General features: G+C 35.6%; 20 protein-coding genes, 1 long non-coding RNA gene and 1 other non-coding gene across 47 annotated transcripts in view; 8 read left to right on the top strand and 14 right to left on the bottom strand.

Annotated features, from left to right (window-relative positions):
- LOC102625877 (protein RADIALIS-like 3) overlaps nt 1-290 on the bottom strand; it is a 1,647-nt gene extending 1,357 nt beyond the window's left edge. Inside the window, exon 1 of the mRNA XM_006492344.4 lies at nt 1-290. This exon is cut by the window's left edge and continues 579 nt beyond it. The gene's annotated coding sequence lies outside the window, so the exon portion shown is untranslated.
- Nucleotides 291-4,478: 4,188 nt separating this feature from the next.
- Nucleotides 4,479-5,060, bottom strand: LOC107174617 (uncharacterized). Its single transcript, XM_015525659.2, has one exon. It carries the CDS (start codon nt 5,058-5,060, stop codon nt 4,479-4,481), a length of 582 nt encoding a protein of 193 aa, XP_015381145.2.
- Nucleotides 5,061-9,255: 4,195 nt separating this feature from the next.
- Nucleotides 9,256-14,298, bottom strand: LOC102625585 (peptide chain release factor 1, mitochondrial). 2 transcript variants are annotated; one of them, XM_006492343.4, is made up of 12 exons: nt 14,050-14,298; nt 13,837-13,928; nt 13,606-13,704; nt 13,234-13,417; nt 13,049-13,097; nt 12,888-12,966; nt 12,602-12,676; nt 12,456-12,533; nt 12,155-12,313; nt 11,372-11,467; nt 11,077-11,285; nt 9,256-9,811 (listed from the first exon to the last, which is right to left on the bottom strand). In XM_006492343.4, exons 1-11 carry the CDS (start codon nt 14,210-14,212, stop codon nt 11,091-11,093), a joined length of 1,269 nt encoding a protein of 422 aa, XP_006492406.2. In that variant the 5' UTR covers nt 14,213-14,298; the 3' UTR covers nt 9,256-9,811; nt 11,077-11,090. The 2 variants fall into 2 exon arrangements, with proteins under 2 accessions (XP_006492406.2, XP_015380676.2); XM_015525190.3 differs by having other exon boundaries at nt 9,256-9,798.
- Nucleotides 14,299-17,758: 3,460 nt separating this feature from the next.
- LOC102624472 (hypothetical protein) lies at nt 17,759-24,725 on the top strand. 12 transcript variants are annotated; one of them, XR_003062465.2, is made up of 11 exons: nt 17,820-18,131; nt 18,699-18,729; nt 19,003-19,127; nt 19,855-21,241; nt 21,339-22,025; nt 22,117-22,200; nt 22,387-22,462; nt 22,570-22,886; nt 23,028-23,247; nt 23,937-23,963; nt 24,062-24,195. XR_003062465.2 is itself a non-coding variant. In XM_052437329.1 (9 exons), the coding sequence occupies exons 4-9, from the start codon at nt 19,904-19,906 to the stop codon at nt 23,217-23,219; spliced, it is 2,694 nt and encodes an 897-aa protein (XP_052293289.1). In that variant the 5' UTR covers nt 17,821-18,131; nt 18,699-18,729; nt 19,003-19,127; nt 19,855-19,903; the 3' UTR covers nt 23,220-23,611. The 12 variants fall into 12 exon arrangements, 5 of the variants coding, with proteins under 5 accessions (XP_024948831.1, XP_024948832.1, XP_024948830.1 ...); XR_008053199.1 differs by having other exon boundaries at nt 17,821-18,131; nt 19,016-19,127; nt 23,705-23,963; XR_008053201.1 differs by having other exon boundaries at nt 17,821-18,131; nt 19,926-21,241; nt 23,705-23,963.
- Nucleotides 24,726-25,199: 474 nt separating this feature from the next.
- On the bottom strand, nt 25,200-28,712 carry LOC102623994 (hypothetical protein). Of its 2 annotated transcripts, none has more exons than XM_006492337.4 (3): nt 28,213-28,712; nt 26,541-27,903; nt 25,200-26,452 (listed from the first exon to the last, which is right to left on the bottom strand). In XM_006492337.4, the coding sequence occupies exons 1-3, from the start codon at nt 28,505-28,507 to the stop codon at nt 26,257-26,259; spliced, it is 1,854 nt and encodes a 617-aa protein (XP_006492400.1). In that variant the 5' UTR covers nt 28,508-28,712; the 3' UTR covers nt 25,200-26,256. The 2 variants fall into 2 exon arrangements, with proteins under 2 accessions (XP_006492400.1, XP_006492399.1); XM_006492336.4 differs by having other exon boundaries at nt 26,541-27,957; nt 28,213-28,706.
- Nucleotides 28,713-31,348: 2,636 nt separating this feature from the next.
- LOC102623610 (pto-interacting protein 1) lies at nt 31,349-35,451 on the bottom strand. Of its 3 annotated transcripts, none has more exons than XR_008053202.1 (9): nt 35,239-35,451; nt 34,379-34,490; nt 33,961-34,211; nt 33,737-33,863; nt 32,854-33,127; nt 32,331-32,463; nt 32,099-32,185; nt 31,722-31,983; nt 31,349-31,510 (listed from the first exon to the last, which is right to left on the bottom strand). XR_008053202.1 is itself a non-coding variant. In XM_006492335.2 (8 exons), the coding sequence occupies exons 2-8, from the start codon at nt 34,461-34,463 to the stop codon at nt 31,855-31,857; spliced, it is 1,086 nt and encodes a 361-aa protein (XP_006492398.1). In that variant the 5' UTR covers nt 34,464-34,490; nt 35,239-35,451; the 3' UTR covers nt 31,640-31,854. The 3 variants fall into 3 exon arrangements, 1 of the variants encoding a protein (XP_006492398.1); XR_372244.3 differs by lacking the exon at nt 31,349-31,510 and adding an exon at nt 31,591-31,638; XM_006492335.2 differs by lacking the exon at nt 31,349-31,510 and having other exon boundaries at nt 31,640-31,983.
- A 2,649-nt stretch (nt 35,452-38,100) lies between these two features.
- Nucleotides 38,101-44,505, top strand: LOC102623311 (squamosa promoter-binding-like protein 1). The gene is made up of 10 exons (XM_052437328.1): nt 38,101-39,395; nt 39,560-39,741; nt 40,389-40,912; nt 40,998-41,072; nt 41,159-41,266; nt 41,393-41,510; nt 41,636-41,777; nt 41,907-42,057; nt 42,653-43,288; nt 43,877-44,505. The coding sequence occupies exons 1-10, from the start codon at nt 38,809-38,811 to the stop codon at nt 44,318-44,320; spliced, it is 2,967 nt and encodes a 988-aa protein (XP_052293288.1). The 5' UTR covers nt 38,101-38,808; the 3' UTR covers nt 44,321-44,505.
- A 3,793-nt stretch (nt 44,506-48,298) lies between these two features.
- Nucleotides 48,299-49,495, top strand: LOC102623035 (glucan endo-1,3-beta-glucosidase 13). Its single transcript, XM_006492334.4, has 4 exons — nt 48,299-48,595; nt 48,788-48,840; nt 48,950-49,208; nt 49,316-49,495. Exons 1-4 carry the CDS (start codon nt 48,367-48,369, stop codon nt 49,342-49,344), a joined length of 570 nt encoding a protein of 189 aa, XP_006492397.3. The 5' UTR covers nt 48,299-48,366; the 3' UTR covers nt 49,345-49,495.
- A 431-nt stretch (nt 49,496-49,926) lies between these two features.
- Nucleotides 49,927-52,643, bottom strand: LOC102622739 (S-adenosylmethionine synthase 1). 2 transcript variants are annotated; one of them, XM_006492333.4, is made up of 2 exons: nt 52,480-52,643; nt 49,927-51,521 (listed from the first exon to the last, which is right to left on the bottom strand). In XM_006492333.4, exon 2 carries the CDS (start codon nt 51,510-51,512, stop codon nt 50,331-50,333), a length of 1,182 nt encoding a protein of 393 aa, XP_006492396.2. In that variant the 5' UTR covers nt 51,513-51,521; nt 52,480-52,643; the 3' UTR covers nt 49,927-50,330. The 2 variants fall into 2 exon arrangements, with proteins under 2 accessions (XP_006492396.2, XP_052293290.1); XM_052437330.1 differs by lacking the exon at nt 52,480-52,643 and adding an exon at nt 51,998-52,376.
- A 6,434-nt stretch (nt 52,644-59,077) lies between these two features.
- On the bottom strand, nt 59,078-70,800 carry LOC102622435 (uncharacterized). 2 transcript variants are annotated; one of them, XR_008053197.1, is made up of 21 exons: nt 70,614-70,800; nt 70,209-70,513; nt 70,024-70,126; nt 69,802-69,884; nt 69,383-69,606; nt 69,178-69,298; nt 68,215-68,297; nt 67,211-67,420; nt 66,578-66,934; nt 66,075-66,246; nt 65,697-65,888; nt 64,915-65,121; nt 64,717-64,809; nt 63,401-63,615; nt 62,643-63,218; nt 62,465-62,545; nt 62,277-62,362; nt 60,868-61,596; nt 60,201-60,354; nt 59,913-60,075; nt 59,078-59,352 (listed from the first exon to the last, which is right to left on the bottom strand). XR_008053197.1 is itself a non-coding variant. In XM_052437327.1 (20 exons), the coding sequence occupies exons 1-20, from the start codon at nt 70,732-70,734 to the stop codon at nt 59,991-59,993; spliced, it is 4,197 nt and encodes a 1,398-aa protein (XP_052293287.1). In that variant the 5' UTR covers nt 70,735-70,800; the 3' UTR covers nt 59,388-59,990. The 2 variants fall into 2 exon arrangements, 1 of the variants encoding a protein (XP_052293287.1); XM_052437327.1 differs by lacking the exon at nt 59,078-59,352 and having other exon boundaries at nt 59,388-60,075.
- A 43-nt stretch (nt 70,801-70,843) lies between these two features.
- Nucleotides 70,844-70,916, bottom strand: TRNAF-GAA (transfer RNA phenylalanine (anticodon GAA)). Its single transcript has one exon. It is a non-coding gene; the product is annotated as a tRNA-Phe (tRNA).
- A 54-nt stretch (nt 70,917-70,970) lies between these two features.
- Nucleotides 70,971-73,230, top strand: LOC102622129 (autophagy-related protein 8i). The gene is made up of 5 exons (XM_006492331.4): nt 70,971-71,108; nt 71,232-71,287; nt 71,444-71,496; nt 72,657-72,775; nt 72,884-73,230. Exons 1-5 carry the CDS (start codon nt 71,069-71,071, stop codon nt 72,991-72,993), a joined length of 378 nt encoding a protein of 125 aa, XP_006492394.1. The 5' UTR covers nt 70,971-71,068; the 3' UTR covers nt 72,994-73,230.
- A 496-nt stretch (nt 73,231-73,726) lies between these two features.
- LOC102621840 (E3 ubiquitin-protein ligase HEL2) lies at nt 73,727-78,291 on the bottom strand. Its single transcript, XM_006492330.4, has 7 exons — nt 77,779-78,291; nt 76,901-77,200; nt 76,379-76,587; nt 76,221-76,269; nt 76,017-76,106; nt 75,809-75,871; nt 73,727-75,673 (listed from the first exon to the last, which is right to left on the bottom strand). The coding sequence occupies exons 1-7, from the start codon at nt 77,944-77,946 to the stop codon at nt 74,051-74,053; spliced, it is 2,502 nt and encodes an 833-aa protein (XP_006492393.2). The 5' UTR covers nt 77,947-78,291; the 3' UTR covers nt 73,727-74,050.
- A 2,276-nt stretch (nt 78,292-80,567) lies between these two features.
- Nucleotides 80,568-82,803, bottom strand: LOC102621537 (uncharacterized). The gene has a single exon (XM_006492329.4). It carries the CDS (start codon nt 82,713-82,715, stop codon nt 80,751-80,753), a length of 1,965 nt encoding a protein of 654 aa, XP_006492392.3. The 5' UTR covers nt 82,716-82,803; the 3' UTR covers nt 80,568-80,750.
- A 3,245-nt stretch (nt 82,804-86,048) lies between these two features.
- LOC102615979 (short-chain dehydrogenase reductase 3b-like) lies at nt 86,049-87,665 on the top strand. Its single transcript, XM_006492397.3, has 2 exons — nt 86,049-86,553; nt 86,642-87,665. Exons 1-2 carry the CDS (start codon nt 86,540-86,542, stop codon nt 87,417-87,419), a joined length of 792 nt encoding a protein of 263 aa, XP_006492460.3. The 5' UTR covers nt 86,049-86,539; the 3' UTR covers nt 87,420-87,665.
- Nucleotides 87,666-89,444: 1,779 nt separating this feature from the next.
- On the top strand, nt 89,445-92,895 carry LOC102621078 (uncharacterized). 2 transcript variants are annotated; one of them, XM_006492327.4, is made up of 8 exons: nt 89,445-89,911; nt 91,412-91,445; nt 91,580-91,816; nt 91,927-92,016; nt 92,165-92,230; nt 92,344-92,435; nt 92,515-92,562; nt 92,657-92,895. In XM_006492327.4, the coding sequence occupies exons 1-8, from the start codon at nt 89,571-89,573 to the stop codon at nt 92,772-92,774; spliced, it is 1,026 nt and encodes a 341-aa protein (XP_006492390.2). In that variant the 5' UTR covers nt 89,445-89,570; the 3' UTR covers nt 92,775-92,895. The 2 variants fall into 2 exon arrangements, with proteins under 2 accessions (XP_006492390.2, XP_006492391.2); XM_006492328.4 differs by lacking the exon at nt 89,445-89,911 and adding an exon at nt 90,766-91,181.
- A 2,239-nt stretch (nt 92,896-95,134) lies between these two features.
- Nucleotides 95,135-98,828, bottom strand: LOC102620789 (ubiquitin-40S ribosomal protein S27a). Of its 6 annotated transcripts, XM_052437656.1 has the most exons (4): nt 98,325-98,473; nt 97,791-97,928; nt 95,565-96,345; nt 95,135-95,469 (listed from the first exon to the last, which is right to left on the bottom strand). In XM_052437656.1, the coding sequence occupies exons 3-4, from the start codon at nt 96,339-96,341 to the stop codon at nt 95,371-95,373; spliced, it is 876 nt and encodes a 291-aa protein (XP_052293616.1). In that variant the 5' UTR covers nt 96,342-96,345; nt 97,791-97,928; nt 98,325-98,473; the 3' UTR covers nt 95,135-95,370. The 6 variants fall into 6 exon arrangements, 4 of the variants coding, with proteins under 4 accessions (XP_052293616.1, XP_052293617.1, XP_052293618.1 ...); XR_008053278.1 differs by lacking the exon at nt 95,565-96,345 and having other exon boundaries at nt 98,325-98,828; XR_008053279.1 differs by lacking the exon at nt 97,791-97,928 and having other exon boundaries at nt 96,200-96,345; nt 98,325-98,827.
- A 2,264-nt stretch (nt 98,829-101,092) lies between these two features.
- Nucleotides 101,093-102,543, bottom strand: LOC102620525 (peroxidase 5). Its single transcript, XM_006492325.4, has 2 exons — nt 102,219-102,543; nt 101,093-102,044 (listed from the first exon to the last, which is right to left on the bottom strand). The coding sequence occupies exons 1-2, from the start codon at nt 102,444-102,446 to the stop codon at nt 101,256-101,258; spliced, it is 1,017 nt and encodes a 338-aa protein (XP_006492388.1). The 5' UTR covers nt 102,447-102,543; the 3' UTR covers nt 101,093-101,255.
- Nucleotides 102,544-107,577: 5,034 nt separating this feature from the next.
- LOC102620130 (uncharacterized) lies at nt 107,578-109,918 on the top strand. Of its 2 annotated transcripts, XM_006492324.4 has the most exons (7): nt 107,586-108,123; nt 108,250-108,349; nt 108,439-108,534; nt 108,658-108,710; nt 109,139-109,187; nt 109,331-109,378; nt 109,587-109,918. In XM_006492324.4, exons 1-7 carry the CDS (start codon nt 107,864-107,866, stop codon nt 109,659-109,661), a joined length of 681 nt encoding a protein of 226 aa, XP_006492387.1. In that variant the 5' UTR covers nt 107,586-107,863; the 3' UTR covers nt 109,662-109,918. The 2 variants fall into 2 exon arrangements, with proteins under 2 accessions (XP_052291790.1, XP_006492387.1); XM_052435830.1 differs by lacking the exons at nt 109,139-109,187; nt 109,331-109,378; nt 109,587-109,918 and adding an exon at nt 108,824-109,120 and having other exon boundaries at nt 107,578-108,123.
- Nucleotides 109,919-111,427: 1,509 nt separating this feature from the next.
- On the bottom strand, nt 111,428-114,145 carry LOC102619858 (probable protein phosphatase 2C 2). 2 transcript variants are annotated; one of them, XM_006492323.3, is made up of 4 exons: nt 113,769-114,145; nt 112,769-112,966; nt 112,446-112,681; nt 111,428-112,328 (listed from the first exon to the last, which is right to left on the bottom strand). In XM_006492323.3, exons 1-4 carry the CDS (start codon nt 113,967-113,969, stop codon nt 111,758-111,760), a joined length of 1,206 nt encoding a protein of 401 aa, XP_006492386.2. In that variant the 5' UTR covers nt 113,970-114,145; the 3' UTR covers nt 111,428-111,757. The 2 variants fall into 2 exon arrangements, with proteins under 2 accessions (XP_006492386.2, XP_024948835.1); XM_025093067.2 differs by having other exon boundaries at nt 112,769-112,859; nt 113,769-113,919.
- A 7,006-nt stretch (nt 114,146-121,151) lies between these two features.
- On the bottom strand, nt 121,152-122,459 carry LOC102619464 (short-chain dehydrogenase reductase 3b). Its single transcript, XM_006492322.3, has 2 exons — nt 122,297-122,459; nt 121,152-122,081 (listed from the first exon to the last, which is right to left on the bottom strand). Exons 1-2 carry the CDS (start codon nt 122,308-122,310, stop codon nt 121,307-121,309), a joined length of 789 nt encoding a protein of 262 aa, XP_006492385.1. The 5' UTR covers nt 122,311-122,459; the 3' UTR covers nt 121,152-121,306.
- A 6,992-nt stretch (nt 122,460-129,451) lies between these two features.
- On the top strand, nt 129,452-131,527 carry LOC112496026 (uncharacterized). Its single transcript, XR_003062458.2, has 2 exons — nt 129,452-130,060; nt 131,182-131,527. It is a non-coding gene; the product is annotated as an uncharacterized LOC112496026 (long non-coding RNA).
- Nucleotides 131,528-137,306: the final 5,779 nt, after the last annotated feature.

Below are 137,306 nucleotides of genomic sequence, written 5' to 3'. Positions count from 1 at the left end.
AGATCTAACTACAAGTGCCAAAAACAAATAACAAAATTAAAAAAATCAGCTTAGAAGAAAACTATTGTCGATCCTCTTGGTCCAAAACGGGAAACCACATGATCATAACTCCATAAGCGAACAATACCAAATATTTTATTAACCATTTGTTGGAAGACCCGGAATGTCTTTTTATTTCTAATTGTAGCATCGGATTCCAATTGGTATTAGATCCGGAAATACAGTCACGTATGTATAAATAAATATAAATGATGGCTTAATAATACTATTCCGAGTAAAAGATTGAACCGACAGATTTCATCTTAAACCAATCGAAGCCTTTTTCAAAATTTCCCAAATTTCAGCCTTGCAAGAAACGAAAGAGACTTTTGTGGGTAGCATTACACGTTAGCAGATTTTTGTTTATATCTTGAAGCAATCACAATTCACTGCTGGCTCTGGAGGGTCATTTTCAAGGACTTTTTAACGAAGAAAGAGTTGGCTGCAAGATGATAAGGGGAGTTGGATGCCCAAGCCTCACGAGATAAATTTGGAATAGACTTTGTAGGTCTTATTCACATTATCTTATCTGCTCTAAATAAAGTTCCCTTCTACTTCTAGGATGGATAATGGATTTCCTTTACTCTTTAACCAAGCGAAATTTCTTTTTCTTTTTCCTTCTTTTAAGTTTCCAAGGGCAGCTTTGCTTTTTGTTTAGATATGTAATATGTTAATATGTCTCCTTCAATCCGGACAGTTTTGGGACCCATGGGATTCTCACCATATCTTCGCTGTTCAATTGCTAGCCACACAATCTTTGTTTCAACATATATGAGGGCCCGATTCAAATAATTTTTCAGTTGAATTGTGGCTCACGGCCTTATATTAAATCTCCTCAATATTGTGGGATCATATTTAAAAATAAATAAAATTAAAAAAGAGACCTGAAGTTATCCTCGAAAATACAAAAACTATATAAAATTAATGAGTAAATCACTCTGCCTAATGAAAAAAAAAAGAAAAAGGGAGAAGATTATATGGGTTAATAAAATAATTGGAATACATCAACTAAATTTGCCGATCTTTCTTACTTTATTCTTCATTTTTCTACTTCTACCGGGAGACAGCAAATGTTGTGAGAAAAAGTGGAGACATTTTTTTTTAATTTTTTTAGGTCAACGTTGTAATTTAAACCTTCACCAAATAAGAGCTGAGAAAGAAAAGCGCCCCCGTTGCCCCACAGACACAGAGAGATGACAGAGAATTCTCTTATCGCGCCAAGCTTTTTCTAGGCATTGTTTGTCCGAATCAAGATTACAGATCCAGCTGCCATGCACCTGGTGCGTCTACCCTCGACTTTGTCCTTCTGTGGTTCAACCATCAAGCAGTTCAATGGGAAGGATGGGTTTAATTGGTTTTCAGCATTGCAGTCCTTGTTGTTGGATTTAAAATCATAAAAGCTGAGAGTTTCAAAATTTTCACACAATTTCAGAAATTTTAATTTTTTTTTACACATAAGTGATAAGTGCATGACCAGTTGGACAGTTAAAACGAATAACAATACAAGGACATCAAAGCATTCTTACACAAGATCTAAAACATATGAAAATTGACACGTGTTAATAATATATATATTTTTGATTACATGAGACTATTGTTCAGATTACAACTCATATTACATGAGAGTATAACTGATATTTACAAACCAACTTATATCAATGCTAATGAAGCTCTGCTCAGATTTTAACCCTTACAAATATTCGAGGAATATCCACTCCTCACTCATTAGTAAGGAAGAGGAATGTATTCACTCAATTTTTAATTGAGGAAGGAAATACCCCTACAATACTTTTGTGGGGGTTCGAACTGCTGCCCTCCAAGTTGGAGGGCAGCAGCCCTGACCACTCGGTCAAAGGCCGAGTGACTGAGTTAATAATATTGATACAAAGTGTTTGGGAGAAATATTGGGATATTAATTTATACCAATGGAAGTGACACGTAGTGGTGGAGGATAAAAGAGAAGAAACTTCCACACCATAGCTGGATAGCTTAGGACAAGTCAGAGGAACACCTTTAAATGATAGATAGCTCCTGTAAAATTACCTCAATTTGAAGGGGCAAAATTAAAATTTATATATTATATTCAAAGCCCTCACATGTTTGTGTTGCATGCCAGTAGAATAGAAAAAAGATAAATATATTTGTCCATTAAGCTAAAAAAACAAGGGCCACATAAAATCTTGTGTGTTTATTATATTTATGCTTGTTTTTACTTATTACGATGATGTTGATGCCTAGATCGCATTTCATATACAAGCTCACTTGAGCTATCTCTCAAGCTCACCTAAGATACATCTTAGTTCACTTGAATTTCCCATATTATTAACTTCTATAAGCTCCACTAAGCTTCCCATATTATCACCTCAGTTCACTTCTCAAATCAACTCAGCGTCAGTATCGCTTGCACAAAATTAGAAAAACACACCTAAGCCCTTATTAGGCTAATTTGCTCCTGAAAATAATTTTACTTGTTTAAATTAAAATTAACCTAAATCTGGTGAGAACAACTACTAAATTATTTAAATTAGATCCTAATAAAAAATTAATTAAAATATAGAGTAAATAATTTGAATGTGCAATAAAAGTATATTAATTTTCTTCATTTATTTTTTTGATCAACTATATTTGATTAATGGATGAATAAGTTTGCCCCTTATTTAATCTAAACTTAATAGACAGACAAAAGTACACTTAAACTTTAAAAAAAAATTACACGTTTCTTTTTTTTTTCTCTTTTTAAATTCTTAATTCCTTAATCATAAATTTAGAAAACAGTCCTTTTTTTTTCCCTCTGTTTGGAGGCACAATTAGATTATGCATATGCACCACAGCATTTACCACCATTGTGAATCCTTAAGAGGGGTCTAGTATTTATTTTTTTTTTTAGAAGAAAATAAAATTCATTCCATAAAAGAGTTTAACAAATTCATGACTTCTGAGGGGTACGAACCTACCCAAACAACAGTTATACTTTTCTCTAGAGCTAACTTTGCTAGAGAATGAGCAATGGCATTACAAGACCTTGGCGTGTGCAGTGTTTTCCAAGAACAAAACTCCTTCAATCTATTCTGAACTTCCAAAATTAGCCACTGGATCTCTGTTCTGCTACTCTTCCTGTTGTTAACATAATCTACAGCTTCGAGAGAGTCTGATTCAATGATTATGTTTGCCAGCCCTGCATCATAAGCTACTTTCAGTCCCCAGTTCATTGCCTCTGCTTCTGCAAAGGTAACGCCACTGTACAGCTTTGTATTCTTGATTGCAGCAGCCACAAAATTCTTGTTAGCATCCCGTATAACAATTCCCAGCCCAACTAAATAATCCTCCAGATTTACAGCTGCATCCACATTGATCTTACACCAATTTGGAGGGGGGGGGGGGGGCCCCAGCATACATGATTCTCCAATGTATCTCCAGTATGGGCCATTGTCCCAGTACTTTGGATCCTTCTAAAAGACTCCACAACAACCTCAGCCTTAGCTGCTGCTATGCCAGGGTCCTCCCTCTTCCCTTTGAACAAGCTTTGATTTCGAACACCCCAAATTACCCAGAGAAGAGCAACCACCAACTCTGTATCTGATTTCCCCACTCTTTTCACCAGCACATGCAATATGCCCAGAATGTCATGGCCACCAATGTGTTTAAGCTCAGCATCAAACTTGGTAGTTTTCCAGATTTTGCGAGCAGATTTACACTCCACCAGTGCATGACCAACAGTTTCCATGCTGATTCCACAAATTTGGCATTCGGGTTGTGGCACTATTTTCCTCCTCCATAAGTTCTCAGCTGTTGGAAGTATGTTTTTTGCTGCTCTCCAGATGAAGATCTTGATTTTTTCTGGTAAGGACATGGACCAAATAATCGACCATTGGTTGGCTGGCTGCTCTGAACAGGAAGGGGTATCCGAGAAATTAATCCTCAGGGCCACTTGGTATCCGCTCTTGACAGTGTAAATTCCTTTCTTATCATAGTGCCAAAGAATTTGGTCAGCCATTGGTGTGCTAGGGAGAGGAATTCTTAAGATTATGTCAGCATCCTCTCTCAAAAAATGTTGGCGGATCATATCCTCATTCCATTGGTTATCCTCCTTGACCAACTCAGCTACCCGTGTGTCACTTGGTAAAGATGGAGGGGAAACTGGTTTAAAGGACGTGGGCTTTGGAATCCAGTTCCCTTTATAGATTTGAACTTGTTGACCATTCCCGATCCTCCATCTAATCCCCTTATGAATCACTTGTCTCCCCCATAGTATGCTTCTCCAAATGAATGAGGGCTTGGAGCCCAATTTTGCAGTAAGGAACTGGTTATCCTTAAAATATCTCGCTTGTAAGACTCTTGCTACCAGGGACTCAGGGAACTGAATAATTCTCCAGCTTTGCTTAGCTACCAATGCCTGATTAAAGCTTGCAAAGTCTCGGAATCCTAGCCCTCCCCTCCGTTTAGCTTGGCTTAGCCTCTCCCATTTTGCCCAGTGAATGCCCTTTTTTCTCTATGTTGCTGCTCCACCAAAACCTCGCAATTGCTCGCTGAATATCTGTGCAAATGCTCATGGGGATTTTGAATACACTCATAGCGTATGCTGGAACCGCCTGAGCTACTGCCTTTATCAATATCTCCTTCCCTCCGCACGAAAAGAACTTGTGCTGCCAACCCGCAATCTTGCTGGACACTCTCAGCTTAATGTCATTGAAGAATCCCGATTTTTTCCTCCCGACCATGGATGGAAGCCCCAAATATTTTTCATGTCTAGAAACTACATTCAGTTGGAAGATGTTCTTAATTGCCGTAATGACCCCATTGGTTATGTTGCCGCTGAAAAACATGGAGGATTTGTCGTAGTTAAAGAGCTGACCTGAGGCAGCGGCATAACACTCAAAGATTCTTTTCAGGTGCATACAATCATTTTCTGAGGCTCTTGTGAATATAAGGTTGTCGTCGGCAAACAAGAGGTGAGATATGGTGATATCTTTGCTGAACTTTAGCCCATGGATGACTCTTTTTTCTTCGGCCCTGTGCAGCATGTTCGAGAATGCCTCTGCACACATGAGAAATAAATAAGGGGAAAGATGGCAGCCCTGCCTTAGCCCTCTTTGCGGGTAAAAGCTGTCCCATTGATAATAATAGAGAATGAAGATGTGGTAATGCATCTCATGATCAAGTTGACCCAAGGTTCCGCAAAGCCTAGCTCGAGCATTACTTGCTTTAAAAACAGCCACTCCACCCTATCGTAAGCCTTACTATTGTCTAGTTTCAGAGCTATAAGGCCATTTTTTCTCCCTTTACTGTGCCTAATCTTATGAAGGCATTCATATCCTATAATAATGTTGTCAGTTATGAGTCTATCCGGTATGAAGGCACTTTGGGATGGAGAGATCACTTTGTGGAGGTGTTGTTTTAGCCTATTTGCAATTGACTTTGTAATGATTCTGTAAATTACATTACATAGACTTATGGGTCTAAACTCAGACACTTTTCTAGGCTTATTAATCTTTGGAACCAGAGCAATGTAAGTGTGGTTGAGAGGAGTGATATTACCTCGCTCATTCAGGATATGGAGACATGTGTTGACCACACCCGTATTAACTGTGTTCCAGTGCTTCTGGTAGAAGGCCGCTGGCAGTCCATCGGGCCCTGGAGCTTTGGTAGGGCACATCTGGGACAGCGCCTCCACAATCTCCTCTTTCGTAAATGGCTGCATCAGTTGCTCATTCATCTCATCGGTGACTCTTGGCTTCAAATCTTCTAGGGCTGCATCCACCTGCTTCTGGTCTGGTCTGGAGGCGGTGAACAAGTTAGCAAAGTAGCTACAAAATTCTCGTTCCACCTCTTCCTCTTCCTGCATCCAGTTACCTTGACTGTCCTCTATACCCCAGATTTTATTTTTTCGTCTTCGAGATGATGCTTTGGCGTGGAAATACTTAGTGTTTTTATCACCCTCCTTCAGCCAATCTGCCCGAGACCTCTGCTTCCAATAAATTTCTTCGTCAAGCAAGATGTTCTGGATCTGACTTTTAACTCTCTTAATTTCCTTCCCGTCACTATATTGCACACCATTGTGTCTCAGCTCCTTCAGTTTAGCTGTCAGCTTTTCTAACTTTTGCTGCCTCCCTTTAAATTCCTCGTTACTCCAGTTATTAAGCTGAGCCATCGAAGACTTTGTTGTTTGTTTAAAGAGCCAAACCGGGTCAGCACATTTCCAGTTGCCATGCCTCCTCCATTCCTTATCAACAATGTCTTTACAGCCCTCATAACTGCTCCATGCATCCTCATAATGGATTCTTGAGGTCCTTTTTGGCGCATAACTTAACGCACTACCTTTAGCTTGCACTTCCATGATGATAGGACAGTGGTCTGAGGTCCACGTCTCTAGATTAACAGCTGCACAGTCCACATACTTTTCTCTCCATTTCTTATTACACAAAAATCGGTCCAACCTCTCCTCTACAAAATGCTGGCCGAACCTACCATTACTCCATATGAAGGGGTACCCTTTACAGCCCAGATCAATCAAATTGCATTCACATAAAGCTTCTCTAAACTCACTAATCATGTTAACATTTCTATCATTTCCTCCTAGTTTTTCATTCGGGTGCAGAATCTCGTTAAAATCACCAAAGCATAACCAGGGAATATCAAACAAATCTGCTAACCTTTTCAGCAATATCCAAGTGTGATGTTTTTGTGACATCTCAGGATGTCCGTAAATGCCAGTGCATCTCATCCAGCTACCATCCTCTCTCTGCACCCGGGCATCAATATGATGATTGCTGTACGAGGTGACATGCACATTAGCCTCATTATACCATAGCATAGCCAAACCCCCTCCCTTGCCGTTTCTATTCACTGCCAAACAGTTATCAATCTTAAGCTTCCTACTTGTTTCATACATCTGCTTAGCCGTTAATTTCGTTTCACAAACAAACAGAATTAACGGCCTTTGTTGTTGGAGAATTTTTTGAAGGGCTAGAAACGTCCGGGAATTCCCCAAACCCCGAACGTTCCAGCTGAGGATTTTCATGGCTGTCGGCGGGGCTGGCCACCAGCCTCCGCCGCTGCGTCTGTAGTTTTTGGGGTTGCCATCTCTAACTCCTCTACTGACATCGTTTCCCATGCTAGCTTGAGCATTACTGAAGGTGAACTCTTTTGCTTTTGGTTCGGCATTGGCTTAGTCGGGCTAGCCATTCTAAGTTTTTTCTGGTTTGGGCTTATTCCATATTGTTCATGACATGGTCTCTTCTTTAAGTATGTCTCCAACTTCACTGCACCTTTCTCGCATTTAATCCGAGCCTGGCGCTTCCAATTTTTCCCCTTGGGCTTTTGACGTACTAGCTCTGGCCCATTTTCCATCCCTTCCTCTTCTTCACCGCTATTCTGGGCCTCATACTCTTTTTCCAACCTCCCAATAACCAAGCTCCTTTCCCGGGTTAAATTTTCATTTTCCCTCCCTTTTTTGCTTGCTGTTCCCGCTCTGTTGGTCAGAGCTTTGACATGTGTCTCATTGCTAGCTGTCATAGCTGACTGGTTGCAGTCCATTTGTAGGTTTCTCGATTCCTGCACGACAGGCATTAATTGATCTTCCCCCATCTCCTTAGCAATGCCTTCTTGGCTGACTGCCACGTGTATGTCCTCTTGGTTGGAGCTTGGTTCGCTTGTGGTTTCACTGGCCTTGTTCCATTGAGAGGGCTTTTGACGTTGAGGGTGAGAATTTCCCCTTTGCTCCTGGTACCCTGTCTTTGTTGGGTGATTGACCGGTTTGCTACTACCATGTTGCCCTCTTTCATAACTGCTGTTAACTCTGGATTTTCCATACAACTGGACTGCCTGCATCCACACCCCATAAGCAAGTTCATCCTTCGTTTGCCCTTCGTACTTATCACATTCCTTATATGGGTGTCCTATCCGACCACAGCAGAAGCAAAATTCTGGTAGCCTCTCATATACCACTGGAATCGGAATTTCTTCTCCCCCTGCATGCTCTAGATATATTATCTTTTTTAGAGGCTGCGTAATATCAATGGAGATCCTTACTCTGGCAAATCGGCCAATGCATTCCCCTTCTTCATCAGCATCAACTTCTTCAACCTTTCCAATGGTTTCCCCCAGCATTTTCACAATTTCTTGCTCCATACATCCAACTGGTACATTGTGTAATTGCACCCAAAAAGCTGACTGTGTAAAGGATTGCTTTGCTATTTATTACTAGTGAAAGCACACGTAGATATGTAAAAGGTCATGTTAGCAATTAAAACAAAATTAATCAAGATAAATAAGTGAAAACATCCATGTAGTAACAATAGTAACGAGTAGAGAAAATAGAAATGCATTGAACTAGACAGGCGAACCCATATTTTTTTACTATAGGAAATCTTTGATCTCTTTTCGCTTTCTATGGAGATAAGAACATTGAAGCACTGGCCATGGCAAGCATTGGTTGGAAGAAAAAGAAATTGAAGTTGTGTTGGCTCTTCCTCTACTGTTGTTAGCAAGATGAGCGACAAAGTTTGATGCGGAGGTTGCATTAACAGCTGCGACCATAACTGACATCGTTTTAGGAAGAAATTTGTTGGATACACCTCTCGGAGATGGAAGTGGAAGGATTTCAGGTTGAGATATAGATTAGCTAATAGTATGGTGTACAAAAATGAGAATGAAAGGAGTAAATAAAGAGTAAGTTAAAGTTAGTGAACACAATTTTTACATGTTTAAGCAATACCCTAGCTGTGATATTGCTAAAAAAAATCACATATACTACTTAATGCTTTTAGGTTGTTATCAATCTTCCTAATATACTTCTCATTAAGCCATTTCAATTTCATAAATCCAATTCTTTGCTAGCTACGAGATATTTAAAAGTTGCATTTAACACTTAGAGTACATTTGGAATTGAAATTGAACAGTTATAATTTCAAAATTATAAAATTAAAGTATTTAATAAACACCAGCTACTGTAATATAAAAATTATCTGCAATTAAACAACTGTAACTTCTTAAAAATTACAAGACTAAAATATTTCGTAAACACCAATTGATGTAACTTAAAAACTATATTAATATGATTTTTTAGTTGTATAATGAAAAATCTATTATATATTTAATAATTTCATAAAAATTATTATTTAAAATTTATATTTAATACATATAATTAACTTTTATTTTATAATTATAATTTTTTTCTACAACATTAATTCCAAACAGGATCCCATAATTAAATAAATAAAAGAAAGAAAGTAACTCCATGAAATTTAGCAGTAGTACAATCACAAAAGTCAAAAGGTGAGGATACTGTATGACGGGGGACCACAGCTTTGTCCTCAAGATTACACAACTAATCATAATTTTATCAAACTTTATTATTATATTAGACAACTTATCATGATTTTATCATCTACATAAATTAGTAAATAATTTGCGGGGTCCAAAGGATAACATTTATAATCTAATCTAATTTTATCATCCACTTGGACATGTGGGCCGATAATTGTCCCAACGAGGCGAGAATGACGATGAAATAACTCTCCATCCGCGCTATAGTTCTGTGGGTCGTCATTACTTAAATAAGAACGTAAAGTTCAAAAATAATAATCATAAATACTATACGAAGAAAGTAACTTGTAACTTATCCAGTAACCAAGGCGAGGCACTTAAGCCAGTAGTGCGCTGTGGAGATTGAGGCTTAAATATCATGTATTGTATCAAACATCTCTATTTGCTGACTCTGCAATATAGGCCTGATAAAACGGGTGCCAATGCTTTCCTAACCTGCATAACCTGCCTGTAAAATTCACGATTCATCCAAGAGCATTTGCTTAGTCTTCTAAAACACACACACACACACACATGTATAAATGCTTTGACATTGATTTGAGTCACTACAGTAACATACGGTCATATGTACTAGTAAGGAGACAGATGTTGTTGAAAAATGAGACACCGCTCTTCTAGAAGAAGGTACACCCAAAGTATCACACGGCCTGCCATTTTTTGTGGTGCCGCAATACTTGAAGAAGAAAAAAAAAATAGAGACACTGTTTTGACAAAGAAAAAAAATATTAAACTAATAGCCAATTTTGGCTATAAATAGAGGGGCTCACCCCTTTATTTTATCATCCCATTCTTCAATTCTCAATCCATTTTGTGAGAGAAAAAATTAAGAATTGTGTGAGAGATTAAGAGTTCTAGTACTCTTGTGTAATTAGTGAGTGAGGAATTAAGTGTATTGAAGTTCTAGAAGTGGGCCAAAATATTACAATATTTGTAATCCTCATATCACTAGTAAAATATTTTCCTTCTGTCTTCGCCCGTGGACGCAAACTAAAAGTCGAATAACGTAAGTGGTACCACTGTTGGAAAATGATTAGGTGAAGTAGACACGCAACTAAAGTAAATTTGAGAAATAATGAGACAATAGAATCACACAGAGACACCAGAAGTTACGTGGTTCGGCTTTTAGCATGCGTCCACGGACGAAGACATAAGGAAAATATTTTATTAGTGATATGAGGATTACAAATATTGTAATATTTTGACTTGACTCACTACCCAAAACTCTAATACACTCAATCTCTCACTTACTAAATTCAGAAGAACTTTATAAGTTTAAGCCCTTAAAATCACTCAAGCTCTCTGCTTTCTCTCTCACAAAATTGAATGCCTAAAATGAAATGGGGAGCTCCCTTTTTATAGCCAAAATTGGCTATTAAAATATTAATTTTTTTTCTTTGTCAAAACCGCGTGCCTGCATTTTTCTTCTTCAAACTTCTTTTTTCTTTTTTTCTTCTTCAAACATTGTGGCACCACCAAAAATAGCGGGCCATGTGAGACTTTGGGTGCATTCTCTTCTAGAAGAGCAGTGTCCCATTTTTCAACAGATGTAAGGTCAGAAAAGTTCGACAAATCTTGAAATCAAAAGTAATGAAATATTACTATGTTACTACAAACAGTATAACACTAAATAGTGAAAACTATTTGAAAAATAAATTAATCTACAAACAAGAGAACCATGAGCAGTACCACCAAAAGGAGGCCTCAGTTACAAACCTTTTTGAGTAACATCACTGAGTAGAACCGAAGGATGCAATTGCATCCATTTCCTGCTGTAGAAGAAGAGCATCAATGAAGATATCTAAATTTTCTCCTTCCATCATGTCACTTATTGCATGATGGGTGATCCCAACACGGTGATCTGTGACACGCCCTTGAGGGAAGTTGTAAGTGCGGATACGCTCAGATCTATCTCCACTCCCAATCTATTTAAGGAGACAAGAGCTCTATATCATCCTGACTCAAAATAACAGTATTAAAATGCTAATCTTCCTCTTGTAGATGCTTTTACCTGCTCTGATCGAAGTTTTGATCGACTCAAATGAATTCTAGACCTTTCCATTTCATACAGCTTTGCACACAGCACCTTAAGTGCTTTGGCTTTGTTCTGTAAGAGAGATTCAAAAAGCAAAAAGAGCAAGACTTAGGGAAGAAAATCAGAAACAGATTAACACAAAGCACATAGCTTGCAGATTACCCTTGGTTCTTGAAGTACTAACACAGCTTACTGCATATATGATATTACAAAGTGGCAAATGGGTAGAGAATGTAAGGTTCGAAGTTCCATAACCACATACAACTGATTGTGCGTGTAAGGATCAGATGCAAGGATAACAGAACTACCAAGTCCTTGATTATCTCATTTTTTCCCTATGGACCAACCCAAAAAAAAAAAAAAAGGACCTGAAAGACCTGAATCAGTTTATGGACTTGGCTCCAATCTTTAATGAAAAACTCATCTCATTAGAGACTTTGCGAGAGGACAAAAATGTCAGGAAAATCTAACACTGCAATATAGGCCTTACACTGGCTATTACATAGTACAGAAATATGACTAAAACTGTTGATCAAAAACATGAACAAGCAGTTGTACTTTAATCAATTATTCATCAATAGATACATTCTTTTCTGCAGTTTGATCATCCGGTCCAGAAGTGAAAATGGGGAAAGGATCAAGGGATGCAAATCAAACAAATCTGCTTTATCTTGAAAATTATACATGGTGAGAAAGGGCAGTTTAGTTACAAACTTGAAGTTAGAGGACTCCATGAATGCAGAACTAAGAATCTTTTACCATATGTTGAGATCGTTCATCTTGGATGGAAATAGTCATCCCCGTTGGGATATGAGTTACTCTAACAGCACTATTGGTGGTATTTGCATGCTGACCACCAGAACCTCCAGATCGATAAGTATCAATCCTCAAGTCTTCATTCCTCAACCGGACATCAACCTGAAAGATCCAAGAACCGAAGAATGGTGATATTGAACATCATAAAGCATTATAGTAGTCCCAATACTACACTAGTGACAACTGAACAGAAACTGTATCAATTATTGTGATTAAAGAAAACCTCAATCATGCAGTTTATTACCTCATCAGCCTGAGGAAGGATGGCAACAGACACAGCACTCGTGTGAACTCGTCCAGACTTCTCTGTCAAAGGAACACGCTGTCAAAGGAAAATTGTCAGAAGTTCTGCTATAAATCATTAGTAATTGGGATAGTTGGTAATGCAACCTGAACTCTGTGAATTCCACTCTCAAATTTAAGTTTCCCATAAACACCAACTCCAGAGATTGCCGCACTAGCTTCCTGGCAAGAAAAAGTACACCCAGGTAACTTGATAAACAAGAAAATGGGAATTCCAAGTGTGGTAGAAAGATATAAAATATCAATTATGCCATATATAGGTGGTAAATCCTCCATACCTAACTATTGAACAGTGAACATTAACCATCTAATAAGATGGAGGGATGAGGTACAGGAGGAGATACTTAATATCCATGAAGAATGGAAGTCTTACCTTGTATCCTCTGAGATCAGACTCTGTCACACCGACAACTTCAAACTTCCATCCCTTCTTCTGTGAGTATCTCTCATACCTGTTATGATTCATATTCTCAATAAGGAACTTGATATGCAAGACGTATGACTGAAGTTGCTAAACAGGCAGTGGAAATTTACATCTTAAACACGTCTACTGCAAACAAAGAGGCCTCTTCCCCTCCAGTTCCTGATTAAAAACAAAAAGGAAAAAGAGTTACCAAAAAGAGGGGAAATGCCAAGAAAATTAGGGTGCCTATCGACGTCAAAACACAGGAAGTAATAAAACTCGTGATCTTCCAATTACTACTATCGTTATCACTTACCAGCTCTGACTTCCAAAATGCAATCCCTTTCATCAGCATCGTCCTTAGGTAGTAATGACTTGAGAAGCAGACTTTGCAATCTTTTCTCTTCATCAATTGCTAGGCACAATTCCTCAGTAGCCATATCTAGCATGTCTTTATCTTCAGAACATTCATATATCAGGGATTTCAACCCATCAATCTCCTACACATTACAATCCAGATAGATGACTCAAATAGCTTCATTAACCAAACATTAGCTAAAGTAATACAGCGCCTGCCATATCATACTTCCCTAATCATTTTCATAGAGAAGCAACAGTATTTTCTTCGATCTTTCCCCCATATATATAAAGCCAATAGCTCAAGAAAGATGCACAAGAAGTAGTTCACCTTTTGTTTGGTCCTCAACTCACTTATAAGTTGCATGGAATCCCTGAGTTTCCGCAGCTCTTTATTAGCCTTAGAATACTCTGCTGGTGAGGCTTCTGGCTATCTTGAATCAACACCGCAAATTCTTATTAAACTTAAACCCCACGAAGTGCAGTGCACACCCCACTCAATAACCATTTAAATGTATGCAACTAATTTTTTTCAAAATTAAGGAACAATAATTTTAATCACCTGGTTCACCAGATTCTCAAGACAAGCACTTCTCCGCTCAATAGCCAATACCCTTTGCTCCATTATCTTTATAAGGTCATTCGATAGCATTTCTAAAACAATAATAATAACAATAATCCATTTTTAATTTCTCAAAATTATCACGTTTAAGTTTTAGCCAATTACACTAAAAACAAAAATTAAAAAAAAAACAAAACTGCAATACTCGCTCACCGGTTGAATAAGAACGAAAATTGGAGAGCGAAGGGGTAGCGGCTGCTCTTTGGACAAACCATCTCTGATGTAATAAAGGATTCCTATGTGAAATTGAAGAACTAGATTCCAGTTGCCTTAACGCTCCTAGATGTAATGCAATTGCCCAGTTCACTTTTCTCATTTCTTTTTCTCGATTCTTTATTTTTCTTCCTACTCTATCAAACCAAGTAGTGCACAAACGATATAAAAAAGCGGCGCTTAGTACAGTTAGATTTATGGTCTGATTAGCGGCTTTTAAAATAATTACAATTAACTGTATTATAGAAATAATTAATTATAAATAAAATTAATTACATATTTAGTAATTTATTTTTCAAAGTGATATTGTTTTAAAGCAGTATCGTGTGTTTAATAAATCTTTGTTAAAATATTGTAAAAAAATAAATGATGGAATTAGAAATAATATTAAATAAAATTTATTTTTACATTTATAAATGTACACATACATATAATATTTTTTATTGTGTATTTATAATTGATAATTAAAATAAATATTTTATATTATTAATTTTATTTTATATTTTATTATTTCAATATAATTGATAGTACTGTTTTATTTCTTAATTAATAACGATAGGTTTGAATTTTTAAAATATAGATGAGGATATATTAATTATAAATTTAATTTTTAAAATCATATTTTCAAAATCTGCTCTTTTCCTGTTGCTGAAAATCTCTGTCATTTTACTAAAAAAGTTTCTAAATGAATTTATTAAATATTTAAAATTAACTTTTAATTTTTTTAAATCACTTTTCAACCTCCCATAACCATAAGTAATCTCAAACCCCCTTAAACCCTTTTACTTTTATTGGCAGTATTGAACGATTTCTTCATCTTTTTCATTTTCTAATTATATTTTGGACGTGAAAGATGAATGAAGTTAAATAAATTCAAAAGACATGAGTAACGATGTAGTACAGAGTTTACAATAATTTTCAACATCATATCCACTCCGTACATCACTTATTGAGAATTATAAAATTATTTATATGATGAAAACTTCTCCTAATGATGATTTTAATACACACACACACCATATGACGCTTTTAAAGAATTATGGTTGTAGATAGCAATATGAGTTATTTTTGAATCACTTTCCGTAAAAATGATAATTTTCAAAACATTTTTAAATTGTTATAAACCTCAACTTTACCCTTTATTTTTATAATGAAAAATAAAAAGTTATCAATCCACTCTTGTTTTTGTTTATGTTTTAAACATCATAAAATTTACAATAATTTAGGAATATTTTAAAAGTGATCATTTTAGGATGGAGTAATTGGAAATTTACGCCAAGAATATTTGTGGTGGACAGTCGACCGAAAAAGAACTATTAAGTCGGCTTTTTTTTGGTGGTGGTGGGGGGGGGGGGGGGGGAGGGGGTGGTTGTACGATAATGGAAACGATTTGACCAAATATATATATATATATATATATTGTTGCCGATATGTCTTACATGCTCTTGTAAGCATACATATATATAGCAATGTTGAATTTTGACGATTTGGGTTTCGTGCCTCACTTCACCCTCGCTATATTATATATATAGTATATAGGAAAATGAAAGGAAAATACTCGTGAACAGAGTGTAAGATAGTATGGAACTGACATGTGTGCCGATCATTTATCTTCCTGAAGCAATGGCGAAGCAATTAATTGTAGAGCTTCAATCTTGTCAATGATTCTAACACTCCATTTCATCCTATCCAATTCGAACAATCTCTGTACGGCTTCCTGGGCTCTTAGGATTATAGCCTTGACTAGTTCCTTCGAGTCAGATGTAATTTGCATTATTGAGGGTATGTATTAATGCAGGTTCCCTCTTGAATTCAGTTTTTTGGCGCACTCACCGCCCGTTTTGGCTGTGGAATTTTCTGTGTCTCGTTTCCACTACTCCCGTTGCTTTGAACGAAAGCAATGACACCAACAACGGTACCTACCACAAGGACGAATGAAAACACCGAGACAACTATTCTAGTTAACTATTCTTATATTCTTTCAAATGTCCCACTCCGATGAGAGGTCCTAATTAACTAAAAAAAAAAAAGGATCAGAGCAATTAATGAAGAGACACCTAGCTAGCTAGCTAATAATTAATTAATTAGATAGAGTTTTTCCTCTTTTAATTAAAGAATTAATCAAGTTTTGTTAAACTAATTTTCCTTGATGCCTAATATTAATTGTGTTTTGCATACAGGATTTTATAACATAATCTTTTTGCTAAAATAAAACTGGATCATGTTTCGTATGGAGTACTGAACTTGAGTAGCTACTCATACAAAAAAAGTAAAATTAGTGGATGTGGGCAAAGGTTTAAAAACCAGCAGACCCTAAAATTATTTCTAACATTTGAAGATTTATGGATGGACCTGACTTTCAACTACTTTATAGTAGTGGATGAGTCGGATGTTGGTCAATGTTGTAGCTGGGGGTAAGCATGCGACGTAGAAACAATACACTCTATAATTAGTTCCAAATAGCTTCTTATTCAGTGAAAGTGGTCATTCCTCCCATGTTAAATTTAGAAGCCATGCTTATTAGATAGCTGACATTAATATGCTAGCTAGCCATCCTTTATTAACCAATTATTTAATTTACTTCCACATACTGAAGAAGGTGTTGTGGAGTGTAAACTTGAAGTTTATCTTATTATTTAGGGTAAAATTTAAATTGCCCTTTTATTTTTTAAAATCTTAAGTTATTTCCCAAAATTTATTATCTTTTCGTTAATTTTAATAGTTAAAAAGAGTAATATAATACCTGTACAATTTGAAACAGTTACGAAGAAGTCAAAATTTTTATTTTTTTTTCACTCTTATATTATTGTATATGTATTATTAGATGAAATGATCATTACCCCTTATATTTTTACTTTGGAGGACAAAAATGCGCTTTAACATTAATTTAATTTAACTATTTCAAGCACTAAAATTTTTAAAATCATTAGCTACTGTTCATTCATCTTCATCTAATAAGACTCACAGGTTCTTGTTGTTCATTCATCCTCGTTTAATAAAACCCACTTTCTTTTGCAAACAAATGCAATACAACTTCAATATTCTCTCTCCCAAAATTTTTTGTCAACAAATAATTTCAAATAAACTACCCGTAAATAAAAACTAAAGTAAAATTAAAATCTACCCGAGTTTTACAATAATCCAATTAGTTTGGAAGTCAAAATTCCAGATTTGAATTCTCTGAATAGTTATCAATTACAGTTGCTTATCATGGTTAAGAAAATTCTCAGAACTCAAAGGCAACCAAACCCCACCCATGGCTGCATGCAGCCATAGATACCAAATTAACATATGGCATGTCACACGTGCAACTAATGCAACTAAACCCTTAGCCGCTCAACTAAACCCATGGCTGCCCGTGACAAAGACAACCAAGTCCTTTAGAGCGTAGCCATGCCAACTAATTGAAATCATGAGATGAATTATGAGTATTTCAATTAGGGTTTAGTGTGGTTCTAATTTTAGAGAGAGGAAATTGGGAAGACAATTTTATTTTTTCCAAAATTATGACCTCAAGTCACCTTTATTTGACTGTTTTATTACTTCAAATAGTATTTTTCTAGTGTTGAAATTGTTAGTTATCTAAAACGGTTAAAAAAGAGATGTTTTAATACCGTTTCACCTGTGATGTCGCTCAAGCAGCAAGCACACGGGGGAAGCCCGTGGCCTGTGGGGTTGATATACATATATATACATATATAGTTTTTCCAAATTTGTTCATCATGAATAATTTATGCCGACCAAAAGCCAATGTGGTCGACGAGCAGACACACGCATCTTCGCATACACACAACTACTTTCAACTTTAATCTTCGATCACCCACTAGAAATTAAACACTTGTCCGAGAAAGCGTTCACACCTAAATTTTTTTTCAAAATTTCAAAATTTATTCAAAAAATTTAAAGTCCAAACTAAATCATGAGGCATTTCACAACCCGAAAGAAATAATAGAAATATGCAGGGCGATGAAGCCAGGGTTTTGCTAGGCTTCCCCCCAAATTCTCGCCCCAACGCTTCTCAGGTACTTTTATTTATTTATTTATTTTCGTTCTTTCAATTTTGATATGATCATTGATCTTCTTTGTATTTTATAGAAACCGAGAACATTAGGGTTTACGTTCTAAGTCTGATTGGTCATTACGACCAATGAATCAATTGGACTCACTCTACTATCAGTTTTGATTAGACTTGTTGACCTTGAGTCGAATGGACTGGTTTCCTGGACTTTGATATGGTTATGACCGAGCCAGCTTTTTGGTGTTGTGGTAGGTTAAAGCAGCCTATAAAAGGAAAGTATGGGAGTGTCATCCCGATCTCTTTCCAGTTGGGAGAAAGACTGATGCTGAGTCTAAGTTCAAATTGGTATGTGGCTAGTTGCTTAAACTGTTTTGAAAGCATTATGTTACAAGATTTAAGATATAATCTTGCTCCATTATAGTTCAACTAAGGGTCTGATTTGGCTTCTTAACTGTAGTTTGTTTTCGTATTTTCAAGCTGTGCATTAATTTGTTCTGAATATCATCTATATTATATGTTTACTTATCTAACGCCGGAGGGAGTCTGACTCTGATATATGTATTTGCTGCAGATTTCAGAAGCTTACACTTATCTGCTGTCTGGTAATTTTCATCTCTTCACATTTTTGTGAATATTAATAGAAGTAATCCAGAAAATCATGGTTTGCAAACTCACCAGTGGACTTCTAGTGTTGCTGGATAATCATTCATGCCTGATTAGAATTGCTGTCTGGATCTTCAAAGTAGTGAATTTATGATGCTACATGCATTCTATGTTGAAATGACCTTGAATGTTTTGTATATGCTATGCTTTTGAGCTGTCTGTTTCTTGACTAATGTCCTGTTCTCAAGTTATCAACTTACCTGTTATTGTAGTTTTGGTAATTAGATCCTGCTTCATTTGATTCTTCCGAGGAATACATACAAGGCAGTTCCGTCTTTGTGGGGGCATGTGACAAGTGATTTGCACTTTGCAAAAGGTTTCCTGTGTTTCAAAACAGGCAAGTTAGTGTACATCTGAAAGTTCTTGAGTCCCTTTCATCTGCTTGAATTCTGCCACTGTCATTTTTTACGCTTGTGAATCTAGGAAAAATTAGTGGAAAGCATTTGATCACTTTTACCTGTGACAAGTTGAGATGTGGTCACTCAATTAGTCAGAATTCGTGCAGTTCTGATGGTCTTCATTTTGGGAAAGTTTTCTTTGATAAATAATGCAGTTCTTGTATACTTATGTGAGTGTTCCTTAATAAATATTTCGAAGATTTCAATCAAGTGGGAGACTCTTTTGGTCTGATCACGACTGGAATTCATGTAAAGAGATAATAGTCGAAGCTTTAGTGATTGTACTATGAGATAATGTTGTCCTAGTGAATATCAGTTTGTGTCTCTGTGTGTGTGTGCGCATTCTTTATTTTTATTTTTATTTTTTTTAATAAGGGAAACAAGACTTGTATTTATGTTAATAACGGTATGGGATGTAAAAATAGCGTACATTGAATGCTTTAAATTGACAGATGTTTCGAAACCAACATTGTTTGGCATGTCTGATAAATATAACACGAAATGCCATGTCAAGAATTTTTCTTTTTCATTTACATCCATGTGCTGAAAGCGTATGACGTCTCTTGAAACTTGAATACTCTTTTCTATTTTTCTATTTTTTACACTTTAAAAAAAAATCTATTTCTACGTTTACTTAATTTAATTTTTCTTTCAATCATATAACAGCCAAATAAATAAAGTTTCTGTTGCAAGCTGCTTGTTATATGATTGAAGGATGGCCCCACTTCGATCTACAGGATATGTTGACCCTGGATGGGAACATGGCATTGCCCAAGACGAAAGGAAAAAGAAGGTTAAATGCAACTACTGCGGGAAAATAGTTAGTGGTGGAATATTCAGATTGAAGCAGCATCTAGCCCGAATGTCTGGGGAAGTTACTCACTGTGAGAAGGTTCCAGATGATGTATGCTTGAATATGAGAAAAAACCTGGAAGGATGTCGGTCTGGTCGGAAACGAAGTCAATCTGAAAATGAACAGGCTTCTTTAAGTTTCCACTCTAGTGACTATAATGACACAGAAGATGCACTTACAGGTTATAAGCACAGAGGCAAGAAAGTGATGAGTGATAAGAACTTGGTCATAAGATTTGCTCCTCTTCGATCATTAGGATACATGGACCCTGGATGGGAACATTGTGTTGCCCAAGACGAAAAGAAGAAAAGGGTAAAATGCAATTATTGTGAAAAAATTATTAGTGGTGGCATAAATCGTTTTAAACAACATCTGGCAAGGATCCCTGGAGAAGTTGCATATTGTGATAAGGCACCTGAGGATGTGTATCTCAAAATCAAGGAGAACATGAAATGGCACCGCACTGGCAGAAGGCATCGGAAACCAGATACCAAGGAGATATCTGCCTTCTACATGCAGTCAGATAATGAGGATGAAGAGGAAGAGGATGACAATAGGTTTTTGCAATGTGTAACCAAGGACATAGTGGCTATTGATGATAAAGTTTCAGATACTGAGGTCAGATATAATGTCAAGGGTAGATCCCCTAGTAGCAGTGGCAATGGCACTGAACCACCTGTGAGAAGATCAAGACTGGATTCTGTGTTCCTGAAGTCACTCAAAAGCCAGACATCACCCTACTCTGGGCATGTGAAGGCAAAGACGGGTATTGAGAAGAAAATCCGCAAGGAGGTGATATCAGCTATCTGCAAGTTCTTTTATCATGCTGGAATTCCTTCAAATGCTGCAAACTCCCCATATTTCCACAACATGCTAGAGCTAGTTGGTCAATATGGCCAAGGTTTACAAGGACCTTCAAGTAGATTAATATCTGGTCGATTCCTCCAGGATGAAATTGCTACAATTAAAGAGAACTTAGCAGAAGTTAAGGCTTCTTGGTCCATTACTGGTTGTTCAGTTATGGCTGATTGTTGGAATGATGTGCAGGGTAGGACATTAATAAACTTTTTGGTCTCTTGCCCTCGTGGTCTATATTTTATATCTTCTATGGACGCCACTGATTCAATAGAAGATGCTGCTAACATCTTCAAGTTGTTGGACAAAGTGGTAGAAGAGATTGGGGAGGAGAATGTCGTCCAGGTAGTTGAAGTTTTCAATTTTATCTATCCACAATTCAACTTTTTAGTCTACTTAACTAGCCACTTTTTAATCTGATATCTTCAAACTTCTATCACAGGTAATTACTAAGAATACTGCTAGTTTCAAGGCTGCTGGGAAAATGCTTGAAGAGAAACGAAGAAATCTATTTTGGACGCCATGTGCTGTTGATTGCATTGACCGAATGCTTGATGATATCCTGAACATAAAGTGGGTAGGAGAATGCCTAGATAAAGCAAAAAAACTTACCAGATTCATTTATAATAGTACATGGTTGTTGAATGTTATGAAGAAAGAATTCACAAAGGGACAGGAACTTCTTAGGCCCGCTACAACAAAGTTTGCCACTAGTTTTAACACTTTACAGAGTTTGTTAGACCAAAGGATTGGTCTTAAGAGATTGTTCCAATCAAACAAATGGCTTTCTTCCCGCTTTTCCAAGTCTGATGAAGGTAAAGAAATGGAGAAAATTGTCTTAAATTTAACGTTTTGGAAGAAGATGCAGTATGTGAAGAAATCTTTAGGACCGATTGTGCAAGTTCTCCAAAAGATAGATAGTACTGAAAGCCGGTCAATTTCATTTTTATATAATGACATGTATAGAGCTAAGCTTGCCATTAAGGCAATTCATGGTGATGATGCACGAAAATACGGACCATTCTGGAGTGTGATTGACAGCCAGTGGAACTCATTGTTCCATCATCCTCTTCACGTGGCAGCTTACTTCCTCAACCCATCCTATCGCTATCGTCCTGATTTTATTATGGTATGAAAATGTTGAAATAACGGCTTTCTAATGATCTTTCTTACCCTGCACCCTCTTTCTCTAATCTTAATTTTCAACTATTTAACTGTAGCATCCTGAGATAATTCGTGGTCTAAATGAATGTATTGTTCGTCTGGAAGTGGATAATGGGAAGAGGATATCTGCATCCATGCAGGTTTTTTATTTATATTTTGGTAGTTTTTGTTTTCCTTTGATATGGTATTTAATGTGTGATGCTAGAGCAATTTGGTTACTTGATGTCTCAAGGTGAAAATGTTCCATGAGCATCAATAGATTGCCATAGAATCAACTAAAAGAAGTCTCTCGATATCTTGATGATGATTGGCCATTATTTTACCAGATACCTGATTTTGTGTCAGCTAGAGCTGATTTTGGAACTGATTTGGCTATAAGTACTAGAAGCGAGCTTGATCCAGGTGATTCAATGGGGACTCCATGAACTTATTTATTGAAAAATTTGTTAAAGGCAGTACACCAAATTCATGATGATATAAATGTGGACTGTTTATTATTATCTTATTAGCTGCATGGTGGCAACAACATGGGATAAGTTGCTTGGAGCTACAGCGAATTGCCATACGCATACTAAGCCAGACATGTTCGTCTGTTGGGTGTGAACATACTTGGAGTACTTACGATCAAGTTCACAGCAGAAGGCGTAACTGTCTGTCTCGGAAGAGATGGAATGACCTTACTTATGTTCACTACAACTTGAGACTTAGAGAGTGCCAACTGGGAAGAAAATCTGACGATGCGATATCTTTTGACAATGCCATGTTGGAAAGCATATTGGATGACTGGCTGGTGGAGTCAGAGAGACAGACCATACAAGAAGATGAGGTATATTACATGATTGCATGCTACATTTTTTTCTTTTATGGGGGATTGGCCACAAATTATCCTGCTTGTATTTTTGCATGGGTTCTCCTTGGAATGATTGCGATGTTGAGTGGAATTTCTTGTTTCTTTCCCCTTTTATAGGAGATCCTCTATAATGGGATGGAACCATTTTATGGAGATGAAATAGATGAGAATGAAAATGAAGAAAGGAGATCTGCCGAAATGGTTGCATTGGCTGGTTTGGTTGAACCTTTGGAGGTTAATCCTGCTGCTGGAGGTGTTACCACCGATGATGATGGTCTTGATTTTCTTGATGATGATTTGACAGATTAGTTGATTGAGAGGGGTCATCATAGTTGAAGTAAGCAGTGAGATAAGATTCTGACAGTAAATAATTGTTAGTGGAAAGTTATTTGATGTTGTCAATTTCTTGTTCTTATCTTGTAATCTGTTGTGCAATGTCTCATAGTAAGGTGCTATTTGTATACTGTCTATTGACCTTGAGCTATATGTTTCAATTTCTGATTTTCCTTAGATATTCGTATCATGTCATCAGAGGATCAGCATATTCTGCCAATAGTCTTAAAGTTGATCCTATCTTGCCCATACTTCCTGTTTGTACTTTGAACTTTGGATCAACTGAGTTGTCCCTGTTAGTTTGCTGCTGCAAGTTTACTTGTTATCTTTTATATCAATAGAAAAATGGTTTCACTTGGTGTTGTACAGTAACCACTCTCATCCTGTGACATTTATATTGTTCTTTGTTTGAAATGTATGGTAATTTCTTGTCTTAGCTTTACGAGTTATTGATTTTGTAGGCGAGTTATGGTTGCCAAGGACAATACAGCCTGCAATGCGTACATATGTATGCCTATTTACAAATCTGAAAGAGAGAGAAGTATCTTGGTTGGAGTCAGTTATTGGTTGTCCAACCTACTATCCAAGTCCATCCCGATTGAGTTTGCAAACCATGATTGGAAACTCTGATTGGTTATAAGATGTTAGAATGCTAATATTTTGTTGACATCCTTGTTTTCTCAATCTTCACAGGTGCAAAAAGAAATGGTCCAGCCTCAGGTGACTTCTTTAATGAAATTCTTTTGAAATGCTTATTCTTCTGGCTATATTTTTTCTGTCTTGTTCTGCCTGTAGATGTAATATTATTTCTTGGTTAGCTACAAGCGTTCGAGTTGTCAGAACTGGAGTACCAATGGCAAGTGGTGGAAGAAGAAACCATCCTTTGATTGGAATTCCCTTCCTTTTTATTATCTTGGGCACTGTTGGACTCGGGGGATTCAATGCTGCCAGGTGATTAGCAGTATCAATCTAGATGATGATGATCTTTTGTTTTGCGTAATCGCGTTAGAGGATTGAACTGGTGATAAATTATCTTTTTATTGTTTCTTCTCAGGGCTTATAAAAAGCAAAAAGAGGCATATCCTTCTCACAATCCATTCCTTCCTTGATCTGAGACTGAGAAGGTTTCAGTCAATAAATTCTCTTTTCCATGCAAAAGGAAAAGGCCAGGTTAAATCGGTGCTTGATCTGAGACTGAGAACAGTCAATAACAACTTCAGATTGTACCTGTGATACAGTATATTTTTGCAGTATGACGTGGGTTTGTTATCGTCCAAATTGTTATTATACCTTTATATGGTTCTTAGATGTTAGTAAATACATGTAATTTTCTGAATCTCTCTTTTCTAATGTCTGTCCCCGGAATATTTCTGGTTATCGTGATTTCAATAAGGTTACTTGGGGCAGTAGTAAGTGTCTTGTCCCAATCATCGGCCCTAACAGTGCTTTTATGTAATATAGAATACCGGTTGTTTTATTTTATTTTTTTGATGGCAAGCCAAAAAAGAAAAAAAAAAAAAAGAAAGAAAGAAAAGGTTCGTTTATGTCCCACTAATATCATGTACTAATTAACATGCTCATGCTTTGGGGTGAAATCTAAGCATAAACCCAGTATCCATTGACGTGGTTGAGAGGTAGTGTGGACAGTTTCCTCTAATTTCCAGCCGAAGTTAGCATCGCTATAAATAATTGATTTTGAACAAACGACGCTTCCTACTATTTCATCACCAGAAGAATGGCACATCTTCTGTAGTATTGACGTTATAACTCTTCTACTCGAGGGTTTTGATGTTTCATGAAGTATCAGCCGATAGATTACATGCTTTACCAAAATGGATGAGAAGTGATACAATCATACAAATACGAAGAAGAGAAACCGCCAGCCCCTCCCCCATCGTATTGACTATTGAATTAATAATAATGCATAGAACTCAAACGTTAAATCACTAACAGAGCTGAAATAATAAGATAAAGTAATCTCATTTAGAGAAGCATACCATATTAGATTTATATAATACAGTGACCCAGCCATAATCTTTTAATCCATAGCTACAAATTTAAGAATACAAGCATTCCCAAAGTTGAAAAACCATCCAAGTTTACGCGATAAATATGTTCTATCATCATAGTAGATATGGACCCGACGACCTAGAAATCAAATGTGCTTTCAATGTCACCAACAGGACATTTCCTGATAATCATCCCTCAACATACTTCAATACATCTCACCAACAGGTTATACATTCTTAGAACTGGTTTCCAACACGTGTACTTCCAAGAGATTCATTTTCGTCGATATTGTCATCTGCTTCAATCTCTTTTCTCTGTTAACTTAGCACCCCAAACATCACATATGCTGTTGAATGCCTCATTGCATTACTAACTGACCAATTACAAGTCCACATAACCTGTTAAGTCCATCTTGAGCAAGACTTGTCTCATTTTCCGCATGGACTGGGCTAATAACACATCCGCATAACATAATAATTCCAGCAACACAGCAGATTATGTGGACTGTCTGCAGTAACAGCAACTACATAGTTTGCTTATAAACCTAAGAATTCAAATTAAAGATCTCCGTTATTTCCTAGCAGTGCCATTCTAAGCACAAGCTATTGTGCAAAGATAAAAGGCTTTCGCTTAGTCCAAAGATGGATGGCTGTAGTAGAAAGTCCTCATAATCCAGCTACTCACAACTTTTGCAGCGTAGATCTAAGTCCAGAGCGCAATTTACTACAGCAACTCTGTCCCTGAAGAATTTCAAATTCCTGTTAATAGCCAATCATACATGTGTGTAGCTTTCCTTCCCCCAGCATACATCCATCAGAGATTCCCAGGAAATAGGAGTAGAAAAGAAAAAAGGAGTCGATACCTACTTGTTCCATGATCTGCAAGAACCGTTTACCGTAACTTTTAAGACACTCAAGACAGCAGCTAAGTGGCCCTAACATTTTTTATAATTTACTTAGCAGCTACAACCATTTAGAGCCAGTTCTGGTACCAAAACTGATTTTTAATTTGATCCAGAATCAATTTCAGAACCACTATCACTTTTGTACTCTGCAAGGGTAATAGTTACTGGTTGCCATCCTGACTGATGGTGAATAATCCATTTCTTGGGAGTGATTACCATATTCAAGATCTTAAGAATTTCACCAAGTGCAAGCTCTGGCAAGCATGAATTTTTAAGAATCAAAGCTGCTTCATACCTGTTAAGCGCACAAAATTACACTTCCAAAATTGTTTTGCCAGCAAAATTACAACTATAGGAAAACTAGTGTTATTAGACAAACTTACCTGCATTGAGAGGCCATTATTGCTGATCTTCCAGATGAGGAAGTTAGAAACTTTTGTATGCGATCCCATACCTCTTTTGGGTACTGATTAGGATTACCATATAAGTTCTCGCAATTCCATAGTTTCTCATTTTTTGGAACATACAACGGCAATGCACCGAGACTTCGCTTTATAACCATATGTTGCTCAATTGCACAATTCAATGCTTTTCTTACGTCCGTATTGCGGTGTTTAGGTTCTCCATAACGTATGCAATCAGTTATGTTTGCTTCACTCGGCACAACTCTCTCAATTTTCAGGGTGTTTAAAGCAAGTAAGATAACCCCAATAAGGCCTTGTACATATTCAGAAGGAGTCAAGCGTCCCTGAGTCCCCCAGCCGCCATTACTAGAAGCAGGAAAAGTTGTTGAGGACGATGATGAGGGTGGACCTTCTGGACCACGGGAATGCCTACTGTTTAGAGAATCACGGTTACTTGCTTGGCCACCAGGCATGGCATGGCCTTTTTGTGGTACATTTAGGCTAGCTGGATTTGGGGACTCAAAATAGCTTGATTTGAGTTCTTCTCCACTTTGAGGATGGAAATTAGGACAATTTTGAGCATAGTTCGGATACTCAGACATATTTAGCTTACCAATATCAGGCAAATTTGCAGGTGGGGCTGGAGGGAATCTAGGGCCATTGGAGCTGGGAGGGATGGGACGAAAACCATGGTTTTGAGAATTATGAGGTAGAAAATTATCCTGAGGAAAATTTGGTTGCATAGGGAAGTTATTTGGCCTCAAAAGATGCTGATTCCGAAAATTTCCGGAGAAATTATTTCCATTGCCCCCTGAAAGATCGGTATGGCAAGGGAAGAAATTAGGATTGGACCTGGGCTCACCAGTGCCACCAAAGAACTCATGTGGGGCTTTCTTAAACTGCTTTTGTTGTGAATGTTCAAACTGGTAAGAATAATCATTGTTCTTACTTTCTTGCATTGGAACTGGTGCACTTGCAACTCTGGATATGCTAGGCTGATTTGTGGGCTTCTTTGTGTACTTCCCTTTTAATTTTGTATCACTAACTCTTCCAGTATTTGAGTTTCCCATTGGTTGGCTTACTTGAACAGGTTCATCTTCAGGGTTAAAGGTACCAAAATCATTAGTATGAAGCAGAGATTCACCACTAGCAAGTGGGGGTCCTCCAGCTACAAGGCTTGTCCAAAGCCATACACTCTTAGCTGCTGCAACAAGTGGTGCCGATGCCTTGTGTGGCTGTGCCAAAAGAATATTATACCTCCTCATTCGCAATTGATGGAGAGCATTAGAAAAATCTCTATCTCCGGAAATCAGCAGATAATTCGAGGGAGCAGGGTTGTCCACTGCCCAAAATAGCATGTCAACTAAAATCTTCTTGTCACTTGCATCTTTAACACCTATATTTTTTTCCGTTCTTTAACACGTAAGTTAACACCATACAACACAAACTAAAAAATTCAAAAAAACAAAACTTTGAATCGATTAATTCTAAAACAAAATCAAATATCAGGGATCAATCAATCAACAAATAAAACCGATCTTTTTTGGTATGAAATTCTACCGTCAAAGTGAAGATTCATCATCGAAGTCATATTCATAAAAGAATAAATAAATAAATTCTCAACACAAAAAAAGGGTGAAAAATGATATACCAGCAGGGACGTGATTGAGAGCAATGCCAGTACTGGAGAGCGCGTGCTGCACAGACGCGGGGATCCGATTGGTGTCGCCGTAGGCGGAGATAGAGACGGGACCACAGTAGTTCATCTTGACCAGGGCGGAGCTGATGTTCTGCGCTATCGTGTGAGGATCACAGTTCTTCGGCACCTGGCAGTTCTCTATGTCCCACCACACCGACGTCTTCGCAGTCACGTACTGTCGCTCCGCAGTAGACGCCATGGGCGCAGACACGGAGGCGGTCACGGTTCCGGTCACATCTCCTCCCATCTGTTGCGGCGCACGATAGCGTTCTGACAGGCGTAGGTTAGCATGAACCTTTCGGCCTTTTTCTTTTTTGCTTTGTTTTGGACTTCACATGTAACTTCTAGGGCAAGTACTTAAGAAAAGCGCGTTCAGACGGTCGAACGGTAATTTAAAGAGAGAACTTTTGTGCTGACTTACGATTTTGCCCCTGAATGTTAAAAAAAAAGAAAAAAAAAAAAGAAGATCCTTCGTCGGATAATTGGGCTCCGTTTGACTGAGTGTTACAGCTAATGCGGCACTGGCAATGATATCATCATGGAGCAGTTGTGAGTGATTTTACAGGCACATCCAAGCTGAAGAAAAATGAAAAAAAAATTTCAACTTAGCGTCCTGACAAGGGCAATTAAGATGAATTTTCCTTCTTCTTTTTTTTTTTTTTTTGATTGAGGTGATCACGGTGCTAATTGTTGACTTTTACCGCAACTGACATGTATTACGCAACTGGGAGAATGCTACGGTACAGGTTATGTTACTTACACATCCAATGGGATGATTGCACGTGTCCTGCAGGAGAGAGATAGAGCATGCATTTGGTTTCAAAGCCCTTTAGTAAAGGTAGGTCTGTAAGTTACAGATTCCTACGCAACTTACTCGCATCCGTGTATTTAAAATGTTATGAAGTATGTTTGATAGCAGTCATAATCTTTTAGATTTCATTTTGAATGAACGTTGACTCCCAAGTCCTCCCGATTTCTTATGAGTGGTAATCATCCCTTTATTGGGTCAAGCTCTTTGGTTTCAACAATTATGTTATGGACAACTTTCTTACGATTTACGAAAGTCTTCAATTTGCATTTTTAAGGGATAAAAAAAAATAATAAAAAAAAAAAAGAAAAAAGAGAAAACATAATTCGTAATTAGAATTTGAAGGTCGAAAGTCTATTTTATTTATAAAAAAAAGAAAAAATTATTTGTTTGATGTCTACCTTTTAATTTAGAACATTATGATCTTCATGCCTGATCAATTTAAAGGTTTTCTCATATATTTCACGTATAATATGTATGATGGACTAAGGCAGCGTTTACTTTTTGGATTGGATTGGGAATCTTAGGGAGTGGGAATCCTAGGATTGGGAGTGTGGAGTAGGAGTGGGAGTAGGTTGTTTACTTACACTGGAATGGAAGCATGGAATGGAGATCAAAATCTAATTTATGTGTTTACTTTGTCTTGGATTGGGAGTAAATAGTTTCAAATTACAATTTTACCCTTATTTAAAGAATTATAATTTTTAATTACAAAACTAATAAAAAATATATTTAATGAATAATATTTATTTTATTATATTTGTAAATTTATTATAATTATTAATATTCTTAATTATGAACAATAAATTATTAATTGTAATTTTAATATAAAATAAAATGTTATTTTATTTTATTTAATATAATTATATTAAATTTATTATTATATAAAATAATAATATAATATTATTTAGTACAAAATTAATATTTTCTTAGAATAAAGTATTTATTATTATTATTAAATAAATATAGTACTATTATTTTTAAAATAAATATAATAATATTATATTTATTAATTTTCTATTAATATAATAATATTATTTTAAAATAATTTTAACTTAGAATCAATGTAAATTATTATTTAGTTAAATATAATATTATTTATTTTATTTTATTAATTATAAAACATAAAATAAAAAAAGGGTAGAAATGGGAGAGGTGGGAGTGGATTCCCACTCCCACTCCCCACTCCAAAAATGAGTGGAGCCCACAAAGTGGAACTCCCAATCCCTCTCCATTTTAAGTAAGTAAACGCTGGAGTGGGAGGAATCCACACTCCTCACTCCCACTCCAGCAAGTAAACACAACATAATTGTGATTATGTAAATATGTTTCTTGAGGAAAAAAAGAAATAAATATTTTTGGAAGATAATTTCTTTCCCACGTGCTCTGCTGTTAATGATAGTTTAAAGTCTTCAACTTTTCTACATCTTTGCTTTAATAATGGCTGTTGTTTGAATTCCAACTCAGGACCTGTCTATGGTACAGATTCTGTAACAAACATCTCCCGTCATCTCACCATCCGATTTTTTATTGTTTAGTTTCTCACTCCCAATTTAACCACATCCAACGGCTGATGCTGCAGTCTGTACCTTACAGATTCTGTAAGCTAGTCGAGTCCTCCAACTCAATAAACTAGTGTGAGATGACGCATAAAATGGAAAAGTAGACATCTACCTAATAACCTAACACCCAGCTTTTAGCTTTTAACATGGATATTTTCCATCTGTAAACTTGTCTTTGTTAGTCAGCATGAAAACTAGTCGAAAATTAGATCATGGACAAGTGAGAAGGAAGGGGCCAAAAAAAAAAAAAAAAACGGAAAAAAATACACAAACACACGCGCGCACATAATAAAGGGGTATAGAGCCCACCAACTGTTTGGTCGGCGGACCAAATATTTAATTTTCTCCACACAAGCACATGCTCAAGCTACGTTATGTGTGAATTAGAAGTCTCCCCGTAACTTGTAATAAAAAGATGCTCAGCCAAAGGTCATAATATTTCTTCGTATAAACTATAAGGAATATGGTATTTACTTTAGCCGGCATAAGTAAAGGAATTGATCCTTTGATTTCAAGTGGGGAAGTAGATTGCCGATTTCAACCAAGATGAGAGAGACATTCTCGAGGAAGGAAACATATTTAAATTTGTATCTGCATTTAAACCAGGATAAAAAATTTATTCCACCTTCTGCAGTTATTACTTGTTAGCATTGATATTATTGGACACCTACAAGATAACTTTCTTTACATGTGCTGGTGGATTCATAGAGAATTTGGGTAAAAGGAAACAATGAAAAATGTCTACCATTCATTTATTCTTGATAGCTTCACTCTTTCTAAGATCCTTAAATGGGACTGCGTACTGATTCATAGAGCACTATCAGCAGGGATTTCCCTGCCCAGTTAGTATCAGTATTAAATTTTATACTCAGGCGACCACCTGGATAGGATTTAAAAATGAAGAATAAATTGAAGTTAAGATGCCGACCATTGCAGGCATGAAGGTCAAGGTAAAGGACAGAATTTGAAGCCAACAATAAGCATTAGGGGAAACGCTAAGGCAGCCAGCTGTAAGAAAGAAACAATCTCACATACTATGAACAAAACCAACCACAAAAAAAATTACAGTGTATAATGGAAGGATTTCGAACCTTGCTCAGATAATCTACCAGTGCTACTAAACAATCTCTTTTTTTCTTTTTCTTTTTTAATAGTTTGCAAGCCTGCATGTGTGCGCATACTTGCCCACACACAAATGGGGGAGAGAGAGAGTCACTAGCTTGACTAGCTTGCTGATTCACCAGCAGGTCCAGGCCGTGCATTTAGCAGGGGCTGGAGGGCTTTGACAACAATGCTCATATTTGGACGGAAATCAGCTTCATACTGAACACACAGAGCAGCAACTGCAGCCATCTGTAATCAGGCGATACAAAAGCCACAGATTATAAGATGCTAACATTCATAAACTATTTCTCTTTGATCTTCAACCACAAAAGTGAAAGAAAAAGAGAAAAAGCGGAACAAGTACCTTTGCAACTGCCTTGGGAGGATAATCTCCTCCTAGTCTTGCATCAACGCATTGCCTAACCTTATCTTCACTAAGTTTCGGTGTGGCCTAACACATAGTGAAAAAATTCTCAGTGGCATCAAAGTTTTCACGTTCTTAGAAGAAGAAAAATAACAGATAATTATGCATCTCAGTAGCTTGAAATCAAAGCATGTGATAGGAATAGAAACTTAAAACAGCATCAATCTAGTACCCATGTCACTAGACTCTGCTGTCCACGTGGTAGTGTATGATCGACAGGTTTTCGACCTGTCAGAAGCTCAAGCAGAACAACACCAAAGCTGTATACATCACTCTTTGCATTCAACTGTCCAGTCATTGCATACCTGCAAACCACAAGAACCAGATGTTTATATTATTGAGATCAAGTATCAAGGTACACATGCTCACATAGATGCTATTAAATTAAGAATCCTTTAGAATATTACGGCGGCTCAGATTGGAGGGTACAGGGAACGATACACTGAAAAATAACATTTAATCTGGGTGCACAAAGGTAAATTCAAGTTCTGTATTTCTTCACTGAAATATCCTGACAATTAAATGGAGCATTAGTATATATTAGGTTCATTCATAGAATATAGTTATTGAATGAAAACTCAGAGAGCCAATCCCATGATATTCTCTAGTTGCCATAATTTTTAGTGTAAACAAACGGATCTGTGATATAGCACAAACATAATATGAAAGCCATACAACAGTTATATATAGCTTACTCAGGAGCATGATAACCAAAAGTTCCAAGAACACGAGTAGAATGAAGGCGAGCTGCCATATCAGGAGCTTGATTAGATAAATCAAAGTCGGCAATCTTTGCTACATCATCATCAAAAATTAGTACATTGCTGGACTTAATATCGCGATGGATAATATGAGGATCTGCCTTCTCATGCAAGTATTCAAGCCCTTTCGCAGCCCCTACAGCAATTTTCACTCGCTGTTGCCATGACAAAACAGGACCAGGCTGAGCTCCTTTTACACCTTTCCTCCCTGCATTAATAATAAATAGGTAATATCAATAATTAAATTTACCACTTTTTTATCATTTTGGTGAATGAACTAAGCCAAGCAGGGAGGGCAGTGAGGAAAGAATTCTCACTGCAGTCAATCAAGCACTATAAATTATCTTGGCCAGTAAAAACTATCCCCACAATAGCAAAGACAACACTGCTTAACTGATTGACAAATAAGCAAGTAATATAACAATTCAGAAGCATTACCGGTAAGTCACACAACAAAGTCCAAGTGGGGATTTGCAAGTCCAATCATTCAATATCAGAACATCAAAATAAAATTCGCAAGGTCACACCATAATGCATCCAAATGAGAAACATGAAGATATATAATTAACATGGCAACCATCAATTTGTATAACTAAATGAATCTATGCTCCTTAGAACAGAACTATATCAGATACTGAATTGTGAGGCGGAACTAGGAGAATTCCTTATTTGAGCATACGGTGATTTTATTTTACTTTTTTTCCCATAAACATATAATTATATGAAGTTTGCCAGAGAATCAACTATTATTGCAGCTCAAAATGTCAAATATATAGTAGCCTCTCATCTTGGCAATCTGAAGCATAATTACACATACCATGAAGAATATCATGAAGAGATCCATTAGATGCAAACTCGTAGGCAAGCACACGGGAAGTCCCATCAACACAATACCCGAGCAGCTGAACAAAGTTTTCATGCTTCAACCTTGATACCATGGAAACCTGCAAATTTATGCATCAATGGATGTGTCAATCCGAACATATAACACAACGCCATCATTAGTAAGTAAATAGAAAAAGTTTTGGTTGCCATCTAAACCTGTGCTAAAAACTCCTCATCAGGTTGCTTGCTGGCATCCAACTTTTTTATTGCTGCAGCATGTCCACTTTTAAGAATCCCATAATATACTCTTCCATATGAACCTTCTCCAATCAAAGCATTAGTCCCAAAGTTCTCAGTAATTTCCTTCAATTCATCCACTGAAATTGCTGGGACTTCAATGGGCTGGACTTTCACAGCTTGAGCACCCTTAGGTGCTGCTTCAGATGCATGATAGGCTCCATCAGTTCCTGCTCATTTAAATTCAACAGAGGTTATACCAATCACCATGCTGAAGTAAAAAATACAGCAGTAAACAGCTAAGAAATAACCACTGAGCAATGCTCTCATAACAACAATGTGCAATAAGTAGTCTTGCTATATCATCCTCCAAGTATACTTGAGATGAATGGATTACCTGCTGAACTTTTAACCATGTATGCATTGCCATTGTCAGCAGCTTTATGCATATCATCTTCTTCACAACAGCCGAAGCAGCTCATGATTCACTGCCACAATAATGCCCCTCTCTGATTCCAAAATTTCCAATTTAATTTAGTTAGAAGCAGCCGAATAAACAATTTGAAGATGTTGATGATTAGATGATGATCATTAAACCTTTTCTAACAGAAGACCTCAACAAATATTCAATCATGCTATCACCAAAAGAATGGATTATATCATCCGATTAGAGTGCGTAAATCATTTGATTGAGTTGTGAATAAAGTATTCCCACCGTTTCAAAATTCTGAAACTAATTGGAAATAGCTGTAAGTTCATTACCAACCACATTCTCGCATATACAACAATTTGATGGGACATCCAAACATGCCATGCATGCTTATAACTCTTAACGAAATCTATGTACACAGGTAAGAAGGGCTGATCTATGTAGAAGAATACGCAATAGTGGCAGCCAGGTTAAAGCAAAACATGGCAGTATACTTTTCAAAATCTAAGCAATGGAAATTGTGAATAGTTCACGTTATCAAGCTACAGTTCAATCAATCCAATTCAGCCACCATAATTCTAGATCGAACCAATAACAAAAGCATATTAAATAAAATAATATTCAAAATTACAGTAGAAACACATAATTCAGTTGCAGCCTCCCGTGAATTAAAAAAAAAATAACATTAATTTTTTGAGCATAAAATTTTCGTAGGGCATAAGCCGCCACTAGTTAATTTCAGATTGATGGCCTGAATGTTGCTCAAATATTGCAAAACTTAAAAAATAAAAATACTCATAACAGAAGTTCAATTGATGGATCCGTACATGAAAGCTAGCTGAGATATAGAGAAAAGCAACGAGCTGGATATTTTGAATGAATCACTCTGGAGCCGGCGTGAGGTGCGCAGGATAAGACGACGATAGGTGCGCAGGATGAAGAAAAACGTATAAAGCGCTTTTTGACTTCGGGTTGCTGTCTCGGTCCCGGAATGGAATTATTAAAATGGCCTTGGTTTACTGTTTAAAAATAATTTTCAGTTGTAGTATTTTTTGTTTCTAATTTCATTTCTTGTTTGGCTGCGTTAGCCCAGACTTGACTCTTACCGTTCAGGTTGATTTTTCAATAAAGCAGTAATTGTAGGGACTGGAGTCCACCGGAATTGATTACGTGTCAATGTCTCACTGGTTTCTCTAAGGTAATGTCGGATGATGTTGAATACTCTGTCTTAAAAGCAACGTAAGTAGTGCCAGGTCAGCTATTACAGTTTTTTTTTTTTTCAATTTTATTGATTTTGGTTGGATTTAATCTGAATCGGAAGCTATATGGTAAACTTCTTATCCTTTTCCAGGCACCTTCCAAAGTCGTTTGTCTGAACGCCGAAAGTTCCATGCTCTATATTATCACTCTCAAATCTCAATTAGTTCATATTACTCCCTGTATCCTTTTCCTTTTTTGAGTTTTGCACACCGCCGAAAGGGCACACACACACTGTATCAAACCCGCCGACACAGCCCAATCCGAATTTAACGCTCATCTGACATGTTTGTGCCGATAACTCATTTGGGCTGATACAAGCATCTTTTGGCCCATTAAGAAACAACTTCTAATTTGTTTTTTTTTTTTCCTTTTGATTACATATAATGATAGTTTAATTTTCTCGTTATAAGAGCGAGATTTGAACCAAAAAAAAAAAAAAATCTCTTAAAAAGATTTTTACTAATTGGTCCAGTTAGCATTCACACTAATAATGTTATGTTAGTTCATTGATTGTAAATTATTATTTAAAGAAAAAAAAACTAGAAGTCTAAAATGAAGAAGGTTGGTTTGGTTGATGTACCTACAAATCATTGGAAAAACAGCATTACTCTGTAATTAGTAGTATGAAATGGACAACAAATCTATATGATTTTGATTAATAATAATAATAATAATAATAATAGTATGATTGCAGCTATTTATTATTCTAAGCAACATGTTCACAGGAATCATATTTGTCAAATATGTTATAAATTTGTTTGCTGACAATATGATTGGTCTTACCAATTTCGAGTTTCCTGAGAAACAAGAAAGGTTGTCAGGTGGGAAGGGATCAAGACAAAATTGATGCCAACTGCTGCATTCTTCACGATTGTGGAGTGTGCTTAACTGAACAAACACATGAATTTGTATGATCTCTTCTATTAATTATTAAGAAAAGGCCTTTGAATAATTCAGCAAATTATAAAATGTTGCAGTTCTGCTTGTATCTGTGAGTTGCACTCAGGTCATGTGGGTGGCTGTGGACATAACCAAGTGCGACTGGTAATATACAGGTTGGAAATAAATTGAAGGACGATTGGCGTCTCTTTTGGTTGGATTCGTGGGCTCATGTGCCCACTACCAACCCATAAACCCGCCCTTAATAAATATACCCACGCCATTAATCATATCATAATTACGAAAGACGAATCAAACAAGATGATAAAATAATAATAATATTAACAAACAATCACCGATAAATTCTGTTCTTTTTGGACACATCACATGACGAGTGACGACGAACTTGTTCGGTACAAGGCCATATCTAATTATCTAGTATTAAAAATTAATCAATTATACGGTTATACGATGCATTAGTCTGATAAGCAAGTGGGACAAGAAATTTGCTCAATGTGACTGTCAGCTGGGGTTGGGGATATCTCGCGATTTATGTCAATTTCAATTTAGGCAGCCTGCCCTGCGGTCCAAGATATCGTATATTTTGAATTTTTTTTATTACTATTGATATTCTATGCTATCTAATACGCCCATATTGCATTAACTCATAACTTTATGTTTGTTTATGGGATTATACTTCCGTAATATGAATGAATCCAGAGATTAACCCGGACCCGGTTCCAAGTGGGTTAAATTTTGGATCTGGGTATGATTTAATTGGACCGCTCCTTCATTTCTAAACAAGACGACCACCTGCGGACTCTTTGACTGAAGAATGGCTCTCTCCTAACCCAAAGTCAAAGATTAAGTTTTGTTTGTTTGATTTATGATATTCGGCGGTGTTTTCTTTTCTTTATTTTATTTTATTTATTATTATTATTATTATTATTATTTTAACAAACATTGTGTAATGCCTGATGCATTGAATCCAAATCGCCTTCTAATAATTTGCCGTTCGTATTCGAACAATAATATCCCGTAGATCTCCTTTACTTGTTTCTTTCGTTGTTTCTGTAAACGGCTTTATTTTAATTTAATTTTTAATTTTATTTTTAAAGATCCAAATATATAAGCCTAATTTAAAACTTTAGAAAAATATTACTTTTAAGTATAAGTCTAGTGATCCTAGTAAACCGGTTAGGAAACTTAGGAGAAAAGAGAGAGGAGTTATACTAGGTAACTAAGAAGGATTCGTTATCAGTTATCGCACGTTGTCTTTTACCAGAGCCAATAGTATTATAAATCATTAATCCAAACTAATAGAAAATAAAAAAAAGACTTGCTTCAGTGTATCCCATCATAGGGTAGCGTCAAGAAACTTTCCAGAAGATGTGTCTGTTGTCACGTCGTCAAGTCAACTGTTTAATCCCCAAATCGTCACGACACGATAAGAATCAGCATATCGACTTCATCAACGTCCGCGAAGCACTGGAAAAGAGCTCTGCAAAGGGGTAGCACGGAAACAAAAGCCGAGGGCGAGGGGCATCTTTTTTTCCTTGATAATTATGGTGAGGTCGAGTGAGACACGCAGCGTGGGAGTGGACCCACCCATTTGTGTTGGTTGTGGTGTGTCGATTAAAATATAATCTCTTATGAGCTGTGTGAACGTATCATATCATCAAATAACCAAACTGAAATGAAATGAAATGCAAATAACACCCAACCAAAAACACGTTTACATCACCATCAGCGTCGTCCTACAAAATTTCATCCACTTGCTTCGCCGTACGCGACACTCTCCGGCAGCTCCGGCGTTTGTTAACGTCCGTCCCGGCAAGTGCTGCTATTGCTCTTTTTTGACCTTTTCTTTTTTGTTTGTTTTATTAGAGGTCTTTTATGAATCTGAGTGTTGGATTTGAAGAGCTCAAGTGTGTTTTTAAGCTTCGAATTCCATGTGTAGGGAGGTTAAATAGCTGGTTTTGAAGAGTTTAGTGGTTTGATTTTCAATTTAGTGGTATGTGGGTTGCTCTTAATTGGAATCATGGATGTGTCGGTGTACTATTTTTGGACTTTTGGGGAAGAAGTGAAGCTGATTAGATACAGTTAGGGGGTTTAATTATTTTCGGGGGGTTTTAATCTCTGGTCTGTGACTGAAAAATTAGGTGCAATTTTCTGGGGTTTTTACTATTTTTGTTTTATACCGAGCTCAATTGCTGGATTTGGATCTTTTGTTTGTATTATCTGGGTGGGTTTGATCAATGGAGACTAGATTTAGAGGTGAAGCTCACCATTTTTATGGTATGAATTCCATGGATTTGCGAGCAGTGGGTAAGAAAACACTAGAGTGGGACTTGAATGATTGGAAATGGGATGGTGATCTTTTCATTGCCAGCAAATTGAATCCAGCACCTAATGAAAACATAGGCCGGCAATTTTTCCCTCTTGCAGTTGGAAATTCATCAAATAGCTCCTCCTCTTGTTCTGATGAAGTGAATTTAGGAATTGAGAATGGGAAGAGGGAAGTGGAGAAGAAAAGGAGGGCTGTTGTTGTTGAAGATCATAATTCGTATGAGGTGGCAGCAGGTGGACTTTCTTTGAAGCTTGGTGGGAATGGCCATCCACTTAGTGAGAGGGAGATGGGAAATTGGGCAGGAAGTAGTGGGAAGAAGACTAAGTTTGGTGGAGGTTCTTCAAGTCGTGCAGTTTGTCAGGTGGAGGACTGCGGGGCTGATCTAAGCAATGCCAAGGATTATCATAGGCGGCATAAGGTCTGTGAGATGCACTCTAAGGCTAGTAGGGCACTTGTGGGAAACGTAATGCAGCGGTTTTGTCAACAATGTAGTAGGTGAGTGGTTGTTTTAAATGTGCTTTTAATTTCATGTCCTGTTAAGTATAAGGAATTTACCTTAGCTGCTGATATAGACAATGGAAAATATGAAATATGCGCAAATTTCTGTTGATACTTCGGCTTAAATCATTAGATGACATTTTCTAAAAACTTTTTGGCAGGTTTCATGTCCTTCAAGAGTTTGATGAGGGGAAAAGAAGTTGTCGCAGACGTTTGGCAGGCCATAATAAGCGTAGGAGGAAAACTAATCCCGATGCTGTTGCTAATGGAAGTTCACCTAACAATGATCAGACTAGTGGCTATCTGTTGATAAGTCTCTTGAGAATACTTTCTAATATGCATTGTAAGTATTTCCTCTCCCCCACCCCCCCGCGATAATTTCAAAACCTAGTTCTATGTAAGATATTTCTAATTTCTTGGTTTCTCACTTTATTACTACCTTGAATTGCCTGTTGGTGTCATGGTATTTCATGGTTGGTGTTTCTGCTTCGGTATCTCTCTCTTCAACCTGGTGGGGTTACATTGAGATAAACTTGTGTTGTCATATTGGGAAAGATAGAATCAGTTTACAAAAAGGAAGAGATGTTTCCTGGATTCAATGCATGTGAATGAAGCACAAATGTTGCTTTGATCCTCAATAGGATGAGAGGAGTGTGTCTATGGCATGCTCTGATTGGAGGTTATATTGTAGATTGTTTAATTTTCTAGATTGTGCCAATATGATCAGATAGATCATGGACTAGCATATTACTGTGCAATTCCGATCCTTCAAGTTCCAATCTCTATGAAAGACTCTCTGTTGATAGTTTTCCTTTTCATAACCAGTTAGCTTTTCTTCATTTTTTTTCTTGTTTGTGGGGTGGGGTGGGTGGAGTGATGTAGAAGTGCGGAATGACATGATTTTTTGTGTCTCTTGCTATTTTCTGCCTGGAAATTTTCGAAAAGAATTGCCGCAATATATTGGGTAAGTAATTTTTCCTTGCATTTCAGCCAGTAGATCAGACCAGAGAACAGATCAGGATCTGCTGTCTCATCTTCTAAGGGGCCTTGCAAGCCCTGCTGGTGAAAATGGGGGAAGAGGCATCTCTGGCCTCTTGCAGGAACATCAAGATATGCTGAATGAGCGAACTTCTGCTGGAAATTCGGAAGTAGTTCAAGCTTTTCTTGCAAATGGTCAAGGCTGTCCTACTCCATTTAGACAACAATTAAATGCAACTGTATCTGAGATGCCACAGCAAGTTTCACTGCCCCATGATGCTAGGGGTGCCGAAGATCAAGATGGTAATGTTGCGCAGATCAAAATGAATAATTTTGATCTTAATGATGTATATATCGACTCTGATGATGGCACAGAAGACGTAGAAAGATCACCTGTCCCTGCAAATTTGGGGACTAGCTCCATTGATTGTCCTTCATGGGTTCGACAAGACTCTCAACAGTCAAGTCCACCTCAGACAAGTGGGAACTCAGATTCAGCATCAGCTCAGTCACCTTCTAGTTCAAGTGATGCTCAGGTATATTTTTTTCTGAATGTACCTGTTATTTATGAAGTGCTTGAAAATTTAACATACAACATTTGTATTTCTTCAACCATTTCAGAGCCGTACAGATCGAATTGTGTTTAAGCTATTTGGGAAAGAACCAAATGATTTTCCTCTTGTGTTGCGAGCACAGGTACAATTTAGGACTTAATGAAGTGCAATCTTTTGGATTTTTCCCATCTCAGTAAGTAAATTTATGTAGAATTCTTGAACTTGCAGATTCTTGATTGGTTATCTCACAGTCCTTCCGACATGGAGAGCTATATTAGGCCTGGTTGCGTCATTTTGACAATTTATCTTCGTCAGGCTGAAGCTGCATGGGAGGAAGTAAGCATTGACTGCATGAATTTATGATCATGAATCTGTTACTTTTTGTTAAACTTTTAGAATGGTCTATTTCTGAGACAATATTCCCGGCCTTACAATTGCAACTGTTGCTTGCCTTCTGCACAGCTTTGCTGTGATCTGACTTTCAGTTTGAGTAGGCTCTTGGATCTCTCGAATGACTCTTTTTGGACAAGTGGATGGGTTTATGCTAGGGTGCAGCATCAGATAGCATTCATTTACAATGGTCTGCTTGCCTTTGATTTTTATATATGTCTTTCCAAATTTTGTATTTTTGATTTAACTAATAATTCAAACTTAGAGAATCATTTGCAAGTTAATGCCTTTTTACCAGCTATTTCAATGCTGCAGGTCAGGTTGTTTTGGACACGTCATTGCCTCCTAGAAGTAACAACTACAGTAAAATATTAAGTGTCAAACCAATTGCAGTACCTGCATCAGAGAGGGCTCAATTTTTTGTTAAAGGCATCAATCTGGGTCGGTCAGCTACAAGGTCTCCATTGTTCATCTTAGAATGAATGTTTTTGCTTAATATGATATAGATTTGCTTTATTGTCTCCTGCGGTCTTGTTGGTCTTTATGCTGTTAAACACCACTGGTCTTGCCGACACCTATTTTGCAGGTTACTCTGTGCTGTAGAAGGGAAATATATGGTTCAAGAAGCTACTCATGAGTTACTGGATGATGTTGACGGCTTCAAAGAGCTTGATGAGCTCCAGTGTGTCAACTTTTCTTGCTCAATTCCTGCTGTGACTGGAAGAGGATTTATTGAGGTGCTCTTTTTTTTTGTTGGGGGGGGGGGGGGGGGGGTTTATATATTGCATTATTTTTTCCCTTTCCCTTTCATTTTTTTTTTTTTTGAATAGCAGTAACTCAGCAGCGTCTAATCATTATTTGATCTGTTTAGAGTAGGAAACTTAGGCACCATGAATACAGGATAGATGGTCTGGAATTTAGCAGCTGCCCCAACTTTTGTTAATTTCCTTGTTTGCAGTTATCAATTTGTAGCAGAAGGGAGAAATAGTTGAAGTATCAGTGTTTCTTCTTTTGCTGTCTCTCTATTTTGTCACTCTCTGTACTCTTTTCATGGAGTGTAGCAAATAATATACTGTGATATTTCTCATAATTTTGATTATTTGTATAGTCTTGTGCACATTTAGTTTATTAGTTCTGGAATTATACTAATTCATTTTAATCAGACATGATCTAATTCCGTTTCTGGTGAATGCAAATTTCAAAGTTGGTTCATCTTGTTCTTTATATGTCTGCATAATTCAACAGTACAAGCAATGCTGTCTACAGAAATCTACTACTTTCTTTCGAGTGACTTCTGTAAGCTGAGTTTAATGTCTGCTTTGCTTTGTCCAGATTGAAGATCATGGTTTTAGCAGCACTTTCTTCCCGTTTATAGTTGCAGAGGAGGATGTTTGTTCGGAGATCCGTATGCTTGAAAGTGCATTGGAGTTTAACAGAACTGATGCAGATGTTGAGCGATTTGGAAAAATAGATACCAAAAACCAAGCTATGGACTTCATTCATGAAATTGGTTGGCTCTTTCACAGAAGTCAATCGAAGTCTAGACTTGGGCACTTGGATCCTAATACAGACCTCTTTCCTTTACGACGGTTCAAATGGCTCATTGAATTCTCCATGGACCATGAGTGGTGTGCTGTAGTAAAAAAGCTCCTACATATACTGCTTGATGGAACCGTGAGTTTGGGGGAGCACCCATCTCTGGACCTTGCACTGACAGAGCTGGGACTTCTTCACAGAGCTGTGAGGAAAAATTCTCGTCCTCTGGTGGATCTCCTTTTGAGATTTGTTCCGCTAGAAGTTTCTGATAGATTAGGATCTGAAAACAAGGCACTTGTTGATGGTGTCCATAAAGGCTTCTTGTTTAGACCTGATGTCATTGGCCCTGCAGGTTTGACCCCAATTCACATTGCAGCTGGTAAGGATGGCTCTGAGGATGTACTGGATGCATTAACTGATGATCCTGGAATGGTAATTTCTCTGCTAATTTTTTTCCGAAAATAATAAAAAAACAATTGTGAAATTAGTTTTCATGCTTTAAAGTTTGAGTCTGGAACATACTAGTTTGTTTATATGTCTGAAAACCTTTTTATGTTTCAAATTTCTGGTTATTTGGGGCATTTGTAAAACTGTTGTGAAGGGGACAATACTAGTGACATAGGCAACTTAAGCTTTAGAACTGCAGGCGCAGCTTTACCTTTTGCACTCTGATACACGAGTGTTATCTGCAGTATCTACCTTTTTTTTTTTTGGGTTGGTCCTTTTCTTTTCTTTTGTTGAATAGGTAAGGAGGGCAGGTGGGTAGTTAAATGGATTTCAGAGTGAGCATAACTAATCTCCTCATTACCTGTCTAGTGTGATAGCTGGATCTTTGAGCTTCCTTACTTTCCAAGTTAATATTATTGGTTGTCCTGTTGCTTCCAGAGAATAAATCCCTTATTTTCTCGGGTATTTATTCCATAGATTGGGAATCAAAATCATCTTTTTATCTGCAGTTAAGAATATTGTGAAATTGATCTTATCTTTTCACAATATCCATATTGGTCTTATCTGTTTCAGGTGGGAATTGAAGCGTGGAAGAATGCTCGTGACAGCTCAGGCTCTACACCCGAAGATTATGCTCGTTTGCGTGGCCACTATTCATACATCCACCTGGTACAGAAGAAGATTAATAAGAGACCAAATGGTGGACACGTAGTAGTGGACATATGTGGTGTTGTTCCTGACTCTAACATATACCAGAAGCAAAATAATGAGTCGACTGCCAGTTTTGAGATTGGGCAGACTCCAGTAAGACCCACGCAGCATAACTGCAAGCTCTGCCATCAGAAGTTGGGTTATGCAACAGCCAGCAGATCTCTTGTGTACAAACCTGCTATGCTCTCAATGGTGGCTATTGCTGCTGTCTGTGTGTGCGTGGCTCTTCTATTTAAAAGTTGCCCTGAAGTTCTGTATGTGTTCCGTCCATTCAGATGGGAAATGCTGGACTATGGAACAAGCTGAATTCCATTTCCAAGCTGAATTCCATCAACTCCTAACTTTGATAATAACAGCTGCTTATAGGTGTTTGTGTACTTGTATGCGATTGTAAGATGTAGATTGGAGATTCTTATATAACCAGGCTTGTAACTGATTTCGGAGTCGATATTATCCTTGGCATATTATTTATATATATTTAAACTTACTAAGGAGAGCTAGCATTTGTAACATTCCGAATTTGCAGCAAAGTTTTCAGATTAACCAGTGCTTGAACCTATGACTGTTAAGCCCATCGGTGAATTGAGCATTATTTGAGTATTACCATTTGTCCTTAAGGAGAAATTTTATGATATAACAGAGGTTTTGAAGTTTGAAAAGTTTTTTTTTATTATTATTATATGAGATTATTACTTAAATTATAATTTATATTTTATGAGATTAAATTTTTATGATATATTAGAGGTTTTGAAGTTTAAAAAGATTTTTTTTTATTGCATGAAATTATTACTTAAACTACAATTCATATTATATGAGATTAAATTAGATTATTATTGAAATTAATTTATATCAATATTTATAGAGTTATACCCATATTTTTAACTTTCATTAAGATTCAAACGATGTTTACTCCATTCACACTTAATAAGTAAGAAAGAAGACTAACTTCACTCATATAAACGAATTACCCCCGCATTGCGCTCGTTATTTGAAAAGTTTTGAAACAAACTTACGTTCTACCTTCATTTTGTTATCTGTCCAAAATTTTCAATTTTTAAAAGGAAGGAGCAAAACGTAGATGTTCCTTTCTCACACTTGATTAAGGGTGTGTTTGGGATTGAGGTGCTGTACCTTTTGAGCTACAGTTGCTGTATAAAAAAACTGTAATTATAAAATAAAAGTTAATAATATGTAATAAATATAAATTTTAAATAATAATTTTTACAAAATTATGAAAAATATAGTAGATTTTTCATCATACAAGTGAAAAATCATATTAATATATTTTATAAACTACATCAGTTAGTGTTTACCAAACACTTTAATGTAAAATTAGTAATATTAACCCCCCATCAACAGCCATTATTTAAGCTTTCTCTTCTGCTAGCTTCATGGTGAATCCATTAAAACTCTTCATGTAATTACGAAGAATCAATTCTGGACTTTTACTGCTAAAATTATTTACGTATAATACATAATCAATAAGTATTGATATCTTTTGAAAAGGACCAACTATTTGCCACGAAAATTTATCTTTTTTTTTTCCCTTGTAGGAGTTAATAAATACAATTAAAATAATCTATAATGAAATCTAGTAATCTACAAGTTGCTGCAGCAATCAACAGTTTAATTTAATTTGTCCATAAAAAAGTTTAATTTATTTAATAATGCCACCAGTTTCAAAAATCATCTTCTTCTTCATCAAAAATCTTCTCCTTTGCTTGTAGTGACAAAAATCGGCTAAAATCTTCTTCTTCTTCATCATCTTGTTTTCAAAAATGGCAGCCACAACAGCAAAGATGTTAGATGAAGATTTGAGAGTGAGATAAAAAGAAGAAGATTGAGTTGATTAAGTGTAACATGAAAGTACGGACTAATAATAGCTGGATACATGGTGATATTGAAAAATAAAAATTTAAGTTTTACTTTTCTCAATATTGCTTCAAGAGTTGACTGACTCAGTGCTAGTGCTAGTTTAAGGAGACACCATCCTTTTTTGTTTATTATTTTTACGCATACAATTTATGATGAAAGAAGTCCTTATTGGTCATGCCTAATTACTATATTATCATTTCATTCAATTTTTTTTTTTGAAAAAAATAATATTCTTTTAAGAAATGAAATTGACTACAATATTTGTTTGACATGACAATAACACCCTTATAAATATTTCTCAATCGAAATTTTATTTTTCTGAGATAAGACCAATACGCCATTATTATTTTTTTCACTTCTTATTTTAATCCCTCTTGTTTATTATGATATTTACAAATAATTTGAAGTTAATAAATCCTCTTAATTATTATTGGAGTAAATTTAACTAATTTTGAGTACTTCGAATAATTGATTTAGGGTTTGTATTATAAATATCACTACTTTTGTCAAATAATTTGATGACTTACAGTGAAAAGTCATTTTTACTTGTATAATTTTTTCAATAAATTTAATATAGTAATAACTCTATATTTTTATTCATAAGCCTCTCTCTTTTTTTGGTTAATTATTTGTCTCAAAAAATAGATTAAACAAATATATAAAGGACGCTTGTGTTATAAAGGGTATTATCGATGATCCACACTAATTGCAAAAAATGAAACTATAACAAAAGCCTTTAATCAAGCAAAAAAAAACAAAACCGTGACAGAACCAGGACAAAAAGCAAGAAAAGGGACACTTGTCCCCTGTAGAAGCAGCGAGCAACTTGTGCTAAGCACTGCTCTATTTCTAAATAAACTCAGCTCTCCCTTGCACGATTCAAGAAGCAATCTCCAATCCCTAATGCCTGCCAACCACCCAATCTCAAGTCCTATTTTTGGGATAAAAAGGAAAAAAAAAATTCGAAGAACTTGTGACCAAAGCCCTTGTGACAACTATCCAATTTCTTTAATAATGAGTTTGTTGGCTCTGTTGAATTCATCATCACAATTCACAAATAATTATGTCAAGATGGCAACTTGCTTTCTCATCTTTCCATTTAAAGCCTAGTTGGCAGTTGCGAAGGATCTATTGGCCGGCGAGTAAGTGACGAATGGCAGTTCAGCGGCTGGTTGACTGTCGATGCGACGGCTCTGTACACAGAGAGATAGAGCAACGGGAAATTATTTCTTGTTGAAATTGGGGCTATTGCATTTTAGTTTTTTTTTTTTTAATTATTTAGTTAATTTATATTTTTTTAAAATTCAGCCCAAATTTTTATTATTAAAAGTCAAAGTAAGACCTCATGTGTTACGAGTGAGAAAATTGGGAAAAAAAATGTAAAAGCTGTTAATGAGAATAAGGGTAATTTTAGTATTAAAACAAATATAATTGAAAAGGAAATTTCATAGGAAATTAAGAATTTTAAAAAGTGTTGGAAGCTCAACTCTTCATTAAAATTGCATTTGCACTTTGAATTCATGACTTTGATTTGCTTCACGATATGGGAGCATAATAATAATAATAATTCTACAGCACTGGTTTTTGAATACCATTAAAATAAAAAAAATGAGTTTGTTTATGTTCCGGTAATCCTATAGCACGCATAACTATGATATTATTTATACGATCTGATTATATTAAAACCATTTTAAAATAATTATTACTATTCGTGTTTTATTTTAAAACAGTTCTTAAATAATTGTGGTCTTATTTATATTATAATATTGTAGAATATGCCATACGATCAAATATCATCTTTCATAATTTTATGGCCCAATTTCCAAAGACTCCATCTGTTATTCCAACAAAATTACAAAAGGAGTAGGCCCCTAATGGTTGGAGTACATGAAAGAAATTAAATGTCAATGAATCTGCTGGAGTCCCATCAATTATATCATGAAACCCCACTTCTACGTGCTATTCACAAAAAAATTCTAAATCCCAATTTAAAAAAGTTAAGTTTGCATGAATTGAATGTATAAACCTATCAAAATTTTAAAAAATTTTCTGTTATATGTATATTAGTAGTAGTGTATAGATAAAATATATTTTTATTTTTTTTTTTATTTATAAACTACTAATAGTAATTGAGTTATTTATCAGTATATCATCGAGGGAATTATGATTAACCAGTGAATCATGAGTTAGTGAGTGAGTGTTCATTGTATTGGTGTTTGCTAAACAGAAGAGAAAAAACAAACAAATGAAACAAACAGTCACGGACTGAGAGACAGTGGCTCTGCATTGGAAAGCTGAGTCTGGACTGAGAGACAGTAACTCAGAAGCTGCATGAATGACAACAAAGCAAAAGACAGCTGTTACTTATCTCAACGTTTAGTTATCCGTCCATCGTTTTTCCTTTGATGATAAACCACGCATTAGCATAATGCAATGCGATTAATCCCTAGAATCTCCCCCAGTTCTTATATCCGTGAATGTTACTCAAAGGGCATTGTTTATATTTTATATATTTTGTACCCATCTCCATCTGTAATGCACTCTCTCGTTTCACTATAAGTACCAATCTCCTCAATATTTACTTGCACATTCCCCAGCGAGGTAGGATTAGGCACCAACGCAACACAACAATGGAGGGCACAAGACACGCTTTGGCGTTTTTCCTTCTAGCATTAGCTTTGCTGTTCTGGTTTGCGGATTGTTCAGGTGCGTTTTCTTCGCCATTACTTTTCTTATACACGCTTTAATATTTAATTTCGTTAAGCAATGCTAATTAATTAATTAGATGAAATTTTTTAAAGCAGCAGCTGCCTAGGCCTAGCTTTGTATGTTTGTATTTGATTTTAGCTGCAGTTAGCCTACTCAACTTTTAACACTACATGGTAAATGTGGGTTTAGGGCATGCGGAGTTAAGTAGTACGCATTCTAATGGAAGAGTCCAAGAAGAGAGGGTAAGTCTTCCACTGTTCCAAGCATAATTGGAACAGCAATTCTTCTTTTTTTTTTTTTTTGGGGAGAAGGGGTTGGGGTTAATTCAAATAATGTTTAATTTAATTGTAGAGAAATGAAGGCGTGGTGACCAGCTGGTGCATTGCTAAGCCATCAACAGACGATGAGAGCCTCAATCACAACATTGATTACAGCTGTCGGCAGAAGGGAGTGGACTGTAGGCCAATTCAGCCAGGTGGCAGCTGCTTCAATCCAGACAGTATCATATCGCATGCTTCTTTTGCTATGAATCTCTTTTACAAGTCAGCTGGCAAGAATTACTGGAACTGCCACTTCAATGGCACTGGTCTCATCGTCACCCAGAATCCATGTTAGTGTTTCGCAACTGCATATGGACACAATTGTTTCTACTTTGCTGGCAGATGTTTGGGCTGTTACTGACTTTGATTTTTTTCATTTTCATGTGTATTTTGGCAGCTTGGGGCACCTGCAAGTATCCAGCATGATCAAAGACACCACAATTAGGAGACGAAAGAAAGGCTAGCTTTTCGTTTAAATTAATCAGACTATCTCATTTGTAGTAACCAGTTTTAATAGTAGTAATTTGCAAGTCTCTCGTGTTTTCATTATCAATATCAAATTCGGACTTCTTCAGTTCTTTGGGTGTCCTTTTCCAATGGAAAGGAAAGGTTTTCCAGCTTTGATTTGTTGGTCGTGAATCCACCAATTTATCGTTTGAAACGGTGATGCATCAATGACATGTCATTGAGGATTAAGAAATCACCATAAAAATCTTTTTGCATGGTTAAAAAAAAAATATGGTTTTGCCTACTTGCAAAGCTACGCATTACATACACCAACCTGCCATTTTGTTGCATAATGCGCTTTAAAATAATGCCAACAAATTTAAGCAGACAAGACTGTTGAAAATGGAAGATGAGGGGGGTAAAGACTAGAAGCCCCGCAAGAAAAAGGCAGCCAACCGTTAGCTGTCTAGAGGCATACTTTGGCTTCTTCTGGAATTAAGGATTGAGGCTCTATTGCGCCGTTCAACCGACAATGATCAATGAGACAAGAAGAAAAAAATGTTTAGGCAAACCGCACACACATAGAGTGATATTAATAAGCAAAACAACTATTGGCTTTAGCCAAAGTTACAAATTAATACAACTCGCTGCTGCCTTCATTCTACATTCCAAAAATAGTCGTAAGCAAAAGGAAGAATTTTACTAATTCCAGGCACCAGTTGAGCAAAATTCTCAATCGATATCACTACACAACAGTGGTGACATGGTACATTAAACCAAAACCAAAAAAGAAGTGGGGAAAGAAGAAAAAGAAAGGAATTGAATGGGGAACATGTATGAGTTCTGAACACAGGAGATTTGCTTAGTATTACAAAGCAGCAGCAAGATAATATTCAAATTATTCATCCACTACCAATAGAAGCAAACTTGAACAGCAGGGATAGTTTTCACTTTTCAACTCAAATTTAAGCTTGAGGCTTTTCCCACTTGAGGGGCTTCACAACTTCCCAAGTGAAGTCTGGGTCATCCCTGCCAAAGTGTCCATAGGCAGCAGTCTTCAAGAACCTGCCATTACCGCCCCTTTTGAGATCCAAATTGATGGTCATCATTCCTGGCCTGAAATCAAAGCTTTCCTTCACAATTTTGAGGATCTCCTTGTCAGGAATCTTGCCGGTTCCATATGAGTCCACAAAAACAGACAATGGCTCAGGCACACCAATGGCATAGGAGACTTGGACAATGCACCTGCGAGCAAGCCCGTTTGCAACAATGCTCTTAGCAGCCTGCCTAACAATGTATGCACCACTCCTATCCACCTTAGTAGGGTCTTTTCCAGAGAAAGCACCGCCACCATGGGCTCCCCAGCCACCATAAGTGTCGATGATGATCTTACGTCCAGTGAGACCAGCATCACCATGAGGCCCACCAATGACAAAACGACCTGATGGATTAAGGTGGAAGATGGTCTTCTCATCAAGGTACTTCTCGGGGATGACAGGCTTAATGACGTGCTCCTTAAGGTCAGCAGCAATTTCATCATTTGTGACAGTCTCATCATGCTGGGTTGAAATGAGGACCGTGTGGACACGGACTGGGACCATGGCACCATTGTCGTTGTAGTACTCAACAGTGACCTGGGTCTTCCCATCGGGCCTTAGCCAAGAGCAGGTACTATTCTTCCTAACCTCCGTGAGACGAGCACCAAGTTTGGTGGCAAGGACATGGCTCAAAGGCATAAATTCAGAGGTCTCATCAGTAGCATAACCAAACATATGGCCCTGGTCACCAGCACCAATGTCCTCAGGGCGCTTTGTAAAGTGGCCATGAACACCCTGGGCAATATCCGGGCTTTGTTGCTCAATATTGACCAGGACTTTGCAGTGATCGGCGTCAAGACCCACATCATCAGAAACAAATCCAATGGAACGGCAAGTGTCGCGAACAATCTTCTCATAGTCTACCTTGGCCTTGGTGGTAATCTCTCCAAAGACCATGACCATGTTGGTCTTGGTGCATGTCTCACAGGCAACCTTGCTCTCAGGATCCTGCTCAAGGCAGGCGTCAAGCACCGCATCAGAGATCTGGTCGCACAACTTGTCGGGGTGACCCTCGTTCACAGATTCAGAGGTGAATAGAAAGGTCTCCATCTTATCAAGCTACAGAATAATAATAAAAAAAAAGCATATCAGAACACATCGTATAATTAATAACAGGTTCCAAGTGAAAAGAACATCATTGGTGCGGTAGATGATAGGTCTTGATATCTTAGAATACAGAATAAAGAATAGAAAGAAGTATAGTCAAGATTGGATGAAATTCCTCAAACATGGAATATTTTACAAACAAAGCAAACCGACTAACAAGCACTGTCATTTACTTTCAAGGGCAAATATATAATTAAAGGAATAACGCACTCACACCAGATTCCTTAAGCACTCAATGACATAAAGTTGCAAAGAAGAAGGAATCAAGGAACAGATTGATTTTTATTTAAAACAATGTCAACCGCAATAGCCTCTTATCATCAATCACTTTCTAGATGATGAGGAAGAAAATTCTACTGGTATTAAAAAGTTAAACTACTCAAACAAGAAAAATTAGAAAAGTGTACGGTATATAACTCCTCCTCCACCTAGTTCATTTAAGATCCCACAAACTCTCTTTAACACGTTCGAGCACCTGCTAGACTTCAATTACGCGAAGAGGTCCAGCAGTCGATGCAATGAAAATGACATAAGCATCCAGTAATTAAGCATTTTACAAATCACATGCTCAAAATAACGACAAGCACCAGATCCATTAATCAAAACGTTCCATTGCATCAGATCTACAACTTCCCAGTGTGTTACGTCCGTAAATCTAGTAAAAACAACAAGTTAAACTCAAGTTCACGGAATTTCAATTAAACTTCAAAATCTCAGATCCTTAATTCATGAATGTGAGTAGGAAGTTAAACAACTATTAGATAGAGTTCAGATCTGGAAAGCATTGAACTCAAAAATCAGGAACTCAAGACGCTTATTAATGAGCAAAATGAAACAGAAATAAAACGTGAAAGGGACGGAGAAAAATTATTCTAACCGAACCGGGGAAAAAAAAGAAAAAAAAAAACACCTGTGGCTGGCAAGTGTTTCGGCGCAGATCTAAGATTCAGACTTAAGACCAGACCTCAATAGCAAAGCGGAACTCAATTGAGTTTGGGCGAGTCTTTGAAGGCTTGAACGCGCTATATTTATAGATAAATGGGCTTACTTACCCGCTACCGGACTGGGTGGTTAGGATTCTTGGTGAGAATATAGGCCCGCTGGTATCTCTATCGCCGTTCGATTTGATGTCAGGATTATTAGAGACGTTGTTTGGTGGAGTTGGTAGGAAATAGGACATGTGGCTACCAAGCTACACGTAGTATTATTTTTTTCAAACCGAAAATAGCCGGTTATTCACCAACTCTTGTCGGTTGATGGCTTGAGGAATCGTGGGTGATTGGGCTTATTCCAAGAAAAATTGGTGAACGGTGGTGATCCGATCCCCCTTCTACTTGGATATTGGTTAGGTAGGGCTACTTGTTCATCCGGTAGCCCACACAAACGATTAGGTGCGGTTGGTTGTCCTTAAGTTTTAGATGTGCCGTCTACTACTTCGTTTTTTTCTTCTTTTTTTTAATAATTTTTTTTCCTTTAAATATGGTTTAGATGTGCAGTTTAATTGATGAACATGGGACCAGTAAATAGTTGATCAGTTCATAACAGCACACAGAAATTATATTTCAGTTTGTTATAATTTTTATATACCCACCACAAATGTGAAAAATCCTAACTTGTCATAATGTTACTACATAAATTATATTTCAGTTTGTTATAATTTTTATGCTGTAGCTTTTCAACAGTGTCGTGGGTTTTGAAAGAGTTTATGTAGCGTTTATTTTTTGGATTGGAGTGGAAATCCTAGGATTGGTAGTGTGGAGTGAGAGTGAGAGTAGATTGTTTACTTACCGGGTGGGCACAAGAATCTTTCTTTTTCTTCCTTTTTAAGGGCATATGAAAGAATCAAATATGAAAACAAGAAATCAAGAAATCAAATATGAAAACACTATCTTACCCTTTTTCGCATGGTTTGGGTAATGATGCTTCGAAGGGTATTTTGGTCGGCGCAACGAAACGCTGCCGACAATTTTAGGGGCATACTGTTCTCACTCTGGAAATGTAACGGAGAGAAATAAGTGGTGCTGTTATGTAATAATCAAATATTTATTAAGATTGCTACGCTTCAACCCCATTTCAGATCTTAGCCGTCATGGTCAAGTAATAGATCATTTTGTCAAGTTATTTATCTCTACATAGTGATGAAATCAAAAGATATGGCACGTAGCCATTAGGCTTGTACTAAGTTTATAAAGAGGCAGTTGACTTGTGGTCTGTTAGTCTTCAAGAACCTCGGTGTCTTTAAGGTCGCAAGTCATTGTAAAAAAATGAAGGGGGAAAAGGAAAATCGCAGCACTCTTTATTTATTTACCGATAACGCAAGTTTGGGTTTAGGGTACCGACCAAACAAAAAATATTTTAAAATGAAACAAGAAGCCATGAGGTGAAGCCAAGCGGAGAAGCAGCGAAAGCTGGAAAGGCCCAAAATGATGTGGCAGCAACTTGAAGCCTAAGGGGGAAAGTGAGTGCGAGTTGGGGGGCAGTTGGGATTCAATAGGGGCTAATATTAGTGCGTTCTCACTTCTCACGCAAATAAATTCAAAAAAGCAATTAGCGCGTATTACTCTTTTTAATTAATTTATTCTTATCAAGGAACTCCCAAAAGGTTGGGGCATTGTGTCTGCGGCAGTGGCACGTGCCAGTTGCATGTGGAATGGGGTTGGTGGGATGTGATGTGATGCGATGCGATGTGATGACTTATCAAACAATCAACCAAAACCCAAAGCAACTATGACTGGATGAAATTCAATAATCTCGATGGAAAGGCAGAACAAAATTTAGAACCCAAAAGTTGCTTCTTGTTTATTAAGTGAATTTATTAGTGAGAGATCATTATTACATGCAGCAAAGTTATAGTACCTCAGTTGTATAGTATCACAACTGAATTTAATTATTGGATCTAATTTACAATTGTCATTAGAACTGAATTCAATAACTGAATCTAATTGTGGTACCATAACTGAACCCCATTATTACCCCATGATCACTTCAAGTGCATGTAATTTTAAAATATGTACTTATATATGTATATAAAAAGGAATGGTGAACCAAACGCTGGTCTGGCAGCTGGTGGATTGATCCACGATCATAATGGGAAATGGATTACGGGCTTTGTTATGAATATAGGATCTGCTCAGTTACGGTGGCGGAATTATATGAACTCTATCATAATTTAAACAAAGCTTAGCAGTAGGAGCGAAAATGAATAATTTAATTATAGGGGCAAAGTGAATAATGTATATATAATTTTGAAATATTTTTTAATTTCTATTATAATTTAGGGGATATCATGTATATTTAAAAAAAAGTTAACCTTTTTACAGGGGTCATGGTTCACTGTAGTCTCTATTAAGATATACCCCTACTTGATAGCATGGTATTTGGTAGTTGATTGTAGAAGTTGATTACTTTTGTGTTACTCTGTTGGTTAAGAAGCCATTGAAAGCTGCTGATGAGTATTCTCCTCTTATCTCCTCCATTAAATACCTCATCAAGCGTGATTGGAATGTTGCCGTTAATTATTGTTTAGAGAGGCTAACTTTGCTCCTAACTTTTGTGCAAACTATACCTTCTCTGTCCCTCAAGTGTTTCATCACTTTTCTACCTCCTCTTAGTGTGGAAACTTTTATTAATCATGACATATATGAATTCTTTATTCCCGTTTAGTTTTACTTTAGCTCTAATTAGAGCTCTTTGTATTAATATATGTGTGTGTGTGTGTGATATTTATAGTTAAATTTAATATAATTATTATTTGTAAGATAATTTTTTAAATAAGATATATATCATTTATTTGTTATCTAATATATTTCTAAAGAGAGGGCTTAAGTTACGTTAATTTAGCGCATGCTATTCCAAAATCCTCCGTCATCGTAATTAAAAAATGGTCCCTGATTCACACAAAGGATAATGATTTATGAAGAAGAGGAGCACATGGCAGCATGGGTGCCTGTGCTGCCTATTGGCAATATTAATGGGTAATTTTTAAAAATTTCCCTTGAGGTTTGAGGCTGTTACAAGTAGATGGTGAAAATCATTTTATTTGTAAAAGACCCCCTACCGTTAGTTAAAATTTTTATTGACTAACTGTTGACTTTGAAAAGACAATATTACCCCAAATATTTACAATTCTAAATTTTTACAATTTCATAAGTAATTAAAACAATTATTTTCACCATGATCAAGTTATTGATATTTCCTTAAAATCTTAAAAAAATAAAATTACAAATCTTAAAATAATTTTTTTTAAGTTTGTAATAAAATTACAAATCTTAATTATTTGATATAAAAATATAATTTTTTTTAAATTTGTAATTTTATTTTTTTTAAGATTTTAAGGAAATTTTAACTGATGTAAACTATTATTGGGGGTAATATTGTCTTTTTAAAGTCAACAGTTAGTCAATGAAAATTTTAACTAACGGTAGGGGGTCTTTTACAAATAAAATGATTTTCACCATCTACTTGCAACAGCCTCAAACCTCAGGGGAGTTTTTTAAAAATTACCCCAATATTAATTGATTGTCTTCTTTTCATTTGTTCATTGAAGCTGAAATCTATGGATTCCCACAGAAAGATCATCGATTAATTTTTTATTATTATTATTATGTACTTCAGCAATTTGCATTAATTGATTGTTATCTCTAATTTAACTTATTTATTTTATTTTAATAGGGTGAAGTGAAGATCTTCCAGATACTTTATATGGAGCACGCTACACGCCTTCAGATCAGGAGGCCGGGGTTCTGCTGTGTCTTTCCTGTTGCTTGTCGTCACGGTGGTCGTTGGTTTTATTTTTTTTGGGGAAAAGGAATTAATATATTCTTTCATGCAGCGCACTTCTAATTATGTTGGTGTTTTTTTAACAAGTAAATTCGTTTTTGGGATGGATAAAATGTTTTATGAATCTTATTAGCACAGCTTAATTCATGAACCGCACACATGATGCATTGACTTGACCGAGGATCGATGACCATTTGATTTTTGTCAACTCATCAAATGGGATGGTCCAATGCATGCTCTCAAAGCGTAACATCCGATTCTGATCTGCAAATTAAATGACTATATGTACTACTATTATAATTTATAACCAACAAGCGCGTAGATCAGCTGGTAAGGGGCTGTTCTATCTTAACCAAGGTTCTCGGTTCGAGACTTGAGAATACAGTTGCGTTAAATATTTATTGGGAGAAGTTTACCGCCTTAATGGTCATAACCGGCTCGAATCTAGATCAGCCGAGACTCAATGTGATTTTCGGATACCAGATGGTTTAATATATATATATAATGCGAATTTATAAATAATTAAGCATAACATTGCGTAATGTGTTTTGTCTATGTATAATATTTTCGATCAGGATCCACGCTGTAAGTCGCATTAGCAATAGCAAGCAAATGAAGAGAAAGCATTAGGCATGCATGACTGGCTTGCTGCTTCAAACCCTCGCATATAAGATTGTGGCTTGATCGGGAGAATAAAGAAATGAACACCGACTTTGACCATCTAATATCTATCTGTACGCGCATCTCGCTCTCACATGGGATATATACGTAGTGATCAACACGATTGACCCCAAATCTTTAATTATCTCAAGCTGCTTCCTGCTTGGAATCTATGTATATCTACTGCTTATGTAAGGGTATCGAATATTGATCCACTGTGGTCTGTACACACTAGACACGACGAATTATATATTCAATTATTTTCTCACTTTATTACAAAATAATCAATTAAAATAATTAACTCAATTATGACAGTATTACTCTAAAACTTATACACACTATCTAACGCTATTAACATTGGCAAATGAGACTCAAATTAAGATTTAAATATTGAGATGCCTGATATTATTCTCTTTTCCTTCCTTTCTTTCTTTTTTATTTATTTTTTTTTTCTCTTTGTTTTCAACCAAAAAAAAAGAAAAAAAGATTGATATTTGCCTAGCAGCATCTATCCTTAATTATAAGAGCAAAATACCACTACATTTTATAGGAGATTCAAAAGAAAGTGTGTTGCTGATACTTTTCGAAATAAAAAAACGTTAAAGATCCTAAATCTAATGATTCACAGCAAAGATAAAGGATTATGGAACAAGGAAATACTATTTTCAGTTGTCTCAATAATTCGATCCGAATGAAGAGTCCAAAACTTGATTCATTTGGAACAAGACAAACAAAAAAGGGCTTGAGACTGCTAAAAAGGATTTTTCATCTATTAAATAACACCTTTTAAAAATTATGTTTAATAGCGCTCACGAAGTGAGTCCTAATAATAGAAAAGCAAAGATCTATAACCTTATGCAGTTTTATAATAAAATAGATTCCTAAAACCTGTCTTTAATTAAGGTCAAATAATAATTAAAATAAAAATGATAATTGGGGTCTAATGAGATTGTTAAAAAAAAAAAAAAAAAAAAAGGTGGGGGCAGTAGCTCTGTCCTAGCCCTAAATCTAGAGTTCATTAAAATAGACAGCCGAATAAGTAGAAAAATCACAGCCTGGGTGTATGACTATTAGGCCTCGTTTGGTTGCTGGATTAAAAGAGGGGATTAGACTCTTTTTTTAAATTTTATCCTTGTCTCATGTTTGGTGCTATCAAGTATATTGGAATTTAGTTATCCTGGGCCCATAAACTAATCTAAATTTTGTAAAGGAAATTATCCCAAGGGGAGCTATGGGATTAGTTAGTATTGGATTATATTGATAACTCAATTAAACATAATAATTTATAAATGTTAAAATTATAGTAATATGTGATAAATGTAATAAAAAATATTGATTTTAATAATGTAAATAATAAATTATACTAATAATAATAACTTGTAAATTATAATATTATAATATAAAACATGATTATTTATAGTCTAATCCAATATTGCACCAAACACAACATAGTATTATATATAATTCAGTATTATCTAATCTAATCCTATCTTATCCAATCTAATCTAATCCAATCCAATCTGGTATACCAAACGAGGCCTTAGGGTGTGTTAGTAGTGGGATAAAAAGCATAGGATTGGACTATTGCAAAACAATATTATACATAATCAATCATAGATCCTCCGTAACAAACGTACCTTTAAAGTGCAATCTTTGGGCCATTTTCACAAGTACACCTAGCTCACCATTTTCTTTTTTGGAAATACCAGAAGAGTAGAGCTTTCCCCACCCCTCTGAAATAAATTCTTAAGAAAACTGTCTTATATTTACCATTTTATCCTTTATTAAATTACATATTTTAACATACATTTTCATACACCCTGCAGACCATAACCATTATTCTTTCTCCTCTATCATCCCCTTTGGATTTTAAAGGTCAAATAATTGAGACTATCATACCGCTTCATGTAAGAAAAGAGCGCAAGTCGATATGGATGCCTTTATGCGTATGCATCAGGGAGCTCCCTATCGCAAGCCTCATCGAGTTTTCTTCCTTCATTTATAAAAGACTATGGTTTTTTAAGACAAGACAAAGATGTTTGCATTTAGAGATTTTTATTTCTCGAAACTTTCTATGAATTTTGGGTTTTTATAATGTATTTGAATGGGTTTTAGCCGCTACAAACAATTGGCTTTACTTTCATCAATCAATTGAGATTTGTCTAGTCATAAATTAATGGTTATCATCTTTACCTTAGAGAACTTAAACACGGTTGTGACTTGAGCTTTGAATGTTAATTTCCCAGGTCCTACAAGAAGCGAATTTCTTCTAGATTGGCACGCAAGATGCATCATCATTGGGGAACTGTTCGTGAGCTTCTTTTACCTTCATCAGGACCGCAGGCTGAGGATAATACACAAAGATTTGCAACTTATAAATAAAAACTGAAAAGCTGATGATATAATTTAATAAGGAAACAACAATTCTTAGTGTTTGCTAGAAAAAGTGTTATTTCTGGAACTAAGGTGGCTGTGATTAGAAATATTTTGTTTTCATATAATTTGGTTGCCGTATACTTAGAAGATCGGTTTGACAAAGACTTTGGAGGGGTGGCCGCAGATCGATAGCAGCATAAGCCCGCCCAAGTCCTAACCGTTGGATATTCTTATAATCAGGAAAAAACGCCCCCGGGGGGGGGGGGGGGGGGGGGGGGAGAAGAAACTGTTGGATAATCTTTACTTGCGACTGCATCTTTTTATTGACAACACCAACCCTCGCGTAACAGGAAACAAGAAAGAAACTGTTAATCAGGCTGAGTCAACCCCAGAACTAAAAAATTGGTTGACCAACATGCGTTAACAGACATGGATCCTATCTGTGACTCTTTCTAATGTCGTACTGCCGATGATGATGACATTCCCCTTGAGCATCATGTGAAAGAGTTTAAAGCAGCAATTGTACACCTGGTTATGCCGAATAAATTGAATTTCTTCTTGGATGCTCGAACATGGATCAAAATCACAATCACCAAAGACCACTTTTTATTGTTCCTCATCAATGTCAGTCGATGCGTGGAACTCAACCATTTGCATACCTCTTCCAGCTACAGCAATTTCATAGTGGTTCCTGCACAAGGAATAAAGGATACACACAAAAAGAGCGTGGAAACAAAATTCAGAATCATATGTTTATGATTTTGTCACATGGGACTTTCCTGGATTTGTAGTCAAGTATAATGATGCTTCACTCACCTGCCACAGGCTCTGGCACTCAATGCTTCTGGCTCTGGCACACTGACAACTAAATGAGCATGCTGACTTAGAATACTGTGTTCCTCTAGGAGCCAGAAACGGATACGCTGATCAAGTCCAGTAGAAAACACCCAGGTGCCATCCGTCCAAATGCCTTCATGTACAGAAACCCATTTGTAATTCATCAAAAGCAAAAAAAATATTAGCATGAAAGACCTTGCTTTAAACCCCCCAAAAGAAAAAGGACCTTGCTCAAACATTATTAAAAGGCCTGTATATTTGTTCTTCCAGGGCAGCATGTCATTTGAAAGGAATACAATCCTAACTAGAAGATTATACAGAAAAGATTATTTATAAGATGATCATTCATATTACATAATGTTTGATAGGAATAATCAGTATATCGAGTAAATGAGTCACAAAGGTATCAAATAAAATACCAGCAACACACACAAGGGAAAGGAAGAAGGAATTTCAGTAAGACATGATTATGAGATTATGAGAAAACCAAAACCTCTACTGGAAAGATTTTAGCAATAGATGGTAAAGAAACTGCAGGAGAAACATAATAAAGCTAGTACCGTCATTTTTTTTCAACCATGAAAAGCAAGAACACTAGACCAGTCAAAAGATAAATGATTGGATCACGAGATTAAGTTATTTTCACCTTTTATGGCAGAGCTGTGAGCAGAGGTGGCTCTGAAATAATTGTAAAATCTGATTCTATAATTTTGGTTCTGCTCCTGCCCATAATAAATTAAACTCTTCACATCTTCAGATTCAGAGTTTGAATTTATGACATCTGCTGCTATAATCTCAGAATCCGGACCTCTTGATAGTAACGATAAATCAACTCTTAGACAATGAATTGCTTGATCATCGCCCCCACTTACAACATAGAAATGGAAACCACATTCAGTACTCCAACAGTTCTTTATCTTTGAAACATGAAGGCAATTAACACCAGATTGATGAGCATTATTCAAAATATGTATTGGCCGAATTTCAGAAGTCTCAGAAGTTGAATTGACTGCATTTAGTTCTGGCTCACAAGAAGCAATTTGTCCATCTTCAACAGTGCAGTTTTCCGTATCATTTACCTTCGCAGACACTCCACATGCATCATGATTTTGTACTCCCCCTTCAGTTCGCACACTAACTATACTGCTGCCACTTTCTTTATTAGGCCTGGTATGCCTTAAATTTCTCCACCATCGTCCACCCTGGCTTCCTCTTCCTGTACGTGGCCGTTTCTGACAGTCTATGAAGTTCTCAATATGAAGAGTAGACACTTGCTGCACAAAAGTTTCAACATGCCCAGTCACGTCCCAAAAGGCAATGCTTCCATCAGTGGCTCCACTAATGACAAAATATGAGGATCCAATTTGAACATTCTCTGTAAGAGTAGTTTATAACATTTAATGACCCAACGCAAGAAACGAAAGACATTGAAATGCCAAAATGTGGTACGAGTACATAAAAGGCTTCAATTATATACTAAATCCACAATCACTTGCCCTAAGATTTAGTTTCATAATAGCAACACCAAAAAATAGCACCCATAAAGAGCCCATTCAGTCCAGATTATACTACTGAAGTCCCAGCAAATAGCCACCCTTGAAAGAAAAATCAAGATAATGGAGAAATAAAATTGCACTTAGTTTCACAAGGGGAAGCATACCCCTCATGAGAAAGAAGCCTACTCAGAAATCTCTTAATATCTGAATTTATAATTTTTGAATGTTCAGGAGTGCAGATGAGACAAAGACTTGCAGGTCATCCAAAGATACTACTAATTAGACAAGGGTTAACAAATTACGTGTTGCTGGCTAAAACCAATTAGGAATTTAGGAGAAGGCAACCTCAAGACAATCAAATTGCAAGATTTCTGAAGCACCATATGTGTGTCACTCATAACAAATATGATTTTAAAAATATACGAAAAAATGACAAATATATACCAGAAGGGCAGTCATTGCTGGAAGAAAATTTTCATATTTAAAGAGTCTTTTAAGGATAAAATACTATACTGGCACTATTTTTAACACAACTAAAGATTTTTAATGATCAACTAACCCTTAGAAGGAAGATGTATAGGCATGATGACATGCTGCAATGCTAACACTGGTGATGACAGGGGAACCAACATAGCAACTTCAAACCTGGGATGAGGTAAGAAGAAAAAGTTAACACTAAGCATGACAGGGAGTGAATGACTGCAGACTTATCGAAAATCCTAAGTAAATTAAATTCCGAGAGCCTACCATAACCGAAGCGGTAAAATGAGTGCCCGTAAGGCAAGTGTGGCATCCGAACAGGCAACAACAACAAAACACACAGTTAACCTGACAGGAGACACATAAGAGAAACTTTTCACATACCAGGATTTAGGTACAGTATAGAACATATCAAATCGGCAGCACAAAATGAAGTTTGTCTGACCTGGAACCAGGACATTTAACAAGAAATGCAGTGACAGCCAGGTATCTCCAGTCATCTTCATATTTATCTCCAAGGAAAGCTTTTGCCTCTCTCTCCCTGCTTTCTGAAGAAATCGATCCAGTCTTTGCATTAGCGTTCATACTAGCAATGTTTCTGGTAATGTGATCCACTTTCTTCATGTCTTTCTTTTTCCCATGAGTGCTGGAATTCTTGGTTGGCATGTCAGTGGAAAGCCATTGGAATGACAATGATGAGGATGCTCCCAATGAGAGTTCCAGGTCATTTCCATTTCTATTATATTTACTTTCAACAGTTGTTTCTTCCATCTCGTCTATCCCCCTGTGTCTCAGCAGCCACGAAGTTAGGACCCGCTTTGCTCCAACTGATATCAACAAGAATGGATTCTCTTTGTCCTCTGCAACACCATTTTGTCTATTTATCTCTTCAGATACGTTGTCCACAACTGCAGAAATTTGGTTTATTTCTGAGACAAAACATATAGACCTCACAGCTGACCCACCAACATGCTCCCCAAGCAGTTTTGATGAGGACCAATTCTCAAATCCAGGAGAATACCTAAGTAGAAAAATAGGTAACTATGTTAAACTTCCAGATCACTACAGCTGTAAAAAAAATAATGTAATAAAAAAAGAGAGCTGGTAAGTGGGGAGTTAAAACTCGGGTGATGTTAAAACATCAAAAAGTTAAGCACATCCATTTTATGTCAGATTTCTGGTGGAAAATAGTAAACAGCATACCTTGTCAACCTCACAGTCCCATCTTCACATCCAGTTGCAATCCAACTCGATTTATTCAAAGCACTCTTCTTCACGTTTGCTCCAACTTGAAAATTTTCAGACACAAAGCATAAGGTGTGTATTTCTCTACCGTGAAATTGCATATGCAAATTCTTTGGGAACATCTTCCTCTCACCATTTGATATCCAGTGTCTATGAATATGGATAACTTCATCCTTAAAAAGAAGATTGAATGAGGGGTAGGAAACAAAAATGAAAACGAGAGAACCATAAGAAGTGCACTGAAAGATGACAGATGAATCCATACAGGAAAAATAGCCACAGGGTCATTTCAAGGCCAATTTTGACAGAATTGTAGCTTAGATACAGTAAGATTGGGTTAAAGGACCATTGAAATATCATGGGTTAATATTTAAAACATTAGAATATGATGAAGAGCCCGATATGTTGGTCGTAAGAAGTTCAATGCAAATCCATGCTACCTTGTAAAATTCTTTTGAAAAAAAAAAAAAATGAAAGCACCAAAGATCATAAGAATATTGAAGAGAAAAAAACACAGAAAATGTCAGAGTCTATAGTTTCATAAGGAAAAGGACATAAGATCATAAGAATATTGAAGAGAGAACACAGAAAATGTTTATATAGTTTCATATTATGTAGGTCCTGATGAAGAATCCACCATATTAAACTACATAAGTCTCTCAATCGCCAAAGCTGATTTGCCTGTAGTCCAAAGTGTAGAACATTGTCACCATTCGTTCTCAAGAAAGTAGGAAAAAAAGGGCAGATGGAGGCACGGTTTAAATAAGGATAGACATGTTAGCAACAAATATATCATTAAACCCTACTACAGTAAGTGGGGCAAAAGCAAGGAGGATAACCAAGAAATTTCTCCAAATACTGCCGCAGGAAACACCATACAGATGTTACAATATCTGATTAAAATGGAACTGTCGGACATGAATGAAAAGATTCAGCTAGAACCACAGTCAATACATTTTTGTTTGACTTTACCAATGTTTAAAGCAGATTTACCCCACTGTGCCTATCTGGCAACAAATAGACCCAAATTCAATTTCATTGGATAATCCCTAATTATATATTCTCTCATTATGCATATGATGATGTTCTAACTGTGACATGTTGTACAAAATCAATTTGTAGTGTCTTTGGTAGCTAACATTACTAACTATTTTATAGTTCCCACTTCTAAGCGTGCAGTTGCCATGCAAGTGAATCAACAATTGTTATCTTGTAATACTTGATTTCCTGACTTCACACCAAAGAAATGTTTGAACTAGGGTAAGTAAACTCACCTTGACATATGCAAAACAGTTCTTTATCTCTGGTACATCACCAAGAAAGTAAGAATGAGGGCGCCGCCATCCACCACATGGAATTTGCACAACCTACCTCAACATCCACCCTAAGGCATCAAAAGTACTGCAACAGGACAATAGCAAAGCTGATTTTTTTTTCTTTTTTCTATTCAGCAGAGGGACTGAGGAATTTACCTTTGCCTCAGTTATTAAGTTCCATATTATGAAATCTGTTGATGCAAAACCAGCTGCGTAGTTGCAACTTGCCAAATCAATGGAATTGTTTTCAGCAGAGACAGATTGAATCAAACTCAATTCTTTCACTTGCTTCATCCCAATAAATTCTAGACTTTCACGATCCTTGTCATATTCCAAATAGCATATGCAACCGTCTCCCCCAGTCTGAAAAGGAAAAGTAAAGAAAAAGACATATGGAAATTCTCAATCACATATTCATATCAGGAAGTACGCAAAAATGCAGGCATGCACACATTTCCCAGATAGTGGATTGTCAATTCCTTAAAAAAATGCCGGATGCTGCCAGTCAAAGAAATGACATCTGTGTGACACTCTTCTCACATCTTTTTAGTTATGTTCTTTACGTTTCTTTAACCCCTTCTATATTGGTAACTAATAAATTCCTCAGCTTGTTATCTGGGTTTGAAAATATCAATTGGTTGTTGGGAACTTGATGGGATAGATTATCTAGGCAGTCAGTCCCAGAGAGATTTGAACCCATGACCACTTGATTGGAAATGGAGTCATACTAATCAACCATCCCATGGGTTATTTCTTTTAATTATGCTGATTTTTGTACTACTTTCTTGATGACATTCTTTTTCCATGTCTCTAATTGATAAAACAAATAACAATAATTGGGAAGTATTACAATAGTTTTCCTTCTTAAGAAAAATACTTAACAGCAACATTTGTGATTGATTCGTTTGCATATCTGAAAGGTTGATTTTGGGTCATACCGAGCGTATTTCAGTTTGATTGGATCTCAATTTAGCAACTGAAAGAGTAGAAACAGTAGATATGCCATGAGCTCCTTTAAAATAATTTAGTGGAGATACTTCCACATGTAAAGCAACAGATTTGTCGTTCAAGAGGTCCCTCAGCAAAGGGAACAAAACCAGATTCCCACGTAAATCTCCACAAAACAGCACCTGCACATATTCAAATACTCTTAACCAGTAAACAAAATTCTCTTTGAGAAAGAGAAATGCATCAATTGCATGTATGTACAACTGAACAATCAGGAACAGTGTTATTCATTTAAGTATTTGAGTTACAATTCCTATCTTGTACCTAATGCAAATGAAATCAGAGAAAGAAATGAGACAAATAGATACCTCATCCTCAAAGGACGCATCCAAACACATTATTCGTGCCCCAAAACAGGAAGAAAATTCCGCAACCAGAAAGACATTGTTAGTCTTTGAAGATTCATAACAAACAGATGAGAAAGGATCACATAACTGCCAAAGCTTCAACCTTCCTTTAGGATCTGCAGTGAAGATAAACCTACAGTACATGAACTAGTGTCTTGTTAATACCTTGAACTTATCTAAAAGGAAGCAAGAAGATTCAGATATCTCTCATTTAAGAACAGGCAGGACTTACAGCATGGCATGGAATTGTCACTTAGAAACTAATTGAACAACACCACAACCTAAATGTTCTTTTGACCCATCAAAAGAAATAAAAGCAAAGAGGCAATTGATTGATCAAATGATCAGTTTAACATTGGAACTTAGTAATTAATGGGGCAACACATTCAAAGCTATCCCACCTATTCATACTAACCAGAAAACCTTAATTTGTTATCTTGATAAGGTGAAGAAATAATTAATACCTATGTCCCAGTGACTTGCACCAGTAGGTTCCCAATAGCTGTCTCTCAATGCCAGCCGACCAAGTAAAGGTGAAGCTCAATTGAGGAGTATGAACATCACCAACTACTCTAACAATTGTCATATTTCCTTTACCGTCTCCAAGAGCAACCCAATCATCAATTCCACAGGGATACTTAGGCTCATTTGACAACAGATCCATACAAATAATTGGCATCCCTTCACTAACTTGCAGAATTTTATTCCAGTTCACACTATCCATGTCACATAACTTGGTATGGTACAGATAACCATGGTTTGTGGCAATATAAAGGGTATCTTCAGAAGTCAAATGCAAACAACGCACATATTCACTTTTGCTGCAACCACAAAGTCAACAGTGCACAGATTATACACAAAGATTAGAACACTATAAAATACCAAGTAGACATGAAGGGATGAGGCATCGAGGAGCATGAAAGTTTGTGAATTTCCAACTTGTTTGTTCACACATTGAAGATGTCCAAACAATACAACAAGTTGAGAAGTCCACACCATCTATATCTTTGGCTTGAGGCATGGAAAATAGAATATATGGGTAATTAGTGATGTAGGAGTCAACGTCTGAGATTTCCAATAATAAAACACAGGTTTACCTGTCTGTAAGCCGAATCTGCTCTGAGAAATTTGGGATTTTTATGCTGAATATTTCAGTTCTCCCATTAAACTCTTTTGCTTCAGGATGTGACTCCAAGCTTCCAGGCAAAAAAGCTTGGAACTGATGCACTTTGATTGCAGAATCAAACCCAGCAGTAACAAGAAGAGAAGATAATGAATCATACAAACATCGCCATATGCCTCTTCCTCTGTGCAACAACAAAGCTGTAAATGTCTTCCATCTATTCTATCATGACATGGATACTAAATTACAAGTTAGATGAAGACTAGCCCCCTTTATACTTGTTGGTTAAACAGGTAGTCACGAGTCACAGAGGCTGGCAAAGTCCTAAGTACTTACAACCACTGACTAGAAGAAGAAGCTCAAGAAAAGTTCCTATTTTACTTGCCAGGAAACCAGTCCATATAGAGCAAAGAAAGCACATATGCAGATACGCTACATTATCTGAAGCACCAGCAACAAGAGAAAATTGAAACCAAAATCATAGAGTTATTGTGAAGACAGTATATGTCAAAATGCTTGAACTCCATGATGCACTCCATAAAGGATCTTAGGGTACAGCAAAAGAACCAAAATTCCATCATGGTACCACTCAGTGTATTATGTTCCCTTCCGTTTTCATGTTGACTTTATCATCCTCATGGCAACTAGAAGATTTTAAATTACCAATAGAACCCCCCCCCCCCCCCCCCCCCCCCCCCCCCCCCAAAAAAAAAATTAAAAAATTAAAAAACTGTTATAGAGCATAGGGGCCTACAAGTAGGTCATGCTCTAGGTAGTCTAAGGAGAGTCAGAATCTGGTAGACACCCATATAGTTCTTCCTGAGATACTTCTATCCAGCACCCGGACTACATGGTCCAAAGATGTAATAAATGTATACATCAAACTTATGGTTTTAAGGTCATACATCACGAAAACTAAGCTGTAAACACCCATTAAATCTCAAAAACAAAAATTAAGAAAACATATCAGCAACTTACATGTGCTCCTTAATCATCTTAAGCTGTTTACCATCTGATCCCCACACACGACATGTACAATCCTCGCCAGCGGTGATAATGAACTGAAAAGTATGCAAGAGAACTCAGCAACATATCCTAAAGTTCATATCTGAATAAAAAGAGGAAAACTCAACTTTAAACATTAGTTCCAAAATCTTATTTGAAATTCAAGAAAAAGACGAGATGATGACAACCACAAATGGATCTATACCAATAGCACATAAGAGTAGAGCATTCGCAGCATATCTCCAACAAGAACCAGCCGGAACATAAAGAAAAGACAACCATCAACAAATTGCATGGTCTCTAAAGTTACCTAGAATTGATACAGGCGACAAAAGATCTTATAGTTCATAACATAAGTCCATATTTATTAAGCCAAAAGAAGATAAACACTTCCAATTAAATAATTCCATGACGGAGTGAAAGGAAACATTTTCAGCTATACTTAATTTTCTAATGGAAAGTCATTCCACAGACATGGAATATTTTTTTTTTTTAAATCGACAAAAAATCTCAAGCATTTAAAAACAAAAAAAAAGACACTGCCATCGAATAGAGCTTAGAACAAAGAGACTGGTGAATGCTGCATATACTTGTAATAACTTGTTCCCAATAGTAAGCATGTTTATTCCTTTGCCACACTATTTTCATGCAACTTGTCTGCTATGCATTATCTAATGTTATTTTCAATTATTTATCTACCTCATAAAAGCCCATCTGGCCATTAGGCATGGAGAATTAACCATCTAAAAACATAACCACCAAGCACACCAATATAAATCCATCATAAGCTAATGAAAAAGGTGACAAACCAAACAGTGGTGCACATATAGAAAGGATTTAAACCATTTTAAAGAATATAATTGGATCAGAACTTCAGATCATTGTGAACACCAGAAAAGAACACCACATAAGTGTACTGAAAATTACAAGACTTACAGAATCAGTTAAACAGCAGTCCCAAACTCGAGCATTGTGACCATATAGAACAGAGCTGCCAACCTCCTCTATGCTATCAGAATCTTTCCAATATTCAGCACGGACTTCCCAGATACGAGCACTGTGTGAAACAAGCACATGATGCATCGAATCACTCCAAGAAAGGAGTAAAAAGAAGGATGATAGTACTTGGAAACTTATTCACCTACGATCATCAGAAACAGAAACCAATTTTGATCCACAGGACGACCATTCTATTCTGAATATAGAACCTTCATGTCCAACAAGTCTAAATAAATTCACTGCTGTATGCTGCTGATCCTGAAGTTTGAAGCACTTAAAGTCTGAACTGCTTCCATGAGCATGGTTTCCCTCAGGACTATTAAGAAGAGGAGCAACATGTTCCCAATCCACTTTCCACACAATAATCTGCAGAAAGTAGACCATTCCAAAGATAGCTAGTAACTCAATGATCAAACTGAAAGCAACAACTCCAATCTCTAAAGCTTAATACCAATGCCATTCTTGTTGTATGGAAATTTTTTTTTTTTGGGTTTTTAAAGGAAGTGTCTATGAGTGATAAAATGGAAATATAGAATAACAATCACAAGGAAGATTAGCCACCTCATTATAAATGGTACCAGATGCAATTCGGAGAGCTTCAAGATTGTCACCCCATAATTTCATCGAGTACAGAAGGCACCTCTCTACATTTAAAACCAAAGGGGCAAAAAAAAAAAGGCTAAATGAATAAATAAATTTTATCACAAAAAGAAATTGTCACGCATTAAAAAAAATAAAATAAAATAAAGCCAGTTTGAGGAGTAGAACTAAAATTAAACGAACCTGGAGAATGAACTTCAAGAATGATACTAGAGTTAGAAATATCCCACACACGTATAGAATTGTCACTACATCCTATGGCTAGAGAACGGTTACCGTTGCAGACCTAGCACCCATAGAAAGGGAGCCGTTATAGCTTGCAGCACTTCAAAAATAGGTAAGAAATATACATGTTAGACAATGAGTACCTTTAAGAAGCAAACATCGAACACCCAATGACTTAACCTCGGCAGTGACTGAACTAAACTCAAATTCACACATGTTTCTGGTTGATATTGAGAATTCGGCGACAATTCAAAATTTAATTCAAACAATTTCACTCTCTTTTCACCAAATAAGGCCACTTCAAACGTGACCCTCGTAGAAACTGATCCTTCAGTGCAATTAATAAAATTACAAGAGATGCCGTGTAAACGAATCCCATGAAAGACTTGAAACGGTCTTATCAGTGTTCCCGCTTCCAAGTCATAGAGCAGCACTTGCGAACCAGAACCTTTTTAAAGAACATAAATTAATCTTTGAAGTCAAATAAGAGAAGAAAAAGCGTAAAATCCAACATTTGATTTAGAGAGAGAAATGAATAGAAAAAGTACCGGCCAGGAGAAAAGGAAGTGAAGAGAGGTGAGAAGGGAGATGGACAAAACAGAGGGCTGAGATTTCTCCGAGGTATTGGCCAACGTCTGGGCGCCATTCACTGAGATCCTTCTTCCCCATGGCGATGTTCGCGGCATGTAGTCTATGTTTTTGATAATATACGACGGCGCGGGTCTTGAGAGTTCATGATGTCACCTTGAAATTTAATTTTTTTTAAAAAAAAAAAATTTGCGGTGAGCGTGGATCGAACACGCGACCTTCAGATCTTCAGTCTGACGCTCTCCCAACTGAGCTATCCCCGCCCGATGATAAGATCTCGTCACTTTTTTAATATATTAATAATATTTTATTTATTTATTAAAATAAATAAAGATTTATCCAATTCTATCTTAGAGTTGACGGGTAGTTCAGCCGTTTGGGTTTCTCTTTCCTTGAGAGTTGAGACGATACGGAGATGGGAAAGATGCAATCTTTCAAGGACGAGTTCACATTCGGTTTGTTCCATTCTTCTTTTGCTTCTGATATCTATAACACAACCTCTATTTTAACATATTTTCAGTGCACCTGCTGACTCTCTATTTTTCTTTCTTTTTTTCCTTTTTAACAAAACATTTCAGAGCAAAGACTTGAAGAATCGCGCGAAATCATTGCGAAATACCCCGATCGAGTCCCCGTAAGTCCACGCGTTATGAATTTACTAATTCATAGGCTCTGATCATTTGGTTGGTGATCAACTAATTAGCAACTGCGAACTATTTACGGCCATTATTTTGTAATTGATTAGAAATGGGGAATTTTGTATGTTATAGCTTTGTTTTTATTTCTGCAGGTAATTGCGGAAAGATATTCAAAAGCTGACCTTCCTGATATGGAAAAGAAAAAGTAAGTTTTAATCTCTAGTTTAACTTCCCATAGCATTTTCAAAATAATTATGTACGCCTTTTTTTATATTCTTTCTGTTCTCCTTTAAAAGAATTGATCTTTGCTTATGTCTACTTTAATTATGATGATGATGCTCTATTGTGCTTTTACTGGTTTGTTGGTATCTGTTACTATTGGCATGACAAAAGTGAATGAGGCGAATAATGGTGATATTCGTGTGAACTTGAAACTTGAACTTGGGATATTTTATGAAAGCCGGATATTGAAGAAGAATCAATCAGTATTATTATTGTGATATCTCGGAGTTATTAACATTTTTCTTGAACTGATTGAGAATTAAAATTTTCTTCCAAAGTTTTGACTTTTCATTGGCCTCTTTTAGTAACACAATCATGGATTTTACTGCTGTGAGAGAATGTGAAAAACATACTGATCAAGATTATGGATCTGGTTTGTTGCATGGGTACTAAACACAATCAACTTCAGTGTAAATATGAATAACCCCATATATTTTGACATATGTTTGTGTTTGGGGGAGTGCGGAATAATTGTGTTTAACTGCCCAAAAGAATCTGAGTTGTGTTTGACAAAATACTTAGCGGTGGTCAATTATGGGGCTTAGTCTGTTATGGTGCACAAGTTCATGTTAGAACTACTGTTTCAATAGAGTAAAATTGCTATTGAAAACAATTTCTGGACCTAAATTGTTATTGAATGTCCTGGGGCCTATCCCAATGGTTAGAGTGTTACCTCAATGGGGCTGGAGTAGCCAAACTTTTCTCTGGGGATGGATGAAGGCACAGACAGAGCTGAATTGCTTCAGAAGGAACTGACACATCGCTGCAAAAAATTTTCAGAAAAATTTGTTTGTGAAATTTCTGTGCTTTTTCTTTACCAAGAGTTTCTAGAGAAGACTTGATCTTGTTATTTAACTTTCGGGTTACTTCTTCAGGTTTTCACTTTCTGTGTACTTGAATGCTTTTTTCTTTTAATAAGTTTACTTATTTATTAAGCTAAAGAATAAAATAGTGGATGGAGCATCGCATGCACTGATTAATATTTCCTTTCATGATCTTTAATCTTTTGTTTATTCTTCAGAACTACTCTAACTTGGTTTAGATGGTCTCCATAACTTATTTCTGTTGGTTATTTGATGATAGATTTCTGGTTCCTCGGGACATGTCTGTTGGGCAATTTATTCACATTTTAAGCAGCAGGCTTCACCTGACCCCTGGAAAAGCTCTCTTTGTATTTGTGAAAGATACTTTACCGCAAACAGGTGAATTTCTGGAAAAAATAAAATAAAAAATTCATGTTTTTTGAATATTGTATGGAGCTATCTGAGAGAATATCTACTGATATGTTAATCTACAACTATTATCTGCAGCGACTTTAATGGACTCAGTCTATGAATCCTTCAAGGATGAGGATGGATTCCTGTATATGTGCTACAGCAGTGAGAAAACCTTTGGTTATGAAAGAATTCAGACTTGTTAATACTTGAACTTTGTTCATGGCTGTGTGCTACTGTGCTTTACATGCCACTCCTTGTTGTGAAATGATGTATATAACTCAGCATGGCCATTGATGTTGTATTATCTGTCTTAGTTTATTCTGCAGATTGTTTAAACATCAGAAATGTCTCGTGTGTGGATATAACTTGCGTGTGGATATAACTTATGATTCCATCAACCTGCTTTGACGTTTCATATGCAATCTATTTTTTTTGGGCAATTAGTTTCAGTACTCTATAATTCCATGTCTGAGAATCATTTGTATTGCAGATAGTGGTTGAGGATGTGCTTTTTATTTATATATCTGTCTCCTCTTAGAGTTATGTGGGAAAAAAGAGTGAAAAAAAACACCAAAGCTCATACAAGTGGAGGGAATACTGTATTTCGTTTGGGTTCGGAGGGAATAAAATAATAAATCGCCAACGGAGCTCAACATCTACAATGTATTGTTTAGTATTCTGATAAGCTTCGCGGCCTGGTGTGGGATTTGCGTGGGCCAACAAATTTGTTATTATATTTTATATATTTAAAAAAGGAAAAGAGAGAAAGGGGGAGAATAAAATGTTACTTGAAAACATGTACATTTGAGAAAAACAAAAAAATCAAAAACAAAAGGAGTTGGGCGGGCGAGAATGAGAGTTCAATCACTACGATTCACCGCACCAGTTCGCTACCTTCGGAGGTCATCATATATTTTCCGAAAATAAATCCGGTACTTTCTATGAAATACACAAATTTATTGCATTTAATTATAAGAAAAACTCGTACAAATTATATCAAACCCAAAACACAAGACCTCAAATTTTGTAGTATATTCTTATTTATGTAGTGTATATACACACTTTCATATGTGATGATGATACTTCGATGAAAGGCAAAGAGCCCATTCAAGCAACAAAACTCCCTCGCCGACAGACTTAAAACGGCTTAAACGCAGATGCCAAAACAACTTGAAAATGACGAAAAGCTTTAAAATCCAAGGATCGATACAAAACATATTCCCACTTTCCAAAAATTTCAGATTTCATATAACCATCACTTTAAGAGAAGAGTTTGTGACCTCCACCCCTTTTCCAAACACCACGCACAGGGACTGGTAATCCTTCAGCTGGATTCTGGTTGCCATCTAACCTGCTGTCCAATGGCTCAGGATCAGGTCCAGTATCAGAATTTTTTAGATCCAAAAGTGCAGCCATTGAGCCATCACCAAGCCGTACTCTGTGGAACTTTGAGGTTTTCTTCCGTTGCTTTCCCCCACCACCCCTATCCACAGAAGTTTGACTAGATCCACCCCCAGCAGATGTCAAGTCATTCTGACCCCTAAGCTGCTCATCCACCATTGGTTTTGATTTTCCTTTAGCACCACGATATCCATCCTTAGACAATACCTCCTCGTCTTCTTCTGAAGGTTTGAAACTTGATTGCAGTTCCCTAACAGTGCTTAAAAAATTATTCGCTACTGCATGCTTAGAATTACTGTCATTAGCCACGGTAGATTTCCCTTTATCATTTTTACAGGCTTCAGTAGCCACAGACTTCCCTTTGCTTTTTTTGCTGCCATTAGTATCTTTCGCCCGGACACTGATGTGAGCCCAATCATTGTCTAACTGATTATTCCCTTGCAAAGTAGCATTGTAGGTCTCGATCAACTCTTTCTGTTTCAGAGCATCAGGACAGAGCCTGGCCAACTCAAGAACTAAATGTGACAAGCCATATTGCTTCACATATTCCAGATATTTTCTCGTGTCAATCAAACCTTGCCGGTACTGTGCAGTTATGTCTTTAAAAGCAGTATATTTGTCTTCATCATATTCAAAAGCAGCACGCATCCTTTCTACCAAAGATCTGTTTGCAGCTTGAATATTCTCAACACTCGGCGCAGGCTGGCTTATCGAAGGCATTTTGTCAGTTCTCATTGCAGAAACCGGAGGGAAATCAGAAACAGAAGGTTCTACTGATCCATTTGCAAGATTTGGAGCTGATGCAGAGTGGGTTATCCTTCTGATGTTGCCTGAGTTCCTTGAAGAAGCAGATGAAACTGCTGTTGACTGGGCCAGTACCTGAGCCTGAGCAGAAGCTGCTTTACACGACACAGTACGGCTACCACTAGAACTTTGTGACACAGCAGATCCAATGTTTGCTGCACGCCTAGGTTGGGTTGAGTTATTAGATGATAGCACAGGCCTTTGACTTGCTGATGGCCAACCAAGGCCTGCATGGAGAACAGTTACATTTCTGTTATTTTTGCGCCGCAGATGTGCTGCCATGCTATTAGGCAAACCTTCCGAATTACTTCTGGGATTTTGTTGACTGCTGCTGGAAGCCATGGGAAGGGGAGGAAAAGAAGACTCTTCCAGAGGTGCTGTCCTTGAGTTTTGACCCAAGGCTTGAAGGTATCTTGAAGCTAATTCAGAATCGGTTGTTGCCAATGATTCAAATGGCTGAATGAGTGTATCAATATCTTCTGCATCTCCATGATCAGAGACTAGTGATCTGGAAGATGATGGATCATAAGAAGTGCTATCAGCACCAACTGTCTCCAGGCTTGCCTGAATGGCCATAGAAAGTTCATTAACATCAGATGACTCGCGATGAAATGTCCGTCCCCTTCCACGACGATGTTCTTGTTCATTATTTCGACGATAACGAAAGCAAATTGGGATCTGATACACAAAATTTGTTAAAAATAAAAAATAAACAAGCAGGGAAATAGAGGATGCAAGAATTCAACTGCAACAACAAAGATAATTACAAAGGATCAGATCCCCTTGCATTTACAAATGGAAGAGAAAACATGCCTGAAGAGCTGCATTACGTTTAGCACGAGACATACGCCCACCATGTTCAATTGCATTATGCCTCTGGAAAAGAAGAAAAAAGTCAAACCATGTTCTAATGTGGTAAAAGATCAAAAATGAGATTGATAGGGTTACACCAAGAACACACAGAAGTAACCCGGCAAAAAAAGCATACAACCTTCAATATTCATATGGTCTAAGAGGTTACCTTCATCTCTGCTTCAGATTGAAAGACGACAAACTTTTTGGCAAGACACGCTTCATCCTCACAGAGAAAATGATCTCGACGAAAGTGAATCTGTGCCAGTCAACAACGCTTGTTAATAAGGCGCTCTTAGTTTGAAAACAATCACGAAGCAGCATAAAATTTTAATGCCATTCAGAATCAAAGACAGAAGAGAATATATCTCGCCTCTAGGTCATCATAATTCTTGTAATATTCATATTGACCTGGATGCTGCCTGCATATAACAACAAACAATCACAGAAACAATTTAAAGTCCTAATGGTTCTAAAATGAATATTCACAAAGTTTTCATTAGGAGGAGAGAAAAAAAGGGCACACGTTACCTTTGGCATATATGACAAGTATAGTGTTCTGTGGACATATGTGTATACAGCTCATTATCCCCATAGAACGGGGTTCTACAAAATTCACACATAGGATGCCCCATAAAGCCGCCTCTTTCACTTTCAGTTCCATCAACCACCGAATCACCTGAGTTTATATGTTGATTCAATTGAGCTCTAGTATATAATTTTTGTTCACAAATAAATACCTGTATTGTTCAAATAAATTGGTGAGACAATAATGCTTTAAACAGAAGGAACATAGATTTAGTTAACTAATACATGCAAAAAAAATATTGAGACCATGCAACCCAAGGCCAAAATTTTATTTTTTTTAAAAAAAAGGTGTGTGGCCATATTTTCATTAAGACAGTAAACAAGGAGCCAAGTGGCATCAATTTTGAGGACTATTTCTTGGAAAAATAACACTAAATAGATATATTTCTAACACTTCTGTAGGGCAAACACCCAAAAAAAAAAAAAAAAATTCCATGAACAAGATGCCAGACATATAAATCTCACCTTTCGTCCTTCCAAACATAGACTGCACATAAGCAATTTATGTCGATGAAATAAATGGCCCTTCAACTGCTCAATATTTCTAAACCTAGCCCGTCGCTTTGACCCATCATTTGGTCCCTCCATGTTGTCACACACACTACATGAAAGCCGGCACATTGCCTTGATCATCTTGTAGTGATCAACATCATCAAAAAATGCCTGTGTGTCCTCGTGATACCAGTATGAACCTACTCGGCCTTCCCTCAATTCAGTTGGCAAGACTGAGAAGTCACTGATCATCCTGGTATAGTCACCTAAAGCCTGAAAAGAAATCAATCAGAAGGGAAGTTCGTAAATTAATCAGTACAAATGGATTTCCATCAACATTCACCAAACTAAACAGAAATTAGTTGTCTAAACATTTAAGTTTAGTAATTGACATCAGTAAGAAAGTCATACAAACATCAAATTTTAATAACTAATATAATGCCACAACACACAACTTCTCAGTATTAGTAACGTGTTCTATTGGCACATCATTAAGCAGAGAGAGACGCACTTAAATCAAAGCTCAAAAGCCATCATATCACGTTCATCATTTCAAGGGAAATCCAGTGCTTGGATTTACAATATCTAGCTTGTATATGAATAACATTAAGATTTGTGTGTCTTCAAATCTATAGCACACTTTTAGAGGGCGAGTTACAACTACTCATACCTAGTAAATACAACACAGTAGCATAGCAATATCAATTCGAAAAAAGTGAACGCCGACAAAGACATTGACAAGATACAATATTGCAGCCGGGAATTACAGTTGAAATAATGTATAGCAGAATTATGATGAAATCTATTTGTTAGTGTTGACGGTAATTGAAAGAGGGAAAACCCTAACAGACCTTGGTGACAAAAACGACGTTGTTTTCGGTCTTGCAGATGCAGCAACGGCGGTCCTGGCAAATGAATCGGAGCCGAGCCACGCATGTCGAACACACTTCTCGATGACCGCACCCCCCGTACGCAACCCATTCCAAAGTATCGGCACACACCGCGCAGCTATCGTCCATCTTCTCTTGATCAAAACCTAATTTCACCTTCAAAATATAGATGACAATACAGAGAGGATACGTATGGCAAAATCTTTATAGACGCGGTCGGATGATGATTTCAGATGAATCTGGAACGATGGTAGATTTTTTCGATGGCGATGTATACAAATATTAGTCTCCGAACAATAAATAAAAAGGGGCTGTTGGGGCTCCGCAATAATAATATACTTGCCTTTGCCTAGGGGAAGCCCGGAAATCACCTTTATTTTGGGATTAGAATTTATTATAGATTTATCAACGTAATTGTGGACCGGGATCAAACCAATCGGTTGACTCTATAAGTGAAGGCTGAGGTCTTTCTTTCTTCCTTTTTTTCCCTTTAAACGAAAGAAGTATCAATAATTGTTTACATACGGGTCCATGACTGTAATTTTGACATGAGAACCAATTATATACAATTAGCTATTTAGACAATCATAATCCTATTAATTATTTAATAAATTATACAATATTATCTAGTTCTATCCAAATATATTAGTTATGGTTAAAATATATATATAAGTAGAACCTTGATAAATTAATAGTCTTAAAATTATTAATTTAGTCAATATTAATATATTGGTAAATTAATAATCATTAATTTTTATAGAGTAATATCATGTTCCTACTATAAATTTTTATAAAATATAGAGGTAGTGCAATTAAAGAATATAGTGATTCTATGAAGCTGTATGATACGATTATAATTTAATCTTATATAATTGAATGAATCATTCACTTACTAATCCTTTGGCTAGACCGTGATTACATAATAACTTATAAGAGAAGACTTTTTGGAGCCAAAATATTAAGTTGATTCTCTCTCTTATTTCTCTTAACATAGCACATAGAATATAACAATAGCTTCTCATCTGAAAGGTATAAAGAAAGTAACAATGACCAATGAAATGCGTAAAGCATTATACCAGTATGACACATAAAATCATTGATAGATTATACGTATTTAGTTTCAAATTAGTTAATTATTAATTTATGTATTATTTGAGGCCTGTTAAAAAAACAAGATTTTTTTAAAGTTATCATTTAATAAACTTATCAAATTATTAATTTACCATGTTAGCATTAAGTTGAGACTATTAAAATCTATCATTTAATCGAGCTTATAAATTTATCAAGTATCAATTTAACGAAGTTTTCTAGAGAGCTTTTGTGACTGTTGACGTGTCCCCTGGAGCGAATTTAGGAAATTGTACCCTACGTTTTTTTTTTAAGCAATAATACTTTTCATGGTTCTAAGGAAGAATACTTGCAAAACGACACAAGAAAGAAAGCTAGAGAAAAATATGTTAGGAAAATATATAATAAAGGGATCACACCCGAGGAATATGGTGCGGGGGCTGGAGGACCGTCCATAACAAAAGGCTACTCTAATTATTATTTCTCTATAACTTATTAAGTTGTTATCTTTATATGAATCACAATCCCCTTATGTGAATTATAGTTCAATCATTTCTCTACTCTTTATATCAATAATTATTGACTCCTTTTTAATACTCGTTGTCTCTACATATATAAGTTTATGTGTCTATGATTCAAGTTTGCATTAGTGAATTGAAGAGTCACAATAGCATGTAAATTGTGATATTATCTTTTAAATAATCAGATAGTGTGTGTGTATATACACACACCCCCTCCCCCACCTAACAAGATAGTAAATAATTACAAAATGATGATCATCATTTATGCGATATATATAATCTTAGAATTTATTAAAAGAGTCCTTAGTTATGTTAAATATTAAAACTTAAACCCTTGGCTAATTATATTATCCAAAAAATCATGAGCCCATATCCCCCAAGTGGATTTAGGCCGTAATAATTTTATTAGATAATTAGCTTGGATCGCTCTCTTATCTTCTATATCACACCTCTCACAGTGAGTCTTAAAGGAGTGGCTTGCATCCTCTTGTACTGCACGAGAAACACATTTATCGCATGATGAGTGACATGATGTAAGGCATATATCATGTATATGCTTTTGTACGACATCAATAGCATGAAGCATAATGCCTTAATTTTTTAATGTATGACCATCACATGAATTTAATGATCCCATAAATCTGTTTTGCATGTCCTCTGTAAAATAGGAAAGTATTTTAGCTAGCTTGCATGTTTGCACGGTGTGATTCTATACATGTAGAATGTTACGCGGCAATTCGCACGACAACTTTTTTATTAAATTGGTAATGAGTCTTAAGTATGTTCATTAGGCCTTATGGGCCTACTAGTCTCGTCTGCCTAATCTTTGATTAGAACTTATTCTTATTTTACCTTATTTTTGGACCTAAAACCATGGACATTTGCTAATTTGCTTGTGCATTTTTGTGTATATCCAACATTATACTGTATGTAGTTATATTTTAACAAAAAATTATTAGAGTCTGACTGAGTAAACATAATATACTTGAATAGTGAGAGATTCAAAAATATAAAAATAAAAAATAAAAGTGGTCTAGTAATTACAAATTTTGATGTGTTGGGAGAAAATATATAGTACATTAGAGATAAACAATTAATTGTTACATGTGTGACATGTATAATTGAAATCAAATATTTTAATATTAATGTGGAACAAAATAATAGAGACAACAAGCAGCCATTTATTCAACTATGTTTGTACGCGTACAAACATTATATTTCTTAATCTAAAGATTATTCAATTTAAAGCGTACATAAATTAGCGATAATAGACAATACACAACTCCAATGAAATGAGTTGTACTCTCGATATCGCAGCGAACATAATGGAGGTGAAAAATAGGTTTAAAAATCACAAGAGATCCAAAGTGGCTCATCAAATTGGCCCCTCAGTTTATCTCCAATGTCATCCTCGAGACGCAATTTCCCCAAATCTAGCTGATTGCCTGGATGCCACGCTGGCGTTCCATTTTCATATCCGTTCCATGTCAGCCTCCTTAATCCACTGCCATCCAATTTGACCACATATAGGTCTCCATATGGCTGGAACTGATTGGGCCACGACACCGGCTCAGCCATCACTGCTCCCAGATTAGCCGTGAACAAGAGCCACTCCCCATCGGCACTAAAGCAGACGTGATTAATCCTCTCCCTGTCCACGTCACCTGACCCCTCAGGGCCGGCCACATGGATTCGCCTTAGACCAGAGCCGTCAGGTTTAATAACATATAGACTGAACGCTTCAACGTTATCTGGATTATGCCTGTTGGAGGAAAAAGCTATGAGGTCTCCTTTAGGTGACCAGCTTGGCATTGTATCAATCCACGGCCCATCAGTTAACTGACGAATGTCACCGTTAAACTCGCCGTTGACAGCGTCAAGTACGAAGAGATTCTTGTGACCGGACCGTCCTGAGCGAAATACGAGAAACTTGCCATCTGGCGAGCACGAGGGGAAGGCATTATTTCCTGTTTCTTCTTTCGTAAGGATCTTTACATCACATGGGATTTCTTCCCTATTGTTATCATCGGAAGGGTCAAGTTGAAACGAAACTCGTGCAATCTGGACCGTCGCTCTTTCTGACTGAAAAATTGGACCGGTAGATGTGTAGATGACGTGTTTCTCTGTGGGACTCCACGAGTTGTAGAAAGCTGTACGGTCTTTGATTAGAGTCCATCGTTTAGAACCGTCAGATTTAGCGATCTTGATTCCAGCATTCAATTCAAAATCATGATTGAACACAATCAAACCACCGTCTGGGGAGAAGGAAGGGAATGAGCCGTTGAGTCTAAGCATTCGAAGTTCTTTAACCGGAGACGCTACCGGTTCCAAATGAGGAATGGTTGACTGGCCTTCGGTTGACTCACCTCGAAATCGATGGTAGCCGATGAACTCTGAATTAGCAGAGACAAACGGGTTGTAATGGTGGAAATTCGGGTTGAGTGTCTCAGTCACCGGGTAAAACTCCTTTGATACGCGATCATAAATCTCAATGTGTCGAAAATTCCTATTTTTCCTCCGAGTTGCAACGGCGAGTCGTTTGCCATCGTGAAAGGCGGCGGGAGTAAAGCAGTGAACACCCGGTGGTGTCACACGAGTAGGAGCTATCGGGAAACCAAGAAATTCTAAATTTTCCGGGAAGCTAACTCGGAAAATGCTCCACCAGCCATCATCAGCTTGGCGGTGGAAGTAAATGGTGGAGTCACCAGACCAGGTGGGCCAGCCGCCTCGTTCGCATACAATCACTCGCTTATTCGGATCAGATTCTTGAAAAACAACTATATCCGTATTAAGCTCGTGGAATTCACCAGGCCAAGGTCGAGACTCATAAGAGGCAACGGTTATAAATTTGCCAGAGTAAGAAACACTAGGACTGTAGTCGACAACTCCATAAGGGGTCAATCTGGTAAATTTGCTTGCCTTAAGGTCGGTGGAGTAAAGAGCAGACCAGCTCTTGAAGATTTGGTCGGGCTGCTCATGGGCTGAAATGAAGAAGAGCTTGTCGTTTCTTGCAACAGGGCGATCGTGAAAGAGGCTGCAGGGAATGGAAGGTAACAGCTCCGTTTTGGACGATCCGGGTCGGGTCTGGTAAATACGGGGAGAACCGGAACGCTCGGAGATGAAGGCGATTGTTTGATCTTGTCCGTCGACAAACTGGGCGTTGAAATTGATGGAAGTGCCATCGGTGAGGCGATGCTCGTGGAATTTTGGTGCATTGACGAATGGCGATTTGATTGAGAAAACGTCGAAGCCGTAGTAAGGCCTGCCTACAGTGGTGAAGACGATAGTGCCTTTCGGTTCCATATACATTTGAACCGATGACTGTTCAGTGACTGTTGGTTTGAAGATGGTGGTGGTTCTATGGCTTTTTAATAAGCGGCGAAAGTGGAGTAAAGATAGACCGACTCTATCTGTTACCTGGGTTGTGCGTATGTAGTGACGTAGCATTTTTGTTCTTTAGCATTTAGTTTGACCCTCTGAAATTAATAATTAAGAAGCCAAATAGTCCATTACTTCTTGCGCCAGCTTTGAAGATAAACTCTTAAAAAATAAAATTTGAATATAGAAGGTTTTTTATTTTCTTTTTTTTTTAAATTCTTGTTTGTATACAAGATAAGATTAGAGGTATGTGCAATGTCCCGTCAAAGCATTTGTAAGTCGTTAAAACATACAGTAATTTAAATTGTTACATGTATTTAGGAATATCATGAAATACATCAAAGAATTAAAAAAAAAAAGAACTTTTAATACCCAAATCAAGATAAAAAGGACCACATGAACACATAAAAAATCAAATAAAATTATATAAAGTATAGATATGAGCTATAGTTTAACCCAAAAATATAACAACTAGCATCACGTTATTATTAACAGAGTCATGTTCTCAAAGCTCAAATAAGACAAAAAAAAAAGATTATAAATCTAACGATTAAAAACAAAGCATAAAGATTCGATAACATTAGATCTAAATCAAGATTTCCGGCCAAGTCCACCTTTTCAGCTTACAAATACATGCTAAAATGATTGAGGAAGGACTTTTGACTATTTCATCATTAGCAAAAAAGAAAATCAAATTCGGATTTACTAAAAAACTCATAGAATACAAACTAATGAGAGCGTTGGAGTGCCCTCCACGGTCACATTCGAGTTAGCTTTGCGGAGAGAATATTAAAGACAAGAACAAGTAATCAAGTATATTCTGAACTGTTACTTCATTAATTACATGTTCTGGATCAGTGAAGGATTTTTTATCCTTCAGTTTTGATTGACTAACTTTTAAGTGGATAAGCAATTTCATTTTTAAAAGAAGCAGAGAAGAGGGCTGTAAACTTAAATTGGGTTCTATCTCCTGTGTTAAAAATTAGAAAAGAAGTTTGTGAAATAAAATATTAACTAAATAGGCATCAGCAAGCATATAGGGTTTTATGGAATTACCAATATAACTATTCAGAGTTCCGATTTGTTCTACCAAAGTCGGTAACTCGGGTAATAAAAGTACAACCCACAACGTCATTGTTTCTTTGTATGCTCGTTTACTTTAGATAAGAAAAAAAAAAAGACACTAATTATCGGCAACCGAAGAAAGAAAATCCACCCCCCAACCCCCATTAGGAAATCTAACTTGATCCTCTATCCATGGCGAAGGCGACCATTTTTTTTTTTTGGTGTCTGCTAGGTGTAATTAAATTGCCTATTACAAAAGATAGTGAAATATATGAAGAAGACTTTGGAGAAGCTCAGGTTGATTAATGCTTCTGGCTGCGAAATACAAGTATATTCAAGACTCGTCCTTTTTTTTAAAAAAAAAAATTAATATCGTTCTTGATAATCGATTTTTATGGCCCATTTTGTTTTGTTGTGGTCATGCAGGCGGTGAATGTAATAGGATCCCTCAGGAAGAAAATGAGACCATGTCACTTGACGAAATTCATCGAGATTGTCCACATCTAAGGCCTTTGAGTACATGATTATAGTTAATCCACATTTAGTTCTCCTGAATCTCAGTATTAATTTTTCTCTCATTTCAAATTTATTGGCAAACATTATTTTTCATTTTAATTTAGAAGAATTGTTATAATTATAAAAATTTGGTCGACACAAATTGCAGTAACGAATATTGTGTTCTTATTGTAGATATTTCACAGATCGCTGCTTCATCAAATCTCACAATAATATTCTTCGGGTCTTCTAATACTTCTAGAATATATTTGTGGCAATTTAATTATTAAATTTAAAAAGGGAAAACTACTAACAAATTTTCACAAATACTAAGCCATAAACAAACAAGTATGTTGTTCAATTTGAGATATTTTTTTTTCCTTTGTACATATATTCTAATAAATCATAAATTTTTTAAAGGACATTATGACGTAAAAAAAAAGAAGGTGGGGCTACTTATACTCTAAAAAAATACTCTTAACACTCTAATTTCTATAAAAATATGTATTATAAAAATACTCATCATATTAATTACTATTAAGGACAATTTATTATAAATTAATATTACATAATTACTTTGAACACTTATATAGCACATTCACTATTCAATTTATTATTCTCGTACCTTAAACCTAATTTTTTTTATTTTCCACATCTTAATTAATATGTTGACGAACAATGAGGAAATCAATTTTGAGAATAAAATTTGACTATAAAGCATGTGTGGTATTTTCTATTTTAAAATAATAAAATGAAAAAAAGGTAGAAAGTGCTGTAAAAGAATTTTTTTTTTTTGCCTTTGACCTTTCTTCTTCATCTCTTTTCTTCTTCTCCTCCTCCTTTTTTTGTTTGAATTATTTATAGAATATTTTTTATTACAATGTTCTCATTGCAATTTATTTTTGGTGCAAAATTTAATATTGGAGAAAAATAAATAAGAAATTAATAACTAAAATTATGTTAAACAATTTATCTATAACTTGACCTAATTATATTGTTGTAAGTGTATATTAAGTCTTTTAAAATTAATGTGCTAAATAATTTTATTTGTGTTTTAAGTAAATAAAGGTAAGTAACTTAAATAGTACAAGTAAGGATATTTTTGAAATTTAAAAAAATGTACAAAGTAAAATTTGATTTTTTTTATTAATTATTGTATGGGTGTGGAGTTATAGAATATTTAAAATAATATTTAGAGTGTAAATATCCCATAAAAAAATATATTTAATGCTTAACCGAGACAAACTTTTTATTTCGTTGCAACGTCCTTTGCTTCATGCAATCCGCTAACAAATTTGGCCCACATCACAGATTTGTATTTTGTTAGGGTTAAAGTGAAATGCTTTACGAACTTGAATCCAACTTCAACTAACGATGACAGTAGAGGTTGGGGACAAAAAGATGAAAAAAAGAAAACGATGTGGGTGGTAAGGAAGTGCGAGTTCAAGTAATTCACTAAATTACTTTCCTTTCTGATTTTCTGAAGTTGTTAAAAAAGTAAAGTAACCAGTTGAGACAAGGCAGTAAGTAACAGTGGAAAAGTTTCAAATATATAATTCAAGGATTATATATATATACAACAAGGTGTCCGGACGATCCCCTGATTTGAGGACCAAATAATTAGTGCAGCTCAAAGCTCAATGCTGCACAGTAATTTCTGCTTCCTGCACAGGAGGTATCTACTCTCACAGTGCGCTATTGCTAATAATAACGCTAACTCGAGCGCCGCAGCCTAGCTACTTAAATCCAATATTAATATGCAAGACAGATGAGCTTGCATGTTAAAGCATATATTATAGCTAGCTATATATACGTGTTAATTATATGAAATTTTCTGATGATGAGCATACAATATGTTCAGCACTGCCGCTATAAAAGTATAAATTATGTATAGGATTATTCCGATTAGTTTTTACAGTTACTTCAGTAGTCCCATTGACTTTAAATGAACGGCTGATTGTGCTCTTGCTCTTTGTTTCTGAATTTTATTATTTTTATTTTTATTTTTTTTAAAGCAAACAAACAAACTTATCAAAGTTTTTGCACGGTCAAATATCTTCAGCTCAGTGCGACATTTTAGAAGAAGAGATTATAAATTTGAGGGAACACGGCATAAGGCAACATTAACAGCAGATCCAAGAGATCGACTTTTAGAATTTTGAGAAAGTTCATCAATAAAAGCAAGAATTCCACCAATGTCTAACCCAAGGTAACCATCTATTATTACTTAATTAACAACCTCAGATCTCCATTAATGCCTTTTCTGTTCATACGATTTTTATTTTTTCAATAATTAGGATGGAGGGTAAGGTGGCGCTTATCACTGGTGCAGCTAGCGGGATCGGCGAGGCAGCAGTGAGATTATTTGCTGAGCACGGAGCCTTTGTTGTTGCTGCTGACGTCCACGATGAGTTAGGCCATCAAGTTGCTGCATCTGTAGGCACAGATCAAGTTTGTTATCACCACTGCGATGTCCGAGATGAGAAGCAAGTTGAAGAAACAGTGAGGTACACATTGGAGAAGTATGGAAAGCTTGATGTTTTGTTCAGCAATGCTGGAATCATGGGCCCATTAACAGGCATCCTAGAACTTGACCTCACTGGATTTGGCAACACCATGGCCACAAACGTCTGTGGAGTTGCGGCAACCATTAAGCACGCAGCTCGTGCTATGGTGGATAAAAATATCCGTGGCTCAATCATTTGCACTACGAGTGTTGCCTCTTCGCTTGGAGGAACAGCTCCACATGCATATACAACATCGAAGCATGCTCTAGTTGGTTTGGTCCGAACAGCGTGTAGCGAGCTTGGCGCTTATGGGATCAGAGTCAATTGCATCTCCCCGTTTGGAGTTGCCACGCCTCTTTCATGTACAGCTTACAATTTGAGGCCAGATGAAGTTGAAGCTAATAGTTGTGCGTTGGCTAACCTGAAGGGCATTGTTTTGAAGGCCAAGCACATTGCGGAGGCGGCATTATTTCTTGCTTCTGATGAATCTGCTTACATCAGTGGGCATAATTTGGCTGTTGATGGAGGCTTCACGGTGGTGAATCACAGTTCTTCTTCAGCCACCTAAATGTGTGCTGATAATAGTAAATGACTCACAGGTTGCAAGTAGCCTTTTTTTTTTTTTCCGTCTCCCTCTTCTTTAATGTTATAATTGGAATTCATTTATTTCTTAGGTGTAAAATTTAAGTGATTTTGTCGAAGTCAAACCTTGTTACCAGCACTTGGCATGTGCAATTTCCTTGTAATCTGCAGTGTTATCTTCCATCTATTTTCCACATCATAAAGTTCATGAATCCTGTCCGCCCACGTCTTATGCTTAGCAGACCCTCAACACCTTGTCTTCATCTTGCTTGTAATACAAAGTATAGACCCTAGAACAAAGGAAAGTAAGCGATTATAATAGTCTTAAAATCCGGGCAACTTATTCAAGACATGCAGGTTTCTTTCAAAAAGCATATAGTAAATTCAAATAAAAGTTGAAATATTTTAATACATAACTTTAAAATTTGTAATAATGATAAAGTTTGCCTAAAAATTTACCCTAGTAAAGTTAACGTGCAGTTCGTTAATGTGGTGCATATTTTTCAGTAGTGTAGCGTTTTGGTTAACTAGCTAATTGTGAAAGCTCCTGCAAATAGGAATATGATCCTCTTATGATCTGAACTCTATTGAGTTTTTAAAGTTTTTTAGTTATATATCTTTTAATGGTAGTATATATGTAATATTTAACTTCTTTTATTTTTTTATTTATTAACTACCAATTAATAATTGAATTATTTGCTCATGACATGATTAGATTAGGAGAGAATCGTGATCATTGCAAGTAATGTTCTCGTACTTATTGAATCCTTTCCATATTTAATTCTTGATATATATCTATTTATTTTAAAAGGATCTTGGAATCATGTGGATAGCATTAGGGATGAGCAAATAACCTGATATGACCCGATCGTATCCAAAAAAATTGAGTTCGGATCGAATGTTAATGAGCTTTCAACCTGATGCAATCTGAAAATTCAATCAGATTGACACTAAATCAAAAATAAATAAATAAATATTTTAGATATAAACTTAAGAGTGAGCAAATAATCCAACCCGATCCGATATGATCTGATTTGATAGTAGTAGTCTATTTTAATTTTTATTTATTTAATTTCATGGTAGTTGTTTTTTATTTTTTGTTGAAAATTGGTATAAAAAAAACGAAATTGGGATAATTGCATTAAACTATCTTCTAATAACTAAAATAATTTGTAAAACAGCTCAAAACAAAAAATAAAAACAAAAAACAAAAAGCCCAAAATTTTGATCCGGTCCAACCCAATTCGAGTATAGTTTGAATTGAATTACAAGTTCGGTTTGAATTCAGATCACTTTTTTCTAACTCTTTCAAATTGAAACCCCATTGGGTTGATTCAAACCCAAATTTGCCCACTCTTAGCTAGCGTCCAATGCTGCTGTTTTTTTTTCCTTTTTTTTTTTTGTTTTTAATAGGGGAGCAAATAAAGCCCAAATATAATATGTTAATCAAACAAAAAGACTGAAAATTACTTGATCATGCCCTTCCAAGCCAATACAACTAATAAATCTGTCGGTTTAGCTCTTAGAATAACTTGGGAGACAATTTTATGTAGTTTCTAGTGTCCAATTAGTAGCCGAGCTGGAATCTCTTTCATGTGGGTTTCTAGTTTCAAGGGACCTGATGTTCCATGCAGATGCAATATTAAACCAGTGGCCAACCCAAGTCGCTGCCCAAACCTTTTGACACCGGATCTAAACCCATTCTTAATAATGAACATGCCAGGCTATTATTGGAAATACACGCGACCGCCTAGTGAAACTGGAAACTTGGAAAGCACGTCCGAGAAACATTTTAAAAAATTTGGATTCCACCCTGATCCCACTGTTTGTGATTTGTCAAAAACTCACAATTATCCTTTAATTTTGCACACTTAATTTGTCACCACCTGGGGGTCAACAACATGACAATTCCTTAACGTTCACGTTTCGAAAGCTAATTAAACCAGACAGTCAAAACTAATAGTCCTATGTCAAGCCATCACCTAAAAGTATTTCTCCTCTAAACATGTGTTCAGATGTTCTAGAGTTTAATTATACCCAAAACCAATATCAATTTCAGTTCCTCTCTTTGAAACAATCAGATCATTTTTTCAATTTTCCGATTTCAGGACCAGTGCATACTGGTTGAAGCCTTGCCATGGCGTTAGTGGTGTACTGGTACGATTTTATTTGTTTTGGCATTGTGGTTGCTGCATATATAGGCTCCTTATGGATTCTCTGGAGGAAGGAAGGTGCCTCCAGATGCGATGACAATACCATTTATGAAAGCCTGCTAGCAGCTCAAGCTGACGGTGATGGGTTCGTACGTGCCACCCATAAGGCTCATGTTGGCTCAAACCAGCTTTGGTCTAGTTGCTGGAAAGGGGTGCACCCTGGCTGTCTCTTGCTGACTCGGTTCTTGTCATTTGTAGCCATGGCTGTGTTTCTGTCTTGGGATATTTTGGATTGGGACGCCAGTATCTTCATCTACTATACCGAGTAAGTTGTTATTTGTTACTGTGTGCTGTTCTTTTTATTATTATTATAATTAAGAATGAGTTTCATGTTGAAATTTTTTCCAATCAATCACGATTCTAGCTAACGAGTATAGACAGATAATTCAAATAAAAAATGAGAACAAGATAGAAAGGTTGGTTTTTAAACTAACGGCATGTTTAGAATTGTGATTGGGCTATAATTCAAAATTTATAATATAAAAATGTTTGGTAAACACTTGAGATTATAATTTGAAAGTTATATTAATTTTATCCAATGCTTGTATGATTAAAAAAAAAGCTATAACATCTTTATTATTTTTTCGGTCAAAATTATTATATAGGAATCATATAATTACCGTACATTATCAACTTTTAAATGTACCTCAATATTAAATAAGGCCTACACTTAATAACTAATTGATAATGTTCTGTTTACAAAAGATTAATTTGCATACAAAATTTGACTCTGACGGCTTATGAACATATTTATAAACTAAAAATTGTTAACTAATTACTTATATTATTCGTCCGTTGTCACGTGATAAATTGTTGGAAGGTCACATTTATCCCACAGTCCACATTCTATAAAGTGTAGCAATATACATAATAAATAATGCATAAATCTTTCATTAATGAATGAACAGTAATGGCAAAAATACTCATTTGCCCAACCAAGAACAGCAAAAGTCAAGTTGTGTTACTATGCCAACAGACAACTGTGTGATTCCCGTAAGTATAATTTTGGAGCCAATTCTGTCTCCGAAATGATGGCTAAAGAAGCATCCTATGAGGCACGCGCTATCCTTCTTAGTTGCCAATTAAGACTTTTTAAAGTCACGTGCAACTTGCTCTCTGGGAAGTCAACGGTTCTGTGGAACAAGAAACAGAGATCTTTCATTAGTCAAACAAAAATGCAGAAAGAGATCATAAACCTGTTTGAAGATCTAATCTCAATCTCCCTTTTCGATTCTGCATTGTGTTGTTAATCTTGATATGTCAAATTCAGATAAGGAAGGTCTAGCGTACTGGCTTAGATGGGAAGTGCCAGTATGTGCACTGATAATCTTAGTCCCAACTTCGTTAACTTCGTGTTTAATCAAGAAAGCAAAAGCAAAGCCTTTGTTTTTGGATGATCTTTGGACACCATGTTGGAGAAAGCTCAATCCTGTCTGGCTTCTCATCTATCGAGCTTTTGCTTTTCTTTGTTTGGCTTTTATGTTTGAGGCGGCTGTTGCTTTAGACGGAGCTTTTGCCTTCTATTTTTATACACAGTGAGTTCATACCTGAACTCCCTTCTGGGATTGCTTTTGGTTTGCTCAAGATGAATTCTTTCTCACCAGCGTTGTTCAAAAGCCAATACATGCATTTGAATTAACAAATACAACAACAATGGGATCTTGTCTAATAGATTCTAATTTAGCACCATGGATATTAATTGTTTTTTAGTTTTCTGTTTTGAGATGACAATGTGTTTCATTCATTTGGTTTAATTGATCTGCAGGTGGACATTTACATTAGTTATGGTCTATTTTGCGGTACGTAATTCCCTTCGCCATGCTTAATACACACATGCATATATTTGACATATGGTAACTTAAAAATCATTTTAGTTTCTACATTAAGCTGCCACTGAATGACTGAATCACACATTAATGTTTCTTTTGTGCAGTTGGGAACGGTGATATCTGCATATGGATGTTGGGTTTACACAAAGGGACATCCTTCCGCAAATGGGGTGAGGTACGAAATTCTGAAAAGATACATGGAAGAAAATATAATTACGAACGGTATGACATACAGAGAAAAAGAAACTAAGGGTAACATCAAGTTACAAAGCCACTATGTTGAGGAGGAGATTCAACAAAGAGCCGGGTTTTGGGGATATCTTATGCAAACGGTCTATCAGGTCATTCATCAAGATACTAGCCTCCAAACTAATAATTTGCTAGCTAATTTTAATTTGTCTCTTCTTAACGGTTGAAGTTAGTCTTCATATCATACTTTTCTTTTCTGCAGACTTGCGGTGGCGCTGTCCTCCTAACAGACATTGTATTTTGGTGTGTTATAGTACCATTTTTATCAGATGCACATTTAGGCCTGAACACAGTGAGTGTCCACTTCTCCCGATCTGTCTCTGTATACCTCTTTCATATATAAAAATTCCTAATCTCTATAGCAGGGTTCACTTCCGTATATTTCTTCCTGCGCTTGTGATTTAAATTCTCACAAAAATTTATGGATCTGTTCTTGGCAGTTGATCGCTTGCATGCACACATTGAATGCCGTTTTTGTGCTGCTAGATACCGCTCTCAACAGTCTTGTAAGTAGTATACACTTAAGTGGAAAGAAGGTCGCCTGAATTTGTTCTGCCTTTTCTGCTATACTCAATACACTGTACGATTATAGTTACTCAACTACCATCTTGCTCTTCAGCCGTTTCCTTGGTTCCGGATTGCATATTTTATCCAGTGGAGCTGTCTCTATTGTGTATTCCAATGGGTCATTCATGCCTGTGGTTTTACATGGTAAGCATAATTAATAAATCTTGCCCTGAAATTTTGTATCAAATTCAAGAAGTGATAACATATCTGAAGCATTTCTCAGGTGGCCGTACCCTTTCCTTGAGCTTGATACACCCTGGGCTCCTTTGTGGTATATTTTTTAACTCCATTGTTGTCCATTTCGTTTTCAGCTTGAACATTATACTCTTTCCGTTTACCAGCTAAATAATATTTCCATTCTGCAGGTATTTTGTTCTGGCCCTGGTCCACATACCCTGTTATGGCCTATACGTATTGATTGTCGAAGCTAAGAATTCGATTCTTCCCACTTTGTTTCCTCGTGCTTTCATAAGATCTTACTAGTATATGGTTCATGTAGTCCATTCTGGTTCTTGTGCATGTGAAGAAACCAGTACATCGGCCCTCTAGAAAATGTTGGACATCTTAAATTTTGCAAAGAATGGGTTATTTGAACTCATTAAAATCTTCTCCACTCCACACCCACTCTTGAATATATTTTTTTTAAAATTAAGATATCCCATACTTGAAACTACTATGTTAGTCAATTTTTTTTAAAAATTAAAATCCTAAATTGTTGTTTACTCTCTTTGAACCCTACGCTAATCATCCTCTTTTTTTTTTTTTTAATAAGAGGTGAAATAAGTAGAGCATAGTTTTTGGCTCATTTCTCTCCCAAATATTTTGAGTTTTTTTCTTCATTTCTTTTCTCTGTTCGAATATTCCTCCATGCTCCCAAATATTTTGAGTTTTTTTCTTCATTTCTTTTCTCTGTTCGAATATTCCTCCATGCTCTATTGTTTTTTGTTCGTATCTTTTGCGCAAGTTAATGTGCCCCTTGAAATAATTTGAGATGAAAGTTTATAATGAGATTATCTTCTAATTGACCAAAACCTAAGAGAGTTGTTGGCTGGGTTTCTTGCATTATATCACTTCTCCTGATCCAGGCTTTTAATACTGATAATAATATTTGAGATGGGTAACATAATAATAATACTATTTGAGATGGGGTAACTTGTTTTAATGTTTGCATTTGCTGTTCAATCAAATTCAAATATAGTTTTTTGTTCAAGTATATTTTCTTTCCAAGGAGAATGAATGGAACTTTGAGATATAAGGTAATTGGGATATGAAAAAGATGAGAGAAAAAGGGTTTTAAAATAATTTTTGTAAAGTGAATTTATTTACTTATTATTTTAACATAAGGGTATATTGTGAGTTTACTTAGTGTTTTCGCGGTTTTCAAATAGCTCCACCCTTTTGAAAAATATGTTTTCCCATTCGTTCACCCTCTGCCTTTCCAGAATTGTTCTAATTCTTCAATTGTATCAGAACTTTCAGTAATATATCATATTAATATAGGCTGTCCAAGAAATTTTGCCAGACAGATAATTTGATAGTTTGGGAGGTCATAAGAAATCATAGGATCCTTTTTAAGGGAATGAAGTCATGTGATAACAAGACGTCCAGCAATTGTTGTAAAATATGAAATTAAATTATCATACTTGCACTAAAACAAAATGGGTAAGATCAATTCTTTTCTTCTTGTGGAAATAATGTAAATAGTCAACACTCAGCTAATTCTGGTACTCTAACAATTGGTAATTGGTACAAAAAAAAAAATATTATCACTAGTTGTACATCCAAGGCATCTTTTGTTCTTATGAGGAGAAGTTTGAGCACTATATGGGAAATTTTACAAATTAGCCATTAAAATTTTGCATTTTTCACTTTTAACCCCACTAACTTATTTCTATCAATATTAGCCAAACAACAAACTTTTGGACCATAATACCCTTGCAATCTCACCCAAAGCTCACCAAAGCTTGAACTCACCTACACTTCTCACCAAACGGAAGCACCATAGAGAGCCAAATCGGAGACCATCATCGGCGGCAATCTCACCGGAATCCCGTTCAGCAACACAAATTCCACCAAAATCACGTATAATAGCAATCAAAATCTCCAAGATAACAGTTGAAGTTCAAAAACCCTAGGTTAGCAATTTCAAACACATGCTTTATATTGTTCTTGTGTTGTGTTGTGATTGTGTGTTGTTGTGATGATGTTTGTGGTGGTTGGTGGTCTATTGTCGGATTGTGTTGGAGGCAATACGTTGCAATGGCTGTTGACCAATTTGTGAAAATTCAAATTTTTTGTGCGACAGGGTCCCGTCGCACAAAGTTTTGTGCGACGGGAACCTGTCGCACAAAATTTCATATTACAGAATCTGAAATTTTGTGCGACAGGTTCCCGTCGCACCAAATTTTGTGCGACTGCCTTTCTGTCGCACAAAAAATCTGATTACAGAATCTGAAATTTTGTGCGACAGGTTCCCGTCGCACCAAATTTTGTGCGACTGCCTTTCTGTCGCACAAAAAAATTTGATTACACTATCTGAAATTTTGTGCGACAGGTTCCCGTCGCACCAAATTTTGTGCAACAGATGCTGTCGCACAAAAAAATCATATTACACAAAATTTAGGTTATTTTCTGGAGGTCATAATTACGGCTAAATAAATTCATTTTTTTGTGTATAATATATCATTTCAACGCTTGCAACGAAACAAATCAAACCCACAATGTGTAACCACATTTGTTATATTTTTTGTATATTTTGTAGATTTAATGGATTCAGTTGTGCTTCAACTGTGTTACGACGGTTGGTGGGAGACGTTGGCGGATGGGAGTATGGAGTACGTGAATGGCAATAATACAGCCTTTCTAATTCGAAAAGACTGTACATTTGATCAGTTTCTAGCAAGAGTTTATGATGTGTTACAGATAAATCGTAATGAATACAATATCACCATGAAGACAACTTTGAGGTCTAGTAATACAATGTATCGTACATGTTCACTGCCTATGGACATATTTAACGATGAAATAGTCAAGGTTGTGTTACATATGGCCTCTGATGTGGTAAATTACGGATGCATTCCTATATTTGTGACCACATCTTCTCGAGTTGATTACCAAGATCTTGAGCCACCTGTAGAAACTGTGATGGTATCCCCTCGATCACTTCGAAAAGCCAAGCCTACAACAAACAAAGTTAAAAAACCACATAAGTTAATTTGGTATAAATATACTACTAACGAACTCTAATATTATTTTTTTTTTTTACCAACTCACCTGAACCCCATGACTGAACCCATAAATATTGTATTTCTCAATATTATGAGAAGGATCTTTCAAACGCTCCATCTTAAATTTGTTGGCCTTCTGGTTCAATGCATTATCTAAACTGTCGTATATTATTTCCCACGATAAACGACCCCATGGACGACTTCGAAAGTGGTCTATATCGTCAACATGATTCATTAGCTGAAAGTCAGCTTGACTATGATCCTTTCTCCCCTTCAGTACCCTATCCGCAAAGTAATACAACGCGATTTTCAAGGCATCAGTGTCGTCCATGGCACGAAATTTCAAAGCGGAAAATCTAGCATCCAATTGCTTGAGAGTCAAGTCCTTAAACCGACCACCGAAGTACTTATTAAGCAACCTATGTTGCGTCTTCAAATTTTTTGGTTCGATGTTCGGACCATTGGAAAGCCCCGTAATGAGGCACCATTCTCCAATTGATAAACGAACCAAGTGCTCTCCAATTTGAAACCATAATTGATTTTTATTAGTTTTTTTATGTGCCACTTGCCTAAGCAATAGGTTGTGAAATATAACACCACTGAAATTATAACTACCCAAGTCCAGGAAGTGCCCAAAAACATCACTTCTAAACAATGACAATTGTTTGCGCGTTAGCTTACACTGGATAGCTGCGATGACTTTTTTAAATTTTGACGTCTCTGAAATACGACCCGGGAAATGATCATCAAAATATAACTTCATCACGCCCGGCTCCTTCCTAGGTTCAGGCGGATTGCGCTTTGCCAACTTAGTTTTCGCCATCTACCTGAAACAATTGAAATTTTATTCATTATTGTGTTATTTATAGAATAATAATATTAATAATATAAAATAAATAAGGTATCTACAAAGTAAAAACGGCCTTGGGTGTAATCTATATTTTTATGCGCCAATCTATTGCTGCATTTTTTTATCACACACAATCTGAATTTTTGTGCGATGAGTGCCCGTCGCACAAATATTTTTGCGACGACCACTTATCGCACAAAAAAATAGTCTTTTCTTTCAGCAACATGCTTGAATTTAAAGCCGACGGCCACCCGTCGCACAAACTTTGGTGCAAGGGGCACCGGTTGTACAAAAATTAAGATCAAATACTCTTGAAAAAAAATCTGAATTTTTGTGCGACGGGTGCCCATCGCACAAAAATTTGTGCGACCGGCACCCGGCGCACAACAATTCAGAACGTGGTGTTTGGTGTTTTGTGCGACGGGCACACTCTCGCACAAAAATGTTGGCGACGGGCACCCGTCGCACAAAAATTCAGAACGTGTGTTGTGAGTTTTTGTGCGACGGGCACCCTGTCGCACAAAAATGTTTGCGGCGGGCACCCGTCGCACAAAAATTCAGAACGTGTGTTGTGAGTTTTTGTGCGACGGGCACCCTGTCGCACAAAAATGTTTGCGACGGGCACCCGTCGCAAAAAAACTCAGAACGTGTGTTTTGAGTTTTTGTGCGACGGGCACCCTGTCGCACAAAAATGTTTGCGACGGGCACCCTGTCGCACAAAAATGTTTGCGACGGGCACCCGTCGCACAAAAATTCAGAACGTGTGTTGTGAGTTTTTGTGCGACGGGCACACTGTCGCACAAAATTTTTTGCGATAGGCACTTTTGTTCGACGGACAAACTCGCGCAATGGGAATGGGTGCAGCAAGCATCGCGCGAGCTCGCGCGAGCTGCAGAAAGCAACGCGCGAGCTCGCGCGAGCTGCAGCAAGCAACGCGCGAGCTCGCGCGAGCTGCAGCAAGCAGCGCGCGGGCTCGCGCGAGCTGCAGCAAGCAACGCGCGAGCTCGCGCGAGCTGCAGCAAGCAACGCGCGAGCTCGCGCGAGCTGCAGCAAGCAACGCGCGAGCTCGCGCGAGCTGCAGCAAGCAACGCGCGAGCTCGCGCGAGCTGCAGTACCCATCGCGCGATCTCGCGCGAGCTGCAGCAACCATCTGCAGCTCGCGCGAGCTCGCGCGTTGCTTGCTGCAGCTCGCGCGAGCTCGCGCGTTGCTTGCTGCAGCTCGCGCGAGCTCGCGCGATGGGTGCTGCACCCATGGCGCTGCAACCCAATCCCACTGCACAATCACGCACCCTTCGCACAAAAAATCTCCGTTACAAAACAACACACTCCCAAAATCCACAACCACCATTACAAGCACTACCACCACCATTGTTATTCTCAAATTTCATTCTTAATTAATCAAATATAAATAAAATGGCTTACTTATGTTGATGGTGTGTGAAGCCGTCGCCGGTGATGGTTGAAGCTGCCGCCGTTTTGCCTCTTGGAGATCTCACGTGAAAGAGGTGGAGTTGGGGGAGAGATGGAGAGGGCACTTTGGTCTTGAAATTTTAGTTTTGGCTAATATTGATTGAAATAAGTTAGTGGGGTTAAAAGTGAAAAATGGAAAATTTTAATGGCTATTTGTGTAAATTCCCCGCACTATATGCGGCGCAATTAAATTTTAAAAAAGGGGTTGCCAAACGCGCCACCAGCAGATGAAACCATACGGTGGTTAATCCTTACAAAACTCCCAAATTTGCTATGGCAAACATAATCATGGAACAAATTCTAATGAAGAAACCAGGGATATCAATTAATAGAAGCATTTAATTTGACCAAAACTGCTAATATCCAAAAAAAAAAAAAAACTTAGGAAAGAACAGGAGCATAATCTCAACAGGAAAAACGAGATGGACAGAGAGGGCAATCAATCTCCGCCAGCCTTCTGGTAAACATAGGTGAGACCGCACTTACCACAATAATGCCTGTCAAAGTGACTGGCCATAAAAGTGCCAGCACCACACTCAGCATTAGGGCACTCCTTCCTCAGCCTCTGCACTTTCCCAGAATCATCAACCTTGTAAAACTGCAACACAGCCAACTTCACCTTCTTCTTCTTGTGCTTGATCTTCTTGGGCTTGGTGTATGTCTTCTTCTTTCTCTTCTTGGCCCCACCACGAAGCCGAAGCACCAGGTGCAGAGTCGACTCCTTCTGGATATTGTAGTCGGCCAAGGTTCGCCCGTCTTCGAGCTGCTTGCCGGCGAAGATGAGGCGCTGCTGGTCCGGTGGGATACCCTCCTTGTCCTGGATCTTCGCCTTGACGTTGTCGATTGTGTCGGAGGACTCCACCTCCAACGTTATGGTCTTACCCGTTAGGGTTTTCACGAAGATCTGCATCTTGTTTGGCTGTGTGACCCAGAGAGGCTGAAGGTTCTACGGCTAGGCTGTGTTTGATTAATGAAAGTTGAGAGCTAGTAGGGTTTTTGTACTGTGGGATTGAATGGCCTGTTTACAAGAATTTCTGAAGTTAGGCCCGCTACTGGCCCAATCAAATATATATAGAAACTGACCCAATGCTTCGCGAGGCTCTGTACTCTTTTAGAAATAAATTTAAGACAGCAGGGAGCATTGGTTGGCTACCGGGTAAGAAAATTACTATCAATTAAACATGTACTTTGTTTATATAGTCAATCAAGATGTTGATGCAAGTCTGAGGTTCTAACGTGGTGTTTATTATGTATGCATTAGCCTTTGCTTCTTTTTAGGGGGGATAAAGTACAATATATCCCTCTTGTATAGGTGTATTCTAATTACTTTTATACATAAGATCTTTAGATAAAAATAAAGAAGTAAAAAAAAAAAATCTTCACATCATCTTAAGAAATTCAAAGCCATGATACCACATCCAATCATGAGAATCCATTTTCCTATGATCACTGACCTTTAGGTGCGGTGCTTGATTTGAAGAAGGGAAAGGGGGTGAGGAAAGTAATTTGAATTCTTTTCTTATTTCCGTTGTTTGGTCGGTCATAATATAACAGAATTTAATTTTCATTAAAATTTAATATTAATCATAATGTGGAATTTAGATTTCTCAATAAAGAGTGATGAATTCAAATTCATTTTCTAGTGGAAGCCAAAACTTGTAAAATTATCCTTCAGTCTTTCATTAACTTATTTAATATTATCAAATAATTTTATTTACAACTTTATTTTATCAATTTAATATTGTAGATAATCAGTTTTATAATAATAAAGTAATAATTTAAACAATTTTATTAACACAATTTATTTATTTATTTATTTTGCACAAATAGAGATATAAATTTAACAATCATCGGAAAGTTGCCGTTGCCACCAACATAATATATTAAGTATATTATTTAAATAATTTTTATCAATTATTTATATAATATATTAATAAATTTATTGTTTAATTTTGTTAACTATATTTATGATAAATATTGAAAGTTTAACACTAACACTATAGGGTGAAATTGTCCAAATAAAAAATAAACATTTCCTTTCTTTGCATAATTTTATAACAAACCAAACATTATAAAAGAATTTCAATATACTCTTTTTCTTGAATTTCTTCCAAACAACGCCTAATTAAAATGAGTAATGATACAGCCACAAACTTTTGTACAAACTTATTTTGTACAAACTGACGTGGCATTAATTCATTGGTTGAATAAAAATATAAATTAATAAAAACAAATCATGTGGGCCAAGTGATATTTAATTCAACCAATCTTATCATGCCACATCAGTTTGTACAAAATAAGTTTGTACAAGAGTTTGTGGCTGTATCATTACTCAATTAAAATTGCAGCAGAATTTAAATGCTTTTTTTGTTATTTTTTATTAGAGTCCGCCGGAAGTAAAACAGCAGTGCTACCTTGCGCGGACTCTGAAGCAAGCTCGCCAGACTTCACCAGAAATGTGTAAAATAAAATAATGTAAAATTTCAGTTTACTTTTTACATGTTGACGAAAATACCCATAATGGTTGCTCTATTTTTCGTCTTGCGGGCAAAATCTTGTCACTTCATTTCGGACAGTAGCATTTTTCCAAGTGAAATACTTACGATGGGTTGATTGACACAATTCACCTTAGCCGTCTACTCGGTCAACCGGGGACTTTCTCATCAATAAAGAAAATACAACTTTAATGAACTAATTAATCAGAGCATTATGATGATAAAGACCAGCTGACTATTACTAATAACTGATATTTAATTCCATAATTATTAACTTTACGTGCATTCATGCGAAGGGCCAGATGTTTTATCATTTTTGGACATGTATCTAATCTAACGTATATATATTTGTCTGGAGATTGCGTCTGAACCCCACGAAGAAAATGACATATAATTGTTTACTTCATTTTTAAAAGAAGCGTGTATATATGTAATTGCTATAGAAATGTCAGACTGCATCTCAAGTTACAGAGCAGAAAACAATTTACACTTTACAAAATTGGAATACTTGAAATGTTTTAATACTAATTAATATGTACAATTAGTTAACCAGTCAATTCACACTTACATTTGGAGATCGATCTAATACAAAAGAAATTCGAACAAAATGATTTCATCACCAGCGGAAGTAAATTAAGATCTTGTTTGAGATTGAGGTGCTGTAACTTTTTAAGTTTATGTGGAAAAAAAATTATAATTATCAAATAAAAATTAGTAATATGCAATAAATATAAATTTTAAATAATAATTTTAGTAAAATTATTAAAGATATAATAATTTTTTTATTATACAAGTGAAATTTATATCAACATACTTTATAAGTTACAGCAGCTAGTGTTTACAAAATATTTTTGTGTTATAACTTTCAAGCTATAACTGTTTAACCTCAATCCCAAACGCACCCTAAACCTGTTGGAAAGTTTCAATTCACGAAACTGCAATGCTTCCTGATCTCACCCTGTGAGCCAGTGAGCACATCAAGGGATCCCACATGCACCATTGCTTTAGCAAATTTTGTTCCCCACATTGCTCCATTCCTTTCATTGTCCAATACCATCTTTGATGTTAACCGGCTGTCCATCAAAGTCTGATCCGAAGTCAACAACCCTCGGTGATTCCTCAGTTCCCGGTAGTACTTGTTGTCCAAACGATTAGGCGTCACAAATTCTTGTGTCACTGTTGGGTCCCTAGTACAGCCTAAGCCGTCTGTTGGTGGTGGCGGCGGGCACTTATTTTTCAAGAAATTAGCGAATCTATGATCCATTGAAGGGTCTTGTGGGTGAGTTGTATTGAAAGCGTAAAGACGCTTGGAGAATGAAGAGCAATGAGAGACACCAATGGAGTGAGCTCCTACGAGTGTCACCATCTCGTCTACGGAAATTCCTTTACGAGCAAACCTTGCAGCTAGTTGTTCCGCGTTGAAGGTAGGAGAAGGGAGATTTTCTGCAATTTCATTGCTGAGAGAGACTCGTCCATCGCGGCGTCCAGCTGGCACGGCGTAGTTGATGCCACCGACCTTGGAAGTACTGTCGCGAGCAGCGAAAGTTAGAATATCTGCACATGACACGGTGTTTGGGCACACAGCTTCAATTTGTGCTTTGGCCTCGTCGATCACCTCGAAGCCTCGTAAGCTTGGGTTGTTGACATGATCGTCTCTCTCTGAAGGTGGGTTTCCTGGTATGGTTTCTAGCAGCACGGAAGCATCACAGCCCTGTGCATGCAGCAGACAAAAATGATATATATATATATCAGATACGTTAATTACGAACGACAACTACTTTCATATCATTTTAATTAATTGAGCGAAAAGAATCAAGCCAAGCACAAACATACTTGATAATCAATTAATTACGATGAGGATGAATAAGAGCATGCATTTACGTACTCTGACAAAGCAGTCGTGGAAATGCATCCTGATGAGGCCTGCGGCTATGCCAGGATTGCAAGACACAGCTTTGTTTACGGCTTTTCTCACAATTGACTCTGCCGATGGACAAGTTGATTTATAGAAGCCTACTTTGAGCTTTGCATTTGCTGATGTTCCCAAAGGCATGGTGGAGACCAGTATGAGGATGCACATGATCATGCAGGAGTCCATCTTAGCGTAGCTCATTGCTAGCCGCGTTTAAGAGAGAAGGTAATAAAAAGATAAAGGAGAACTTGTAAGGCTTTTGATAATTGATTTGATTTTATTTTAGAGGATTTAGGTGATTTGTGAGGGAGTATTTATACATGGAAGTTGAAAAAGATGTGGACAAGGAAGCTATGTGTAAAGAAAGTGGGGTTGGTGTTTACTCTGAGCCACTAGCGTGTATGCGTAGCTCTAACCATGCATATTAATTGCTTGAGGTAGATTGCGTAGCTGTAACCATGCATATTCATTGCTTGAGGTAGATTGAAGTTTTCAAACTAACTGTTCTATGCTAACTTATTCTTCTATCAACATAAGGATGTAATTAATTAATAAACTATCAATCTCTATTTCCATCCTCCTTCATTTGTCAGCTTTACTTTTCTTTTTTCTTTTTTTAATTCATAATTTGTACATTAAGCAGTTTAATCCATTGTTGCTTTCATGCAATTACATTCATATTAATTGCTTAAGGTAGATTGAAGTTTTCTAACTTTGAATTGTTCTTTGCTAACTTATTCTTCCATCGACATCAGGATGTAATTAATTAATAAATTATCAATCTTTGTTTCCATCCTCCTTCATTTGTTAGCTTTACTTTTCTTTTTGCTTTTTTATTTTTTTAATTCATAATTTGCACGCTAAGCAGTTTAATCCACTGTTGCTTTCATGCAATTACATGCATATTAATTGCTAGAGATAGATTGAAGTTCTCTAATTTTGAACCGTTCTATGCTAACTTATTCTTCCATCGACATAAGAATGTAATTAATTAATAAACTTCAATCTCTATCCTCCTTCATTTGTCAATTTTACTTTTTTTTTAATTCATAATCTGTACGTTAAGCAGTTTAATCCACTGCTGCTTTTATGCAATTACATGCATATTAATTGCTTGAGGTAGACTGAAGTTCTCTAACTTTGAACCGTTCTATGCTAACTTATTGTTCTATCGACATAAGAATGTAATTAATTAATAAACTATCAATCTCTATCCTCTTTCATTTGTAAGCTTTACTTTACTTTTCTTTTCTTTTTTTTTTTTTATTCATAATTTGTACGTTGACCAGTTTAATCCACTGCTGCTTTCATGCAATTACATGCATATTAATTGGTTGAGGTAAATCGAAGTTCTCTTTTTTTGTATATTAAACCATATGGTATCCTAAAACTACATTGGGTCTCGATTAATCCATATTCGAGTCGGGTAGGACCACTAGGGCGATAAAGCTCTCTCAATAAGTATTTAACGCAGCTGCATTCCCAAGCCTTGAACTGAGGACCTTAGTTAAGTTAGAACAACCACTTACTAGTTGATCTACGCACTTGTTGGTAGATTGAAGTTCTCTTTGAACCATACGCTTTCATGCAATTACATGCATATTAATTGCTTGAGGTAGATTGAAGTTCTCTAACTTTGAACCTTTCTATGATAACTTATTCTTCCATCGACATAAGAATGTAATTAATTAATAAACTATCAATCTTTACCCTCCTTCATTTGTCAGCTTTATTTTTTTTCTTTTTTTAATTAATAATTTGTACGTTAAGCAGTTTAATCCATTGCTGCTTTCATGCAATTACATGCATATTAATTGCTTGAGGTAGATTAATTTTATACATCAGATCTTCAGATAAAAATAAAGAAGTTAAAAAAAAAAGTCTTCACATCATCTTAAGAAATTCAAAGCCATGATACTATATCCAATCACGAGAATTCATTTTCCTATGTGTTGAGTGTTAGAAAATGTATATTTATAAAGGAGAAAATCATCATTTTACATTTCAAGTCTTACTAACACCCTTACTTTTATATATTTAAGCTTCTTGTGATTTAATTACGTGTGTTTTATTTTAATTAAGTATTTTATGTATTTTAGACGCATCATGGTTATTTCACAATGAAGGAGAAATCAGACGGCAAAACGGACATCACTTTTGAACTCAAGACAGTCGAAAACCTTAGGAGGAGTATAAAAGGAAAAATGTCATTGTTTACATGTACGGCACTATTCACATGTGCGGTATTGTCCATGTTACTGTTCATGACACTGTTCACACATACGGACCGATGACGTGGCATTGACCGATGATGTGGCATTAACTGATGAGGTGTCATAATTCTATTGGACAAAATTTATATACACTATTGATCGGTGACGTGGAAGCATGTTAGTGGATCGCGCGTACGGTACATGTATTTAACTCATTGCTAGCTGTGTTTAAGAGATAAGATAATTAAAAGATATAGGAGAACTTGTGAGGCTTTTGATATTTGATTTGATTTGATTTTGGAGGATTTAGGTGATTTGTGAGGGAGTATTTATACATATAAGTGAAAAAAGATGCGGACAAGGAAGCTATGTGTAAAGAAAGTGGAGTTCGTGTTTACTCTGAGCCAATAGCGTGTATGCGTAGCTGTAACCATGCATATTAATTGCTTGAGGTAGATTTAAGTTTTCTAACTTTGAACTGTTTTGTGTTAACTTATTCTTCCATTGACGTAAGGATGTAATTAATTAATAAACTATCAAACTCTGTTTCCATCCTCTTTCGTTTGTCAACTTTACTTTTCTTTTTCTTTTTTATTTTTTTAATTCATAATTTGTACGTTAAGCAGTTTCAGCCACCGCTGCTTTCATGCAATTGCATGAAATTAACTTGTATTAAGATGTAATAAGCTCAATCCCGCGCATGGTAAAGAATGATATTTGCTATTTTTTGTTTCTTTGAAAATTTCCATGATTCGGGGTTATAATAGTATTAAATTTGTCTAGGGAAATGAATTACCAGCGCACGCAACCGATCAACTTGCAGATATATATATATATATATAATCTTTACATTATTCTTAAATGTTATTACCGAAGGTTCATCGAGTCTGGCCTTGTATAGCACCTCTCATTTTTAGTAACCGGTTCAAGAAATTGCGACGGGTCTCTTTCCCTTGTATCCGTTCATGAACAGTTGTAATGTGAAATTTGGTAATTAAATGACAACTATAATTTGTCTTTCTTGCATCTGAAATGCGAACCCACAGTAACATAGAAACCACCATCACTATGATGTAATCTGGGCATAGAATTATTTAGTAGCTACTAGGTTTATGTTGTCCAGCAAATTAGAAAGTCTGACAAAATCTATAACCAAACATACGGAGCTTGTACATGGATCTAGTCTTATTGTCATTAAACACAAGACAATAGATGAAAGAGCGCTAATATTTGTCCCGGGTCAAATCTCGAAACTGACTAAAACGACACCGTTTTGTCTATTAATTTTGTTTTTGTTTTCATTTGCTATCAACGACGACGTTTGGCTTGGATAAACATCAACAGAACTTAATTGCTTCATCTTCTTTGTTCTCCTTCTTCTCATTTCATGAAACAGCCACGTTTCACCAGCAACTCAACTGCTCAACCACAACCCAACTGCAGATCGTCTTGCCGCAGCCTCTGCATCATTATCATTTACCAAGCCTTGGAGTCTGGGCCACTTTCCTTGGAAAACTGGCATGCATTTTTTTTTTTGGCTCCACGATGCCACCCATTTTTCCCCCTCCAAAAGGATGGTTTGTGTCAATTATTATAATTGTCAGCATCATTTGAATGTGAAACTTTTGGGATTTGATCACTGGTCACTCCTTTTGACTAATTTTTTTTGGTTTAAAAATCAAGAATGTTATCAACACGCAAGAATCAATCTTCAAGGGACAATGTCGAAACTTGTCCAAGTTGAAGCCGCTGATGTTTGCCTGATTAGGGGTTCTGCAGCAACGAAGAGGAAGAAGCAGCTGGGTTAAGAAAACGAAGAAGAAGGAAGAAGCAGGGTTCTGTTTTTTTTCACTTTATACAAGGCAAAACGACATCGTTTCATAACAAGTCAGGACAAAAAATAAAAGCATTGAAACGACGCCGTTTTAATTGCTTCGGGGTTTGACCCGGGGCAAACATCATTTTCCTAGATGAAATCTAAATAGGAATAGGAAGAGACATGTTGCGAATTGCCAAATTCATCAAATGGATCGATTCTAACTTGACTTCTGGCTAATAGCAGAATAGGACGCGAGTCAGTTTATACCGTTTCAATCCTGAAAGCTAAACAAGCTCAATGGAAGAAATATGGGTGGTGCCCATAATGTATGTGAGTTCCAAACGGATGCTCAATCTTCGAAACAACAAGAAGTGAACATATCAGCTTGCAACGAAAGGATGCTTATGAATTTATATTCTTATTTAGATAATAATTTCTAGCGCATATGATATTTAAGATCCTAACATTTTATCACGTAGGGTTGACCGAACTAGGTATCTTGTCCACTTATATTGATTTCATATTATATCAAATGATAAAAACTCACGGATAAAACTAATCCTTAAAATTTGGTTTATAAAAGAATGGTGTCCCTAAATTTAAATTATATTATTTAACCCACATGGAATTTAGGGCCGTAATAAAATATTTAATTATAATCATATATATTGATAAATTGCATATTAAAATGATGACGTATTTCATGAAAGTAGGCATGTATCATATCTTTTAGAAAGTCAAACTATTTGATCTCTAAATGTTATATTCAATATATATGTATATTATGTTACATATGGGCTGTTTATTTTTAGTGAAGCTCCTATCATTCTTTAAAAAAAAAAAAAAAACTCTTATGAAACTCCACTTATTATTTACATAGAATAAAAGATTATAATAGAGCTTAATTAAATTTTTATCATTTTTTTTCATAAAAATCTTATCGTTATATATAACTTATTACTTTATTGTCTGAAAATTATTTTGATTTATAAAAACTAATCATATCGTTTAAAGATGAGAGGGTTCATGATTTGTAAGTGTAAAAATATTTTTATTTTAATTAGATTCATTTTGCCTTTTCAATTTTCATGTCATTTCTTCTAGCAGTAGAACTACGATTTCAAATATAGGGTTTTATAAGGATTTTAAAGGGGTGTGAAGAGCACTATTTTTTTTTTTTTTTTTTTTTTGGGTGAAAGACTTTACATATGGGCTGTTGGGCTTCAACAAGAGGAGACATTTGTTCACTTTGGACTTTGAAGTGGATGAGTGTCTTATGGCTGCTAATTGCTAGTGGGCTGACCGCTGAGCTACTTCAAGACATGATTTTCCAACTTCTAAGAATATTGAATGCAGACGACATGTCGTTGGAACATCCGGTAAAGTGGTGGACTCGTGGCTGACCTTCGCCGTCTCCGAACCACGCTACGATTGGTCTACTCTATAGTAGCGGAAACAACACACAACGCCTGAGCTGGAAAGAAAAGGCCAAAAAAAAACACTTTGTTTTCAGTTTCACGAATTATACAATTTTTGCGGTCAGATTCGGACCATTAGTTGAATAGTATCGCCTCTCCTTGAAAAGCATGTCTGCAGCAGCATCAGCATTTACCTTTAGTTTAAGCCCCAACCCATTGAATCTCACCCACTTGTTGCAAAGAAACACAAGTCTTATTGTTTTCAGTTCCGCTTCCACATCCATTGGTCGAAACTTAAAGCCCCCTTCCTTAAGACGTCAATTGTTATTCGGAGTCCCCATTCCACATGGATCCTTCAAGCGAAGCTCCTCCATCTTCACTCCCTCAAGGCATTTTTTCTCTCCTGTCATGGAGTGGCAGGATTGCACGTAATATTAATTCCTCCTCTTTTTTTTTTTTTTGGGTTTTATTATTATTAATATTAACTCCATTTAGTTGGAGAAAAAAAAAAGGAGTGCTTGCAATAAACTTTAGTTTGGACAAATTAAATGCAGGGTGAAGAGTGAGATCGACGTGCCTGTTTCAGTGGCTTACAATGCTTACTCTGATCGTGAATCAATTCCCCGATGGATGCCATTCATTTCATCTGTAAAGGTGCCTGCCTTCCATTCGTGTGCTTAATATTTTAATTACTTCTTCAGGTTAGGTATTAGGAGAAATTGACAATGACTCTGATGTAATAGATATTGGAAGACAAGCCTGATTTATCAAAATGGTCGCTCAAGTATAAAGCGTTCGGTCGTGATATTGAATTCTCTTGGCTTGCTAGAAATATGCAGGTGAGGACTGGTGATTGTGAAATATGGAAACATTTTGAGAAAAGCCAAAAAAAAAAAAAAAAATTATTTCATCCAATTGATTTGTTGATTTTTGTGTATGTTTGTTTCTTTTACTGCTTGCAGCCCATTCCTAATCAGAAAATCCACTGGAGATCTCTTGAAGGTCTGCCTAACAGGTAACCACAGTAAATCTCAGTAGGTTAAATCTGTAATTTGCAAGAATGTTGTTTGAATTTACCATCTAGAATCAATGAGTTAGATTCTTTGTTTCAAAATCTTCTGTCCATAGCTTTCAGGAGGAAAACCTTTTGGGTGGAAAGCGCAACATCTTAGGACCTTTATGAAGGCTCTAACATTACCTCTTTATGTCTTCATATTGCCTATGATCAGGCATTGCCATCTAAAACATAGCATTGGCACGTAACATGACTCTTTACTCGTTCACTTGTCCTTATTACTCCTCCAAGTTCTGCCATTTGTAACTTACGAAAAATTTGATCATCTACATGTTACATGATATCTGTTTATTAAACGCCTTTCTTTATTGGATACCGGTATATTTGAGTTTATATCCGAGTTGATAAGTTGATTTGTCATGTGGCAGAGGTGCTGTTCGGTTTTTTCCCAAAGGTCCTTCATCATGCATAGTGGAAGTAAGGCCACTTTGTAGACTATATAATTCGATTTTAGATCATATTTTTTTACAGAAGTGTGAAATTTCCTTTATACGTGATTATAATCACATTCCACCGTTCACTGCCTCTGTGAGCCCTTACTTTATGTTTTTCTCTTTCAGCTTACCGTTTCATATGAAGTTCCTCAGCTTTTAGTTCCCTTTGCATCAGTAAGTATTCTCATCTTCGTTTAGATTGTATTGTGGGTTCTTAGTAGAGGAATGCTTCTAATTGGAAAGAAAACTAGTGCCAGAAGATTCGTGTGCCATTTGGTTGTCAATTAGATGAATAATTCATTATTTTCAAAATAGGGATTTTCTTGATATTCTAAGTAGCTTGAAGTATTTAATCATGTTTCCTGTCATTAATTTTCTTCAGGCACTTAAACCTTTTCTTGAAACCCTACTTAGACGTGGATTGGATCGCTTTGCAACATTTGCTAAAAGCTATTAGCAGACTCAATTTTCGATGGTCTGGATTGGGTAATTTAATTAAACTTCAAGTTATTGATTTCCACTGTGGCTATCATTTTATAAATTGGATTACAATTTTCTTGACTTTTGATTGTATTGCCCGTCATGAAGAGTGATGAAGGCTTCATACAAACCGAAACTCTCAATGTAAATCTATTCTCTAGCATCGAACTACAGTACTTGAATATACATGCATCTGCCGTTTTTATACGTGGATGCTGCATAGTTGCTACTTGATAGTGATACCTTATATATTGAGCTTCTGCAATTATAATCACCATAAATGGCAGAATCAGTCCTATGCATTTCCTTATATGCCCACACGCAACATCATGGAAAAGTATTCTTTAACCCAACGCAATACCACAATCTCCCTGGAGCTCTAAATCCAGGTTATCAATCAGAACCACCGGATCTTGATCTCAAAGGTTTAGGAACTATCTTAAAAAGTTAAACGTCAATAAATGTCACGTGACACATATACCAGAACCCACGTGGAGCTGCTCCATGACAAAGCAATGGACTTAAGAATGTCCGTATATGAAGTATAATGCAGAGTGCTGTGAATCTTGGAATCTGATGAGTATTTTCGAGGTAACATTCTCAGTGGACATGGTTTCTAAACATGCTGAGGGCTTTGAGCAATCGTTCAGGAAGCCACCGTAATCTGATCCCTCACTTACTGAGAGGAATCCGTATTTGAAATATCTTACTGGCATCAATTTAGTTGTTGCTCCCCTACTTTCTGGGTGACTGATGTAGCCTAAGCCACCAATTAAGTTGCGATTCGTAGAAACTGAACATGAGAAGTTCTTACAATGTTTGTTCTTTGAAATAAATTGATAAGGATTATTTCCCGTTACAGAAACAATACAAAAGGCATTCGGCATTCAACATTCAAGATTCAACTAGATTTGTTCTGATTGGACTTTAATCAGTTTCTGAAACTAGAAAGCTGAAACCCCGTGACAAGTGGTAGACATGAAGAAATTACAACAGTCAACAACAAACTGAAGTGATCCGGTTGAAAAAAAAAGAAAAAAGGAGGCCCACCCAACAGCTCGTAGAGCTGCCTGTATTGGATTGGGCCACTGTTAAGCCCGTCAGATACTTCTTTCGAAAACTTTATGGAAGTGTGTCTACTATCTCTAGCATTTAGTTTTAGTTTTAGTTTTTTCTTTTTTTTGGGAAACATTTAGGGTGCATTTATTTTTGGATTGGGAAAGATCGAAATGATTTAGTTATGTTTATTTGCTAAAAACATTAAAGAAAGAGAACTGATTTTAAATAGGATTTACAAGTTTGAGAATGATAATGGGAATTCATTCACATAAGAAGAGGTGGAAATAAAAATATATATTAATTGAAATACAATTTACTCCAATTTAAATTCCTATAACTTAAATAAATAATTTATTTTTATTTTAATTCTCCATTCTAATTTCAACTTATTTCGAGACAAACTAATGGCGATTCATAGAGAGTAAACGCACTATTAAGTCCATTAAATTTAGTTATTTATAATTTAAGCTCAATTGAAATCTAGTATTAGCCAGCTACTCGATATCTAACCGCTAGCCCAACAGCCAGGATGCTGCATTCGGCGTATACCTCAGCCTCCGGAGAAGCCCAATATTAGACGTTCGTTGGCGCAGTAGAGAGTGCAATCGAAGCTGTGATAATAGCGATACTAGTGAGATAAGAAAGTGACAGAGGAACGTGTTATTTACGAATTTTGAGAAAAAATAAAAAGAAAAACAAAGAAAATTTTGTTAAATTAAGATGGTACATGTACACAATACAGTCTCCGTCACAAATAAAAAATGACATCATGCGGGCGACCACCTTAGATCATCAACTATAAAAAATCCACAATGACTTTACACAGAAATAATATATTATAGGACCCATTTCACCACCACCACCACCACATGTCACGATATGTACACCAACCATGACCACACCTGCAAAACTGCTAGCTGCTTTTTGTAAAATATCGGGCTGAAGCAGCCAGAAACAGTATAAATACCCCCCCTCCCCTATAATCAGGAGATTTTTTCTAGATTGTATTTACATTCAACAGCTGTCATTGCCGTCCAATAAGCTTCTCAGGCTGCAGAGAGCCTCTGCAGACAGGCTGCAACACCTCATTCTCCGTTGCCGAGGTGGTGACGGCTCCCTGTGATCAAGGGAAGTGAAGCATACAATAATCACAGTCAGATTGTCAAATGTGTTCAGGCGCAAGGCCTCCATGACAAGGTCCCTGGCACATTGCTCAGGGTCATCGTGCCGCCGAAGTCCTCGGAGCACAAGGCTAACTGCATGCTGACTTGACATAACATCCCAGATTCCATCACAGCCAATAATGAGAAACTCATCACCTTCTGTTAAAACCATCTGCTGGAACTCTGGCTCTGCTATAAGTGGCGAAGAAGAACCTCGAGGAAGCTTCATGTCCCAATCTCCCAAGGCCCGGGAGACTGATAAAACACCATTCAGATACCCATCATCAACATACCCACCCAACTCTTCCACCCGCCTACGTTCTGACGGGTATATCGGCCTGTGGTCTTGAGACAAGTCAATTGCCTCTCCCTTCCGGCAGAGAACTGCTCGGCAATCACCAGCATTAGCTACCATCAGAAACCTGGAAGAAGAAGAAGAAGAGGAATACGTATCAATCAGCAAGGGAGAGAAGAAAGAAGAAAGGGCAACCGTAATCAGGGTGCATAGAGGGATTAAAGATCCAAAAGAAAGAATTTACCTTCCAAATATCATAGCTGTAAGGGCTGTGGTCCCAGAGGAGCTACTAACACTGCAGTCATCAGCCAGAGCTTGATCAGCCATAAGATATGCTTTCCGAAGGGAGCTTTCCACCCCTTCCAAGAAAACATCATCTTCTTCAGAAGACTGGGGGAAACTAACATCTTCAAAAAGAAATCTCATCACATTTTTCCTGATATATGCTGCCGCTTCAGGACCGCCATGACCATCAAACACCTGATAATCTAACGTTCATCAGACATACAACAAGTAATTTCACCAAATTAAGCCAGAAAAAGTGTACAAAACAAAAAGGTTAATTACCCCATAAAATGCATTTGGCTTGGGAAATTTGAAGCAGGGTCCCAAGTGCGAGGACAGGTCGTCTATGCATACATGCTCATCTTCCATGTATCTACGAGGACCAATGTCAGCAAAACTACCAGAACGAATGCTGGGGACAAATTGCAGGACGGCAGACTCAAGACTCACATCTGGAATTTTTTCTACAGGTTTTATATCCTACAATAGAAAATTAATCTGACATTAAGTATACCATTTCAGATTCAGAAGATAACAGCTGTCCAAAAAGAAATTACAAATAACTTCACTATAAAACCAACCACACATGGATATATAGAAAGTAGTTCCAAATTCACATGGATGAGAATAAGTATCTAATGCAGCTCATCCATTCACATGGTAATATTCACAAAAACAGTCCTCTATCATGTCCAGTCAACTAAGGTGAAAACAATGCACTTGTGCAAGGTTAAATTGCACCCAAAATAAATAAATAAATAAATGGGTAAAGTTCTAAAAGATATGCCTTTTTCTCATGATACATGAATCGCTTTACCAATTAGTGGTCAAGTCAGTCAAACATAATATGTGAATTCCACATCTTTTCATCAAAGAATCAGATTCCTCAAATCTAACCTAGCCCGATTGTATTCTTCAAAAGTTTTTAAAGAAATTAGTCGCTATGGATGATATACATTAGTTTTGTTGGCATATAACTAACCTGTGTCCAAGAAAAAATCTCAAATTGATTAAAGTCAATAGGGGAAGCCCCGTGTCAAAAGTAATTACCGAGAAGATCAATTAATTTTCACCAACAAGACTCTAGAATTCATGCTTCAACAAGAAACTACACTACAACAACAATTCTTCAGCAACTAACATAAAAACATCATCCAAATGAAGTATTTAAGTCGGCTGATAGCAAATAATCAATTCGATATCATAAAACATAAAACTGCTCTACATGTAATCAACTAAAGAACCCATCATAATTCAAGAATATCTAGAAAGGGAAACCAACCACTTGAGAGCTGCACAGGTCGGTTGAGACAGGCTCCGAAACACGAACTTGGTTAAAACTTTTCGGAGAAACCGGCGGCGTAACCGTAACAATATCTTGAATCTCTTCAATTTTATTCCCTTTACGAAAGTAGTTATTAACATTAACATCCAACACAGGCACGCTCTGTTGCAAACAAACAATCTCCGTTTCAGCTACCATCTTCAACAACCATTTACCAACCAGCAAAAACCTCTCTTCAAATCTTTTCTGAAGATCCAAATGTTCCAGGAAAAAACAAAATTAAATAAATAAAAGTCTAAAATTTGTTGCTGTTGTTTTTGCTTCTGTAAGAGTTATTATTTATTTTCGCGCAAGTTATCAAATTTTGAAGTCAGTGGGCGAGAGCCGGTATATATAGGGTCAGGACTCGGAGACCGGTAACTGGTGGCTACCGGTGAAAGTAGTTCGGTTAATGGACACGCGTGAGTCGGGGAGCCATATGATTTGGGAGTCTGTTGATCACACAGGCAAGAATTAAAACCAAAAGCTTAGCTTGATGGACACGTGAATGTTTTTAGATTGACGCGTGAGCTTTCAAACTTTTGTTGTTATTTCCTCCAAAATGACACGACGGTCCTTCATGTACTTTCCATAGATGAGTTGTCAAGTTGACTTTGTGTGACAAATTAAATAAGGGGTAAAATGGAAACGAGGGGTTTACAGGGTTACTTTGGGGAATACGTGTTTTTCAGCCGACAAGGATTCTTATAACTGCGGTTATTTTCTTAGTCGGCGTTCACACTTGTTGAAAAGAATTGTACCGTGAGGTGCGAATCTCGATCGGAATCCATACTTTCTGTGTACAGCCGTATACAGATGAAAAGACCCCCTTGTTTTGAGTGAATGACACGTGTTTTGTAATCTTTGCGGGCACCGCAGTAACAGTTGCATAGACCGCAGGTCCGCAGGATCGTAGATGTGGCGGACCCCACCAGCTTGGACGGTCGTGGTAAGTCTAGACTCGTCTGGCGATGGTTGGAAGTTGGAGCCTCCGCGCAAATCTTTGTAAAACAATTGTCTAGTTTTATACGTCAGTATTTTGTACGGAACACACGTTGAAAGTCTGATTTATTTTCGGCTCCTGCCTTATTGGGCATGTGGAACATGAAATTTCGTAAACAAGTCCAAAATTGAGGATAACAATTGGATCGGATTCCGGTTTTTGTAGTATAATAAAAAATTTTAATTGACGTTTATCGAAGGCAAATTATTGAAATGGGACACCAGTGATCCTATGTCGTCAAATTACAATTGGGAGTTTCATTTTCAGTGGCCAAATAAATTGTCCTCATCATCAACTCTTATTCTATTGTAAAATTGCCGAAGTACTATGTGCGAATTCAAAACCCAATTGGTTGTCGGCTGTTGTCCATTTAATGGCCCCCGTTGAAACTTCGGTGCCAGCATACGTGTCTCAAACCAACAACTCCAATTGACGGGTGCTTTAACCTATTTCAGCCCCGACTTCAAGTGAAATTAACAATAACAATTGTGCTGAAAAATCTCCAAAATAAGATTTTAATCGGTTCATTGACGTCAACAATTAGGTAAACGGTGGGAAGTTGCTTGGGTAATCCCTCAAAATTGACCGTTTTAGTTTTTTTTTTTTTTTTTTTTTGCCCTTTTGTTTGTTTATTTTCTCCATTCATATCGCAGAACATGGGGTGGGATTGGGAATAAATGTTTGACGTGGCGTGAGCCTGAGCCTGAGCCCGAGCCTCTAGTGCATTCTTTCTTATCGTTAAGCTTTTAGGCACTCCAACAACTTGCTTATAGTTTTGTATTTATTGCTATATATATTTCTGTATGGACTCTGAAAATTGGAGAGGTCCATTTTGGGTACTGCCGAACAGCCTTAGCTGCACACAACTTGAACCAAAAGCTGGCTAGAAGCAAGTAATAGTGCCATAGTGGGTTTTGTTTGTTGTCCAACTAGCCAGCCCACTAATAATTTGCGCAGGTGCCGCCAATCTTGCAGACACGGACTTCTACGCCGAGCTCTTTCCATTGAACCGCACGCAGTATTAGTTTATAATTAAAAGAGCTTGTGGTGGTGTCTACTCTCTAGTTGCTTGACAACACTAAGAGTCTGGACAGACTCATGGCGGCTGGTCCTTTTAATAAAATAAATTTCAATTCATGATCAGAGGACACCTTTAGCCACTCACTGCAAGATGCGTTTGTGAAACAACCACGGCAATGCATGCCTTTCTTTCAAGCAAAAACAATATTACTTCTTTGTCAAAAAGAGAAGAAGGAAAAAAAGAAAAGAAAAGAAGCAATATTACTATTGGCATTCCCTCGTGTCCACCACCAAGTAAGTCCACAATTTATTGCGTGCAAAGATAAAAACGCCTAATATTCCTACTAATCGCTTTTGGAAAGGGATAACTCAATATTAATTATTATTTACAGGGAGCTCTGTCCCCGCTCAGGGGAGAGATTGATACGTTTGGGAAATTGTAATCTTTTCTTTTTCTCCTTTCTCTTTTAGTTTTTATTATTTAGTTATGAGAAATGATCAACTATCCATCCTAAAATATCATGTCATTAAAAATACTATAAAAGTTGAAATTTATTTAATTTTACACAGTATTTACACTAGGTATCACTCATCTTCATATGCGTTATTTGCTGTCTAAAATTAGTAACATAAGGATAATTTGATCTTTCAATGAATTATTAGCCACATAACCTTAAATTATCATGTTATTAAAAAATTTTCAACACTTTGAAATTATATCATTTACCCACTCTAAATTTACAATATGTATTGTTCATCTACCAGTGGTTAGCTTCCATTCTAAAGTGATAACGTCACAAGGGTAATTTAAATATTTTAACATGCAGAATAAAAAATTATTAGTCTTTCATCTTAAGCTTATCTTGTTATCAAAATATTATAAAAGATTGAATTTGTTCAATTTTTCACTTTAAGTTTGTAATTTATGTCAAACGTCTGCCAAAATGTTAACCGTTGTTTGTAATCAATAATGTCACAAAGGTAATTTAGATATTTAATATACTAAATACAAAATAAAATAATAGTTTAAAATATAAAACAAAATACTATTTTTTATTACCAATATTCATTTAAACACACTTAAAACTCTATTTTTCTGCTCACATTAATTCCATAAATTACTTAAATCCTAATTCATAAACACACAATCAATCCAATTCTGAAATTCGATTTCATAATTTGAAAAAGCTAAATTTTATTTTATTCCTATTATTCATGGTACAAGGTCAAAAATACCCTTAAATTAAATGATAAAGTGGCTATTTTACTTAATTTTTTTAAATGTTCTTGTGTTGTTAACATTTTGTGGGTAGTTGACACAGTTTACAAACTTATGGTAGAAAATAAAATAAATTCAAATGTTTACAGTATTTTTTATAACAAGATAAACTTAGGGTATATAGCTAATAATTTCCTTATGTATTTTTACAATAAATTGAATCTCAATGGCAAAATGGTCATTTTGCTAAAATTCTGTTAATTTTCTAACAGAAGCTAATGATTTAGTAGATAAATGTTACAGATTGTAAGTTTAGGGTGGATGAATGATGCAGCTTGAAAGTGCTGCAATATTTTTTATAATAGGACAATTTAAAAAGCTATGGCTAATAATTTCTCATTTAAAATAAAAATAAGGATAAAGATGAAGAGTTATTATTTTTAAAATAAAAACAAACAAAGAACAACAATTAGATAACAATTAAAAGCCCATCACCACTCTCTCATTATTTTTTTATTGAACGAAAAGAAATCAATGAAAAAAACAATTAAAAGAAAATTTGAAACATATATATTTTTTAAAATTTTTGCCGTGTGATGTCATCCATCAAGTCCTTTTTTAAAAAATTATTTTGGTCTTCCATTGTCTTATTTTTGGTTCCTATTTCTTATTTTTAGTTTCATTTTATATTTTTACTTGGCGTGCTCTTTAAAGTTTTGTACTTTTGTGCTTTGAATCAGGCTTGCATATTGGTTTCAAATGGGGGTGTATTGAGATATCTCTAAAAGTCCACGAGAAAAATTCCTAAAAGATCCTTTTACGTTTAGCAGATTTTGGCCCATTAAATGTGGTTCACTTTGAAATCAGTCGAGGCCCGGAAATAGATTGAAGAGTTATCCTTCTTACAACACCCAATTAAAAACTGTGATGACACCCAACTTTTTTTAATATTTGTGACTGTTTACATTTAAAATTATAAAAGAGAACATAAAATTACAAGAAATTCAAATTCCTAAATCAGAGACGTACACTTATCTCCGCCAATTAAAAAATCGAAGCGAAGTCCTAATTTCAAGAATATCAACAAATAAACTTTAGTCCATTGACTGAACCAGTAACCTAAATGGTAAATACAAAGATTGAACGAGTGAATACTGCTAGGTTTGATTGTTAATATGGTAGTGAAGAAGAATTCATTGGTGATTGTGGCAAGACCTAATTCTCAGTGGAATACGGCAAATTGGTGGCAGAGCGAAGCGAAGGTTTGGATCTCATGGTGCCAGTCTCGGTTGTGGGTCATTGTGACAGCAACGATATCGGTTTGGGAATATGATCAATCTTTGATAATTACAAATTTGATTGCCTCAGCTTGAAGCTGAGATGTAAGCACCTATATTACATATTTAAGTGAAGGCATGTAAGCTATTTCTGTATGAATTGGGAAAAGAAAAATGCTATTTACCCCGAATGTTAATTCCGAATTTGCGCCCCGAATGTAAAACGCACCGTTTGGTTTTATTTGTTTTTGAGAAGCACGTGTTTCATTTGCTTTAATACTTTCCTTTTTCACTTTCCCTTTCCTTAGCTTTTCTTTATTACACACACACGTTTCTCATTTTCTTGCTTTTCTCTCTTACCCTCACACGTTTTAAATTAATGTAGGAACAATAAATGCTTACGAGTTTTGTAATGTAGAGGTTCAGCACTTTCACAAACTAGTTCCGATTTTGCAGTTTCCAAATGAAATTTTGCATTTAGGGTTTTTCAGCGCTGCAATGAAGTCTCTACTCCGCTTAAACGAAAACAATATGGAAGGAAAAAACAAATGAAATAGGTGCTGCACAGTTGGAGGTAATAAATGAAAAAAGCAAACCAGACACGTTGACTGGCAATCAAATTACACAAAGCAAATGAAACACGTGCTTCTCAAAAACAAATAAAACTAAACGGTGCATTTTACATTCGCGGCGCAAATTCGAGATAAACATTCAGGATAAATAACAGCACTCTAGGGAAAAAAGAAATTACTTACAAAATTCAATTGTGTCTGGACCTTTAGCGTCGTGCTACATTTTGCACATGATCATCCGATGACACTGCAAGCACAAATAAATTGATGTGACAGATTTTTCATCATTGTAAAATATAGTATTTCTCATTGATTTGTACTGGTGGAATTTTAGGTGACAACTTAGAAGCCTAATATTATTGATATTTGATAACATCAAGGCTGATTCTGCTGAACGATAGCCTAAAATCTAATAATTGACCATGCCACAAACACAACTTGCGCGGACAAAAAAGAATATAACATTATCTATTAGAGATTTAGAGTTATCCATGTTTCATTGTAGCTATCGACTAGCTAAAATATTATTTGCTGATGTTGCCCGAAAGCCTCAAATGGAAGATAATTGTTTTATGTATTGGCATTTTAAAACGATTAGTCGATTAGACATATTGGTGAGGAAATCCCCAAACCCCCACTATATATAATCACACCCTACTTAAAAAGGCATTTAACAGTGCAAGATACTGCAGTTTTTTTTTTTAATTTAAAAATATAGTAACATACATACGGCTATTTCCTTGTTAGTTCTATTGCTTTTTAACATTACTTTAAGTCTATCTTCGAACTTCTCTCATTTATTACGAATTTTGACAATAATTTAATAATAGCATTAGCTTGTGCTTGTGGTATATTCTTATATCTTGATTAAATTCCTGAAAATTATAATCTACCAGATTAATATAGGGAAATTACCAGCCCATCCAAAGATTGATCAAACAATAAATTATACCATCAGCTGCTAAATTCTTCCTTCATAATTTTTTTGTCATTTAAGTTCCTTGTCTATATTTTAATCATTAAATTTATTGATATAAATTTTATTTGACTACTTTATATATCCTTACCATGTAAACTAATAAAATTACTTAAAATTTTTGTTATTTGTTATCATTTTATTTTAACTACTTAGTTTATAATGTAATGTTGGTGAATGGAATCCAATAATCTTCAATCGTACATACATTTTTAAGTTTAATGAAAGACATAATCAAATAGAGAAAGTAGAACCAATAACTTTTGTTTTTCGTTGGTGGATTTTCAATGTTTTTGAAATAGTTCTAATTGGCAATAGAGTTGTGAAGTATATTGAGGAAATAATAAGGAAAAAAGACGCCGTGTACTTCTTGAACCCAATAAAAATTTTTAAAAGCCGATCACAACGACGTATAGATGATACTGAAACCAATAATCACACGAAAACAATAATTATGCCCTTGGTTTTGGGTAGTTTGTTTGTTGATATCTACCATTATTAATTCCTCTGCTTCTTACCAAAAAATGGCATCAAGCCGGCCGAAATTCCTCCTTCATTGCGTCTTCTCTCTCCAGCAGTCTTCGAAAATTACAAATCTGATTGACTCAGTTCGTTAGCTCTTGTAAATGCGGTGAAGGCATCGATTCTTCTATCGATGATAGAATTTGAGTAGGAGCACTAAAGACATTTTCACAAGACACATCATCTTCTTACTTTGGTTAATTTTCAATTCCTTATCAAGTCTTCTGTTTATGCAAAATTTTGTTCAACAACAATCAATTAGAATTTTAAGAATATCATACTAAAAATAAACACGGTAATTACTATATTGCTGTCTTATTTGATATTGTGGTAAACATTTATTGCTTTGGTTGGAAAATTATGTTGATTTTATTTTACATTGTATGATGAAGTTAAACTCCATAAATTTTTTTATTATTTTTGTCAAAATCATTATTATTTAAAAGTCATACTTACCACCCATAATGAATTTTTATTTAACGACTACATCTTTTATTTATTTGTGGAAATTTATTAGTTTCTACTACCAAAATTAATACATGTTACTTATTTCCCTATTGTTTTCATAATAACCAATAGCTCTCCTAACAACATAATTTTACAGTATTATCTTTATTTTTAAATATACTTTTATTTTGATTTATCTAAATTAAATGAATCATATAATTATAAATAGAAATTAAAATAAAATAGTTAAGTACTAATATATATATATATATATATATATATATATATTGATGTAAAGAAAAAAATTAATAATAAAATATTTTTATTGTCCTTTGCTTTTCTCATGGTAAATATATATTTTATATTGTGAACGTAATATTATCAACTATCAACCAAATGATACATTACCCCTTTTCTTTTAAATTTTGATCGGACTTGAAGATCCCATATGGCCTCGATATCAACCATGACCTTCTAACATCGACATAACATTGGTAACAGCCGTAAACCCACCGTCAACGACCAAATCATGACCACTTACATAAGCTGATTCGTCAGAAGCAAGAAAAAGAGCAGCCTCTGCAACATGTTTAGCTTTCAGCACAATTCCCTTTAAGTTGGCTACCTTACAAACAAAGCCTTCTACGTCGTTGATGGTGCCAGCTGAAAAAGGTGTGGCAACTCCGAAAGGAGAAACACAATTGACTCTAATCCCATGCTTCCCAAGTTCACTTGCAGCAGATCGAACAAGACCTAATAAACCATGCTTAGATATTGTATATGCGTGAGGCCCACTGCCGCCTACAGTTGATGCTGTACTTGTAGTGCAAATGATTGAACCCCGTATTTTATTAGCCACCATGACTCTAGCTGCATACTTGACCGCCATCACTGAACCTGCTAGATTTGTAGCAATAGTTCTGTCGAACTGTGCCATGTCCAAGTCTAGGATAGTTCCCACTGGACCGGCGACTCCAGCGTTACTATACATGATATCAAGCGAGCCGTATTTCTCAATTGCGTAGGCCACTGTTTCTTCAACTTGCTTTTCATCTCTCACATCACAATGCCGATAACTGGCCTTTTCAGGGCCTATTGAACTAACAACTTGGTTTCCCAACTCATCTTGGATATCTGCAATGATAACAAAGGCCCCATGTTCAGCAAAAAGCTTTGCAGTGGCCTCACCGATGCCACTGGCTGCTCCCATGATAATTGCTACCTTACCCTGCAACCTGAAGAAATTCAACATATATAATAATAAGTTGCAGGATAAGAGACATCATCAGATCATTGAAATTTTGGGCATGAATTTCTAGTGCTGCAAGCCCTGCTCTCTTCTATGATGTATGGTGATGTCACATATGTTACGCTTATATAAATAGAATGGATACAGAAGATATATATATTATGCTAATTTGTACATTTTCCAGAGAGAGATTTTTCTTACCTTGGTTTAGACATAGATGCCCGCTACTTCCGTATGAATTTGCTGAATCAAAGACTTGCGCGACTCAATTGTTTCTGGACGCATTTAGCTAAGTGCTTCATCTTATAAAATCTTAAAATGTGTTAATACTTGCTCAATTATTGGACCTCCTGGGATTAAAATAAAATTTAAAAGTTGTTGGTCTATTATTATATTTAACTTAGAGGAACGTGGGACCGGACGGTGACAATAAAAATATAAACCCAGCTTAATTATATGACGGTTTACCATGAAAACTACAGAAAAACAAAAGGGCCGAGTAAACGATATCACGAGGAGTTGGAACTATTGGCACCCCTCTATAATCCTTATAAAATCCCTCTCCTATTGCAATTATATTAAAGAACAAAATAAATCTCGTTATACTTATACCATTATATTTCTCTTTTCAATTCTTTACACCCACACAACTATACCAAAGTCTTTTACAATTTTTATTTCCTCACAAACAACTTTTTCTTGAGAAATTTACAAAACTTATTTTTGATTTAAAAAATAAATAATAGCTATTTGAGTCCACTTTAATTTACAAAACTTTCTAAACTTTCTAATAATAAGTTTTGTAAACTTATTTTTAATTTACAAAAATTTCTAAACTCATTTTTAATTTAAAAAATAAATAATAGCTATTTGAGTCCACCTTAATTCTACTTAATTCATACATGTATTTTGATTTTTTTGGGTAAAATATGTATGATTTAATAATTCAAAAATTTATAAAAACAATATTTGTAATTAGAGTTGTTTGGAAGAGACTGAATTATTTTTCTTTTTGAATTAAAAAACTGAAAAAATGAAAAAGAATATTTTGAGAATTAAAATAGATTTTGATTAGAAAAGAGGTTTGAAAAGAAAGTTGCAGGGTGCTAATAGTCCCACTCCATCATAAGTTTCTTTGAACTACATTTCATTACGGTCACGCCATTTGGACAGGCCCACAGTTATATTTTCTATGGTTATTATGAGCCCACTGTTTTTTGCCTCTCTGTACGTGTCTTGCCTTGATTGATTCTTCTATAAAATGACAAAGCTACGGAAAGGCTCCATTGACAGCATCACGCCTCGTTTTCTGGAGCAGTATCTGGTCCATATAACATCTCCATGTCCGGGAGGGGACATGGAGTTCGATTATGTTAGAATTCATTTACGATAGAGCACGAATGTCAACCACACATATAAAGTTATAAATAATAAATAATAAGTTACATATGTGGCTGAGATTTGTGTTCTATTTAAGAATGGCAATGGGGAGGGGAGGGGAGAGGAGGGAACCAATCTTCCTATACTCATTCTCAATATTTTGCGTATGTCCCGGTCCCCTTCCCGTCATCGTCAGAATTACTTGAGAGAATCCTTATTTCCTCCCTGAATAATAACAGGAGATCTCTGAGGGTCTCCGATCCCCGAATAACTAATACATTTTTTTTTATTTTCGATTTTGAGTTAATCATATTAAAATAAAAAATTCAAATAAAAGTAAAGTTCGAAATATATCTTACATTAATATCCATTACAAAAGTCACATACATTAAATTAGTAAGTAACGCAGCATGCAAGTGAGACAAATTTCTTTTACAAACTATCATGAACAAATTAATAGTCTAATACAAAACTGTTACAAATAAAATCGAATTTAGATTCAAAATTAACTTTTTCAATGGTGGTGTAGGCACTTTATAAATGTGGACTATTCCCTTTACAACACAATAGTTAAATCGGAGCAAATCAAGAGCAAATATTAGATTATATTAGATTAAATATTAAAATATGATTCGTTGCAGGCAATTATAACATCTAAAAATAAATAAAAAATAGATTTAAGTTTAAAATATTTAAAGAATATTAAAATTAAAAAATTTTTGGACTAATAGAATCTACTCGGTCTTTTTAATGTCCTAAATACAAATTTAGGACTTTAATTAGTTAATTAGGCCTAAAAGTTTAATAATATAAATATTTTGATATTTTTTATTTTTACCAATATTTATAATTTTATTATTTATTTACTAGTAATTTTAAAAAATTAAAATTAAAATGGGAAAATGGGTAGGGGACTCCCGAAATAAGAAATTGGGTAAAAAAAATTTCTCATCCCTTCTCCGAATAAAAAATTGGGTATGAAATTATCTCCATACCCTCCCCGAAAGAGAAAAATCCCCAAGAATAGCCGTCCCTGTGGGAATTTTTGCCATCCCTAGTTCTATCATACGTGAATTCTAAGAGTATCTCCAAAAGCCTCTATTAATTTTACTCTTCAAATATCTATTTGCTTAACTATGTGGCAAATAAAAAAGTGAAAAAATATGTTATTCTCCAAAAGACTCTTCAAATAGAAATAAGTTAATATTATTTTAATCAAATAATTATTTTTTAAAGGAAAAGTCAATAGCAATTAAAGCACTTCTTTATCTTTCTCTAATAAAAAATAATAAAATATAAATTGAAGAGGGAGAAATCAAATCTCCAAATTTAAAGAGAGAGAACCATCTCTTATTTGAAGAATCTTAATTGAAGTGTCTTTTAGAGTCTTAAATATTAATGTGACTCTTTAAATAAATAATAAAATTTTATTTGAAGAATTTTTTAATAATATTCTAACATAACCATAGCCTTATATTAATTGCGGACTGCGGTTGCCAACGCTGGGCTGGACCAATCATAGTTTCATTTCTTCGGAATTGGCATACTCTTGGACTCCTTTAGTGGTCCCCTATCAACTGCTGTGGCTGCGAGCGAGTACAAGAGACCAAGGAGGGATATCCCGAATCCAACGGCATTATTGGACGACCGTAGGGGCCCACCCTCCAATCTTTTAGATTTTGTTTCCATTAGGGCCTTCGTGCTTCTTATGGGCTCCAATGATCCTCTCATATGTTTTGACCTTTTTGGATCTACAATTAACAATTCCGTTAATGTTCAAATTATTTTAAAAGGGACATTATGTTAATTTTATCCTTATTGTCTTCGAACCACTACATGGCACTTGTAGCCGGGTGTTACCAAATTTATCAACCAACACCAAATCATGTGTGATGTTAAACGATTTGATTTGGTCCATTATAGTGTGCGAATATCGTAGAAAATTTCCAGTTGATGTCCAAGTGAAAGAGGAATCTTATCTCGTAGACTGATAATAGTCACAGGAACGCGGTTTGGACTTTCAAATCATTGAAAACAAACAAGACCTGTGACCGTTACCCACCACAAGGTATAAAGATTAAAGAGACGCACAGTAACAAGTTTATAAACGATTGCGATTTGCTTTATTTAAAATGCGACGGCCTACCCAAGACCAGAGGTAGAAATTAGAATGTGAGGTTGAGTCCGCCAGGGGCTACTTTTCTTTTTGAATATTTAGATAAAATATATATCTTTTCAGCATCGACGGAAGTAGAGTTTCAAATTAATGCCCAATAAGGACTAAATTTTTGAATTATGTCACAAATACACACATACATATAATGCCCAATAAGTACTAAATTGTAAAATATCTGAAGAGTATATTAAAAAAAAAATTGGACACCTCTTGCCTAAGTATTCAATCTTAAAAAAAAAAAATTCAAATTTCGGGATTCATGGCCTTTAGAAGTTTGAAGACTCACACTGCAATTCTATCTTGTTTATATATATATATATATATATATTTCATTTTGAGTTGAACTATTGGCATCCCTCCACAAAACTCATAAAACTTCTTCTTATTATTATTAAAGGACTTATTTGTAAATAATACAAAATTTTTAGGTATTTTCATAAATTATGTAAGGACCAAAATACAAAAATGACAGAACTTGATTGAGGGTAATTTTGAGATTATAAAAATTCAATAGGGGTAAAATCGGTAGTTATAGGAATCAAAGTTTGATTTCCGACCCACCTTTGGGAATGGAATCAATGAGAATGATTCCCAAATTTCTAGGCCTTGCACAATTTCTATTTCATTTTTTCACTCCTATTTTATGAAATAAACACTGTCAATAATTCTGATTCCAAATTCCAAATTCCTAATTTAGGAAGTAAACACACCATTGGTTTCCTTTTTCATGCCAAACACTATAGTGGAACTAAATTTTAGTAAATAAACATATCTCACTATCATTAACTGCATTCAACAGGTCTTAATTATTTAAATCTTCTTATAGAAAGCAAGATCTCGTTTGTTATTATAGTTGTAAAGTACAAAACTTAAACATAATAGATTTCTTTTAGGAGAATGCAAGCATTATTTTTCTGAGCTTTTATGTTCAGGAAATTAATCTCTTTTATGTGGTTAGAAGACTCTATGTTTTGATATTTTGGAAGAATTATAAGTTTGATAATGAGTAAATTAGAATTTTAAGTAGAACGATGCAATCGAGAAGAAGAAGATAAAGAGATTAACTTTTTTAAAATTTTAAAATTATTATATCCTAATTCAGGCGGCTTATAATGTAAAATTTTTGAAATTATAGTTTTTAGCATTTAAAAAATAATAAGAAATGTTGAAGAAAATGCTAAGACTGGGTGCTAGGTACAACGCGAGCAAGATAGTTTTGTCCAGAAAAAAGAGGAATGCCGAATGCCCCCAGCCCAACCAGCGCAACCTTCTATTTGGTTTTTATTAATTCCTAGAATTACAACATTTATTATTTGTAGCTACAACTCTTTACAAAATCTGCTGGAAACGTGTCTACAAATTTTTTGTATTAAAAAATTTTTGTTGTATTTGGACTTGTTTGATAAATGTACGAAAAGGTAGAAGGGTGAGGTTGCAGGGATTGTTCGCTGCAAGGGGTTGTCCTCAAGTAGCTGATGCAAGATTGTGCGACCCCAGTTTTCATTTTAAACTATCATTTTCACTAAATTTTTTTAATTTTTAAAATTTTATTAATTGGAACACGTGTCAAGAGAGGAATCTAGTAGTCCTTTAAGCAATAAAAAAGGTTTTTGCTAAGTTACCATCTATGTAAAATAATACAAAACTAGTGATATAAACAGTGGAATCCATTGATTTTTACATGGATTGTAAGTTACTTGAAATGTAACTTAGTAAGATCCTAAATTAAAATATCAAGCATATCCATAGCTCGTGCAAAATATATAATTAAGTGTAGAAGCGAAATAAAAAAATCATGTGGACTAAAAGTCTAAAATTGAAGGTACAAAAAAGTATAAAATGATTTACTACTGTTCAAAGAGAAAAGAAAGTATAAAATTACTTACTGCCATTAATAAAAATATAATTACAAATCATTATGAGTTATGAATATATAGTGGAAAGTCATCTAAATAGACAACAAATCATGAACACACGTGTAATGCTAATTTAGCTAAACTATGATCTACATTGGAACCACGAAGAAAGAATACGTTCAATTCGGAAGTGACGTCGTGGCACCATAACCTGAAATATGTCTACTGCCTGTGCATAAATTTTCGAAGAATTGGCACTACTGCATGGCGACATAGAGGGATTAGCTGACTGAAAAGATGAGCTTCTTTGATCCTCTTGTAGGTGCCATATTCCAAAAGACACCTAATCATGTCACGTGTCCATTTTATCACATAACAGAAGTTATTTTGGGGTAAATAACACTTAATTTATTTCAGGATAAATAACACCCAAACTATTATGGGGTAAATAACACTCAAACTATTCCAGGGGAATAACATCTAAGGAAAAAAAATTCTTCCAGAGCTTATAAAAATGGCAAGAGGGGGGAATTAATTCCGCAATCCATTAGCCTAAGGAAATCATGTCCAAAAGTCATACGAGTAAGGAAACATATAGGGCCAGAATAATTCCCTACATTATATTTACCTCCACGTATACAAGAATGATGGGTGATATATGTCGTTAGATTGAGGGTTCAAAATAAAATCCTAAATCCACATCACTCATCATCTATAAATAGAGACATATATTTAAGAGAAAAATGGGTCTTTGGCCTTAAAAAAAACATTGTTCATATCTAGAGAGAGAAACTTATCTTCTCTATTTTTCTTCATTCTTTAATCTTAATCAAACACTAACTTAGACGTTGGAGTAATTTTTTTAAGGATTCACTCCTCCGGGATCGAGACCAACAATCGTGACAAGTTCTTCACAAGCTACAAATACGTGTAAAAGTAAAAAATTCCAACCATCTTCAACTCTAATCTAGAACCTCATCATTTGTGTAGCAATAGCGTGATCATAATATTATTCGTTTAAAAGCACAACAGTGTCACCAATTCGCACATTCTTGCGTCGAACAAAAGCCGTTCAACCTGTTATGGTAACCTCTCTTACGGATACTGAAGCGAAATCTCTATACCCGACCTTCATCGTCCGCATCGACTGCCACGAATTCTCGCGAGTACTGACTAGCTGCCAGTAGATGAAAAAAGTTATCAAGGTTGTTCTGCTGTTGGTTGAAACTGAAAACCTGACCCGGACATCAGTTCGTGTGAGTTTCTTTAAATATACTTCCATATTGTGTTTCTTGCACACATACTATTACTACTATATATTCTATAGATATTAGAGAACTAGTGTGTGCCAAGATCAACTTGGTCCATATTTATAGCAGGTCTATATTGGACCACATTACAAACAAAGTTGAAAGGGAAACAAAGTTGGCTAAGAGGGCATGTTGAACGTTTACAGTGTTTAGAAACATGACAGTTGATCTTTGTCAAGATTGGCCTACCACCACTCTTGGAAATGTCGACCAGAAGAGAAAGTTTGACATCAGAGCTTTTTTATGGCCTAATTAATTAATTCTTATTCTCTTTTTGTTATTAATCTTATTTAGCTACGCCTACGGCTTCGTACTATATGATTTTGATCTTCGTTTAATTAGTGTTACGACATCGCAGTACATATCTATTTTCGAGTAGGGGTGACTAACTATTCATTAACTATTACGAAAGTTGATCTTTGTCAAAGATGAAACATGAAAGTATATCTAATGTGCTTACTTCCCTATATGCATATAAGAAATGGAATTTCGCGTGCATAAGATTTTAAAAGTGACCTCCCTGCCAAGTATAATCTTGGCAAATAAGAGAGGTCACTTTGAAGAGATCTCCCTCAAATGACAAATCACTTTGAAGAGATCTCCCTCAAATGACAAATAAAAAACGAAAGGGGTTTTGAGAGTGACCTCTCTTATTTGCTAAAAAAAATAGCTTTTCGGTCAGGTAAATAGGGGCTTGTTCGGTACCCTTTTTAACCTCTCGTTTTCGTTTTCGTTTTCAGAATGCAGATATAATACATGTTTGGTGCATTAAATTCAAAAAACGGGTTACAAAATAAGAAATCTAGATTGCATTTTTATAACTAAAATTATGAAAACATGTTAAATATTTTCTCTAAATATTACAAGCCTGAACTCAAAAATAAATTAAACCACAAGGTCATGATCGCATCTCCTCATCTTTTTCTCTTCGTCAACAGCTCTCTCCCCCCTCATCTTTCTCGATGTTACGACAGATCTTCGTACTCTATCTCCTTATCTTCATCCAACAACATTTTCTCTCTCCTTATCTCTCCTGATCTACTCACTCACAGTGTGCCAGCTGCTATCCTTCGTCTCTGCCATCGCTGCAACTTCATCTCTGCCATTGTTGTACCTCCGTCTCTACCGTGGTCGCTGCTGCTCCGTCTCTGCGTAGCTGCTGTTGCTCCGTTTGAGTGTAGCTGTTGCTGCTCTGTCTTGATCGCCTAGACTTCTGCTGCTCTCTCGACTTTGTCTCTTGCTGGTATTTGTTTTATTTCAACAAATTTTGAGTAATTTTTTTTAAAGCCAGTTATATTGTGGATTCTCTCAGTTAATGCCAAGATTTTGGAATTGATTATTTGTTCATACTTTCGCAGCATCAACCCGGACTTATTAAAATGATTCTTTCAGTTCATGCTAAGATTTTATTTTATTAGAGAGAAAATGAGTCATGCAAATTGGGCTTTTCTTATTAGAGAGAAATAAGGATTTTTCAAAGCTTCATTTTTTATGGAATTCCCTTAAACAACCTGTAGCTTGTGGACTTATGAACAAAAAATAGAAACCCATTTGATTAATTGATTATAATACAATAGCATTGACTATAAATTTTTCCAAACTCATTTATTTTGTTTGTCATATTTTTTCTGTGTAAACAAAAATATTTCCTTCTTATCTCACCAGCTGGTTGCAGTGATGGAGTATTCTTAAATTGTGACACCAACGTGCATATAGAACTTTATTTTTTGTTTTGATCTATAAGTTTAGGAAGTTGATGTTTTTGTGGTATCTATTCTATGAACACATTTGTTTGTTAGTCAGATAGTGTTTATGCACTGTGGTTAATCATGTCATAGTTTCATAGTTTTGTACAATATATTGCTTCCTACTGTTGTGTTATAACTTTTGGTCCATGCCGGAGTATATCAATCGAATTACCTCTCTTGAAAATATGAGGATGTGCTCTTCCATTTCTTGTATTTTATTTATTTATTTATTTTAATGAATATGTTGTTTTAACTAAATAATGACTCATTGCTGCAACTTTTTGTATTTAAACTCTCGACTTCCAATTTTTCTAAGATGTCTTGTGTCGATATATATTTTTTGCTTTAGAATTTCTTATCCTTGAAACCATTAGCAGCTCTTCTTGATTAATGGAATGTCATTGTATTTCCTTCTAGTTGACCTTAGTTTAGGTTTTGTCTCTGATCCTTGGTAATTTTGATTACGTTTTTACCTTATCATAGATAAACTTGAATGGTCCTTTCATTCTATTGGTGGTTTATGATATGGAGCTATGTTCTGTAAAATGCTCGCTAAGGAATTTAACTATGAATTTGCTCTTTGAATATGATGACTTTCTGGTGTAATGGATGATAGAGGAAAATACATATACATCTCATAGGAAAAGAGGAAAGTTGTAGCCAACTACATTATGCGCCAAGAAAGAGTTAGCATATCGCATTTAGCTAGTAAGTCCAACCAGTTCATTGATTTGGAATCACAAGCACAGTTTGTTGAGGATCTCAGCGACATGGAGCATATTTCTGTTGCTTGACTTCAAGTATGTCGGTAGCGGAGACACATAATGCATGATGTCTATCATGTAATTTTTATAATTATTTTGTTTAAATCATATGTGTTGTAATAAATATTAATTATAGAGTAAAAACAATGACAATGTAAAACTTTTTTTATTAATGCTATTATTAAAACTTTATCATCATATACTTTTTTATAATTATTTATTTTAAATTATTTATGTTATGTTTGTGTATGTATTAGTTAAAAAACAATTTTTTAACTATAAATTTGAATTAAATGTTTAATAAAAATTATTTTTGAAAATGGTACTACCGAACACATATTTACTATTTTTATCATTTTTTATTATGTCTACCGAACACATATTACTATTTTCAGTTTTAAAATACAAAATACAAAAAATAATACCAAACACATACTTAAATTCAAAATATAACAACTGCAAAACATCATTTTCATTCTTATTTTTGTTCTCAAAAAATATAAATTCAGAAACAATACCAAATATGCTCTAGGTAATCCATGCCACCCTGCAGTAGCGCCAATTGGTAGCTGCTTAAATACATGCTGATGCACTAGGGGTGGCGGCGGCGTGGGCATGGTCGCTTTGTTTTCTTTATGGTCACTCTTGATATTTGTATTGACTTTTTATTTTACTATATATTGTTCTTGTTTTATCTTTATTTTTTCCACTTCCCTCTTCATAAATATATTATCCCCTCGTACTGTAAGAAATTTGAAATTTGCTTTAAATATATATTTTGTAAAGCTTATTCATTAAATTATAAATGATAAAAATATACATAATGCTGAATAAACTTTATGTACTCATTTAGAGTTTGTTTGTCAAACATTTTAAGTCTAAATATTTGTTAATTTTAGATTTAAAAAAAACTCACTTGTTTGTTTTTTGTAATTTATGTTTTGTTTTCAGATTTTTATACTTAAATAGAAAAAGGTAAAACTCCATGACTTTTATTTGAATGAAAAAAAGTCTGAATAGGAAATAGATATTATATATAAAAAAAATCCCTAATAAATATACATATTTCCTATATTATAAAACATAAACCCATTTTTTCTTTGTGTAATTCACGCTCTCTATACTCCCATTTTGTTGTCTTTTTCGTTAACACTGGAATACCTTTTTCTTCAAGCTTAACATTTATTGAATCTCCATTGTTAAGGTATTTATTTATTTATTTATTTTTATAATTTTTATGAATATTCTTTTATATATTTTATTCATACTTGAAATAATTTTGCTTGGATGTAGAAAGCTTGGCTGATAAATAAAAATAAAACTACAGATGCTATTCTATAGTATTTAGGTAGTGTTTACTTGCTGGAGTGGGAGTGTGGAGTGTGGATTCCTCCCACTCCAGTGTTTACTTACCTTAAAAAAATGGAGAGTGGAAGTGGGAATCCGTGGGTCCCACTTAATTTTGGAGTGGGGAGTGGGATTCCCACTCCCATGGGGGGAGGTGGGAGTGGGAATCTACTCCCCCCTCTTCCCATTTTATCCTTATAATTAAAATTAAAATAAATAAATAATATCATATTTATTAAAAATAATAATTATATCATATTTATTTTATTAAATTTAATAAAATAAAAATAAATAAAAATTATATTTAAATTAATAATATTAAACATTAATTTTAATAAATATTAATTATTTATTTAATTAATAATAATAAATATTTTATTATAAAAAAATATTAATTTTGTACTATATTATCAATAATAATATTTCATTTGTGTTGCTATTATTAATAATTTTTATTCACATAATTTAAATTTAAATTAATAAAAAATTATGATTTACATAATTAAGAATATTAGTAATTATTATTAATTTATAAATCTAATAAAATATTTATTTTATTTTCCAAATATATTTTTTTATTAATTTTTAATTACAAATTATAATTCTGTACATAAGGATAAAATTATAATTTAAAATAATTTACTCCAAATCCAAGACAAAGTAAACAAATAATTGGGATTCTGATTGACAATCCATACTTTCATTTAGTCTAAGTAAACACCCTACTCCCACTCCCACTCCACACTTCTAATCCAAGGATTCCCACTCCTCAAGATTCCCACTCCAATCCAAAAAGTAAACGCAGCATTAATGTATTAAGTAATGAATACATGAGAAAGAAATTATTATTATAATTTAATGTTAATGATAAAAATGTACAAGATATGTATGGTAATTTTACGAAATATTTTACCATTTTAGGATCCTTTTTATTATATAGCAATTAATACATTGTGCAATAAGAGGGAGTACAGAGAAGTGTGGATGGAGATGGAAAATGACCAAAAACAAATATGGTGGATTCAAAGTTTAGCAAAATAGGCTGTGAACCTCTTTTATATAAATTAAAATATCTTGAACCTGAAGTCTTTTTATTGTGCTTGCTGAATTCCGACAATGTGTTTTCATTAAAAAATATTACATGGTGATTTAAGGATTATGTTATTTTTATTTATTTATTTTACTTCTTCACAAGCTTATATTTCTTTGCAAATTGCCATGTTGTCTTTAATTGTTGGATGACATTATAGTACAAAAAAATTAGATATTGTTATTATTGTGGTTCTTTTTTTTTTTCAGATAGATATTTCTATGGAAGCTTTAAGATAAGTAGATGATGATACAAAATAGAATGTTAAGAGATTGCTACGAAAACGACTGATTATGTTAATACCTAATTTATTAAAGTGGCTGAATATTAAAAGACTGCCAACATCAAAACTTATAGGTTTAGATTTACTAAAGAGCTTTTAGATGGACCAGCTATTGTATGTTATGAATTAATGCATATGGAGACGAATAGATGTATATATTTATGTGAATTGTTCAAGGAAAAAAGATGGCTATGCCTTAATAAACCTATTAGCATTAAAAAACCATCATGCTATTAGAATAAAAAGATAATAAAAAAGAGTTTTGCGTCTAATCTATTTAAAATGATTGAATAATAATTTCTTAAAAATTACTTCATATTACAACATCCTTCTATGTCCATATCAAAATTACTTCGTATTTTAATATCTATTTAAACTAGTGTGAATTTTTTAGTTTGATATTGAAAATATGATAGTTCATGAGAAGTCTAATTTAAATTTACAGGTAAAATAGTTTCTCGTATTTGCATGCATGGTATATCAAAAATTGTTTGGTGGGTTTTTCAAAAAAAAAAAAATTATGTCCCAAGATGAAACAATCTCTTGATTTTTCAATTCAAGGAGTTTATGTAAAACAATAAACACTTGTTCATCCTTAAAGTAAGTCGTTTGGTTTGTAACTTCTTGAAGGAATGTTTAGGAACACACAAGTTCCTCTCCCTTCCAAAAAAATAATCATAATAATCAGTGCAAATACCATAATAGAAAATTGATTTCATAATTCAAAAAGGATTTGAATGAATATGATTAATTGAAATTTATCCCTACATGATGCAAACATTCTTCAAATTGACAAACTCAAGTCTCTTTTTTTAATTTAAACTAAGAACAATTAGAAAAATATCAATGTACAGAAATTCTATTAAGGGTTATTTCTTGAATTCTCAGATGCATAGGAAGTAAATTTAATAATTTTTTAAATTTTAGTTATGGGTATATTTTGAAAATGAGTTTAGAGAAAAATTTGAGGCGTTCAAAAAGGCCCACCCTTCCTTTAATTATTGGGCAAATTTGAAATATATTAATTGGGTATAAGAATACATTCTTCTCTTGGAAAATCTATGCCATAAAAAAAATCACCAAAGGGTATTTGTATTTTTACTGACACTTAATAATATTGATGGAAAATATATACAATCATCAATCGATTGTTATCGACTATCCAAGCAACTGAAAAACTAATTGCGCGAAGTTGGAATAATGACTGTTTGAATTACTAATTTTGGATGGAAACTATTGTAATTCATATCATAAAAAAACTTAAAGTTACAAGTGGAATGAAAAATTCTCCATCCTTTCAAAAGAATTTGAACAACTCAAAATAGACTGTTAAATCCTTAAGATACGATGAATCTGAAAATCCTACATTGGCATACCATAGATAACGAAGGCGACTTGACAATCGATAGAGATAAATCAATTTCACTAGCACACTGTAAGCCAAAACACAAGACAACTTCTTCACCAAAATCAATATCATTAAAATAATTCCTCTCATGAATGCTCGAAGCCATCATGGAAACAAATAATAATAACAACAACAACAACAACAACAACAAGTAGACAAGAAAAAAAAATCACCAATAAAAAGAAAAACCACACGTCATCCTACAAAACTTTTCCTTGCAGAACCTATACAAAAACCACCGCTATAAGGCAATCGAAATCTCTGTGCACGACTATTAGAATTGAGACAACAATCTCCTATATGAGCGTATTCTTTCGATCGAACACCAAAGCAACTTTTCAAGAGATTCATCCAAAAAAAAAACCTTAAGGAGTCGAAGAAGAAATTAAACAAATGCATAAAAATAGGAATATACATAAAAAAATATTTTACCAACAGTTGATTAAAAGTAATCGGTATATTTGAATATGCAGTAAAATTTACCCCTATATTTACATAACATAAAATATAATTTTATTCATTATTTACACTAGCAATTTGTCTAAATTTTAGTTTTAACAAAATAAATTTCTGTCCCTTTATATAAATCTTAGTTTTTCTAAAATCAATTTATGTTTAACTTTTTACATTAACCTAATATTTAATTAAGGGCAATAACGTCTTTGTGCTAGTCAACAGTGGTCAGCAGTTGAACCTAGCCGCATAGGACAATTGACCCTTTGGGGATGGGGCTTACATTGAAGCTCGTGCGTGCTGATGATTAATAATGATATGCGGTAAAATGTGAAATTAATAGTGACCCGAGAGCTAAAAGTTTGTTGGTTTTCTTTAAACGGGATAATTACCGGTCAATTTGTCACACATCTCAAGCACCTAATTCAGTCGTACGGTTGAAATTTACTTTAAAACGAAAAAAAGAGTTCAAGTGATCAGTCATCGAATATTCCTTGCAAAAAGTAAAATATTCAAATCTAGTCAAGCATACTGCATACGTTGCGTTTACGGCTCTACCCACCAGCAGTGGGTCCCAATGCTCAGCTGTGTGCGAGCACGTACCTTACGTTAAGGTAGACAAATCCAAATAACGCATGGTACTATTCAAAGCTACGATCCAATTGTTACTGTGCACTTAAAATCCCGCTACAGTGAACTGTGCAACTTTCCAGAGTTTACTGTGCACTTAAAATCCCGCTACAGTGAACAGTTTAAAGATTTTGTATATAAACCGAGAGGAAGACTTAGACTCCTCAGGTTTTTTCATTTCTCTCTTGAAAGCTTCTCTCTCTTCTTCTCTTCCTTCTCTCTAAAACCTCTCTCTCTCTCCGAAGGGTTCCAAAGAAGTTTTCTGCTTACACAATAGTTCTATCACAAGAGCTTTGGGTGATCAGACTAGTTCTTTACCTTCAATCTTCCCGTCTTTCAATCTTCCCTTCTGGAAAGATTTGAAAATTTGTAAAGCCAGAAAGCAAAGATGTATGTTTAAATTCAGTTCTTTAAATTTTTAAAGTTTAATGTAATTTAAATTTTCGCAATTTACTTTAAAGCATTTACTTTTTTGCAATTTAATTTTATGCACATTTAAATTCCAGCAATTTATTTTCAAAGCACTTTTCTTTTCAAAGCATGCTTGCAGACTGATCTGTATCAGATCTGCCATATAAATTCTACATTCCTCTGAGGCAAAGAGACCGGATCTCGATCCTCAGTTGTAAATCTTCTCTTCTCCCTCCATTCCTTCAGAGCACCATTTCCGGGATCCGGATCTGGTACTGTGTATGTACCCAAACCTTTAAAAGAACCTAATCTAAATCTGATAATAGCTCAATAAAAAGAATCAACCACGTTTAAA

The sequence above is a fragment of the Citrus sinensis genome, chromosome 3, assembly GCF_022201045.2.
Source record: "Citrus sinensis cultivar Valencia sweet orange chromosome 3, DVS_A1.0, whole genome shotgun sequence".
In the NCBI taxonomy this organism is placed as follows: domain Eukaryota; kingdom Viridiplantae; phylum Streptophyta; class Magnoliopsida; order Sapindales; family Rutaceae; genus Citrus; species Citrus sinensis.
The sequence above is the reverse complement of the archived record's forward strand: the minus strand, read 5'-3'. Positions and strand labels throughout refer to the sequence as shown.

Coding starts and splice junctions, on each gene's coding strand:
- LOC107174617 (XM_015525659.2), bottom strand. CDS start 5,060: ATGCTGCACAGGGCCGAAGAAAAAAGAGTCATCCATGGGCTAAAGTTC.
- LOC102625585 (XM_006492343.4), bottom strand. CDS start 14,212: ATGAGAAAAGTGAACTGGGCAATTGCATTACATCTAGGAGCGTTAAGG. Junction 13,418..13,605: donor AGTTGAGGACCAAACAAAAG/GTGAACTACTTC, acceptor TGTAATGTGTAG/GAGATTGATGGGTTGAAATC. Junction 12,677..12,887: donor CTGATCTCAGAGGATACAAG/GTAAGACTTCCA, acceptor TTTTCTTGCCAG/GAAGCTAGTGCGGCAATCTC.
- LOC102624472 (XM_052437329.1), top strand. CDS start 19,904: ATGGCCCCACTTCGATCTACAGGATATGTTGACCCTGGATGGGAACAT. Junction 21,242..21,338: donor GGGAGGAGAATGTCGTCCAG/GTAGTTGAAGTT, acceptor CTTCTATCACAG/GTAATTACTAAGAATACTGC. Junction 22,463..22,569: donor TAGAAGCGAGCTTGATCCAG/GTGATTCAATGG, acceptor TTATCTTATTAG/CTGCATGGTGGCAACAACAT.
- LOC102623994 (XM_006492336.4), bottom strand. CDS start 28,507: ATGGGAGGAGATGTGACCGGAACCGTGACCGCCTCCGTGTCTGCGCCC. Junction 27,958..28,212: donor TCTCAATCACGTCCCTGCTG/GTATATCATTTT, acceptor AAAAAAATATAG/GTGTTAAAGATGCAAGTGAC. Junction 26,453..26,540: donor ATAATGGCCTCTCAATGCAG/GTAAGTTTGTCT, acceptor TGCGCTTAACAG/GTATGAAGCAGCTTTGATTC.
- LOC102623610 (XM_006492335.2), bottom strand. CDS start 34,463: ATGAGCTGCTTCGGCTGTTGTGAAGAAGATGATATGCATAAAGCTGCT. Junction 33,864..33,960: donor ATGAGGAGTTTTTAGCACAG/GTTTAGATGGCA, acceptor ATAAATTTGCAG/GTTTCCATGGTATCAAGGTT. Junction 31,984..32,098: donor CTCCCAAGGCAGTTGCAAAG/GTACTTGTTCCG, acceptor GCCTGATTACAG/ATGGCTGCAGTTGCTGCTCT.
- LOC102623311 (XM_052437328.1), top strand. CDS start 38,809: ATGGAGACTAGATTTAGAGGTGAAGCTCACCATTTTTATGGTATGAAT. Junction 39,396..39,559: donor TTTTGTCAACAATGTAGTAG/GTGAGTGGTTGT, acceptor ACTTTTTGGCAG/GTTTCATGTCCTTCAAGAGT. Junction 42,058..42,652: donor CTGGAAGAGGATTTATTGAG/GTGCTCTTTTTT, acceptor TGCTTTGTCCAG/ATTGAAGATCATGGTTTTAG.
- LOC102623035 (XM_006492334.4), top strand. CDS start 48,367: ATGTTACTCAAAGGGCATTGTTTATATTTTATATATTTTGTACCCATC. Junction 48,596..48,787: donor CTGGTTTGCGGATTGTTCAG/GTGCGTTTTCTT, acceptor ATGTGGGTTTAG/GGCATGCGGAGTTAAGTAGT. Junction 48,841..48,949: donor GAAGAGTCCAAGAAGAGAGG/GTAAGTCTTCCA, acceptor ATTTAATTGTAG/AGAAATGAAGGCGTGGTGAC.
- LOC102622739 (XM_006492333.4), bottom strand. CDS start 51,512: ATGGAGACCTTTCTATTCACCTCTGAATCTGTGAACGAGGGTCACCCC.
- LOC102622435 (XM_052437327.1), bottom strand. CDS start 70,734: ATGGGGAAGAAGGATCTCAGTGAATGGCGCCCAGACGTTGGCCAATAC. Junction 70,127..70,208: donor TCGATGTTTGCTTCTTAAAG/GTACTCATTGTC, acceptor TATGGGTGCTAG/GTCTGCAACGGTAACCGTTC. Junction 62,546..62,642: donor GTTAAATGTCCTGGTTCCAG/GTCAGACAAACT, acceptor GTCTCCTGTCAG/GTTAACTGTGTGTTTTGTTG.
- LOC102622129 (XM_006492331.4), top strand. CDS start 71,069: ATGGGAAAGATGCAATCTTTCAAGGACGAGTTCACATTCG. Junction 71,288..71,443: donor AATACCCCGATCGAGTCCCC/GTAAGTCCACGC, acceptor TTATTTCTGCAG/GTAATTGCGGAAAGATATTC. Junction 72,776..72,883: donor AGATACTTTACCGCAAACAG/GTGAATTTCTGG, acceptor TATTATCTGCAG/CGACTTTAATGGACTCAGTC.
- LOC102621840 (XM_006492330.4), bottom strand. CDS start 77,946: ATGGACGATAGCTGCGCGGTGTGTGCCGATACTTTGGAATGGGTTGCG. Junction 77,201..77,778: donor ACGTCGTTTTTGTCACCAAG/GTCTGTTAGGGT, acceptor ATTTCTTTTCAG/GCTTTAGGTGACTATACCAG. Junction 75,674..75,808: donor AACGTAATGCAGCTCTTCAG/GCATGTTTTCTC, acceptor TTTGTGTATCAG/ATCCCAATTTGCTTTCGTTA.
- LOC102621537 (XM_006492329.4), bottom strand. CDS start 82,715: ATGTATATGGAACCGAAAGGCACTATCGTCTTCACCACTGTAGGCAGG.
- LOC102621078 (XM_006492327.4), top strand. CDS start 89,571: ATGGCGTTAGTGGTGTACTGGTACGATTTTATTTGTTTTGGCATTGTG. Junction 91,817..91,926: donor TTATGCAAACGGTCTATCAG/GTCATTCATCAA, acceptor TCTTTTCTGCAG/ACTTGCGGTGGCGCTGTCCT. Junction 92,231..92,343: donor ATACCGCTCTCAACAGTCTT/GTAAGTAGTATA, acceptor CTTGCTCTTCAG/CCGTTTCCTTGGTTCCGGAT.
- LOC102620789 (XM_052437656.1), bottom strand. CDS start 96,341: ATGGCGAAAACTAAGTTGGCAAAGCGCAATCCGCCTGAACCTAGGAAG. Junction 95,470..95,564: donor GGTTCAGTCATGGGGTTCAG/GTGAGTTGGTAA, acceptor TGTTTGTTGTAG/GCTTGGCTTTTCGAAGTGAT.
- LOC102620525 (XM_006492325.4), bottom strand. CDS start 102,446: ATGAGCTACGCTAAGATGGACTCCTGCATGATCATGTGCATCCTCATA. Junction 102,045..102,218: donor TCCACGACTGCTTTGTCAGA/GTACGTAAATGC, acceptor CTGCATGCACAG/GGCTGTGATGCTTCCGTGCT.
- LOC102620130 (XM_006492324.4), top strand. CDS start 107,864: ATGTCTGCAGCAGCATCAGCATTTACCTTTAGTTTAAGCCCCAACCCA. Junction 108,535..108,657: donor GGCTTGCTAGAAATATGCAG/GTGAGGACTGGT, acceptor TACTGCTTGCAG/CCCATTCCTAATCAGAAAAT. Junction 109,188..109,330: donor CTTCATCATGCATAGTGGAA/GTAAGGCCACTT, acceptor TTTCTCTTTCAG/CTTACCGTTTCATATGAAGT.
- LOC102619858 (XM_006492323.3), bottom strand. CDS start 113,969: ATGGTAGCTGAAACGGAGATTGTTTGTTTGCAACAGAGCGTGCCTGTG. Junction 112,682..112,768: donor AGCCAAATGCATTTTATGGG/GTAATTAACCTT, acceptor TTAGATTATCAG/GTGTTTGATGGTCATGGCGG. Junction 112,329..112,445: donor ACAGCTATGATATTTGGAAG/GTAAATTCTTTC, acceptor TTCTTCTTCCAG/GTTTCTGATGGTAGCTAATG.